This window comes from Haemaphysalis longicornis, unplaced genomic scaffold (assembly GCF_048455015.1).
Source record: "Haemaphysalis longicornis isolate Haplotype H1 unplaced genomic scaffold, Haemaphysalis longicornis Haplotype H1 scaffold_1, whole genome shotgun sequence".
In the NCBI taxonomy this organism is placed as follows: Eukaryota; Metazoa; Arthropoda; class Arachnida; order Ixodida; family Ixodidae; genus Haemaphysalis; species Haemaphysalis longicornis.
The window spans coordinates 196,356,191-196,499,970 of record NW_027526203.1 but is presented as its reverse complement, the minus strand read 5'-3'; the positions used below and the strand labels follow the sequence as shown (position 1 = coordinate 196,499,970).

The following is a 143,780-nucleotide window of genomic DNA, read 5'->3' as shown; positions in this document are numbered from 1 at the left end:
TTTAAATAATACGCAAAATTAGCAACGCAGTAACGACTCTCCAAACATGGTATTTTTTTTCGAAAAAGTACGTCTCCGGTAATGTATGGGTGATAGCGCGCGGGTCTTGTGAAGTGCAAGAGTTTTCGTTTCTTTCTTCTTTGTATGAGGACACAGCGCAATTTTACAAGGGTGTGGCTAATGCACGGGTATGCACAGGTCTTGTCGCTTCTTACCCGTTTCGTGTACTAAACCTTTATCCTTGCACTCATCTGCACTCATCAATAAGAAAAGCGCGATGTGTCGAAGCAATGTTTATAACACGTTTCACGCTCAAGCGGTGATGTTTCGTGGAATTAAACCAGCACATTAACCCGCAACGGCCGTTGATTATTGCGTTTCTAGAGGAAATGCGCAAGCAGAGGTAACTATTTCATTGCTTATTGCTAAACAAGTACACATATTGGTTGTTTTATCGTGTGCAGCACGCGTCTTGCGCCGCGCGCAACGTGAAGGAGCAGACGACGCGAGAGCGCCATCCCTAGGAGCGGTTTGTCCCGCCGCCGCCAGGGGCCTACTGTGTTCGATCTCAGGGCGATATTTCTCGTTAGTGAGAAACTCTATGGCAAATAGATCAAACTACAGTGAACTAGGATACTTGGTATTCTAGTTTACTGTATATCAAACCATCCATGGATCAAACTCATTCTGCTTTCGCGCCATTGCGTGGGAATCCTCTCAGATTTTATAGTGCGCTCGATGGCTGTATACAAGTGCGCCTTGCCCGCTGTTCCCAAAAATCTCTATTGGGATTCCATCCGGTCCTGTCGCCGTATTTTTTGGGTGTTCTGCCTTTTTCCAATCCAAAAATTCGATGTTAAATTTTTCATCTGTCGCCATGGTCCATGTCTGTCGCACTTCTATTGGCCACCTGTGTCCGGTTAGCTCGCGTGTTTGGCCAAAAGTATTTGCAATGACTCCATGTAGGTATTTTAATGCGCGGTCCCCCAGGAGAACGATACCGTCCCCGTCCTGTATCTGGCACCTCTTCGTTCCCAGAAGCGTGAGAAGCGCGGCCAGCGCCAGCCGGTGGAAGTAGCCGCAAGCCGCAACAGTGCGAGCGCGGCGAGTGCAATTTGCGATGGCTGTTCTGTGGTGTCGTCTAGCCGTCTCGCCAATGCAGTCCTCCCTGTTCTGTGATGCAGTCGGCCGTGGCCAGTTAGGGCCGTAGTGTATATTGTTAGTATGAAAATATATGGTTGATAAAAAAAAAATGGCCCTCGGTGTACTTAGCTGAAGGCTGTCAGGTACAAGGCATCCCGCTGTCCGTGGATTCCGCGTAGAAATACTCCCCAAATACTCATTCCACATGACAGCCTTTCCACTGCAGTTTTCCGCCAGAACAGTTTTGTCCTCGGCCGCCCTCCGCCACCTCTTCTCCACCCTCCAGAGCTCCATACGGACCGTCTCTCGCCAGCCCCCATACGAGGCCTCGGTAAGGCGCTCTGGGGTCACGTCGTAGCGCTCGGACCGTCGTCCCGTCAGCGCAGTCCATGCAGGCGTGGTATTAAAGCCCCGCGATGTTAGCCCCGTGTCTCAAATGCCCCGCGAACAATAATCCCGCGCCATAATCCCCGCGTGCCAAAGGGCCCGCCGCCAGTTTGACCCGATTCATTTTCCCGTGGCGGTACGAGCAAATGTCATGTTTTGGTGCATGTATGCTTTAGAAATAGATTATGTTCCGACGACCATCTCAAGAAATAGGTAGAGCGGGTTTTTGTTCCTCACATTTCCTTGCTTTTAGGAGGAACACGGAATAAATAAATACAGGGAGTAAACCGAGCTTACAAGGGAAGAGGAAGGAAGGGAGCTGGCTTCCAAGTCGCCTTAATCGCGTGGTTATCAAAACGTCACGTCTCAACTCCCTTTACCCTCATGGACTAGCACCACCATAGCATGTCTTCCACCCTTAATAGTGCTAAAGTAGGACAGACTTGCAGCCCACTGCTGTGGAAGTGATAACCACGTAGTGAACTTCGTTATGCCTGCGTCCATGGCGAAGGCCAGTGACACTGCGGGGCCTCAGGGGGTGCCACCTCTGCTGGGCCACAGCCTCGTTGAGTGAGCACCAGGTATTCACTTTCAGCACCAAATGAACTACGTTGCCATGTAGGTTATTCAGACCCAAAAAGGGCAGGATGTGCTCTTTGTACATGGCTGCAAGTATGTCATGCCATCATGTGTGACCAGGATCTCAGACTCGTCCTTATTACTGCTTGGTGCATCCCGGCGGGCACTGCATGCCTGCTTGTGGGTTGCTGGCGCAACAGCCTCCTTGTCCCACCATGCCTTTGGTTTGCTCGTACCAGTTCCCCTCTTAGCATTACTCCTTTTGTCCACTGCTTGCAGTGTCAGCTGGAGTGAGTCCCCCGAGGTCTTGTGTGCCTGCAGAGACGTTCATTTCACTTCTTTCTCTAGCAAGACTGCTACCCTGTCAATGGCCCAATCTGGCAGTGCATGGGACCCTTCTGCGGGTAGACTGGGCTGTGGTGATGGGCAATGGCTATGCGGGATGCTATTGTGGCCATTACCCACACTACAGCCCCACAGTGTCAGTTGTCATCTCAGTGAGCCAAAGGAGGAGTGCTGGTGTGATAAAATGCTAGTTGATGCATGATGCTTTTTCCCGTACTGCCCGTGTAGTTTGCCTGTGCTCTTCTCTGTACCGTGTACCTTCATCAGTTCCATCCTTTCAGTGTAGTCCAAGAGAACTCGCCCCATTTTGTCAGTATTCCTGTCAAACTTATCCGTGCGTGCCTTGAAATTTTCAGTCCTCTCCAACTCCACCACACTAGTCTGCACTATTTTAGTTCTCAGTAATTACAGCAGGGGGTATTGCAGTGTGCATCTACCCGTAAGTGATAAGCAGGGCACCTGCACCTGAAGTCCCTTCATTGATTTTTCTATAGAGGGACTTGATTCACACTTAGGGGGCAGTAGTCACTGCAAACAGTGGGATTGAGAGGTGTGGTAGCAAACTAGGGCTTCACGCGACAGACAAAAACAACAATGGGGAGCATTGGGAATGGGCAATCTTTTCAACAGGATGGGATTCACTTCAGCTGTAAGAGGAAGCATAATTTGAGCATTGAACAGGGAAAAGCCATTGATTGCTGATAGGGTTACTGAATTAAGGAAGTAATAATTTAAGGACGACATAATGTATCAGAAAAAAATTGGAGTCACAGTGAAATGGTTAACTCTATAAAGCATACAGAATAGACCAACCATTGAAACCAGCAGAAAGGAAAGAGATGACCTGGAAGATGGGGCATAAAAAGATGTTATTGAACCATGGAAAAGAAGGCAGTTAAGCAAGAAAACCAGGAATAGCACAAGATGGGACAGCTGGCAGTGGTGCTTACAGCATTTCATTCCAGGGGGCAAGGAAAATAGGGGAACATGACGAGAGAAAAACTTCTGGATGCACTGGGCGTGTTCAAGGCAACCTTTTTTTTTTTTTTTCACTTTTGTTTTTCTTCAGGGGCATTGCAAAATGGCTGATTATTCTGGTGAGGGCAGATACCAGAAGCCAGGTTATTGCCTGTCTTGTTTCGCGTCCCAGTACAGTGTGCACAAAACAGGAGGCAGGTGCAGCTGATATCTCAGCCCTGTTTACACTGCTCGTACGTTTATGTGCCACAGCTTGCACTCCCAGCAAAGCGCAGCTGGCGAAGTGGGGGATTACATTTGTCTCCACCTGACAAATTGTGCCTTCCCTGCCTGCATGTTCTTGGTGCTGCGAGTGCCTGTAGGCAGCTGCTGTTTGAGCAACACGCCTAATGTAAGGACTGTCATGGGTGGTGGCACTTGTCTTTGCTAAAACGTAACCACAGAACGCTATGTGTTGGGCTCAAGGGTTTTTTTTTTATTTGGTTTCAATTTTCGCTGACAATCCTACTACAATTTCTCTCATGGGGGCTGGTTGTAAAAAAAATGGTGAAATTCCAGCTGCTCGTCCACCCAGAGGCACTTGGTGCTTGTGATTAGGGTGAAGGTGTCGACACTGAAGTGATATTCCAAGCGATAGTTTCACCGTCCGATGTGAAGATGAACCCCGTCATTGCACTGTTAGGCAGCTTGGCAACGCACTCTGCTATGTCCTGCTTGGTTTTATCAGTAATAGCTCTCTTTGTGTGGTTCCTGTTGGAATGTGTCTTTTGGCATGGACTCAGCGAACTGACTGTCTGCTTTTGGCTTCTCCCCTTTTGCGTTGCTAATTGTGGTAACAAAAACCGATCATTTGAATCTTCTTCTTTAGTCACAAATTACTCTGCCATCACAGCATCCTTTAGTCTTCCAGCAACAGCAATGTAGTGAGGTATGAAAGGTCCAGTACTTTGAATTTGCGCAAGGTTGTGTGTTGTCTACATGGCCTCTTTTGTTTTGAGCAGCGGGAAATGGCTGCTTTTTTGACCTTGGTATTTACCTGAGAAGTTTATGCTGTTTGAAAGGGCAACCAGAGCATCTGTATTGGCATTAAAAGTTAATTGTCTTCCCAAAAACATTGAATTAGATTTTTATTGCTGAGCCCAAGTCAACACCCCCCCCCCTGCCCTGGCAGCTGTCTTTCTGATGGGTGAAAAAAAAATCCATGTGTACATAGAAGGGAAAAGGTTTGGGTGTATTGGTTCATAGCCACAGAGAAAACAAGCGCAGTATTAAGCAGAGGTAATAAATAAACGCCTCGTCCTCTGTTTATTACTGCACTTGTTTTCTGTGTGGCCATGCGTAAAAAATGTTGGCGCATGGTGCGGAATGCCTGTGGGCTGAAATAATGTGCAGCCCTCTAGTGCAGTGTGCCTGATAGCACAAATAGGGCTTGGGCGTTGAGATCTTGAAATTACCTTTTCAATGCTGAATGTCAACATGCCACTTCCAAAGCAAAATAAACAAGTAAATACACCACCATGTCAATGCCCTTTGGGCCTTTAAGGGTGCAGTAATAAATGGTGATAATGTTGTCTGAATGTTGTCCTGTCGGCCTCGTAAATGGGGAGAAAAAGTATCTATCTGCCTGCAAGAAATTTCACGGGGCTTGCTGCATTAAATAACTTGTAAGGCAGTTGTTTACCAGGTACGCTTGGGATGAAACTAGTCCAGCACAGCTTGGAGGTGGGCTGGTTGGTGTTTGAACATTTCGAAAGGGTATCGGAGCGCTGGGAAAAACATGCTGCCAAAGACGACGGGGACCATGGCAGTCCTCGTCTTTTTTGGCAGTACGTGCTTGTGTTTCCCAGTGCTCCTTGCATCTGTGCTTGTCTTGTTCCCACTATTCTTGTCCCTGCTGTCAGTTTGCTTCCTGTCGGCTTGTTTCTAATTTATTTGTTAAACTTTCCTGTTTCTGCATTAGTGGATGTGCAGCACTTCACACAAGTGAATACCGGAAACACTTATTTTCAGGCAAAAATGTCAGAGCTACAAGTGGCAAAGCGCCTGGAAAAGGTGACAAAAAATATTTGGTGAGTCATTTAAGCTGCAGTATTCCTGTCTCTTCTTGTCTGGGGTATAGAATGTACCAAGGCTTCATTTTCAGGTTTTCGAATTCTTGTAAATTCGGAGATGAAAAGGTTGGGTGGTCTTTTCAGTGTGGAAAGCCAGGAACATATTGGAAATTTTTATAAATTGTCTTCCAGAAATCTGAATTTTGATTTAATAAACATATTTATAAGCTTTATCTTTCCAAATGTAAAAATTTTGATGGAGGCAATGTTTGCTTAAATAATTGGTACTAGCAGCATGAAAATGAGGCTGTCAAGCATGCACAATGTCTGCCTTTAGATGGATCATTTTCTTCATGTCGTGACTGAGAGCCACTTCAGTTTGTAATTGTAAATTGAGTCAGTGTGGCAAATGCTGCAAGCTAGCACGAGGGCATACTAGTAATTTTCTTTCAATGTCTTGAGTTATGGTTTGGCAATTATCTTCAGGAATGTGGAGTTTTCTGTAGCCATCACTGGAAACAGAAGTTTATATGTGCAGCATATCTTGGGCAAACTTGGCAAGGTATGCTTGGCATTGAAAGTAGTGTCTGGAGCAGCCAACCAAGGGGTGGGATGGGGGGGGGGGTTCCAAGAAAGTTCTTGTTAAAAATAAAAAAAACTGCCAACTGGCCCCATTCACACCCATTAGTGCATATCCATGTATGACATCATTATGCTGTCAGAACTTGGACTTTGTGTAGGATTTCCTGAACTGCTGAAGAAAACTGCGAGGAAAATTACTAGCTGCAGCAGCTTGGGTCCCACAGATTTCAGTGCCTGTTCAGGAGTTATAGCACAGAATGTGAACTATGCCTGGCTGCAGCGAAAATCGGTCTGAAGGGCAACACACCGGGTTTTCTCGTATCGTACCTTCAAAGCAAGGGACGTAGCACATGACATAGCTATGTGCTCGCACCGATGGTTTCCTTAGTGGCACACCTCGTGAGGCTGTAGTTTAATTTCACAGCTGTAGTTATGTTGGAACAGGGTCTACAGCTCATCTGTCCCTAGATGTAAAGCATTGTAAAAAAAAAAAAATTTTGTTGGGAGCATGTTTAAGTAGGGAGTTCCCTCTGTTTTGTCTTTTTTCTTGCTTCATTTCCGCTGACCCCTCTTCTCCCCCCTCCCAGGGACCGCCTCATCGAGCTGGCGGGGGACCTTCAGCCCGTCAACCTGTGCCAGGGCTTCCCCACCACTGAGCCACCGAGCTTCCTCCTGGAGGCACTGAGTAAGGCCGCCCTGGACCGTTCTCTCCACCAGTACACGTACGTTTACGTGAGTAGGGGTCTGGCTCACGTGGTGTGCACCCTGTGTGCCGGGTGTAGGGCTCAAAGCGGATCACTTCACAAGCTGAAGTAAACGAATCATTCACTATATACAGTAATCCCTCGTTATAACGAAGTCAGTGGGACGGCAAACAATTTTGTTATAAGCGGCATTTTGATGTAAGCGACAACTCGAGAAAAGCTAAAGTAAAACTTTATTTGCGCCAAAACTACGAGGAATGAAAGCACAAAGTGGAGAAGAACTTTATTCAGGTGCATAAAAGGCGGTGAGCTTTGGCTGGTTCATGTTCTTGCAGGGCGCGAGCAATGCCTTCTCCATTTGAACAAACAGTGACTGGCGTCTGAACACCTCTCAGACGGCAGAGCGAATGAGGAGGAGAAGGCAGTGGCCACTTTTATAGAAGTGGGGGGGGGTGGGGGATGGAGCTTGGTGCGGGCATCATGGAAAGCTACGAGAGTTTCGCGCTGGAAAGCGTCGCAAATTTGGTGGTTCGAGTCCAAGGTTGTTTTTGTTGAGCTCAAAAAACAATGATTGACCGCTCATTGTGGGTACAAAGCGCAATCATGAAAACTGACTGGTTTTGCACTAGGGTTTTGCATGATCAATGGGCAATTTTTTTTTCACGAAGTGTGCAGCCGTGAAGTTTGCAAAACAACAGTTTTTCGGCGCCCGCTGTCAACAGCACTGCTTATTCTACACTTCGAGTGTCAGTGTTCATGCACCATCACATCCACGCTATTGACCAATGTCTAGGAACAAAATTCAGTGACCCTACCTTGCATTTGGACCGTTTGTACAAAGTCGGATGGCGCGAATTAAGCGTGACAGGCTCAAGAAAATCGCAGGGGAAACGCCAGCTTGTTAACCCGCCATTTGACCGCCTGACTCGCCGCTGTATCGCCACCGCTGGACGATGCCTCCGCTCGCCACTTCGCTCTAAGCGGGCCCAGCTCTTTGTGCGCTTCGATTAATGCGGCCTAAAATGCATACATTTGGGTTGGAACCAGAAGAAATTTCGAATAAAGTGATATTTCGAGTAAAGCAAGTTCGTTATAACGAGGAATTACTTTACGTAGTACAGCTGCATGGTAGCTGAGACTAGCCTTGGTGGTCTCTGTTTTGAACTAATTAAGATGGTGACATTTTGCTAGTATGTTCCTCGTTGGTAACGTTTTCCAGCTGCATGACAAAGTCTCAGTCTTGCTGTGGTGTCCACTGGTCAACATGTGCTCAAATAATTTGTTTTTTCTTCTTGTAACTATGCCGCTGCTGGCGTTGCCTCAAAGCGCGCGGATATCGCGGGCCACCTGTAAAGCGGACGGTGCCTGGGAAGCCACTTATCTGTGTTTGCCATCACTCTTTATGCATCTGCGTTGCTTTATTATGCCGTCTTTGTTGGGCGGTCACGGTTGCTCCCTCGGCCTGTTATCGGCAGTACATACGTGTGCTAGGGCCACATTCTTCAACACCTCGGGACCGCAGCTTTCAGGAAATAAAGAAAGAGAGAAGCAGAGGGAAAAGAAAGTTGGGCACCGCACTGTGACAGAATGGCAATCCTCGCACCGTCAGAAAGCAGGCAGTCTGCATGGTACTTCTTAACGGCTGTACTTCTACACTGGGAACAGTCTTATGACCGGGGCAGAGATCACACATACACAGTATACAGGGTGTCCCAGCTATCATGCACCAAGATTTAAAAAAAAGAGCAATGGTGTTACTCGAAGAAAATTTAGTGCACAATGTTTGCAGTACTGTGGAGAAGCGGTCAGTATTTTTTTTGTTAATTAGATTTAACTAATTAATTGTAATTAATTACTTAACTAGATAATTACTGTCCTAATCACTGAAGTGTCAATGAGGAACTTGTAGGTACCCACGAGGGGCATCTAACTGCGGTATTTTCGGTGACGAACTAATTGCGTACTCATTTATTCTGACTGATAAAGAAAACCAGCGAAATATGAAAAAATACCACGTGACGGCGCTTCCATGCGCATTGTAAAGCAGCGTCCCCAAATAAGCTGATTGAAAGCAACTGCTTCCCCTATCACCCGCCCGAAGAGACAGCGCATCACCTTGATAATGGCATGCATGGAAGGAGCAGCAACAACAAGATTCGCGGGACGCGTGTGCATATAAAGCACAAACTCTGTCGCGATTTCTTCTTTCTTTCTTTCGTTTATTTCATTCTGGCTAACTCAGAGGCAGCCTGTTTGAGGGCGTTGCTTTACGATGCACGCGGAGGCACCGTCACGAGGTATCTTTCATATTTCGCGGGTTTTCTTTATCAGTCAGAATAAATGAGTACGCATTTAGTTCGTCGCTGAAAATACCGCATTTAGATGCCCCTCGTGGGTACCTACAAGTGCCTCATTGACACTTTAGTGATTAGAACAGTACTTCTCGAGTTAGATAATTGAGTACAATTAATTAGTTAAGTCTCATTAACGAAAAAAATGCTGCCCGCTTCTCCACAGTACTGCAAACAATATGCATTAGGTTTTCTTCGAGTTACGCTATTACTCCTTTTTTAAATCTTGGTGCATCATAGCTGGGACACCCTGTATAATGCCGGCTAGCCACTTTTGCACCCACTACCGTATTTTCATGATTCTACCACTTTTTTTTGTGCTAAAAGTAGCCTTCCAATGAGTGTGCGCATTACAATCTGAATTCTGCTTCAAAGCTGCCAGCAGCACTGCCACGGGCACAAGCTCCTCCCGTGTCCAACTACATTCAATCCAAAACAATCTGTCAAGATCACGAGAGTAAATTTGGTGCACACATTCCTCAGTGGGTGTACCTGAGCCATCTGTTGCACATATTTCTGCTGCTGCAATTAGCACCTCGTTTCAGTTGTTATGGCACCGAAGAGGTGCTATCATGAACCGAGCAGCATAATGGAGACGTGTGCGTGATTGGCATAAACAAAGCAGAGCCACATTTTCATAAAAGTTCACCAGCCCTGGGCAACGAATGTTTTCGAGAACTTGAAGACTTCAAGGTGGAATTAAGGAATTAGCAGCAAATTAACTGCCCGTCACGCCTAAAATTTTGAATGTCAAGGCACTTGAAATTGCATATGCTTTTAATGTTCCACCTCCAGTTTTAATACCAGCAGGAGCTGGATAAGTAAGTTTGTGGTGTGGTGTCATGTGGTGTTATGTCTTTTACATCTGCAAGGTATAATCGGCGCCAAATTATTTTGTCAAATTTTCCTACATAAACTTGTCTGTGTGTTAGAATTGTGCAAATACCGTAGGTCTTGCAGATAACTAGCAGACAACAAGGAGTAATCGGAGTTAGTGCTGGCACAAAAAATGACTGTAATGCATGCATTTTTTTTTTCTTTTCCTGCCCTCAAGCGAGACATTTGAGCAATCTTTGAAAGGTGCAAGCAAAAGCAATGCGGGCCGCAGGGTGTGCTTTAGCTCGCACAGTAAGTGTTTGTCCGTACTACATGTGTGACAGTAGGTGAGTGCGACAAGCATCAAAATGGGACGCAATCTCCGTTACCACGAATGCAGAGCATGAGCCTGACTTCAATTGTGAATTATACCGCCCAAAAGGCTGTTCTGAACGATTACTCACAACTGGCTTGTAAACTGGTAGTGTTCACCATTCCGGTTAGTGGTTGTGAATTTTCTGTTTAGTGAAATTTTAATGCAGCAAAGTAAATGGCCAATTTTAATGATTTCGTTATATGGAAGCGTAATTGTATCAAGGTGCTCTCATGATTAGTAAAAATTTATTGAGTGAATCTTTATTTTCTGGCTTCAGGCCAAATGTTTAATTAGGATGTATTAGAGCCAGGGGGTAAAGGAGGCCAGCCCACTTCATCTACCTCGTGTTTTGAAGCATGTCTTTCCAATATGCTCACTCAAATACATCAACATTGTGTACTTGGTTCCTAAGGGTGCGTTATGAGTGAGAGTGCAGCTACAACGGAATTCAGCAATTTTTGATTGCACGGGGTAAAATCATTTGTTGCTTATAGCATCCAGTGGCAGATCCAGGGAAAGGGGTGATTGTCTCCCCCGTCGTCCCCAACCACCTCCTCCACTCGCTGAGGGTGCAGTGTGCATGCGAACAGCCACTGCCGACCATGCCCCCAGTTACTCCTCCTCTTGTAGTCGCTCTGGGCCTGCCCCTGCAATTGCATCTGCTTGGTTTTGAGTTAGTTACTCAAGGTTGTCATCTGTGTGGTCGACACTTGCAAGAGAATGCGATAAGTAGCACCAAACACACTCCCTTCAGCCACAGCTAATGTTTCTGCTTGCTGGTTATGAAGGCTGAGGGACTTCGAGAAGGCAGACTTGACAAAAAGTAAAAGTTTGGTGCAGGTATTGCATCAGCTGTTGGTCAGTCTGCACCATATAAAAGATTCGCAGACATACTATATATGTAGACAAGATTGAGAAATTTATCCACTGTTCTTCACACTCTATGGACAGGTGGATTTCGCATGAACCTAGAAAGAAAAATGCATGCCCAGAGCTACGTGGCATACATTGTAGCCTTTGTGGGCTCGCCTTGAGCAGTCCTGGAAAAGATACTGCAGTGCCATCACCAGTGGTCTGTGGGGTTCAACAAATACCTTTCAGTCACCTTACTGGATTGTATTCACTGTGGCAACACTCATTTGAAGCACCAACTGAAAAAAAAAAAAAAAGGGCCACAAAGAGCAGAAGATTAGAAAATTATCTTTAGTTGAAAAGTAGTTCCCACTTTTAAGTGCTGCTTGTATCTCTTTTCAGGATGCAGAATGAACGGGGCCCTGTTGTTTGCTTTTTTTTTTTTTTCTGGTGAAACCTTTTGTTTTCTTCTTTAGAAAAGGCTCGTTACCTCGCTTGAGGGCTCAGTGGCTGAGGCATTGTGCCACTGAGCATGGAAACGCGCGTTAATTACTGATAGAGGTGAAAAGCAAGTGCCTGTGTGGTGTTTGCGCCTTTTGTGCACGTTAAAAATCTCCACGGGTTCTAAATTCATCCACCTCATTACGCCGCAGCATGGCTCACAGCGGGCACGTAAAACTACAGTTTCAACTTTCTCGATACTGTTGCGATCTGTTGTGGCCAGTAAACATGACTGCGAGTACAGTAATACACGATTTCATCCTCCACACTTGTGGGAGCTGTTGTGAGCTTGTACTGGCATTTAGAAATGGAGATCTCGAAGAGTCAATAATCGTGTAGGTGGAACACTCATAAAATTTTGCTTCTTGAATGTTACTGCCATCAATTGGCATCCCAGAGTAAGTGGAGCCTAGCTGAAAGCACATTTCTGTGTCCACTCTTTGTCATTTGTGAAATGTGTGGCAGCCTGCAGGTTAATTTATAGTGTACGTACACCTTGGGGAGGCAGCAGGCAAAAAAAGGGGGTGGGGAAGGAATGTATAAATAAAGTGCAAAACTTATTTGCCACTAATTCAGTTGTATGGAAGGAATAGCATAAATACAGTGTGGGAATTGTGGCTGCCCGCGATCCCGACTCCGTACGCGGCAGCGCTCAGAGGCCCGCGCGGCGTGCGCGGGATTGCGCAACAACACGGCAAGAATAGAGGGGTTCGTTTGCGCGTCGCGAGATGGCGCCACCGGCGCGCTTCGTAGCGTGGGAGCGGGGATACGGCGTCGCGGGGGTCGCTTCGGCGGGAGGCGGCTGTGGAGAGCGAGGACTTGGACTGCGGCGCGCGGCGGCGGCGAGCGGCCGCTCCGGGCGAGACGACGAGACGGCGGCGGCGGAGCGACCTGGCGCCTTCCCGTTCGAGCCTGGACCGACCATCGTCCACCGGTAGCGGGGGAGTCGAACGACTCCGGCCGCTCGAGCAACGCGGGATCCGAGAAGACGGAGCCAGCTAAGGGAGGTTTTGGGAATAAACCCCCCTTGGAGGTTGGCGTCGGTTGCCTTTGTCTCTTGCCTGCCTCTCACGCCGGCGCCGTCTACACGGCAGCCGCGTGCGGAGGATCGTCGGAGTATGACCCACACCACAACAGGCACAAAGTACATAGTACACAAAGTACAGAGTAAATGCAATAAATATAATAAATAGCCGTAATTTCTTCACTACAAAATCCAGTTGTACAGTAGCATTGCTTGTCATCCCCTGATAATTGTCGCTGTTGCACTGTGTGGTTTGGAATGCTTCAATGCAAGTTATCTATGCCAGCCGCTAGCTTAATTGCACCCGTAATTTTTCAGGGCCATCCACGTCTTGTGCAAGCATTGAGTAGGCTGTACTCTGGCCTTATAGGGAGAGGCTTGGACCCTGGGAAGGAGCTGCTTATCACTGTTGGAGCACAGGAGGCGCTTTACTGCTCCTTTCAGGCTTTCGTCAACCCTGGAGATGAGGTATTCTTTTCTTTTTCACAGCTAACGCAAGTTTTGTTTTTTGTGCAAGCACTACCTTTTGCGAGCATTTGGCAGACTCAAAGGGCCAGGCTACACGGCATTCACTAAGCAGTGGGCCGGAAACCCATGCAGCATGTTGCCTATGCACATCATCATTCGTGCGCATCATTCGCGGATTCATTAGTACTATTTTGGCCCCCTGTGTAAATTCTAAAGCTACAGTTGACATGCCACTCCCCAAACATGTCTTAACAGCTGGGAAGGTCAGACGGGGACAGCATGTTCATAGTACATGCCTGATTCATTATTGATATCTTTGTGATGTTCAAAGTGGTGCCTACATGGAAAGTTACCTCTCTTCTTTTTTTTGGTATGTGTCGATGCGGAAGGGGGCTACATTCACTTTACATGTTTTTTTACACTACCATGCTCCACCCAGAGGTGTGTTGTGATTTATGTTGCTTTTGCCTGAAATTAACATTTAGGAGGTTTCTGAGGGAAAAAAAAAAAAAAAAAAAACCACTGCATTGTGAAATCGGAGTAGTAGGATCGTGCTTGCATTAACACTTCACGGCATAATTTCGCTGATGACCTGGTAGAACCTGGTTTTGTTATTTCCAGCGTAATATCCACCTTCATTAATGATGGGCATGGAAAGCTGCTATGCACAGTTCAGAGTGAAATATACAATTTTAAAAACGAAGTGACTTTGTCGCATTTGTTCACTTGACCATACCACGTAATCTTTTCAGAATGTTGCACCTCACCGCTTCTTGTCATAGTGGAATCAGAGTAACCTTTTTCCCCTTTCTTTATTAGGTGATTCTCATAGAACCCTTCTTTTCGTGCTACAAACCAATGGTTCAGGTTGCGGAAGGGGTGCCCGTGTACGTTCCCCTTCGCCCGGTAAGACTTTGCCTTTGTTGCATTGTCGGCTCAGCGATGCAATCTTTTGCTCGCACCTTTTGCAGCTTTGTTAGGGGATGGGTGTATGTACAGTGTATAAGCAGAACAAAAGGTAAGTCAAGATAAATCCTTAATTTTTTTTAGAATTAGTCTGGTAAGTTTGCAGCGAAGACAGGCAGTGCAGTCTGGCTTGTGCGGCAATGTCATTCGAAGCTGAACCATAAAACAAAAACATCTTGACCTGCTCAACAATGTGCTGGTATTTAAACTCGCCCATACATTTCCAGCCATTGCATTGCCAACCAGCATGCCGTGATTGCAGTAGTTGGCACGGCGGCCACGAGCTGCGCATTATTTTTTTTTTTCTGTTCTGCCACCCATTACAGATCTTCTTCACTTCTGGTGAATAGTCGAATAATGAAATACGTCGAACAAACTGCACAATGCAGCCGCAAATAAAACTCCGACAAATTCACTTCAGTGTCCCTTTAAGCCAAGTTTTGCATGTACGAGCAAGCTACCCTTCATGTATAATTGCTTGGGATTGGGTGAGTTGGTTCATATTAACTTGAAATTTCAGCTTGAATGAAAAAACACAGGGTGTGAGAAGAAAACACGGACACAATGCTGGTCTGTTGTGTCCGTGTTTTGTGTCCAGCATTGTGTCTGTGTCTTCTGCTAATACCATTTGTGGTATGAGCAAGGCATTAGTTACATGGGGCTCCAAAAGCTGACTGTCTTCAAAATTTATATCAAGAGCAGGGAACAGTGCCCGCGGATGGCAGTAACGATGTGACGTGCATTTAGGACGCTGGTTATCAATGGTGGTTGCCATATCGCTGGTCATCCATCACCTGAAAACCTGGAAGGGATTAAAGAGTTGTAATTCTAGGCCTGGTTGGAACAACACGGTAGTATTTTTCTAGTTGGCTTTGCCGCAAAGCATAAGCCTTCTTGCGCAACATGATTGTTAGGTTGGCTTTCCCGTAGAACATTGAAGTTGTGCGTGAAAGCCAACCGTGAAATAAAAGTAATGACGACCTTCAGGAGCATGAGGACAAAATTATTTTGACAAAATATCGTGTGTCAATACTCTCTCCATTCTCAGCCCCCTTCCACAGGGTCCCCCATCACTTTTGCAACTTCAGAAGTGGTTCTCGCACATCTTTGACCGAGAACCACTTATTCTCTGGGCAGTTGGGGACGGAATTCTGAGTTGAGCCCATTTCAAACGCATCTGCTTCAAGCGGGTCCTGATTGGCTGAAGGTGCACAACATAGACTGGACGCAAAACAAGCAAGGTGGAGTGTTGGCTTCTCCGCTTATCTTAATCAAATTCCCTGCAGCCAGAATTTCGTCACGACTTGAAACGGGTGCTAAATAAAGGCCCTTGAAAGGGACACAACTCTGAATTCTATCCCTGAAGTTTTATAATAAAGTGTACCAACATCTTGGGTATGTGGGCATTTTTGTATTTAGCATCTGCTGCAACTATTGCTCCTGTAACTATGAGTGACGTTGTGTAGATACAGAATACTGAGTTCACTGCAGCAGGGCATCAGCTTATAAGAAAGAAAAAAAGTTTTAAACCTGTGCTTGCAAATTTGGGTAGCTATGGTTTATTTAAATGGTTCACCTTTTTGAATGCTTTACTTATTTGTTGTGGGCATTGTGTGCATTTGTTTACCCGTGCCATTGTAGGTTCACAAAACTGTGGACTGACACTGTTACCCTAGCTCAACAGGATGGGTGCAGTTTTGTGCCTAAATAATGATGTTGGTCTCCCCCCTCTTTGCACAGACCAAGAAAGGCCCACTTTCAAGTGCAGACTGGCAGTTTGACAGGCAGGAGTTGGCGTCAAAGTTTACCGCCAAGACAAAGATGATCATTGTCAACAATCCTAACAACCCACTCGGGAAGGTACTTGTCATGTTCATTGCCGATTTCAGTGGCACAGTCGGTTCATTGTTTTGTGTGAATTGTTTTAAGTGCGAATGCACTTTATAAGCGACCCCAAACCACCCACCGCCGGCGGCGGCAGCGTCCGCAGTGCTCCTCTATATTTAAAAAAGAAACAGCATCCGGCGCCAGGTTTCGATCCGAGGACTTTGCGGCCGCAGCGCGACGCTCTACCGACCAAGCCACGGACGCGACGGTGATATCAGTGTTAGTGACGCGCCTTATATCTTTAACGCATTCAAACTACGTCGTCAGCGGCGTGCGTTGGCGACTCAGCGGCGTTATAGCGGCTTGATAACTGCGTGGTGTACACGTGATACTACAAACCCGATGGAAGAGATGGAAGAGAAGGCGGCGAGGCGGTGGGCTGCGGGGGCCGAGCGCAAGCGTCGCAAGCGGGCCGACAACCGTGCATTCGCACTTTCACATTCTCCCCCCACGGGGAAATGCGGGGGAATTTTTTTTATTGCACTATGAGTCTACAAATGCTTTAAGATTTAGATTAATGAATTAGAGCTTTATTTGATTTATGCATTGAATCCCCAGCATTGAATTGTGACATTTCAGTGAACAGAATCATCCTTCCTGATATGTTCAGTGCGGTTGGTGAGGGGTTGCAAACTGAACATACTGCAGCACCTCCCGTGGTAGTGTGAACTTCCCGCCAGGTACATAGGGGTGTACCTTCCCGTTTGTCCGTTAGGCGGTGCTCGAAAGCAAGGAAGAGGACGAGGAGTGCGCGCCGAACGAAGGGAAAGAGGAAGAAGACCGTGGAACGGTTGAGGCTAGCCAGAGCTCGTTTCTTGTGGGCACAAGTTCGCCTTGTCTAATAAACCCAGTTTGCCTTTTTTTTATTGTAACCATCGTTACAATACGAAACATGATTTGAACACTGAAGTGATGACAACTTCAGATCTGGAGGAAAATGTGTGCTCCTTCAATGATACAATTGTTGTTGGGAAAACTGAGCATTCTCCTGTTTGATCATCGCGTTTTTGCAATGTAGTCCCTTCTTGAAGATGGGGAGAGTGCTTCCTGAATGGTCCTGACTCCATAAAAGGGGGCAGTATAGACAATGAATCTTTTTAAGCAGGCGGGTATTTGCATATGCTGTTTGCATAGGCCCTGGGTAAACCTTTTGTGATAACCCACCTCTTTTTTTTTTTTTTAGAAGGTCGATTGATTGACTGTGGGGTTTAACGCGCCGACGCAACGCAGGCGATGAGGCGCGCCGTAGTGGAGGGCTCCGGATTAATTTTGACTACCTGGGGATCTTTATGGTGCGCCGAAATCTCGTACACACGGGCGTTTTTGCTTTTCGCCTCCATCAGAAAAGCGCCCGCCGCGGCCGGGATTTTTTTTTTTTTTTTTTTTAGAAGGGTATTGGTGTTTCTGCTTCATAGCGCATGCTTTCCTAACCTTAAAGAAATTGGCTAGGACTTGTCAAGTAATCCGCATCTCATCGCTTTGGCAGGGTGCGGCTCAGTTTCTACGAGTACAGCATTGAGATGGCTGAGGAGAGAGGCGGTGCGACACTCTTAGCCAGTGCGCTAACCAAATTCGTAGGCCAAAGGACAGTGCTTGCTAAGCGATTGGGGTGGTAAGTGGTGGACTGGAACAAAAAAGGCTGGATGGTGGAAAAATAGACAGTTCACGCTGTCGCTACGTGGGCTTGTTTGTGCCATTGCTGGTCCACCTTGCCTGCACGATGCACTGCTGTTGAAGCGAAATTCAATTTGGTACTGCCCATCATGTCAGTAATTTTTTGGTAAGTACAGATACGGCACGCAAACCAGTGCATGGTACAGGTGCCCCTGTTCCGAATGATGAAAGGATGTGGAACACATGAATGTCAGGCGCTTAACCCTTTCTGCCCAGAATTACATGGAAGCAGCTTTAATACATGCTTTCATACATGTTGTGACTGGTTCGTCTCTATAAAGAAGCTAGCTTTCAGACCGTGCAGTGTGAAAGGACACACTTTCTCTATCGAGTTAATGATGATATGTCTTTGAAAAACTTTTATAAGCACTCTGTCAAATAGGTACAAAAGAAATGTGTGACTCGGGGGGGGGGGGAATCTTGTTCTGGTATTTTGTAGCTTTAGGTGTTCAGTTACAGAAAAGCTGGAATTCGCAATGCCCGAATCTGACATGTGACTCTCAATTAAATTGCCAATAATGGTTCCAGTTATCATGGCCAACTGTCATGGCTTTTGAACGTACCGTTTCAGTGCTGCACTGAACGAAAGGCTTGGCAAAAGCTCCTGTAAAATTCATCTTCTGAACAAGATTTTTTTTTATGTTACCATAAGGAATTTAAAAGCGTGTATAAATGTTGTTTGTGTGTCAGTAATCTACATTCTATGTGTTATTTGCACCAGCTGAAACACGCTACCTCAAAACCCACTATGTATTATGTGTTCATGTGTAGTCTCGGTCAGGGCCATGGGTATGAACAGAAGAAATGAAGGGTTAGTGAGAGCAGGACTTTTTTGTTTTTGGTGAGTCATTGTCTGTACTATTACAAAAGAAATGTTTTGCTGGAAGTTGCACAGGAGGAGACCAGTTTGCTTGTCCCTTCCAGGTCTACTCTCGAGATGAGCTGGAGTTCATTGCTGGGCTATGTAAAAAACACAATGTTATCTGTGTTTCTGATGAAGTCTATGAATGGCTTGTCTTACCAGAAGCGGAGCATGTTAGAATAAGTAAGTCTTTGTAAGGGTGCACGCTAACTGGGTGGACCTGAGCTAGTCGATACACTTACTGTATGTAAAGTAACCTCTTGAGTGCCTACCTACCTAACTTAAACCTGCGCAAAATAAGATGGCTATACCTATTTCTTAAAATATTTTATAATCCTATGTTAAGCAGTTGATTCAGCTAATTTCTCCCCAAGGTATCATCTTGCTGAGGTCATGCTCATAAAGATTCCTATGAGTCACATGTTCATACTGCTGTTCTTTCATTCCACAAACATCACGTGACTGGAATGGCCGCTTTGCAGCAACTGCAGCTATTTTAGAGATTAGTGCTTTTCAATGTGATCTATTCTCATTAATGAAAATCACTACCTGTAGCTGTGTATATTATAAGGAACTTCTACCTGTGTTTTTGACTGGCCTGTTCTATAGAGGCTTTGGCGGCTTTCCCTTGTATTTTACTGACATGTGTAAAGACTTTGTCGACTGTGGGGGTTTTTTTGCTATTTGTCCTTGGCCAATTTTTCCGTTTTGTTATGACAGCTTGATTTGCATGTTCCTAATACTATTGTAAGTTCAAAAATTTAAAACCTACTCCCCTCTGTAATGCTTTGACCCTGAGGGTACCTTTATATAAAAACAAACTTGAGCCAAGGACATGTGAAAGGAAGACAGTACAGACTACCACCCTAGTGGAAATCTTTCAGCTGGTTTTAACTGGGATCAACTGGTACAGTAAATTTTTATTTCGCCTTCGTATCTAGGCAGAAATGACTGGTAAAACATGAATAAAATAGATAAAATCATCAAATTGTGGGCCTAAGTACAGCACTGTAAGCCTCCTGCACATCCAACGCCTAGAGCTGAGATTTCTACCCACAAATGTTGGTACAAACGACACCAGCAGCATCTAAGGTGTAATTGCTCATTCTTTGTGTCCCGTCTTTTTTTTATACTATGGCAGCATGGATCCAAAAGATATTTTCACCGCCTCTGATAAAGCTAGAAGCTGAAGGAGTCAACGTGAGGTGTTATGAAATAAAAAAACCTTTATGCCTTCAGATGGACTTCCTGGCATGTGGGAAAGGACCATCACGATTGGGAGTGCCGGCAAAGCGTTCAGTGTTACAGGATGGCGGGTGAGTTAGTAGAAAGCTATTGCAGAAATAAACGAAGTGCATTGATGAATGCCACTGGACTGAGTTACCGAGGAAAAAAAAAATGTGGTCAAAGTAAACACGCCTGTGCCTGTGTACATCGTTTTTTCCCGTGTTGCGTCAGTTCAGATCACAAAAACGTAAGGGCGAGCTGTGGTCTTCTTTGGAACAATCAACACACAACTGATGAGCAAACAGGGTTGTCTTTTTCTGCGTATGTACCCCACAGATAGTTGTGGATATTGGGAGAAAGGTAAGAGTGCGCTTGTTAAGAATATTGATATGGCGCTCTCTAAAAGGTTGCAACAGCACATGGTATTTTCTAAATTGCTAACATTTGAGGCCACTGCAGCCTTTTAGAAATAATAATAAAAAAGCAAGTGCACATGTCCCCTGCATAAGTATTCATGTGCTTTGTTTTTACGGTGGCTCTTTGTGCTGTAGCACTGCTCGACATTACTGACACATTACCAGCTTCGGCGTGGCCTGGGACACAAGCAGTGGTCATTCTTCTAAACATGTCCATTGTAAGGGAGTGTAGCAAAGCCCCCCTCTTTCACGTGGCAGGTGGGGTGGGCATATGGCCCGGAGCACCTGATTCGGGGCCTCAAGATGATCCACCACGATTGCACCTTTTCGAACAACACTGTTATTCAGGTACGTAAGACTTCCTCCACGAACAGTTCTGGTAGAACGAGCAGTAGTGCCTGTAGAATGTTTCGGAACAGGTGCGTGCATGTGGGTGTGTGGTGAATCAAAAAGGAAGGTAGCAAATGGGAGGGGAAAGGGCAAAGGAAAAAAAACATGGATTGTGCCAGGGCACAACAGCCCCTAAGCATCCTTGTTCCCTTGCATGCATGTACTATTTGTGTCGATCACTCGATCGTTGACACAAATATTTGTGTCAGTGGTTGAAGGACCCCAAGTGGCTTGGATTAATCCGTATCACTTCACTGTGACATGCTTCACAACCCAGGTGTAGCCTTGGCATGGGAGGAGGAGGAATAAGCATTTATTAAACTGTGTGGGTTCCGTTGTGGGAGGCCTCCTTAGTCCAGGAAGCCTTGGTCCTTGGCTGCCCAGCAGACCCTGTCCACCAGTCGTTGCTGGTCTTGAGGGCGTGAGCATGTCAGCTGGTCCTCCCACTGCTCCAGGGTTGGGTTTGGTAACGGGGCTAATGATGGTAATTGTCGGCACTCCCAGACCATATGGTAGAGAGTGTTGGGTGTGGGGCAGTGTCGACAAGTCAATGTGTATGTTGTTGGGTAGATGGCTTGGAGTAGTGTTTCGTGGGGGTAAGTGTTAGTTTGCAGCTGTCTGAGGGTAATGGCGCCCTCTCTGGTCATCTTGGGGTGTGGTGGGGGGTAAATGCAGCACTGCAGTCGGTAATGGGTGAGGACATCCATGTATCTTCTTGGAATGTCATCACTGAGGTCATCGATTGCCAACAAGGGAAAGGGCCGGAAGGTATGCTCGCGGGCAGCGGCGTGGGCCACTTCATTCCCCTCGAGGGATGCATGGCCTGGGGTCCAGACTAGGTGGAGTTCAAGGGGGAAAGGGGGGGGGGAGAGAGAGAGAGAGAGAGAGAGAGAGAGAGAGAGAGAGAGAGAGAGAGAGAGAGAGAGAGAGAGAGAGAGAGAGAGAGAGAGAGAGAGAGAGAGAGAGAGAGAGAGAGAGAGAGAGAGAGAGAGAGAGAGAGGGAGGAGGGGGGGGGTGCTTTGGGGAGTGTTCAGGATGCAAATGGCTTGACCAGAAACATGACCTAGTTGGTAAATGCGACAGGTGGTTTTGGAGTCAGATGACAGTGAGGTAGTCTGGGCCCGTGGTGGCAGCGAGGGCAATGGCGATTTCCTCTGCAGACTCTGTGTCCAGGATTAGGATTGTGGCCGACGCGAGTTCTGTGCCATGGTTGTTGACAACGCTGATGGCATGCGCAGACTTTCGAGGGTACCGGGCGGCATCTGTGTAGCGGATCGCTGGTTTGTTGTCTCCGTAGGATCTTCTGAGGGTGATGACCCTGGCTGTTCTTCGGTATGCATTGAATACGGGATGCATATATCTGGGGATGGGAGCAATGGTGATAAGTTGGTGTAGAGCCAGGGGGATGCACTGTTTACTATATGAGGTCTCCTGTGCATCGTATCCAAGGCGACGTAGCGTATGACGACCTGTTTTGGTGAGTTTGAGTCTTTCGAGTTGGCTGGTTTTGTGAGCTTCAGTGAGTTTCTCCCAGGTGTTGTGCAGACCAAGGTTCATTAGCTTGTCGGTAGAAGTTGTCGGAGGTAGACCAAGTGCAAGCTTGTAGGCCTTCCGGATAAGGATGTTCAGTTTGTCGCGCTCGCTATTCTTGAGACTGAGGTATGGAGTTCCGTAAGTAATCCTACTGATGATTAGGGCTTGGTTCAAGTGTATAGTGTCGTGCTCTTTGAGACCATGGCGCCTGTTGCTTCACGGCGAATGAGATGGGTGACTTGAAGTACTGTTCTTGAACTTTTTGGATCGTTGCAAGGCCTGCTCCGTCTCTCTGTAAGGTTAAGCCGAGAATCCGTAGGGTATTAACCAGGGGTATGGGGTTACCATAGCTTGTGAGTTCAAGCTCGGGTATGGGGGCGGGTGGGCGACCTCTGCTGCGTTTCTTGAGCAGTAAAAGTTCCGATTTGTCAGGGGCAAAAAAAATAAGGAGCTTTTTTTTCTAACTAGTTATAGAATGGACTCGGGCAGCTCAGGACAGAGGCGGGTGGAGGTCAGTGGGAGAGGCCTTCGTTCTGCAGTGGACCTAAATAGGCTGTTGGTGATGAGTTATAGTCTCACCAGGCATTCTTGTGCCGAAGTTTTACGCATCATCTAAAAACAATTGCTGCATGGTGGTGGGGTGCACTGATGAAATCCTCTTGGGAATGAAGTGTACCAATTTGTTGTCCCACTTTACACCTGAAAATTATCGTTCTTAAAATGTACGCATTGAGCTTCTTGTAAGTGCTACAAACGTGTGCCATATGGGTGGGCTCCGGAAGTTTTAGTAAAAAAAAACCTGTACACGGAACACAGTTGGAAGTCTTTCCATTTACGTTTTTTGGAAATAAAGGCAGCTGCAACTTAATGTGAGCAGGTGAACGTCTGGAAAATTCTGATGCCCTTTTCATAGCCTTGTGAAAACCACAGCTTAGGAGGGCTTTTTTTATGCTTTGTAGTTGTGTATGCTTGACAGTATTTTTTTTTTTGTGGCAACTGGACGCAATACTAGCTGAATGCGTGGATGTAGCTTTAATTAGTGCTTGAGGTATACAAATGCAGATAGTGGACCTCTTTGTTAGTGACAAAATGAAGCTTTCCTTAGTTTTTAGATAACTGCTTTATTTGTAGATATTACGTAGCCAGAATAAACAAAAATTGATTTGCCAGGTGGCAGGTTTGCGTTTTTTTAATCAGGGCATTGCAGGGCACGAAATTGCATGATTACAGTGGAACCGCATTAATTTGAACTCTCGTAACTGAAATGAACATTTTAGAGATTGATATTGCCAAGGGCTTACAATGAAGTGGTATTGCTGGAAGTTGTGTGGACGTTTTCCTGAAAAAAGTGGTTATGTAGGAGTAGTTGTTTATTGGCCTTGCACGCCAACCGGAGGTTGGGATGACTTCGCGACCTTCCCAGTATGGGACTTCTTGTTGCCAAAGTAAAATGAGGGCAGAGTAAAGTTCAGAGTAATGCAAAAGTATTTATGTACACTTATTTGCATTTGTACATGGTAGTCAATAAGGGGTAAAAAAGCATTGTGCGCTGCACCATCGGAAAAGCCGATGGTGCAGCGCACCATACCGTAGCACAGAACACTGGGCCAGACTATTTCATGTTGCTTTGACCCCTCGGGGTCCAGCCTGCATGCATCGAACATCCAATCACAACACTTAAGTGCGTAACATGATTGGCTACAACTCATCAACTAGCTCCCCCTAGGTGACAAGCAAACACAAAAATACACAAATACTCAAATATCCTCCTACTCGCAGGGAAAGATATTTCACCTACACCCTGGCATCTCTCAGAATCCTGTCGTCGCCTCCGTGACCGCCTCTGCTTCAGTGCATTCTCAAAAAAATAAAAACCATGCCCTGACTTCCAAAATGGGTTGCCTCGTTCAGCCGACACAGCTAGTGCGATCATGACAGGAAAGACAACGGAGTTACAAGAGTGAATGTTCTAAACGAGCGCCGGCGCGAACCGGCACCATGCACACTCCTTCCCCTGTTCCCGTGCACTGCGAGAAATTCAGGTAGGGCAGGTGGCTGCTTTGGCGAACTTCCATCGGGATTCCACGTAGCTCCATTGATTCCTCACAGTAGGTATTTGCCTACTGCCAAGGCAAAATAATAGGTATTTGCCTACACTACTGCCAAGATCTGTACATTGCATTTGTGATGAAGACTACTAACGCAGAGTTTGCACGTGAGGTTGACTTGCTTCGTCAGGAGGTGGAAGAAATGAAAAAGAGCCTTAGTATGTTTAACGAAATTTGTGAAGCCATGAAACCTGAACAGACGCGTCTAACCTCGGAAAACAAAGCACTGAAAAAAGAAAATGAGAAACTATCGAAAAGACTTGGCGAGACTGAGCAATACTCACGTGTCAATAACATTGAGATAAAAGGAGTCCCGTGTACCGAAAATGAGGACTGCACTGCAATCTTGCAAGCAATCGGTGACAAAATCGGGTGCTCTGTCACGAGTGCTGACATCGATATTGTTCACCGCGTACCGGCTAAGGAAGGGAAAAATATGATTGTTCGGTTATGCTCTCGTGCTAAGCAGGCAGACTTCGTGGCCAAAGCTCGAAAAGCCCGCTTGACGACAACTGCACTCGGCTTTCCTCAGACGGAAGAAAAGAACGTTTTTGTCAACGAGCACCTCACGCCCGAGAACAAGCGTTTATTCGCTCAGGCGCTCGATCGGAAAAAGGAACACGAATGGAAATTCCTCTGGACCTCAAACTGCCGTATCAAGGCAAGAAAGGACGAGGACAGCCGAGTGCATGTCATCACCAGCGTCCACGACCTGAGCGTCATTCACTGAACCGAGTGCTCTTGCAGCTCTGCGATCCGATGATAAATGGCCTGTTACTGCCCCGGTGAGCTTAAATCCCTGCTTAACGAAACCCGAGCAACTCATAAGTCGTTCATTCACTTTAATGCCCGCAGTCTGTCAAAACATTTCGACGACATAATCGACTTCTTTACAACTGTAGATCATTGTTTCTCTGTCATGTGTTTTTCAGAAACATGGCTAATTCCCACCGATGCAAATTTATATGGTATTCCCTGTTATAATTCTGAAATTAGCTTCCGCGAAAACAGTCGCTATAGTGGCTCTGCAATATTCATCCTTGATAAATACTCATACATTTGCCGCCAAGACATTTCGTTCCATTGCGCTAACGTCGAGTCTGTGTGGTTAGAATTCGATCAATCTTTTCTGGAAACAAATAACCAAAGTACAATAGTCCGCACAATATATAGATCACCATCGTCCAACTACAGCGATTTCTGCTTACAACTTCAACAGATTTTAGACAAGCTAACCAGTGAAAACAAAAACATTTTGCTATTTGGTGATTTCAATATTGATACTACCACCGATCCAACTAGCTCTGGTTGTTCTAGCTATGTAAACTGCTACACAGGTTATGGTCTTGAGTCACTTATAACGGTACCCACAAGATTTTCGCTAACCGGCTCACAAACGATAATAGACCACGTACTGTCTAATTTAACATCCGAATATTCTGCAGGTGTTGTTAGTATTTCAATAACTGATCATTATCCTACGTTTCTACTTTCGAAGTCGATCAGATCAGAGCAGACGCACAAGCAGATTAAGCCTTCTTTCGATAACGGGAAGTGTATAGAGGCTATTGCGCACACTGAATGGCAACCCGTTCTTTCCGAGTTAGACCCAATCATTGCCTTTGAAAAGTTCACTTCTCTAATACAAAGTTCGTTGAAAGTTGCAACTTCTACCACTCATACCACGCGCTGGTACTCTGCACCAAGAAATCCATGGATAACCCGGGCCCTTTTGCGTAGTATCAATAAAAGACACAACCTACATAAGAAATTAAAGCGTCAACCCTTCAACCTAACCCTAAGGACACGTTTCACTAATTATTCTAGCATGCTTAACAAGCTCTTAAAAGAGGCGAAGAAGGCTTATTTCGAAAAGGAAATCCTAAAATGTCAAGGCGATACTAGGAAAACTTGGGAACTAATCAAAACGTTTCTTAATCAGCCTACATTACAGCACTCTGTATCAAAAATTACTACACAGGCCGGTACGCTGACTGACTCAACTGACATCGCCAATGAATTTAATCGATCTTTTATTGGTACTGACGTGAAGTCCTCATCAACCTCTGGTACAGCATATACGGGCCCCTCTTCACTTGTACACTCGTTTTACCTTTTCCCGACTGACACGCAGGAAGTTATCACTACTATTTTAAACCTAAAAACGACGGGGCCTGGACTAGATGGAATACATCCCTTAAAAATGAAGCTTGTAGCCCATTATATTGCACCCGCTTTATCCCACATAATAAACGGTTTATTTAAATTTGGCACATTTCCAGAGGCCCTGAAGCTCGGTAGGGTAACTCCAGTCTTCAAAAAAGGAAATCCTGAAACAGTCTCGAACTATCGTCCAATTTGTGTACTGCCGTTTTTTAGCAAGATAATCGAAAAATTAATTGTAACTCGGTTGTTAAGGTATCTCAATAAATTTAACATTCTAACACCGCATCAGTATGGCTTCCGCCCAGGATATTCCACTGAGCTAGCTTTAATATCTCTTACCGACAATATAAAACGCCGAATTGATGCAGGTGACAATGTTGGAGCAGTTTTCATTGATTTCACAAAAGCGTTCGATGGTGACACGGGACCTAGCGCTCGTCCCGTGTCACCGCCTTTTTCTTGTGTCCTCGTTTTTTATTGCGCTTTTTTACCATGTCGAAGTCCCATCACCAACTAGCCCAAATTTCTGCCCTGAATAGTCATAATAAACTTTGCCAGAAACTTGAACAGATTGGAATCCGTGGTCCCGCCTTATCATTACTGCGCAGCTACTTAACTAACCGATCTCAAGTCGTCAAAATTAATGATTCTCTTTCACAACCACTCAGTATTAATAAAAGTGTCCCTCAGAGTTCTATTCTGGGCCCAATATTATTTTTAATATATATAAACGACCTGCCAGAATGTCTACGTTTTAGTAATTGCTTGCTATATGCTGACGATACAACCATCTATGCTTACAATAAATCGGCAAACGTAATAGTTGATCAATTAAATTATGATCTAAGCAACCTATCCCACTGGTGCGCAGAAAACAAACTTTGCATAAATCCTACAAAGACCCATTTTGTAATCTTTCACTCGCAGCTGCGCACAATTGAACTAACATCGCCGTTACGGTTACAAAACCATGTCATTCATCCCTCATCAGATGTGATGTTCCTAGGCTTGCTGCTGGACCAACACCTAAAATTCAATCTGCACACTAAACTGCTATCTAAAAAAATCGGATTTGGGCTAAGGGTACTTGTCAAATCACGTCACTATTTTCCGCGTTACATTATGATTTCTCTTTATCACGCTTTCATTCATAGCCATTTGCAATACTGCGTGTCTACATGGGGTAACACATACGCCACTCATCTTGCGCATGTGCAACATTTACAAACCCAAGCGTTGCGGCTCATTACGTTTAGTTCTTTCATGGCTCACGCGAAACCGATATTTCACAGCTTAAATATTTTGCCTGTGATAAATATTTTCCAGCAAAAGGTAACCACAGTGATTTACCGTGCTCGTGCCCAGGAAATATTTATTGACAGCCTAACAGCCACTGCTCTGCTTAATTACAATAAGACGCGGTTTTCCGAAAATAACAATGTTTTACTACCCAAAGCCAAAACAAACTATGGTCAATTTACGGCTTACTTCATGGGCATTTCAATATGGAACCGCCTCCCTAACCATATAAAATCCTCTCGCACGTCAACACAGTTTAGTAGAAGGGTGAAGCAATATTTCGTTACACTCTTATTACAGACGGATGGATAACTTCACAGGATTCCCCAAATATCATGTTTTCTAAGTTTCTGAGTGATTCGTCATTGCTTCCTTATGCTTGTTTGTACGCAGTTTTTTTGCCTCAGCTTTGAGTTGACAGTTAACTTTTCAATTATGCTCTCGGTATGCTGATGACTGTATTGTTCAAAACTTCATGACATATATTATTCTTGTACAATGTCCAAACTAATTTGTCTATGAAGTGTTTTTTCGTACTAATCAGGTTACTTTATTCAGCAATGTATAATTGTCGCTGGTTTCAAATGTAACAATGTTTGATATCTTTTCATGGGAGGTCCCCCAGACAGTTCTTTGGAACTTCGGGACCTCCTCCTGTATTGCGTTTGCGTTTGAACATTAAACCAATAAACCATAAAATAAGTGCATCGAAAGGTGCAAACTTCAGCTTAGTAAGCCTTACTAAGTAGGCATATTCACTTCCTCACATAGCAGGTTTTGTTTCTGTTTCAACCTTGGTCAGACACTTTGCCTTGTTGGATAAATATAGTCCCTAGGTTTATGAGGGTGGCCACGAGTACAGCCATCTGTTCTTACCACCAGTGTGCATATATGCGCAACAAGCAGTGGAAAAAATTGGTTATTATTAGCTGAAGCAGAAAGGCAATGATTCTAGCGGTCAGCTTAATACTGTTTATGCCTTCTACACCTTCTCCTAGGTGGCAGCATCTCGTGGCTTGATTGGAGCATTGGCGATTCTTGGTCCTCTCTGTTTGTGATGTGCTGTTTTACGTTGCAGAAAAATGAAAGGGAAATTGTAGACAGACACTCCAGCTTTAATTATTTATTTCTTAACTAACAAGTGCAATTTGTCATCGAATAATGGTTGAAAGAATGACAAAAGCTGCAATCTTTCAGTGAAGCTTTGAAGGAGCGAGAAAAAAAAGCAACAGATCAGTGCAGTGCATGGCGGTTCAGTGCATGGCAGTGCATGGCAGCTATCTATACCGAGTAGGTTGATGCTATTGGTACCTTATGCGGGGCAGTGAATCCTCTCTGTCCTCACCTGCTCATGTTCCTCCACTGTTTTCCCGCTCGTAGGAGGCGCTGTCGATTGGCCTAGAGGAGCAAATCGAGAAGCTGGACCAACCCAATGGCTATTGGAACAGCCTGCGCAACGTGATCCAGGAGAAGCGAGATTACATTTGCACGGCCCTGGAGTCTGCAGGTTTGAACCCCACCATACCCCAGGGGGCTTACTTTGTTGTTGCTGACGGCTCCAGTTTAGGTGAGAACGCCTCCTGTTTGAAAAGGCCCTTTATCTTTCGTTGGCTCTTCTACCTTCTGTCAGTGGGTTTTCTCTAGCTTGTAGCTTGTGTACCTTGTTCCTTCACCATCTCGCACCTCCCATGTTTCCTTGTGCACTTCAGACGGGATAAGGTTTGGGCTATTGCTTCATAGTCACACAGAAAACATGGCACAGTAACAACAGAGGACGGGACAAGTGCTAACTTTCAACAAATGGTTTATTGCAGGACCAGCGCATCAAAACACATCTGGTCTTGCAATAAACCATTTGTTGAACATTAGCACTTGCCCCCTGCTCTGTTGTTACTGTGCTATGTTTTGTGTTCCTTGTGCAGCCCATTGACGTAAGCACCTCTTGAGGCTACCACTGTGTGCCAGCATCACTTGGCTTCACACCTCAGAGTACTACATACACCTGTGACTAGTGATGGCTGTTTTAGTTCTAAGCTTTCTACTGAGCACGAGGTTGTGAATTGGATTTAGAGCTGAGGCAGCAGCTTTTCTGGTGCAGGCAAAAAAAAAAAAAAAAACAAGAAAAAAACACCCATCTGTAGAGATTCCACAGGGGTGATCCAGCTGTGCCATTTGCGCCATTTTGCTACAATTGTACTCTCCTGCACCCTGCTGCGCCCAGTGGTGTTTTACTTGCGCCAAATGCTCCGAACCGCTTGAACCCGGTCTTTCGGCCGAGAGTTGTCCCCTCAAACCAGCTGAACCGAGAGACGATCATTCTGCCGCTAACCAGCACGATGGTTCCTAGGTTGGCAACTTGGAGGAAGCGGTGCGCTCGATTATTCGGTTGCCCCAGCCGAGCTCCACTCATGGTGCAGCCACAGTGCAGCAATAGTGCAGCCACGGTGCCGCTTCGGAGCAGAGATATATATAGTGATTCGGCAAGTCGGCATGCATACACTCCGGTGGCGTGGACCGCAACGGAGGGGTTTCCCGCACTGCTGCAAACAAGCATAATGGCATTACTTCATGTGTGTCGCTTGTAGAAAACTAGCGATTGACGTTCGGCCACTCGTGACAAGATGCACAAACGAGAGTATTCTTTTCTGCGCTCGCGGCGAATCGTTTTATTACTGTGCGGCCTTATATTTAGGGCTACTGCAGTGGAGTAGCGCTAGCCAAAACTGCATCAGCGTAAGTTTAAACAACTTGCCGTTTGGGATTTTCGCAGCAGGTTTCTCTCTCTCTCTCTCTCTCTCTCTGTCTGTCTTTTTTTTTTTTTTTTTTTTTTTTTTTTCCATTTCGCGTGACGGTATTGAAAATAAAGCCCCTTCATATTGCTCTTATCCACCGCCTGGGTGGCCGGAAATGTGGTGCTGATGTCGGCAATGAAAAGCGGCTCGGGTGGAATTTGGAAGAAAAGGGGATCTCATGCCGTGCGTTGCTGAAAAGGGCTGAAAACATTATTTCATCAGGGCAGGCTTTATTAGCAGAAGGCAACTCTGCCTTTAGCCACACCGTCTCCGAGCTGAATGAACTTAATAAGAAGGCAAGCAAGAAGCAGTAGTATGGTGTGATGTGTGTGAAGTGCAATATTTTCTGTCTAAATATTGTCGAGCCGGACCCTTCGAGCTGGATGAACTGAACGAAACGGCAACTAAGAAGCAACAAATCAGTGCAATATGTTTGAGATAGTGAAATATTTTTATTGTAAATAAAATGGGCACCCTTTTGGTATCAGTAAGTTTTTGTAATGATTGCTTGGTGTTTTTTTTTAAGTTAAAGAAACGCTTGTCATCTGCTTCACTTGCAGCGGTGTCTAAAGGCTGTGGGGGCACACATTTTTGGTGCTTTAGTTACCAGCTTCAGAGTCTACAACTGTGGGGAAGTAATTAGCGTTGCCTGAATGATTGCCAGCCTTCTTTATCTCCAGATAAATGGAGCTGCAACATAAGTTTTGTGCTGCTCCCAAGCTGCTCCAAAATCAAGCTCTGATACAATAGTGCTCCAAAATAACATTTTTTCAACTCCAAAAATTGCTCCAATAGTTCGAATGGCTGGATCACCCCTGGATTCCAGCACACGTTTAAAATTCCGAAGTGGCAATCCGTGGCTTCTACTACATTGCACCTTAACCCTTTAGCCACCAACCCAGAGCTGTACTCGTCACACGAGTTTGTACCAATATTGTGAACGACGAGTCACACTCGTCCGGCTCGATTTTTTGCTCCTTCCGCTGCCAAAGACGTATCACGGTTGTCAATTGCTTCACTTGCAATTTCCAACCCTAGATGGCGGCAGTTACTTACGAAAAACCGCATTTCGTGCCTTTCGCACATGTTTTTTTATAAGCCTGGCAACAGCCATTTCATAATGGCGCTTCGCAAGAAGGATGGTGGTGGCGGCGGCGCTCCAAGAAAAAGAGGTGCTTCTTGGAGCAGTACAGAAAGCAGCGTTAGTGATGACATGGAATTTGTGTCCGACAGCGACTCGGACGTTGACTTTACCCTGGATATTGCTTCAGATGACGACGAGAGTGGACATTGGCACGGCATGCATAGCATCCACTGAGGGAAAACCGTCCTCAACAGCAGTTTTTTCTTTTTTAATTTCTGTGCTAATACTAAACAGAAATCAATGATGTAATATATTTTCAGAATCAGAATTCCGTGGAAGAAATTATGACTACTTAAGTTAAAGTGGTGGTTAAAGGAGCCATGAAGACAAAACACACGTTTGGTTCATTCAAAAGACGGCCTCGTTAGAATAATACTGACACCAGTTTTAACGTCAACTTCGCTCAAATAAGCTATATAATTAGGAAAAAAGGGAATGGCCATGCGACCCACTCGCTCATTTCTTGCAATGAAACCTATGATGTCATACCAGCCTGCTCTGCGATTGGCGGAGGCCGGCAAAAGCAAACACAAATTAGGCTGAGCTTATAAGCTTGCAGAACGAGCTATTTGCACTTAAATTTAGGGCACATTCTTTTTAAAGCAATAACAATGGTGGGACAAACAATGGAAGTTACGAAAGCACATGTAAACATAGAAGTACTGATGTGTACTGCTGTTGGTACTGCGCACACTATGCTTGGTTTAGATGCACAGCGGGGCTTTGGGGTTGTCTCAGGTGACGCTGGCCGATTGATACAAGTGACGGTGTCTTTTGGGACCATAATTGTTGAGCGAGCGCCATGTTTCGCGAAACGATTATTTTCTCCATAAACAAAAACAAGCCAGGTTTAAATACAGTCACAAACAAACCAAAGGCACAAAACGGCTTACCGCGGGTGGTGGTGCCATCTAGGTTCAGTAATGTAAAGAAACGTGCGCAGTAGGGTACCTCGATTCCAGCGCCGCCGTACAGTGTGGAGACACCCTTAGAATGGTCCCGTGCCGCCGCAAATGGGTCAACGTGCTCAACGCGTTGTTCTTTTCGTTTCCCATGAGACCCAGCAACGCGAAACAGATAAGATGATTCAAACTTCGCCAGTAAACCACGCTGCGGTGATAATTTTAGCGCGGTTTTGATACAATGACTTGCTTCGGCGGCGAGCGAGTGACCCAAAATGGCGGTGCCAGCATATATGTCTCCACCCTCTACGGCGGACGCGTGAATCAAGGCACCCTAGGCTGCAGAGCGGTCGGTTCCTGTGATGTCATTGCAGACCACGAAAACACACGATTTAGCAGGAAAATAAAAATTTTAACTTGCATTGATTAATTTCTCAGTGAATAAAGCATCGTTTATATCCAGACAAGCGCTGGGGGCACTATAAAACACGAAATCTTTTGAATAAAACAGGCTTGTATTTTTTCTTCGTGGCTCCTTTAAAGAGTTAAAGTCCATATGTAGCTTTGCCACGCAAAACCCAAATTAGAATTTTTTATGTGAATTTCGAATACTACCTCCAAGTTTGTCCAGATGCAACTCAATCCGAGTTCTTCACTGGCTTACTTTTGTTTCTTGTTTGCCTTCCGTCTGTGCTGCTTTCTTTTCTGGGTGACTGTTTCTTTTTGGGGCGAGGGGGAAGGAGGGGGTGGCAGGTTACTTTGTGCTTTGGTGTTAGCCGTGGTGGAGCGGCAGCTGCATCACACACGGTAGGGTGAAAGAGTTGTTTCAGAAAGGAAAAGGAGAGGTGGGGAAGATGAGCACCTCATTTGCTTAATGTGCTCCAAGCCAATAGAAGTGAACAGGGGCAGATCCAGGATTTTTCTGAGAGGGGGGTCAGCTCCTATCAGTGATGATGATGATGATGAGCAGGAGGAGGAGGAGGAGCCTTATTTATTCACTGAAGTTTCGGGGATGCAAAAACACAAGAAATACAACAAGTCATCAATTCACCTTTTTTTGCAACCTGAGTGGTCATCTTCATGGAGGTTAAAATTCAAAAATTAAGGGAGGGGTCAGGACATCCGGACCCCCCCTCTGGATCCGCCAATGGAAGTGAACTGTAAGTAATAGTTGCAAGAAATGTAACCATGGTTTCATGATGCCAAACGAGACACAGAGACAAATGATGGGAGGAAGTACTAGTAGTCAAAGCAGCTATTGAAACAACTTGGGAAGAACAAATATTGATTGATTGATTCTTGGGGTTTAACGCGCCAACACAACGCAGGCGATGAGGCACGCCATAGTGGAGGGCTCCGGATTAATTTTGACCACCTGGGGATCGTTAATGTGCGCCGAAATCTCGTACACACGGCCGTTTTTGCTTTTCGCCTCCATCAGAAAAGCGGCTGCCGTGGTCGGAAATCGAACCCGCGACCTCGTGCTCAGCAGCGCAACGCCCTAGTCACTGAGCCACCGCGGCGGGTGGAAGAACAAATATGAAGTTACATTTCTTTGCTTGTGCACTGATTATGATTTCAGTGGGTAAGTCGCTTGTTGGCATTCCTCATTGTATTTCAAACATTTCAATGTTACAGCGGATGTGTGTATCTGATCCCCACAACTAGACATTTACTCATTATGGGGAAACACTGCGTGCTTCCATTGTGCAGTCAGTATAAAAAGTAAGTGGAGTGCATGATCATCAACAAAACTACAGTGGCAATCCTCTACTTCCCGAGGAATTTAAATTGGGTGAAAATCCACAAAATGATGCAGCAGTTGGCTTTGATGGATTATACTGGGCGTAATTTATGTTTTGCCGACTGTACGTGGATAGGTGTTGTACTATGCCAGCGGTTCTCAACCATGAGTGTATCGGGGACCCTTTCCGGGCTTGCAAAAGTGATGGGGGACCCACGATGGACCATGTTGACCCATGTCATAATTTCCATGAATTTGCACTTGCATCTGTAGTCTCCAGCGTACTTATCAATGGCCGCCTTTTGTGTCTGACGTTTATGCTGATGAGCGTCATTTTGCCAAACAATTTGCTTTTGCCGCTAATAGTCACTCAAACACATACAAGCGGCCTTTTGTATGTCTGGCTTTTCCGCAGAGCTGGCGTGTCGTCCAAAAAGCCAACATTAAACCATGGGCGACGCTACACTAGCTACACCAAAAATTAAACGTCATGTTGCAAAGCCATATTTTTGCATTTCCAACAAGGTCTAGCAAAAAGGAAAAATAAAGGGGGGGGGGGGGGGGGTTAAAAAGTTTCAGGGAGGGTTTCACATACCACTGAAATGGGGGTCTGCAGACCCCCATTTGACAACCACTGTACTATGCGATAATGCTGTAAAATTGTGTTTCTTTTTTTTTTTTCTTTCTCCCTTCCAGCTGACGTGCTGCAATGCGGAGGTGGCAGCAGTCTTGAGTCAGGAACTTTTGCAGAATGGCTTCTTAAAGAAAAGGTTGGTCTTTTTGTTGTTGTTGTTGTCGTTGTTGTCGTCGTCATCAACATTATCAGCATTATTATTGCTGTTGTTGCAGCTGTTCATAAAATAACAATCGCACATTTTCATTCACCTAAAAAAAAACTAAAAAAAAGCTGCAAAACAAGGTCATAGGATTTCTTTCTGTCTCATTTACAGGCATATTCATTTTGGTGGTACTTCTGGTAGGCCATTCTTCATGTGCACTGTGTTGTACATTCTAAAAATTTGCCCCACATGTGACTGCCGCCTAATCTGAGTGCAAGAGCAGGAATTGGTTATCAAGAGTAAGTGTACTGCAGAATACGGCTATTTAAACTCATCTAATTCACACTGGTAATAGGGTTCAATCATAGGCATCTGCAATTAAAATCATCCTTATAACTCGAACTCTATCATTCTATAATGGAATTTTGGTCCCCATAGGGTCCTAGTAAAAAGAGTGTACGTACTTTGCTTGCATAGAGGAACTTTGATTGCCAGGCTACCAGGCTTTACACAGAGCAAAATTTCGCAGACATCTTCTCTTGTTGGTGCCTACATGGCCGAGCAGGTGTTTGCTCATGGCACTTGCTCTGTGCCACTGATTTGTGGTAGGCAGACACACGTCATCGCCTACACTGCAGAGATAGCATTGACTCATTGTGTTTGCCTTATGCCATTGATGCAAGGCAACGGAAACATAGCTCAGCTCCGACATAAAAAGGCACCTACATGGCAGAGTTTGCTTGCTGATGGCGTTTGCCTTGTGTCACTGGGGCATAGAAAGTGGAAACAGCTCAGCTCTGACATTAAAGGGAAGCGCAAGTTGTGTCTCGGCTTATGCATGTGCATATATGCCTAGCTCTGGCTTGTATTTTGCGTTTTTTTGTGGTGGGCGATGTAATAGTTCACAGCTAGTAACACCTGCTGCTGGCTCTGTTCATTTATGGTCACAAGTTGCAGCTCTTTAGAATTACATTAATAACAGCCTTTTTTTCTGTTACTTTGCATTTTGCCGTTTTTGTTTGAGTAATTTTCAGTTTTGCACATTCCCCCCTTTTCTTTCTTTGTGTGTGTGTGTATGTGCGTGTGTGTGTACGTGAGAGTGAGTGAGAAAGAGAGAGAGACTCACTTTTGTATGCCCCTTTTTTTGCTTTGTTTTTATATTCCTGCAGAATCTCCTAGGGGTCCCGCTGAATGCATTCTATGGCTCCAACCCGGAACCCAGCTCTGCGCTGAAAGTCAGGTTCTGTTTTATTAAGGTGCGTGGTCATCATAAAGTTTCTGCCTGTGAACACAACTCAAGATTTGGTGAATATATATCGCTGTCTTTTGGGCCACCAGCTAAGGGCAGTCTCACTGTGCATTGGAAAAACAGGCATTTGAAATGTGCACAAGCCTGGTCAAAGAATAGCAACAGTACTTTTTCGTGAGCCTTTCCTGGTGCATGGGGGAAGACTTCCACATTAACAGTGCAAAGGACGTGGCACCTATTTGAATGACTTAGCTGTTCAAGTGCCGTAGGCAGTTGCGAATTAGGTCCTTCACTGGCGCTCTTCAATTTACAGTCTCGGACTCACCGCGGACTCCCCGAGAAGCAGTCCGGCATTCGATTTTCCCATGTATCGCTGTGGCTTCGCGGGAATCCTCGGACTACCCGTGGACTATCCGCGGTGTGTCCGAGACTGTAAATTGAAGAGCCCCACTCTGCTATGGTATGAACCAAAACATTTTTGTCATAATAATGTTCTCCATGTACAACACAAAAGTACATACAGCTTGTCCCAGGAGTGTATGTTGTGTGCAAATGAATTCATTTCCTTAAATTTGGGTTGAAACATGATTACGCTTTTGTCTTTTTTTTTTAACAGGTTCCTTTAGCACTTAGTGGCCCCACACGTATCCTCCTCTATGTAGAAGTGGGTTTGTGTTCAATCTCCATCAGAATGTGCAGCCACCACAATTTGAATTTCCCCACTGTAAGAGCGAGCTCTGTAACAAGGTGCCTAGCTTGTGTATTGTTATTACCATGGTGCATAACACTGATTACTGTTCAGGAAGCGGGCATTTCACTTGTATGTGCGACATTTTGGGGCATAGTCCCAAAGGCTCTAAATTAATAATTACCCTTCCCCTGCATTTTCAAATTTTTAATGAACTTTCTAAGGTTGATATAGATATCTGGTTTTCACTCGAGTGAGCTAGATCACTTCAGTGCCCGATTCACGTGCGGCTTAGAATTTTAAAGGGACACTGAAGTGAGCCGTGACACTGAAGTTAGCCCAATTACTGCGGCAAAATGAAGTATAGAATGGGTAGGTCACGTTTGAAATTTTCTCAGATGGCTTTAACATGAGAAAAGCGCATTTAAAATTGCTTACCCCCTCGCAGCATCCTCCCTGCACTTTTTCCAATGTTGGCTGTGACAACACACTCGCAAGTCTGCATGGCTGAAACAAGTGGATCGCTTGTGTGTTTGACTTGTACAACCTGTGCGTGAACAAACAACAGCTAGGTATTTATTATGAAATGGGCGAAAACAACATGTGTGTGATGGCAGTTGGTATGGGTGCTTTCTCTTTTGCTGCGCAAAGTACAGTTTCATGAACTTTCATGTCAGCTCTAGGAAAAAGAACTCGGCAAATGGGGCAATGCAAGGCATGCTAAATTAGCCTTATTTGTAAACCCTCTCATGCCCTCATGGCATGGTGGTATATCATTCCCGCTTTGCACTAGCTCGCTGGTCCCTTTCCCTGTATTAACAATGCATAAATGTTACTTTGAAAACACACTTTGTAAATATGGGTTCTTGATTGATTGATTGATTGTAGGGTTTAACGCGCCGACGCAACGCAGGCGATGAGGCGCGCCGTAGTGGAGGGCTCCGGATTAATTTTGACCACCTGGGGATCTTTAACGTGCGCCGAAATCTCGTACACACGGGCGTTTTTGCTTTTCGCCTCCATCAGAAAAGCGGCCGCCGCGGCCGGGAATCGAACGCGCGACCTCGTGCTCAGCAGCACAACGCCTTAGCCACTGTGCCACCGCGGCGGGTGTAAATATGGGTTCTGTGAAGGGCACCTCACGCCCAACATAAGCCTATAGAAAGAGTTGAGACCAGAACTGAGGCAAGTGCCTGACGATAAAGGTGGAGGTGTGTAGCTTCGCCAGTGCACAGGGTCAATGCCTCTTTATTGAGAAAGCTCTATCGTGGTTTCTAGGAGTGCGAAGCTGGACAAGATTACCGTTTTTTAAATGGCCTATAGTATAGAAAAGCAAAGGAACATTGCAGGGAAAAAAGATAAACTTTGTGCATCATTTTATTAGAAAACGAGACAATATCAGCAGGCAGCTGAGCTTCCTTATCTTGAGAGTGTTGACTGAGCAGCTTGAGGGCAAGACAATGTTATCAGGACACTTTGTCAGCATGGGAAAAGAGAAGCGGGATGGCGGAACTGGCCCAATGCTAATGCGATAAAGGAGGCTCCCCCAGCGCACCGTCCGCTTACCGTGCAGCCGCACGTCACCAGTGTACTGCGGGAAAGTATGTCGCCGTTAGTATAGAAAGCCAGTGCATTTTCGTGGCGGTAGATCAAGAGTGCCCAAAGTGCAATCCATGGGACGCCGAAGTAGTTCTGATACGTTAAAAAGAATATATTTTGCATGCTTACTATTTGCTGACCATCTCTTGTTTCCAACAGGGCATAATTTCACGTATACGAGTTTATTGAAAGTGCCCATTTGCCCTTTTGAACTTTGAAATACATACTTTGAAAATATTTGAAATTTCTTAATAGTGCTGTTTGAATCAAAACCAAATTGGATATCGAGTTATTCACTTCGATATTCGAAAGTTTCGAATATTCGCACACCTCTAGTTACTATAATAGCATTGTCTTAAAGAAGTATTATTGCAGCACTCTCCTCTGGTGCTATGCTCCCACACAGCACAGTTCGAGTAATCCCCTGCTGCAAGCATTTTGTTAATGTGATCAGTATTAACGGAGTAATCGCGTATCGAAAACAGCACTTGTTTCTTTTCTTCTCTTTCATATCATTTGTGCATGACATCGAAATTAAGGTGCACTGACTAGGGATGACGAATGGACTTATCATGCACGTCTTCCTACACTTGCCGGCTTGCGTCTTCGCTTCACAGGTGTTTTCACTAAAGCTGTTCAGGACGGGGACGCTATCTGTTGTGTTTGCAACCAAGTTCTAAAATTACCGAGGCTGGCACTCGCGAGTCACGGCCTTGAATGCAAGCAGTTTCAGAGGAACTTCTAAACGTAAACTGAAATCAACGTGTGCTATGCTGAGCACTTCAGTTGAACGTTGGGGGTCCTGTGCTTTGCTCCAGGGCTGCCTGAAATGGCATGGCTGTAGCAGTCAGTACATCCATCAGTGGTGCCATGGCTTCCAGTTTCTTAAGCGTGTTGCAGACATGCAGAGTAAAAATGAAAGCAACGGCCAGTTGCCAACAATCTGTGTTTATGGGAGTCTGGTTGCGCAATTCAGAGTTGTGCTCATGGGTCAGCGCAGTAACGAAGTGGAAGGAAGTCGATTGCATTTAAGGTTTCGGTATACAGGTTGCTAGATAAGGTGTTTGGATGCACACGATTGCGACTTGCAAACAAGCTGCTGACCACAGCGGCCTACTCGGTTCCTTTCCACTTTGTGTATGCATGGTCTTGCAACAGTATGTATGATACGGTACACTTAAACAAGAAAGATAAACATAGATGACACCATTTCTGCATGAGTGGGCTGGGGGCAATACTAATTAGTAATTAACAAAAGGGGTTGGAATCGCCACATAACATACTATGCAAGAACATTGCTTGCAGGTTACTGGAAGCTTGAAGGGATCTCTGCTTTGGTGAGAATTCAAAAGAGGTGCAGGAAAGAGATGACAAGCTTCGCATTGTAGTTGTGAGCTTTCTACTGTTTGTAAAAAATCAATATTCTGGTCAGATGACTGTGAGCCTGCAACCTCATGATTGCACAAGATTATTCACCATGCTCACGTTTTTCAGGACAAGTTTAGTCACACTGCATTTCTGTGATATTTAAGCGCAGCATGCACTGCAGTCAACAGCAGCCAACAGCAGCAGTCAACAGCAGTCGGCAACAGCGCATAGCTGCTGCGTCTCGGGAGGTGATCGCGTCATTAGTGAATTCACGACGGTGTGCGCTATACTCTGGCATTCTCTCGTAGTGCGTTGCCACCGGGCAGCATGTCTCGTGCCACTTTGGCATACTGACCTCCCCCTCACACTTTCGCCATACTTTCATCCTCCACTTTGCTGCTCGCTCTATCTTCAGTGGCCTCTTCATTCTCTGTTATCTTGTAATGCATCTCCATTGGTGAGGATGTCTCGCGCCGCCTCGGCATACCGCCCTTCCCCTCACACTTTTGTCACAGTTTCCTCCTCTGCTTTCCTGCTCGCAAATCTTGTCTATCTTCAGTGTCCTCTTCGTTTGCTCGGTTACAGTGAGGCCGACGCTGAGAGACGGTGCAAAACTGCAGGAGCAGGCGCTTAAGTGCTGCACACTAACAAGAACAGAAGTTATGACTCTTGAAATCTGCTCAAGCATGCCTCAAGTGACCAGTGGAAATCAGTGAACTTACTTTGAGAAAAGGGTGGCTATTCTAGCCAGGCAAAAGTGACATCGCAGCCGTCCAAGAAAGTGGGTTGAGTTGCCCGGCTGACCGGCCGCTCAGGTGGAAGTGTGCTCAATCTTAGCTCATGTGGGAGCTAAGATTGAGCCGGCTGGAGTGTCACTTCTGCTTGTGCAGTGTCATCTCCTACGGAGCTATTTTAAAGCTTATAATTGGTTGACTAGGCATTTCATCACCTACCAGTCATGCACCTTTTGCCTTAGTGGTAACTGTATGTTCAGAATAAATTTGGCCAAGGTGAAATTTCACTCCAGTTGGCCTTCAAAATGAAAAAAAAAAAACAAAAAAAAAAACATGTTTCATGATAGCATCATTACCACAATCTCGCAGCATGATCACATGTTTAGCACCATCAACATAGCTGCACTGCTCAGTTTAGATAATCATGTGTTATTTTTTAGATTAATAAGCTTATAATCCCTCGTTTCATGTAGGTTTGCACCCAAAAAAAAAATTAATGTGCAACATGCAAAGTACGTGCTATTGACCGCACTTGCTGTGTTGCTTCATCACATATCAGCTATGAAATAAAATCCTCAACCAAATAAGCATTCTGTAATTCTCCTAGCATCAGTAGTTGACATTTTCCAAAGACAGGTGAAAATATTTTTGTGAACTGAGGAACTTCCTCCAACATTCCGTTTGAAGTTTCAAGTAGTACTACAGTAAAGCCCGCTTATATCGAACAGCGCGAGGATTGTAAAATAGTTCGATATAGCAAAAATTCGATATAGAAAGTGAAGCAAAAAAAAAACTTATACAGTGTGTTGCGACGGTAATTGGAACACTTTAAGAATTTTTCCTGAGCGAACCGCCGCTCTGTTCGCGCTCAAACTTCACACGAAGGTCGCATTCTGTGGTCTATTTTGTTTGACACTGGGAACAACGACGGTACTTACCTGTTTATCCTGAAAAAAAATTAAAAAAATTTTCGCCTATGGGAAAATGGCGGCTTTGGACGTGGTTTGGACGTGAGAGCCCGAAAACCGGGTTTTCTGATCGTCTGTTAGCTCATTTCTAGGTGCATTTTCTGATCGTCTGCTGCACCATTTGGCTGCGTACGTGAATCCCAAACATGCGTTTCACTCTGCAGGTGGTTCCGTCGTTCCACCATCAACTTGCGCTGGCTCGCACGTCCAAATCAGCCGCCATTTTCCCATAGGCGAAAATCATTTTTATTTATTTTCAGAATACACAGGTAAGTACCATCGTTGCTCCCGGCATCAAACAAAATAGACCACACATTGCGACCTTCATGGCAAGTTTGAGCGCGAACAGAGCGGTGGTTCGCTCAGGAAAAATTTTTAAAGTATTCCAATTATCGTCGCAACACCCTGTATGAGAGAAATCTTGCCGACGGAGTCACGAGCTAACGCTGAGCTCTTACCACGCTGCAGTTCACTATTGATACGACACTTTCTCAGAAAGAAAACAATAATTTATTGGGGCGGAAGAACTGCGTGAGTGTAGCCTGCTTCTTTGAGCGCAACGCGTTGCTGGTGACTGCTTGCTCCACGGTATCTAAACAGTCGACACGCACAAGACCGCTGCCCTCAATGGCACTGCAGTATCGCCGTAGCAGGGCCACGACAGCGACGGCTTCGCTCGTGCTCGGAAGCGGTACGGAGTCCTCGGCGTCGTCGACAGAGCGGAGACGAACATGGATACAAGCGAATAACGGCGAACCCAGCGAACCGAGCAAGTGCGCGCAGCGAGTGGCGCGGACTTGACGTTCGGTGACACCGCAGCCCGCAGCGCCTAATGTGGCCTTTCGGCTCCAACAGCATGAATGTGTGGAGCTGGTCCACTCTGCCACGGCCGGTTTGGACGCGCCCGAGCTCGCGCGGGAGTCGCAAGCGACACCCGCACCACCGCTGCGCGCTTATGTATGGCGGGAAAGTCTGCCGTATGCCTAAGGAGAGTTAAAAATCTCGCGCGGGAGAGTTCGATATATCCATTGTAAGCAAAATCGCGTTCGATATAAAAAGTTTTAAATACACGTAATTTTTACCAGAATTATACAAGGGTTCGATATAGGCAATAATTCGATATATCTGTGTTTGATATAAGCGGGCTCTACTGTATTCTGCAAAACTTTAGTGGGCACTATTGTTTTGTGCATATATATTGACTTTTTGCAGTTTTTCAGCCTTTTCTGTGTATGACTGGCCTCTTTTTTTTTTTTTTTTTTTAATCTATGCAGGAAGACTCTACCCTTCAGAAAGCCGCGAAAATCCTGGCTGGAATGTAAAAAGCAGTGCCTTGTCACGCAGAAGACAGCAAGACAAAGGGATGTGCACATGAGGCACGAGCACCGGCTTCACAGTATCCAGCTATTCTATAGTATGCAAGTATCTCCAGCTTAGATAGGCAGCTTGTACTATAGATACCGAAATATAAATAGTTTATTTTGCACAAGCCTCACTGTGTTTTCGTTTTAATTTGTGGCTTAGTTGTTGTGTATATACGTATCCTTTAAGATCCCAGTGCCCTTGCATTTCCTGTGCAATGAGGGCTGTATTTTTGTTTGTAAGTACATTCATATTGTCATGTAGCCAAGGATGACGCAGGGTGCTTGAAGTAATAAAGTTTATTGGAGCCAACTTGTGCTCCGCTTAGTAGTCAACCGAGTGACATGCACAAACAATCTTCGGTGAATTGAATGCCACAGCATTTGTTGTACACGCATTTATCTGTCTCATTTATCTTCACTTGCATTTATTGTACTCGCATTTATCTGTCTCATTTATCTTCACTTGCATTTATTGTACTCGCATTTATCTGTTTTGCGCTTGTTACTGAAAACATTGATTTAGATCGATAAGATTTTCAATTAAATTAGAGCAGTCTAGGATAGTGACCGCAAAGCAACACCTTTTCCCTGTCAAGACACGATTGCCGGTGCGGTGTACAAAAGAGGAAGGAAATGTGCTCTTCGCCTGAAACATGAGGTAAGATAGCTGGGTGTGACCAGGCTCTGGTAACAAAACATGAGTAACGAATTGCAGGTAAGGTTTGTGGCAATATTTTGAATGTAATCAGTTTGTGAAATACCCATCTTCAAAGCACAGCTGTGTCTTATGACATTTGGGATGAGCATTAAGGGGGCAGACTGGTCTTAGAGCTATTTTTTTATTTACCAACCAATTTTAATGAAACTGCACTGCATTATAGAGTTTTTTGTGCTGATTTCAAATCTGCCATTAAATCTTTAAGTTGATTATATTTTGAGGTAATTAATGATTAATTGCCATTATTTTGGGTCACAGTTACAAAATAACCACTCCATACAGAATGGCAATTACCACGTGGCTAGGCAGACAAATGACTAAAGAATACAACATAGGAAGTACTTTTTTGATTCAGCTATTTTTGGTCATTTTACAACACAGGGAACTTCGCTTCTCCCGTGCTCTGCCAGAAATCGCTCGCAGGTGGTGCCAATTGAACACAATAATAATTTTCCAAAGCCTCCATTTCAAAAATCTGTTTCCAACATTGTATTCTCCACACATTTTGGTATCAGAAGCAAAAGGAATTAAAGTTGTACCTACTCTGGGTGCCAAGATATCTGAGGATGAAATGCTAGCTTTGCATTGCAAGAAAAGTGCCGTTTCACCATCGAATTCTGCACTTACTGAGCTGTAGAGTGCACTTTAAAATGCTATTATAATATAATAACAACAAAATATGGTGCCTTTTGATGAGGAAATTTACAGACTGATAGAAAAATGGCCGTGGAGGCCAAAAATGACATTTTTGAGAAAACACTTTTTTTGACCGTTTTTCGGCACCAAAGACCCAACTGCCCCCTTAATTCAAACCACACCGAAACAAGGCCAGAGGAGCTGCAACCTGCCCTCAGAGCAAGGGCGTGTTACCCACCAGATAGTACCAGCAATGACAGTGGTGGAACTGCTGCACCGATTGTGCCAAACTGCACCAAGACAGAAATGCTGCTACATGGTGTGCCAAATGGCCCCCTTTTGGAAAAAACTGTGTCAGAGTTGATCTAGAATTGCTCTTGGCAAAACCAAGGAAAAAAGAATGCTTAACCTTTTCTCAACTTGCAGATTTAAAAAAAAAGTCATACTACTTAAAGGGGCCATGATGACGAAATAAAAGTTCGTGTTATTTGAAAGATTTGGTGTTTTATAGACGCTTGTCCGGCAGAAAACTATGCTTTACTCACTGAGAAATTGAACATTTCAAGCCAAACTTAGTTCTGCTAAATCGTGTGTTTCGTGATGTCAGCAAGGGCGTGTTCAGGGAAGGTACCTGAAACCAAAGTTAGTATGTAGGCTAAGGCTGCTGTGAATGGTGAAAGGTGTCGTTTGTTGTCTTTTGTTTACCGTTTACTTTGTGGTGCCGCAATAAGGCCCAGAGACCGCTGTCCGCTCTTGCTCTGTTTTTAACTGGATTTGTACATGGCTTACTTTTGTTACAGTTGATAGTAATCGTTCTTGGAAGATTGGGTATGCACGAAAAAGAGGGTTGTGCAAGTGGCGATGTCACTTATGCCAGTTGGCCAGTGTCAGACAGGCCCAGCACGCCCAACGGCTGTGCAGCTTTGGCCGGTATAGTGCGTGCCATACGCACTGGTGCTTCTATGTTTACGTGTTCGTTCGTAACTTCAAGTATTTACCCCGCCATTCTTACTGCTATAAGAAGCATGTGCACTTAATTTAAGTGCACATAGCTCGTTCTATAAGCTTGTAATCCCTGTTTAATTTGCATTAGATTTTGTCAGCCTCAGCCAGTCGCGGAGACCTGCCCATAATACGTTATAAGTTCAGTGCGGAAAAGTAGCTAGGGTGTCACATGCCTGTTCTCTGTTTTCCTATTTTATTGAAGTTTGTGTTAAAAGTGGTGTTCAGTGTTATTCTAACAAGTCAATCTTTCGAATGAACCAAACTTGCATTTTGTCTTCATGGCCCCCTTTAAAAAATGTGAATTTGTTGTTGCAATATTTGATATGCACAGCCCCGGCCTGCTGCCAAGTTTAGGTTTTTCCAACTTGTCCTTGCAAAGCTTATCACCATGCTCTATTCATGGCATGGGCTTTTATATGGTGTACCTTTCAGATCATATCGCTATAGTGGGCAAGCAGAGTGATGCAGAACTTTCATTTGATGTTGGAGTTTTTTTACGTTTCGCCGTGTCAACTTTGTGGCTCAGGTGAGAGATTTTGCAGTCTCGGTTAAAAAGGCACGGCCCTATGCTAGAGGGATGTGTCAGGTTCCATATTCTACCTGAAACAGAGACCGCCGTCAAGATGAAATTGTCAACACGGGTGGCCAAAGAATGCATACACAGCGTTGAAGCACATAAATCACGTGCCAAAGCATGTCATGCGGTTCAGCCTTTAGCCTGTATAAAATCTTGGTAGCATGAATAGTTTGGATTAGCCATGGCATTGTGAGTGTTGTTTTGCATTAGCGCTCACCAATGCACTCACCATTGCATGGTTTATTGAAAGGAGGTAGACTACCCAAAGAAAATATTTGGGGATTTGCGCCTGTCACTCAACATCCTTGTCTGCATGTACTAATGTTAAATGAGGTACAAACCATGTATCCTGGCATGGGGTGTGCAGTGAACACCCCATAGTATTTGCTAGTAACCTCCTTGGATTGGGTCAGTGATGTTTTCACCTCTGAGTGGCATATATTAACATCTGCTCCAAGGACTGCCATAGCTGCTCTAAACTAGCATTCTTCCTGCTCTGAGACCTGTTCCAAAATGTCAGATGCCACTCCCATCACTCCGAATTGGCTCAAAAAAAGAATTCCCTATGTCAGTGCAATGATAATGTGTCAAAATGATCAGCCCACAAGGCGATGCAGTTGCCAACGCAGCTGCTATTCTCAAAGGATTAAAAAGGTTTGAGTAGATTGCAAAGGGTGGAACAACAGCTGTTGCCATGCTTGAATTGCTACTACAAGTTGGTGTAATTGCGTGTAGATTTTTTTAACTGGAACTCTGTCATGACATATTACATCACCGCCAACAGAGTCCTTCAGTGCTTTTGAAGGGCTCTACCACCGGTGAGAAATAGTTTGTAGCGTCCCGTCAGATGCTTCCAGCCATGGCATCTAGTTTTTGACAATCTTGCATGTGGTGTGGTGTTTTGTCTCCGGTATGCTTCCTTCCACATGGCACAAATTAATCTTTGTGCTGTTGTAATCAGCTAAAAGGGGCAATTTTTATTAGAACAGTGGATTCCCAACTTCTGTCACTGATTGTTTCAGCTTTGTATTTTTGTCATTTAAACACCCGTAACGCTTATGAATTTAAAGACACAACCATTTTTAATTTCTTTGAGGAGGAACAAAAAATTGTGGGGAAGAAAAATAGAGGGTTATTCTATGAAGGGAACGTGTGCTGCACTTGAGCGATTTTAACAGCAGAGCTGTGTGAGCTTTTAGTTCCGCTGTGGAGTGTTACCAGGAAACTCGGCACAGCCGAGTGCACGTGAGCGTGCCTCTCACGAGGAGCGCCCAGCATCATCCAAGCTTGTGCGTGGGCTCGCAAAAAACAAAAAACGAGCTCATGTGAGCGTGCACCTTGTGAGGATCGAGTGCCTGGCGTCAGCCAGCTCGACCTTCGGGAACACTCTGCCGAGCGCTTGTGGCGTGATTTCTTGCGTGCTCTTCTATCCGCCAGTCCACGTGCGTTTGAGCCTGAAGTGGAGAGCACAGACGCCGAGTTCGCGAAGCCGGTTGACGCGAGTTCTAGCGCGTGCTAATGCGGTCCACTTTTGGCGAGATGTGAAAGCCTGCTGGCAAAATGACCCCGGCCTGCCAGTCATGGAGAATTTTCAGCAGCAGGTGCGGAAGTGCAACAGCCGGGTCTCTGACGAAGGGAGAGGGGCCGCCAGCTCTGCTGTTTCTCCAGCCTGGCACCACTAGTGCACGCTGTGCCCTTTTTTTTTCTTTTTTCATTTCTACCATTATTGTTTGTCTGATATAAACACTCTACTTTCTGTGACAGCTTTGCAAAAGCTATGCCGCTGGGCTCACGGCAAGGCTGTGGAAGAGAAATATCGCGCTCTATGCAGCCTGCAGGCAGTATAAAACATTCCAGGCATGGGTCTTACTTGAACTAATCCAGGAGCAAGCAGGCCACAAATTTGCTGAACTGCGCATTGATGAGGGCGCACAGCCACAAAGTGCCTGCTTTCTGCATTTCGTAATTCGTTTCTAAGAGGTCACGCACCTGGAAAGAGGACATGCTGGAGAAGCATGTTTTGTGCAGTAAAAAAGAAAGAAAAGGCTGTGTGCAAGGTTTGATACCCGTGGTGGCTGATCATGAATGATTTGTGCTCTTCTCTGCTGGTTTCAGCCATTGAATAAGCACAAAACCAATATTTTGATTTGGCTCTAGACATTTGTTCCTTTGTCGCACCTTTCGCATAACCACACGTCTCACCACTGCTATGGTAGCATGCATTGGGGTGCCTAGCGTAAATGTCAGTTTTTCAGGACACATACAAGTGAAAAAATTTGTGTTTGTTAATAAACCCAAGTGATAATAATAGGTATGCACAAAAACTGCTACCACAGGGTGCGCAATTTTTCTCCTTTTGAAGGAATCTGAAGACCTTCCCCGTCACCTGGCAGGCAATATGTATTTCGTTTTTAATAAAGCGCTAAGTAAACAAAATGTAAGTGAGGCTGATGGGACGGGCACTGCCTCATTTGTCCTGTGCTTGTCCCGTTTGCTGCTCCCTTCGCTTTAGCGCCACTTTGTTTTTGGAGAAGCCACTTCACCGTCTTGCCCAACTGTTGTTCTGGATGGAGTGTGATGCTGCTCACAAAGTCACTGCCCCCTTCAAGAAAGACCCGTGTCTCCTGCTTCTAGCACTAATTTACCCCTGTCAGTTGTTGGTAAATGCATATCTTTCATTGGATTCTGTTTTATAGTGAAAAATGCGATGGCAGGTACCGGGTAGACATATTCACACACACCCGCTGATTAGCATTGGCTATCTCAAAATATGCTTCGGGGATCAGAGCCTTAATGCAGTGGCTGAGGGATAAAACAAAGCTTATTTTTAACAAAATATCAGCTTACAAAATACTGGCCTGGTGACAGCGAACAAGTTATCCTCAAGAGGACTGTGATTTGGGCGAGTTGGTGAATGTTCATGATTGACAATCCAGCGCGCGAAAACACGGCACAAAAAAGAACGAGAGTTAGACAGGACAGCGCTGTGTGGGATTGGGCGCTGCTTGGGGTGGCTACCACCCCAAGCACAGTAAAAAATTACATTGACATAAATACCCCAGAAAGTAGAGGGGAAAAATAGCCCCGCTGGTAGCTAGCGTAGTGGTTATCGCACCAGACCGGTATTCTGGAGGTCGTGGGTTCGGATCCCACCCGGCGGGCATTTTTTCTCTACTTTCTTTCTTTCTTTCCAAATTCTTAATCTGTTTCAATTATCTACCACATCCTCCCCTTTGTTTCCGAGGTTTTCTTGACTGCCAACCCTTATTTCTGTCTTCTGTCTTATTTCAACGAGCCCCTCATTTCCTATTCTGATATATATATATATATATATATATATATATATATATATATATATATATATATATATATATATATATATATATATATATATATATATATATATATATATATATATATATATATATATATATATATATATATATATATATATATATATATATATATATAAAGGACCATATACATATTTAAAAAAAGGACAAGTTTCGCACATAGTGAGCACAACTACGTAAGCTGACTTAATTCTAGAAAAAGTTGACTGGGGCAGCAACTGAGCTGACCAGTAAGGATGCGAAAAGAGAAGCAGGAGTGGAATTCTGAGTTAGAAACGGCCACATGGAAATGGACATAAAATGGACAAAGGTCGGATGAGTTCCTTCCTGGGAGGGTTGAGTTGGTCCAATGCCAAGGAGATAAACACCTCTTGCTCTAGCCGCACGTCACCGGTGTATTGCGGAAAAGCCTGTCACTGTAAACGTAGGAAGCCGGTGCAGGTTTGCGGTGGTCGAATGCCGGAACAGTACATGTGGTGCCCAAGTTGTATAAACTCTCTGCAAAGAATACATTTTGCATGTACTTTTGAGCGAGGCATTTTCTGCAAAGAATACATTTTGCATGTACTTTTGAGCGAGGCATTTTCGGATTCAAAAATAGCATGCATAATTTTATATATCGAGGTTCATAAACAACTAGCTGTTTCGTTGTGTTTTCACGTTTTAAATACTTCGGAAAACGTCCAAAGCTATGAGTAGCATTCGATTGGAAGCCGAACCGAACATCGCGTTGTTGGCTTCGATATTCATAATTTAATGTTTGCACACAGCTAGAAAAACGTCATCACGAGAATGCTAGAGTGCTAGCTTGGGCTTCTGCTGGGAGAATTGATTCATTAATTAAATTTAAATACGGAAAATCGAAAATTCTATCCAGTGAAAGTGAGTTTCAGTGGGGTACATATGCGAACGCCAGTAGCTGTAGTCGGCTATGCTTCAAAATTCCCGCCACGGCGTGATGACAATCTTTTCTTGTTTGTTCTTCGTAATGTTGATCACTTCCTAAACGTAAGTATTCTCTGCTGCTCTTAATTTGAAAAAAAGAAGTGTTTTTACTCGCCAACGGACACTGAATTTACTAGTGTTGGGTAGTCCGCTGGCCGGGCAGTCCGAGGACTGCCTTCACACCAGAGATCACGTCCCGGGCAGCGCGCAGGCTGTCCGAGAGGGATAACAGAGGAGGCCCACTTGTCCACGACCGTGCACTTGTCTTCCTGTCTTGTCTTCCCATGCTCCATATCCGTGAGCAGTCCGTGAGATGACCTACCGACGATAGATAGGTGGCAGTAGCGGCAGTAGCGAAGGGAACTCTTGCCTTGCCTTGCACGCGGATTGTTCAGACAGCTGTGCCGTACTCATCAGGTGCACCCACAACCGGCTTCTTCTGGGTGACTGCATATCGCACTGTTATAGTACTTTGTAAGTGTCGTCGACAGGCAATTCACGCCATGCATGTTTATTGCTGCGGGGAAGGGCTGTCGACCGGCTGCTATGATGTGCTTCCGCGATTCTGGGTGTTCGTGAGTGCATGTGGCTTATCGTGTTTGCGGTTATCTTTCGCTTTCCTCTTTGAACACTCAGTGGGGATATGGAAAAACATGGGGTGCTCTTCCGGCTGCCGCTGGGTTACAGGTTGTCGTGGCCTGTTTCGTTCGAGGTCACTAACCCGGCGCGTGTTAACTCATGCAACCTTGATACCTGCCGGGTTCAAATTCAGATTCAGCCGGTGAAGCTGGGAGAAAATCGCGGTGATGTCTGTACTGGTGTGTTGTTTCATTTTTTCCCTCTTTCCTTTTGTTGGCCTCTTTCCCTTTTTTTTCTGTAGCCGGGACGTCGTGTTCGCCTAGCAAGCTCAGATGCTTAAAACTATCAAGTGTCTTGTCCCAACATCCTCGAGCAGATACGCTCCCCTACTGGGGAACAAAACGCGGTTGATAAAACCCGCGTCGTCTGCCTTCTGTTCAGTCACCCAGGTACGGCTTGAGTTTTTGATCCGTGCACGCTTTTCTGAGTTGTAGAAGTGGTCGTACTGCGCCTGTTTCTCTTTCCTAATGCGCTGACTGAGAAATAACGTCCTCATGCAGGCAACAACTTTTGCCTAGCAAAATCTGTACATTACCGGAAAAAGATGTAAAACATGCCCATTGGCAACAAACAGTTCAAGGAGAAAAAATGTGCATTAGTTTTCATCAATGAGGTTATTGCTTGATATTGATCGGATAGTAATACCGACACGAGAAAATGTGTGGAAAGAGGACGAACACAAGTGACCAAGTTAGCAAAAGTATGGTGAAAAATAATGGACAAAAAAAGTTGCTGTGCTAAGCTGGGTAATAAACACCATTGCGTGAAGCTGCAATATTCTGTGTTGTATGAATTGATTTTTACCCACTAAAACTAGCTGTTTCTTTTATTTTGAGTACAAGTTTTGCTCTGCATAGTCAGAATGTACATACAAGATTCCCTGAGTTGCTGAAATTAAAAATTGATGCTGTACTTGCAGTTAGATTTACGTTCATTTATCGTAGGCAACACTAACACAAAGAGTTCATGTAACGTGTGAAGCAAGCAGCTGAGGTTCCCTGCACAGTCTCTCGACCATCTCTATACAGATTGTATTGTAGGACTGGGTTAATGACACTAGAAAATGTTTGAATACAAATCTGCAAGCGCAAATGATAGTGTATGTGTGGCATCTTGGGTGAAAGGAATAAACCAGGAGCGGTATTCTCGAGTTTTGTCCCTTTTGCGTCCATTTCAAAAGTGTCCCTTTTGGCGAGCCCTGATTGGCTAAAAGCAAACAACCGGAAGTGACGTAACGCAAGCGCGGCAAACCTACTGCCAACCTTCCTCCATGCTGCCAACGTCCACTTCTTAACCGGAAGTACGTCACGATGAAAGGGACGCAAAAGGGACTTTTTCCAAAGGGACAGTTACGAGAATACCGCCCCAGATGCAAGTGTTGAGTTCCAAGTCTCGTTCAACATCACTAGTCTAGATATATCTGGTTGCTCACAGTTAGAATAGGAATGCTTAGCCTTGCAGGGAAGCTACTAATGCCTGCATAACCCTTTTCAATAAATTATGGCTGCAGGAGAGTTTTGTGAAGGTATTAGACGCACTTTGTGGCTCGCTGTTCTTTAGGCAAAACTCACAGCTGTTCTTCTTTAGCTTTGGTGTGCTACTGGCAGCTCACCTTGTGTCGTGCCATAAGAAGCATTTAGAGGATGACAGCATGTGCAAAGCCATCCAAATGTCCTGTGAGCGACGTAATGGAGGCTGTCAAATGGCATAATGGGTTTTGTGAGAGTGAAGGCTGCTGGCACGAATTGCAGAATTACTTCTATTGCCTTTGCCAGACAGTTCATCAGGCAGCATGTGATGAAGCAATAGGGGAACTCTACTGAATGTAGAGGACGGCTGAGAAGCCAAAGATATTTATCTCAAGGCAGTATATCAGCATTCTAACTTTCCACATTGTGCTTCTGGAAAAGTATAGAGGGCATTTACATCTTTTTTGCACTTATCGTGGTTTCACTGGAAATGGTTAAGGCCATCAAAAAATAAAAGAAAGAATGTCACATTGGATCAGTACTTATTTTTATTTTCCGAAGGGGTAGCCTTGCAATTGGAGTGTACATTACGTATATGTTGCCATTGGATATAAAGAGTCTTGCAACATCCTCTTTCTTTTACTTGCCAATTTTTGTGCTTACTTTGCCTTGTCCTTGTCTGCATGGCCTTGCGGCTGCTGCCTATCTCAAGCCATTGCTTTGGTTACCACCGCTTGCACGCAGTCATGGGCATGTTACCATTAAAAAGTAACAGTGTTACAGTTACCAAAGCCAAAAAAAGTAACTCTGTTACAGTTACGGAATTTTTAAAAAATAACTTGTTACAGTTACTGCGAAAGAGTAACGTCGTTACTTTTCCATTGAAGTAATGGATCACAAACCAAATGGTAGAGTTAATTTAGTCTAAACGTATGAAGGTGTGCGGGTAGTCAAAATTGCACGTGGTAGAACCCTAGACGAAGGGAACCTAGAAGGGTTTGGACTCGAGCCCAACACCAATAATCGCCTTATTTTGTTGCATCAACTTTTTTGTTGATGCACCATTGGTGTCGGGGAATTTATTTGCAGAACTTTGATAACTCGGGAGGAGTCATTTCCCAAAGTTGTAAAATAGCTTCCCTCTTTTTGGAAGTTTGATTTCCAGTTTCTTTTTTTCTTTTTTCTTTTTTCGTTTCTGCTTGCTCAAGGTGAAAGAATAGTTTTAGACATCATGACCATCCTCCGACCTCGCTCTTCTGTAGGAAAGATAAGCCATCCTATTAGTGACCTTTTCTCCTAAAATGCGAGGGCAGCCGTGTTGTGGAAATGTAAAAGGTGGAGAGAGAAAAGTTCAAAAAAGTAGAAAACTCAAACTTTACACCGGCCTTTAACGAGTGTTGCTATTGGATAGCTTTCTATAAAAAGCGAAGTAACTGTAACGGTATTTCCTGTTACAGTTACTGTGTAAAAAAGTAACAGTGTTACAGTTACAAGTTCCTCTAACTTAAAAGTAGCTAGCTACTGGTAACGCGTTACTAGTAACTAGTTACTGTCCAAGACTGCGTGCGCAACAGTTGGCTTCCCTCACCAGTGCGTCCACTTACTTGGAAAGAGGAGCGGGGGGGGGGGGGGGGGGGGCGGCATGCAAACGATGGCTGTGCACGTAGAATCTTTCACTATGCCATGCTGGTTTTATTGCTTCTGCTGCTCGCACTTGCTGGTGGTGTACGCTGGGCTAAGTTTGCTTGAGTGTGGCCAGGAGAAGGGGGAGGAGATGCAACATCGTCTGCCTTTTTGTCCCTCCCAGTTATTTATTTTATTATTTGTGATAACTTCCAGGCCCAGGGCATTATACAGAGGGTAGTTATATTACTTTTGAAAGTATTAGCTTTGTCGAATAGTATCATCTTATGATGAAGTTTGTGATTAAGCGTGCAGTGTCATACATTTTTTTGTGTGGGCATATGTGTAGAAGGGTATACTTTTTACACAGCCTGCGAGTTCATCTCTTTACAACTAACACAGGCTTGTTGCTTGTTGAAGAGTAAATTCTACTTTCGACATTTGAACAAAAACTTGTGGTGGTGCAGTTAGATAGTTGCCAGCAACTGCTGTATCCTGTTTGGAATGGGTTTCGCTTGTTCGAAAAAGTTGACGGAGGCTTTGGTGCATCATGCAGAGCTTGAATTTCGAGCTGTGGACTTTTTTTTTTTTTCTTCAAAACTTGTTGATTGCTCACAGCCAGCACATGTGCACTAAGCGCACGAGGCAGGAGCAGCCTCATGTTGTTCGCTACAGTGTGCTGTTGTGCCACTCAGCTTGTCGGAGCAGGAAAATCTCGTGCCCAAGGGCTGGAAAAACAAACAAAAAAACGGTTTCTGTTCTCCCTGAAAATAAGGAAACTTTCTTGCAGCCTTCTTTAATTCTAATATATTATACTCAACAATTCTGCCTTTTTTTTTGGTCCCCAACCAGGGAGGAATTGCATTGTATGCCCGGCCCCTTTAATCTCACTAGCCTGCGCTCAGGCACGATGTGGACACCTGCTTGAAATTGCTGTTGGGAATAGCGCTAAAATTCCTTGGCCACACGCCCTGTATATGATCTTCCTACCATCGGCCCAGGCTATAATGCAGCCGGTCAACAAGTTAACACGGTGAGCTTGTTTAAGCTCATAGAGTGTAACAACTAATGTGACTTTCCAGTAAGCTGGAGGTGAAAGTATTTGGACCAAGAGGGTCAAGGAGATAATTTTTATTGCATATGTTTTAGCCTTGTCACTTGGTGAAAACAATGCATAACCTCGGCTTAGGAACCTCTAACGTCGTGCTTTTAACGTCGTGCTTTTAACGTCAAGCTTTTGATGGCGGGCTTTTGACGGTGGGCTTACGTCATGCCTGAGCCGAAGCTGGCGTGAGGAAAAGGGCAAGGCACAAAATACAGTTCTCTCACTGGCTGTTGTACAAAAAAAAAGGGGTGGGGGGGGTGGGGGGTCAAATGTAGTGTAGTGATGAGTGCTTATTTGTTGGAGAGAACAAAAGCTATGTTTTTTCTTTTAATTCATCCTTTGAGTGAGGGAGTTCTCCGCTCTCATGAGCCGAGCAACAGAGCAGCGCACTGTAGCAGACGATATGCAGCTGCTACTGCCTCGTGCGTTCAGCGCGCATGTGCCAGCTGCCTCAGACTCTCACTGCCTCTCATCATTTGGGCTTCGTGAAGTACCGCAGCTACGTGCTGGCTTGCTACCTTTAACAGTGGACCCCTCTGTACGTTGGCAGCTGAGCCATCTTGTTCGTATTCATCATTATTCTAGAATATGGCAACATGCTACAACAGCATCGCATGTCAACTTTTTAATGTTTTCTTTTTGGCACAAATACTCTGCAAGTACCATTATCATTGTTTTCAGCATTCTCTTTGCTAAAAGGATAGGAAGTTGGGAAATTTGTAAAAGTGGTTTTCATTTCTAGATCAAGTCAGTAGAACTTGCTCTATAACTTGTGTTGTGTAACACAGCACTAAAGGGGCTCTGAGCAATGTTTATTGGCGGTATGTCTATTTAGTTCAATGCGAAAGTAGTTGAAAAAAAAAAGATTATTGTTAGTGCGGTGAAAGAAAAGCTACTGGGTTGTGCAAAGTGTGGGGTTGCATCACCTAGCCTCTTTCTTGTGGCATATTCTAATGCCAAAGTGAATGTGTCAAGCTTTTATTTACGGCTACATCAGGTAGTTCTGTAGGCATCACACTGCTCTAGCAATGTTATGCGTCTACATGCGGTAGCTATGCGATAGCTTGCTTTCAGTGCTCGGAAAAAGCAAACACAACATGGTCAATTTGCGGTTGCCTCATCGTGAACTACCACTGTGATAGTATCACACAGGTTTTTAACGTGGTTGGATGCCTTTCAGTTTTCTTAGTTTTCCTGTTAGCCCATTTCATGGTTATTTCCTCACTTCACTTTTTTGCTTGAGCACAAGTGCACGCACTTGCAGCCCGTTAAATGCCACCTAGAGAACTTGAAAGTATGTCGTGGCCGCTGACATCATCAAATCATGTGGGAAGGATAGTGAAATGGAAAGGGGCACTTTAGAGTGCATTACTTCTTTTTTTTTTCTGGGTGAAAAAATGCTGATTTATTGATTGATTGATTGTAGGTTTTAATGCGCCGACGCAGCGCAGGCGATGAGGCGTGCCGTAGTAGAGGGCTCCGGATTAATTTTGACCGCCTGGGGATCTTTAACGTGCGTCGAAATCTCGCACACACAGGCGTTTTTGCTTTTTGCCTCCATCAGAAAAGCGGCCGCCGCGGCCGGGAATTGAACCCGCGACCTCGTGCTCAGCAGCACAATGCCATAGCCACTGAGCCACCGCGGTGGGTGGGTGAAGAATGCGTGTCGATTGAAAAGGATAGACCGGTTTTTGCATACTGTGGACTTCTACCCGGTAAAAGGATTATAGTTCAGCGCTTTATCTGGTGTCCCTTGAATCACACAGCTGGGAACTTTTGTGCTGCTTAGGCTGCAGGGTTGCCTACCCCCATGTTATAATTGAGGGATTTGTATTCAAATATTGTGACTCATTTTAAAGCCTAGGTAGCAGAAAGAGAACTTAGCATGGTTGATATATTTCACCACATCTGGAAGTAGCAGCACTATACTCGGTTACAACTTAAGAACGGCACCGAAGTTGCTGCTGTGCCTCATCACCGCAGCCGGATGTCACTCCGCGCAGCACAAGTAGCGCGTTACTGGGAATATTTTGAACATGGCACGAGCCGTTTTTGTATCTTGTTGGACCTAATATGCTTACAAACTACTGCAGCGACGGCAAACAAACTACGTGAGAAAAGGCAGACGATATCACGCATTCGTGGCAGTCTCCTTTCAAAACGCGCGCGCCCGTTGACATCCGGGTCCGTCGCTTAGGCGGAGTGATACCGTACATGAGCTGGTGCCGTTCTTAACTTGTTCCCGAGTATAGAAGTGCATATATGCTGTTGCTGTGCCAGATTTTTGTATGGTAGGTTAGAAAAATGTAGTAGCCAAGCATACATGGCTGTGTGGCGTCCTACTTTCGGACTAGCTTTTTTTTCTCTTTCCAATGGAAAGGATACTGCTGCTTTTATGAAGAAAGCAGCATTATACAAGAAAGCATTGCTAGTGAAACCTTCCAGAAAAAAAAAAAAAGGCATTTCATATATCTCGAGTTGTTGACCATACCAGATAGAGTGGAAAAATGATAGAAGAACAGGGAAAGTTTATTATTTCCACAGCAAGTTCTTTACAAGCAGCTGTTGGACTTTATGGCTGAGACTGGTCTATACGGCATTCTGTAGTGCGTGAAGCCACTTGCATCCTGTCACTTTCCTTTTTTTTTTTATCTTTCCATTCCTTTGATGCCCTGTGGCAAAATAGCGCAATAAAAAAAAAGTTAACAGATCACCTTAAAATCAGCAACTTTTAAGTAAGTGCAATTGTCACAAAGGATGCGCCATTTCCCGCAGAGTCGTGCCAAAACGGGAGGGGGGGAGGCGGATGTCACCTTGTCAGGATTTTTTTTTCCTGTAGCCTTTTTGACCGTCCCCCTCGACAACTGTATAAATTGGTAAAGGAAATGCTGCCTCCCCCCTTTTTTTTTTCGCAGAAAAAGAAAAACTTTGCTTCAATATGAGGACGGAACACAACTACAAAATACACGTAAAGCTCGCACAGTTTAACTTGGCTGAAAATATTTCACTCTACACACCTACAAATGTTTTATGATTCCCCTTGCCAGTTACGGGCTTAGTTTTACAATTCATGTTTTTTCACGTCAAGCAATAATTGTTTGCGTTGTGCTGCAACTTGTTGGCTTGTGTCACCGAAAGACAGGCCTTACCTAGCAAAGCTTTTTCCAAGAGATTGTTGCGTTTACTAGAAGAAAGTTATGGAAATGAATTGTTTGCACGTTCAGTCACTATACTTGTATGTTTGTACTGGGCTCGGAGGAATATGGATGAATACTTGCTATTGCATTTGAAAAGTTTCCTAGCAATCGCCAATTAAACAGCTTGCAGCTGGTGTGAAGTACAGAATAGGCAAATTAGCTGTTTAGGTTTTTTTTTGTGTGTGTGTGTATATCATATGCCTTGTAAAAGATGGTTTAAAGAAAAGTTCCCATTTCTTCTTGTTTGTTTCTGCCATTGCCAACTGGCAGCATTTGTGCCAAAGTCCGTATTATAATTCGAGGCACCAAAGCTGTATTTTCTTTTTGGTGGGGCTAGTTGGTAGGTTGGGTCCAGAGTAAATTTGTTGGGAAGTGAGGTGAAATACTTGCTAAAGATACAGAGATGGGGGGGAAGAATTCGGAAAGCCATTGGAAGCTTCCAATAGTTTTTTAGAAGACTTCATTTCTCACATTTAGTGTCTTCAAAGAAGGAAAACAGGAAGTTAGCAACCGGGCAAAAAATATGTGGTAGCATGGGTCAGCGTGCTGTACTTTCGCTCGTATAACCTGCATTAAGAATTGACTAAGTTTAAGAGTAAAGTTGGGGTGCAGGTAACCCGTGAATTTAGTTCTCACCACAATGCGAGCGATGGTGTGATTCATGCGTCGTCACAGCCATCCTTGCAATCTCTGTCCGTCTCTATTTAGGTCAGGTTATGGTAAGAAGCAAAAAGAAAGCAGTTTTACACACTGTGCTATCCTATCTTATCACGAGCGTGCTTCCTGTTTTGAGGTCAGATACCGCGGTGCGGAAGGGAGTGTTGAATAACTGGCACAACCAAGAAGGGAGCCGCTTACAGCCTAGCAGCCATCTCTGAGTAATCACCTTGACAGATGTGTCTTGCTGTATGGCAGTATGGTTTCAGGCACCGTTTTTTTCCCCTTCTGGTTGGAAATGAAAAAATGATGGCACTCCTTGTGTGCAAGCAAAAAAGGAAAAAAAAAATAAAGAAGCCTAATGATTACTGGTACGTTTGTTATCTGAGGAAGTGTGATGGAATTTCGCAGCACTCCTTTTTGTGTGAGGATCCATTGTGGGGGGAATATGCAGGGATTTTGGTTTTCCTATTTGGGCGCAACATGTTGGTGCGGTTTATATGCAGAAGTGGGTCATTTGCAAAAATAATGTATGGGTGCACTCGGTTTGCTTGGGACCTATTCACCAACATCAGTAAAACCATGTATGCAAGAACTCACTTAAGCTGTAGCTTGGTGTTAAAGAAAAAGTTTCCTCCAATTCTAAGCTTTGCTTGTGGACACTGCAGCTCTATCTCCATTAGTACCACATTGTGCGGGCTTTTATCCTTTTCCTCCAGGCACACTTAACAAACTTCCACTGCAGTTGTGTGCATCAATTTTAATCGCACCTTCACTTAGGTGCATCGTTTTGCAATAACTTTTGAAGAGGGTCATGTATACCACTAACAGTGGTGGTTTGTCTCCTGGAAGGCTGTCAACCAGAATATAAGTGCCTGGATTCATTTTGTAAACATTTAAAATTAATCTAGACGTTAGATACTTTCAGCCTCTTGTCGTGCAGACAAGCATGCAGAGCTCATTTCCGCAATTGAGTTGCCCATGTGCCTGTGTCTACCTGCATTCCCAGCATGGCTTGTCTTTTGACTCCTGTGCTCTCTTTCTGGTAGAATTGCTAGCTCTTTGCTCCGGCAGCCATTCTTGTTTTGCAGCAAACTTGCTTGCTTATTAACTGTGAAAAACTGTGCTGGAGCGTGGCATTAAGTAGTTTGCTACTTTGTTTCCTGAAACGTAGACTAAAATGGGCAAGATGGAATTGGCGAAGCGGGTCCAGGGGATGCAAGACAGTGTCTGGTGAGTAACAGTGACACGTATTTTTTTTTAACTTTCTTTTTCTTGTTTCACGAGAAGGAGACAAAATATAAATGAACAGTGAGAAGGTGTGGGCTTCATTACAGCAGTCATCCAGGGGGTTTGCAGTGCTTCCTCTCATGGGCCTGTCAAGGAAAGTGTGTGGGCACAATAAGATATACCTGTCCACCAAAATAGGACCGAATTAAACAAAAGTCTGGATTGTTCTGGCCCAGTTAGGGCGCTTTATTTCAAATAATTACATTCTAAAGCTTTAGCAGGTCCCTGAACTGAACAGACGGACAACCTATTGGCCTGTTGAATTCATGAAGCTTGCGAGCTGCCCAAAGTTGTAGAGCCCATCGGTCTCCTTACATTGGAATGCATTTCTAATGGCATTGCAATGTGAAATCCTTGTTTTGTGTGTGGTACTTTGCAGGAACGTACTTGCAGCGCTCGGCACAGTGAAGCATGGATAACTGAGAGTCTCCGATAGTCCCGGGAAAATTTATGGTTCCCACAATTCATGACCTGTATAACTATGCTTGAGCAATTAACAAAAAACAAAATCTCTATGTGGATTACTTTTATGGTGATACAGACTTCGAATTGATGAGCTTATACTGTATTTAGCTTTTGTTTGTAGAAAATTTGGCAGTTTTTTTTTTTTTTTTCGGTCACATACGGCCTTCAAGTTCAGGGCTTTGCTTGTTTGAAATAATACTAAACAGGGCTGAGTATTCCATTTGCATTGCGAGGTGTATCTAACGTGGTCATGGGCAACATTGAGTGTGGTATTTTTTGGATCTGATAGATTACACCGAAGGCCCTTGAAAGATGCCGAATGGTAACCACTTGGATTAAAGTAAATGGCTGCGGAGGAAGGTGTTTTTGTTCTTTTTAATCTTTTTAACCTTATTACTGTAACATTTCATAATCTGTTGTACACTGTTTAAGTGCAGTGTTTTTGCTCATGTTGTATTTCATGCTGGCAGTGCAAGATAGTTTGCCAGAATAATGTCTGCACAGCCTTCCGTGCAATTGCGCGTCTTGTGCTTGCTAGAAGTAAGATCAGGGCAGGGGCATAGAGTGACACCCAAAGAGTGTGCTTTGCTGCTTTCCGTCCTCCCCATACGTGCACCAGGGTGGAGTTCATACAGCTTGCTCAGGAAACCAAGCCTGTCAACCTGGGCCAGGGGTTTCCTGACTTTCCTCCACCAGAATTTGTTGTCAAGGCGCTCCAGGAGGCTGCCTCGGGCAATGCTCTTCACCAGTACACGCGGGGATACGTGAGTCGGCTGGCTGCTTGCTACTCCTTTTCTTCTTAACTGCACACCACTGTTTTTTTGTTGTTTTTTTCCCCGAGCTGTGGACCAGATACTCACTGCTGAATTGCGTGTTCAGTGTGCCCTTTTTCACCTCTTGCTATTGTTAACCACAACCTGCTCCTATTTGTGCATTGACCTTAAATAAAACCTATACTTCAGAGAGATTGGGCTGTTTGATCTTCAAATGTGCATGAAATGCAGTATACTTTGTATAAAAGAAAGTGTGCGTGGCTGCATTTACCTGTAGTTTTTCTCTTCTTTCTCCAAGTTACAATTTGTCCTTCAGAGGAGTGGTGTTTTTTTTTTCAAGTGAAATGACGGGAAAAAATTTGAATGCGTGGACTGATTGCCGCATTTATTTGCATAATGCACCCACTCCAGCTTTGGTCGCTGAAATGGTGCGGCTTTTGAACCCTCCACGTTGCAATTTGTATCTAGAAATGCAGACAAAGGCAGGTTTACGGAGCACCTGCTGCAGTGGTTTCCAGCTTACCCGCAGACAGCTGCGGCTTGCCAGGTCGTTGAAAGCTGCCCCGTTGTTTATGCCGCAGAGATTGCTGTTGCGTTCATGGCACTTCCCACTTCGTGCGCAGCTGTGTCTCATCTTCAATCAGGGTGAAAGTTCATGAAAGATGGCTCCTATTTTAGATGAATAAAAAAAGGCTATCCTTACACTGGCTGCTGAAGCCAGAGGGCAGAAAAAGACCTCTGGCAGTAACCGTGATACTTTCTTTTTTTTTTATTTAGTGTTAGGACAAGCTTAATAGAATTGTGAACAAAAATGGCTGTTTTGTCGTGTTGATTGTATATATTACTGCAATTAACCATTTTTGATGTGAATAATTGCAGTAAAAAAGCAGCTGGGGTTTATCATTTTGCACAGAACAAAGACACCAAGTTGCGTGCACGCACGCTGACACGAGGAAAAGGTGTGCCCAGGAAGCAGTTATGTTCTTCCGGTGGGTGGTGGATGTGGCCGTGTTATCTGCAGCAAGGCATAAAGGCCGCTTGCAGCCGGTGTGAGGGGCTCCACGGGGCCTTGCAGCTGCTCCTTTTGCCGATAACAATTACAAAGAAACTCTTGCAGTCAGCTAGCGCTTCCGCTTGACCCAAGCTTTTTCACAGTATGCCCCAACCAAGGGGAAAGAGCAGCTCACATAGTACCATGCAGTGTGCCTTTTCTACAGGTAACAGGATTGCCACTCTGTGACACCCGCTCTCTGAGAATTTTTTTATTTTTACAGAGTTTTCGTGACTTGAGTTTGCAAAGGAGGTTCCTTTGTGGCTCCCCATACAGCGTGTTGCGACTCAAAAGCCGTCCTAGCTTGATAGTAAATGAAGTTCTTATGATGACAAACAGCCTGCGCTGTGAAAAAAACTTCTGTGCTTTTTATTTTTTCCGGTCACGAAAATTGGGTGCATTAGATCCTAGTAAATACACTACAGCAGACATGCACTTCACAAGTCAAGGTAATGAAGCAATAATGTCAGAAGCTTAGGCTTGAGCTAATTGGTTTCTACTAAATACAAACAACACAGTTTTCAATGAGCAAAAGAGTGTAGAATAACACACGACATGGACTTGTGTCATCCTCATCGTACGTGCTTTTACTTTTAGTTCTATACAGGCGAGCAGGTTCTCGTTTCAAGGGAATTTGAAAGTACTGTATTCACCAAGTTCTGCCTGTTAATGTACGCTGGGCTTTCTCTCGTGCTTCAAAGCACTGTGGTTACGTCTTTTTTGTTTGTGTTGTTTCAACGTCTCATTTCACGGCTGAAAATTCAGTCTTTGTGCAGCCAATGAGCCAAGCACAGCAACCACTCTGTGGACGTTCCCTGGGATGTGTGTTGCCTAGCATTGTGCAGTGGACGGTGGGTGTGCGCAGGCTGAGCTTCTGCTCCCTGCAGGGCCACTTGCGGCTGGTGAATGCGCTGGCCAAGATGTACTCGCGCCTCACGGGTCGCCAGATCGACCCCCTGAAGGAGGTGCTGGTGACGGTGGGGGCCTACGAGGCGCTCTACAGCACCATGCTGGGCCTGGTGAACCCCGGGGAGGAGGTGGGTGCACACCGTGCTTCTTTTGTCTCCTGATGGAACTCGCTCAAGATTGGGGACACTGCTCTTAAAACAGCTCCTTTTAATTTTGAAGTAAATTCTGTGAAACCTGCCGGTCTTGCTGCTTTTCGACCACTGATTACAAATATGCCATTATTTTTTCATTTGGTTAATTAGTTCCCAAGATAATTAGAGATAATTAGCCATTTTTTGAGGAACAATTGATAGACAAAACAGTGTTAGCCATGAAACTGCAACCTTTGTATTTTCCAATACTGTGAACCCTGGTGAGTGCAACAAGAGAAGCGGTTTTTTTAAGTACTGCTTGGAAGTAACTTTACAGCTCAGACTTTGGTGGCACCTGTGGCAAGGAGCCATTTTGAATGCCCATTTCAAGCGCCGCAGTGCTTGAAATGGTCACAAAGTAAGTGGGGGGGGGGGGTGGGTAAATCTGATGATTGCTGATTCACCAGTAGTGCCTTGATAACAAGAAACCAAGCGCTGAATAATTACGAGTGGTGCACCTATTTCCTTTTTTTTTTTTTTAAGCACTGGCGCACGATAGCCACATCCACTTTTTGCACCAGGGAAATGCAGATTCGCGTCAGAAATCCCATTTCTATCACTTAAATGGAAACACAACTGTTTCCAAAAAGGCATTTCCCGAGCTAACCACCTTGTCTTGGGAGTGCCTCGAACTCAATGGAAATGGGCATTTAAGTTATCAGCCGAGTTCATTAAGTTTGAATAGGGGCAGTATTGAAATGGTTAATCGTCGACACTGCCAGCTGTTGTAACCGCCACTTTTCACCACATATGCTGCTTTTGTGTGGCCTGGTACATTTGTCCAATCTGTTATTATTAACTATCGCCTACCACAAAAGAGCAGTGGCTTTAATGTGTTCTGTTTATACCAGCATTGTGGGAACGATGGCATTGCCCTCGTTTTGGGAGAATAGAATGCAAATATTCTGTCTACATTTCAGACACTGCTAATTTCAGTAGTGCAGAGAAACTCTGTGCCCAGTATCTTTTCCTTGGTTGCCCTGTGGGTGTGTGTGTGGGACGCTCCTAATAGTGTTCTCCTTGCAGGTGATCATCATTGAGCCCTTCTTTGATTGCTATGAGCCCATGACCCTGATGGCGGGAGGAGTCCCAGTCTTCATCCCCCTCCGGCCTGTAAGAGACCAAACACGGCCAGTCTCCGCATGCTGTAGCGCCAGAACTTTGCTTAGACACCTCCAGTTGAGGACTGATAGCTCAGTGGGTGGGGGCAGTCTGCAAGGTGTAGTTGCTTAAACATTGATTGCCACATCTCTGTTAATGAGCATTTAAGATTTTGGGTTTGTTCACTGGTGAGTGTTTTGGGGGAGGCAACAAGGCCTGGGGGAAAAGCAACAACAGTGCATCAAAAGTAGGGTGACTGTGGTGTCTAAGTGACTTTTTTGACTTTCTTCCAAAGCCACAATACAAGTTTTCACACTGCAACTTGGACACCATTACTACCGTGTTTTGCTCTAACACTCCTTGTATGTGTTCATCTGCTCATGCAGGTGTTCCTGTATAGTAAGAGGTTATAATAATGAACTCGAAGTGCAAACTGAAATTGTTCAGTTGCAACCATTGTCCACATCCAGTGAAAGTATCACAGAGGAGAATTACAATTACTTCCTGATGTTCATTGGTTAGTTACAGCCCACTTAACTGTAGTACATGCTCATAGGGCATGCTTTTAGGTGCCCTCATGCTTGACATGTCAGTTTATGCCAGCTGAGTAAATTGTAAGTAGCCATTGGCCATACCATGCTGAATACGCCGGTTCTCATCCGATCATCGAAGCTAAGCAGCATTGGGCTCGGTCAGTACTTGGGAGGGAGACCACCTGGGAACACCGAGTGCCGATGGCATCCTTTTTCCCCGCACGGGGCACCTTGAGTAATCTTGGTGACGGTGTAGGCAACACCACGTACCCCGAGCCCCCATACTCACGCTGTAACCGACCGTGGCAATGAGCTTTAAGGCGAAGGGTATAAACCTCAAACGGTGGCCGTCGGAGTCGTGGTCAAGCTCCGGCGGATGGGCTCCCTGTCTGTTTACCAGGCAGGGAGCTCTGGGACCTCTTTGACCATCAGGGTAAAGTCAAAGAAGAAAGTACCCCCATCCCCTGCTTTATACTATGGCGCATGGTATTATCTAAACCCTTTCTTCCAAATGATCGTCCCCGAAAAGGGCCCGCACCGAAGCAATCTTTAAACCCCTACCCAACCTCGTTTTCAACAACCCTGACCCCAATAACTTCGAAATCTGTGTTCCTGATCGCCGAGTTCATTGAAGGTATAGTTGGAAAGAACTATGACGCAAAGAAACTTGCATCTGGTGACATGCTTATTGAGGTCAGAACTAAGGAACACTCTGCTAACCTTCTAAAACAGACAAGCATAGGTGACTTACAGATCACTGTAACATCTCACCGAACCCTCAACAGCTGCCAAGGTGTGCTTTCGGAAACTGAACTCATAAATGAAACTGAGGCAGATATTCTTGAGGGCTTGTGTGAGTGAGCAAGGAGTGACTCATGTTAGACGTATCACAATGAGGTGCGACGGAAATGAGATCAAAACCAAACATATCATCTTGACTTTTGATTGTAGTACGCTGCCCGAATCTGTCAAAGCCGGGTTTCTCCACTGTCAGATAAGGGCGTACATCCCAAACCTGCGACGTTGCTACAAATGTCAAAGGTACGGGCACAGTATCAACAACTGTCGAGGGCAAAACACGTGCAAAATGCTCGAAGCACGACCACCAGACAGATGAGTATAATGCAACACAATTTCACTGTGTTAACTGTGAAGGACCCCACGCCGCGTACTCCCGTTCTTGCAAAAAATTCAAAAATGAGAAAGAAATCGTAAACCTCAAAGTGACCCACAACCTGTCTTGCCCAGAAGCTCGAAAAAGACATTCGATGCTTCCCTCAGGAAGTTGCGCTGACGCTGCTCACCGGGGGGTGGGGCGGCGTCAGGTTTCGGTGGCGACCCAGTGCATCAACGCTGACCTGGTCCCACCTGGGCTGGCTTCTGCTGCCCAAAATGTTGTACCACAGCCTGTGGATTCCACTGCGGCTGAGGTGGCAATGAACACCGTAGGTGGAGACGGCTTGCTTTCCGCTCCTGCTGCACTGTCGCTCTTGGGCACAGTGGGCAGCGAGGTGGGGAGCCTTGCATCCACATCTACGCGCACAACACCACTGCAGCCGCCATTGGCCCGCGCGGCAAACACGAGTGGCGCTCCTTGAGGTCCACGGCAAAAGGAGGGAGATCCTGCATTTACTCCTTTGCCGTCGGATGAAGAGATGGATGTAACACCCACGCCAACTCGGTCAGCTGTTCAGCCAAACGAGCAGCGTGGCAACATCGGCCGCGGGAAAAAACCAGCTCCGCGCATAACTGGCCCTAATGCAGGCTCAGTAACATAGATAACACCACCCGTCTGCAACACACAGATACACACTGCATTCTCTTTAACTCTTTCGCTACCGCGCCTATCAAAGTCGATCAATTTGGTCGATACTTTTGGGAGCGCGTTTTCATAGCGTTCCAGGCGTTGCTCGAACAAGTAAAGCTGTTTGGAGTTAGATCAGAAAATGGCCTTTCAAAATCAGTTTTGTTTTCATTTTTGCAACGAAAACGTGATTTTTGACACGCGTTTGAATTACCCGAGTGTGGAAAAGGGACGTGGTCATCGCGCATCACTGCTACCAGCGAAGAATGCGTGCCACTCGTAATTACTCTGCACCAGCGTTTGTTTTTTGCTATCAGGGCGTGAATGGTGAACCAGCAAACGATTTTCAATCGTCAGGTTTGCACTCTGACAGTAATAATCCCAGAAATCGGCTGAAAATGTCAAGCAGTGCCTGGTTGCTAAGCTACTTTATGATTTTAGGCAGTATTATTGCCTTTGCGCACGTTGTTCTAAGTTATGTGGTAGTTCTACTTAACCCAGGACCATTCGCGAACAGTTTACAACAGTTTCGGTTTCGTTTCTGCATCGCGAAATTCATATTTAGCGCTACTACGCAGTTACCCAACTTCAAGGCTACCTACCATGGCGCCTGGAGCGTCCGCGACTGATCCTCGAACCAAAGCACGCCGCTCCTGATTTCCCCCCCGCCCTAACCCGATTTCTGCGATAAGAACTTCAGATGCAAGTCAAAAGATCACACCCAGTCGTCAGATATCTGTTCCGCCGAGGACAGCGCTTCAAACCGGCCTTACACTGCCAGCTGCTTGCCTTCCAGTTTCGTTTCCATGCGAGGGTATATCCGGGTGTCTAATGTTGCTGCTTAGTTGAACTGTCTATTCGGATTGTCTCCGATAAGTTTTTGTACTGTTTCATTTGAAAACTGTTAGGTGGCGCTGCAATAGAGAAGGCTCGTTGTGCTGATCTTTTTCATCGCGCAACTGCTACTCGGCCAAAGATCGCAGGGCACGATTCTAGCGCATTGTACCTCATTTCTGCGAGCAAGGCTACAATTGCGAGTAAGAAGATGATAATAAAGCTCAGCTTTATGTTTTGAGAGATAACTGACCGTGAACGACAACAAGCATCAGCCACGGCGTTCCGTTTCCAACTTCATGCATGTTTTTTTCCGCATCGCGTGCTTGTCCCAAATATTGTGCTCGCTGTAAATGCAAAGTCAGCCAGTGACAAGATGTTTTTACGTTATGTGGGGGCAAATTGGTGCCTCTGATAATGTCAAACCGCCAGATTTATTCCAGGAAACCTCCCGAAATTGCACATTTTGAATTGGAGGTTGGGCTTCACCGCATGACACGAGCACCGTGCATGCTAACATTTTTTTTTTATATCTGAAAAACTGTTCTGCGCAAGTCGACATTTTTTCTAGGGCGTGTTTTTGAAATGTTTTCCTACAAAATGTATATTCTAATTTTTTTCTACTGCCGGTGGTTTGATATACACAACTCCTTTTTTATCATTTTTTTCGACAACTTGACAGAAATTTTGATTTTGATATTTTTTTACAACTATGATAATAAAAACCTTTAAAAAACTGGTGTTATTGGAAAGGCCGTTAAAGAATCTGCATTTTGTGTTCCTGCAATTAGTGCCTAACCAATTTTTTAGCAGAAAAAAAAAATGTTTTCTTGGACCCCTAAAATTCGTCAATTTTCCGGCGGTAGCGAAAGAGTTAAACACTTATGGTAGTACAATGCATTACACAATGGAACTGCAGGGGCTTTATGAAAAACCTGGATGACATATACGAAATTCTTCATAAAAACCAATCAACCATCTTATGTCTTGAGGAAACACACTCACAATCAAAACAAACAAACTTTCTGAAGCGCTATTCTGTGTTTAGGAAAGATAGGGACGACTGTTGTCACTCCTCCGGTGGTGTAGCTATAGTATGTACAACAGTCTATTCCCTGTCAATTTGTTCCTTTGACCACAACCCTCGAAGTGGTTGCTGTATGTGTAATAGTCGCCGACAGGTTAATAACGATAGCTTCAATATGTATTCTTCCTGACTTTCGCCTTTGTAGTCCAGAATTTGAATCCCTAATTAACCAGCTACCGGACCCATTCCTACTGGTGGGCGACTTTAACCCTTTGAGGGTTTTTGCCGTACGTGTACTGTGGCGGTTTTTCGTCCTGAAAAGTCTTTGCCGTACGGGTACGATTTCGAGCATCCGTTTGAAATTTCACGCCATATTAATGATGCATGCTCCCTGGGAGGTGCTGCCACCTCCTGAGACTTACAAGAAGTGTTTGAAATTTGATTGTGCTACCTTCTTGCGGTGAAAAACAGAACTCTCTGGCTTCGGCGCGTTACGGCGTCTGTACGTGTCAACGCGTTTCGTGGTTTCAGTTTCGCCACGTGATCGCATCGGAGGCGCGCGAAACTTGATCGGCGCTCGCTATCAGGGGCGGCGGAAGTTGATTTCGATCTATGTTGGCGCTGCTCTTGTTTATTACCCACGCTCACTAGGTATTCTTGCCCTCCTTGCTTGGAACTGAAGTAACCCAATCGGAGACTCCATTGATGGGGGCGGCGGAAGTTGATTTCTATCTATATTGGCGCTGCTATTAGCTTGTTTATCACCGGCGCGCATGAGTTATTCTCGCTCTCCTCGTTTACTGGGTTTCCTTCGAGTTCTTCAGATGCACGGCAAAGCGGCGATATGGCCGAACGAACTGCCCGCTCTGATGACACCGACCGCGATGACTCTTCTGACTCTGAGTTTGCTCCTTTCACCGAGTCTGAATCGGAAGACAGTCTTTCTTCAGAAGAAGACAGTCTTTCTTTGGAAGAAGACAGCTCATTTTCGGACATGCGCTTTATGCGTGCAGACTGCGATAAGGCACTGTGCGTAGACCCATGTTTCAAGGAATACCACACTCTGAAATACTATTGAACATTTTTCAGTTCTAAGTGATGCTGACCCCAAAATACTGTTCCTGGTAATATTTTACTATTTAATCCTGACTTTAGACATTTTGTACATTTCAAATCCGCAATAAACTAATTTGACCACCAGGGAAAGTTTTTTTTCAAAAAAATTCGACCCTCAAAGGGTTAATGCCCACAGTAAACTGTGGGGATCTGAACGCGAAGATGGCCGGGGCCGTTTAATTGAAAGATTCTTACTGTCATCTGGTGCCTGTATATTTAATAAAAAGAAACCAACATACTACAGCACAACCCATAACACCTACTCACACATCGATTTAGCAATAGGTTCATCCATTCTCTTTCCTTTGTTCGAGTGGACTGTGGACTCCAACACTTATGGAAGTGACCTCTTCCCTGTCACTCTTAAGTGTCTAGATACACTCTGTGACAGTTCCATTTACCATAAAAGGTTTAAAGAAACCCGTGCAGACTGGGTGGCTTTTAAGCAAAGGTCACATCTCTCCTACACATTCATAAGACACTTACAGATCGATGAAGCTTGCAGGATTGTTACCGCCCACATTATAGAGGCTGCCAAGAGTTCAATCCCTCAAACCTCTGGTACTCCTCAAAATCCCAGAAGGCCCTGGTGGAATGAGGAGTGTCGAAACGCACGCAAAGCACAGAACAAGGCCTGGGGTAACCTCTGAAGGTACCCAACGGCACAGAATCTTATTGCGTTCAAGCATGCCAAGGCAGTTGGAAGGTGTATTTGCTGAGAAGCCAAAGCCAACAGCTGGAGAGCTTTTGTGGGTTCTATTAACTCTTACACTGACACAAGCAAGGTGTGGAACTGAATAAGAAAGTTCAAAGGGCATAAAACAACCTTACCCCTTGTTAGCACCACAGGTAACACATTAGAAGACCAGGCAAACACACTAGCTAAGCAGTTTGAACTTATATCAAGCTCTTCACATTACACAGACAGATTTATGAGGTACAAAACATCTGCTGAGCGCAAATCCATTAGGGACATCAAGAAATCGTCACAAGACTCTTACAACTGTCCATTTTCTATCCACGAGCTTAAAGTTGCCTTGGCGACTTGTAAGACATCAGCACCAGGTGCAGACCAAATCACATACACAATGATTCGACACCTTCACGCAGACACCCTCGAAACACTCCTTTATTTGTTTAACAAGATATGGAGCACAGGACATCTTCCACGGGCTTGGAAAGAGGCGATTGTGGTGCCACTGTTTAAACAAGGGAAAGATGCCTCTTCTCCTTCCAGCTATCGGCCAATAGCACTTAGGTAAACTGTTCGAGAAGATGGTCAATAGAAGGCTCATGTACTTTTTAGAATACCACGGTATTCTAGATATCTGCCAGGCAGGTTTCCGTTCAGGAAGATCTACAACCGACCAGCTTGTGGCATTGGAATCGTACGTTAAAGATGCTTTTGTTCACAGGCCACAGGCAGCACTGTATGTCTATTTTCTTCGACTTGGAGAAGGCGTACGATACTGCATGGCGCTATGGCATCCTGTGTGACCTCAAAGCTTACGGTGTATCTGGAAATATCTGGCGCAGCAGCACTCCGCTGTGAAATCGATGTCCCTCAGCTGTCCTATCTTGACATAAAACCACTCATTCGTAAGGCACTACGAAAACGCTGGCAGCAACACTGGGACACACAGATAGAAAACAAACTCCACACTATAAAACCTCGAATTGGCAGCTACTACACAGAAAAACGTCACAGAAAAACAGAAGTGTACATGTGCAGACTACGTATAGGTCATACATATGCAACTCATTCCCATCGTTTAAATGGAGCCCCACCGCCACGATACAACAGTTGTGGACATCGTCTGTCAGTAATGCATGCTCTCGTTGAATGTCCGCACTTTCGCAGTGCGGGAAAGAAGCATTTCCGGGAGCTGTACACTCATATGATTCCACTTCATCCATCATTGTTTTTAGGCGATAAACCCATCATTCCTAGTAAACGCCTCTTTGCTTACCTTGGAGACATTGGATTTTTAAAAGGCATCTCATACCACATATGATAACAAAGCCCCTCAGTGGGTTAGCTTTGATTGAACATTCAGTCTTTACTCTAATGTCATAATCATCTGGCTCACTCCAGAGTTTGTTTTTAAATAAGGGGCTCTATACACCCCGCAGTAACCTATCACATTTCTATTTTACCTAAAATTTTATACCAGAAACGACACAACCATTGTGTTGGCGCTCTTTGGCCTTCGTTGCCCTTGCGCCAGAAAACAAACAAATATCATCATCAAATTGTAAGTAAACTTTTGGCAAGTAACCAATTGGTGGTGTAGCTTGCACTTGCAAAGTAGTGCTAGTGTTTAGTTCAAGTCTGATTTTTTGGGCTTAAGTTATGACCTGTAAAAAAAAAAAAACAGGCTACATTTAGTTTTGAAGCCTTTGTGGTGCTGGTTTCTCTGTTTTGGTGTGTGGCACCCCCAGCAAAGAATATTGGTTACACCATCATGTCACACGTCCCGTTGTCACAGGTTAAAATTTTGGCTGAATTTTTATTGTTGCACAAAGCAAAAGTGCTGATACGCCGGGTGTCCATTGATAACCACTGTGGTCTTATACACGGCTACTGTGGTACTTTTCGAAGCTAGAATGCTAGAATGTATGGAAACCATGGCATGTGTGTGTGATACCCCCCCCCCCCCCCTTTTTTTTTTGAAAGCTTTGTTGTAAACTGTATTGTGTGCATACGGTGTTTTCAAAACCCATTGTTCATTACGAACGATTTTTTTTACACATTTTTTTTCCCTTTCAGAGAAAGCAGGGGCAAATTTCCAGTGCTGACTGGGTGCTCGACCCTGAGGAGCTGGCTTCCAAGTTCACATCCAAAACAAAATTGATCATTGTCAACACTCCTCACAACCCACTTGGGAAGGTCAGTCAGTGTCCATGTTAGCTCTTTCCATACCGTGGGAAAACAAGCCCTTTATTGAAGGTTCAGTAAATTTTTTTTATGCAAAAACTGTTAGGCTCAAAAATATACAGGGTGATCAAAATTAAGTCGACAGGTTTTTTTAAGATTAGGCGCTTAGATTTACGTGAAGGCCACCTTCACAGTGAGGTTATGCGGCCAGGGGGACACACATTGAGGTGGTAACTATTGATGTCGGTGGCTTAGTTAACTAAAATTGAATAATTAACTTTTTAGTGGCTTCAGTAAGCAGGCATGTTTGTATTGAAAAGTTTGACTCAGTCGTGTTTCTAAGCAGTTTCAATTGGCAGAATTCTTCTAGCGCATCCGTACTCTGAGATATTGAACTGCGAAGTTTAATTGCCCTTCGCATGATTACGCATGCTAGACAGCGAAGGCCGGCGCAAAGCTCCTCCCTTTTGTTCTGTGCTTCGATAGCGGTTCCGAGTACTGCAGATTGCGATAACTCCAGCCAAGACTGGGAGGGTGCCGGTTATCACTTTTGCCTGTACCTCCACCCCGTTGTCAAACTAAACACCGTACACCGCAGGCACGTCACAAAAGGGAGGAGCTTTGCTCCGGTCTTCGCTGTTTAGAATGCGTTATCATGCGAACGGCAATTAAACTTCGCAGTTCAATATCTCGGAGTACGGATGCGGTAGAAGAATTCTGCCAATTGAAACTGCTTAGAAGCACGATTGAGTGTAACTTTTCAATACAAACATGCCCGATTACTGCAGCCACTAAAATGTTAATTATTCAATTTTAGTTAACTAAGCCACTGACATCAATAACTACCACCGAATTCTGTGTCCCCCTGGCCGCATAACCTCAATGTGAAGGTGGCTTTCACATAAATCTAAGCGCCTAATTTTCAAAAAACCTGTTGACTTAATTTCGATCACCCTGTATAGGGCACATGAAAAGGGAGCGTAACAGATGTTCTTCTTAATGATATAGTTTTAGAGAAGAAGGAAAAAGCCAAAATGAGCAATTACATTTGTCAAAGACAAATTTAATTACTCATTTTGACTCCTTTGAATTTGTAAAAATTTTTTACGCGTATTAAAGAAATTATGAGTAAAGTTCAAAAGTGTTAGTTTGAGTGGTTTTCTAGCTACAAAAAATGGCCTCCAGTCCTTCAGTTGCGCATGCATTTGGGCAAAGCAGCCTACACCCAGGTCTCTCCTCGGGCGAAGCGCCAATCTTTCTTGACAAGAAGGCAGTAAGTCCTGTCCAGGTGACGCTTAAACCATATAGATAAGATATATAGCATTCGTGACATCCGTGAGGCACTTGAACTGGCTGCAGAGAACGCTGAACAAACTTGATGAAAGTGAAATCGACGGATCACCGGCTGCTGATGTTCAAGTTCTGTACCTTTGATCACACCACTCCGAACACAATTCTGATAATGCCAAATTGTCCGCAGACTCACTTCTACTGATAAGATCGTAAAAGTCCACCGAAGATGCAGTAGAATCATGTGATTTGCGACGTTTAGTAGTACGCGCGTCGTACTCGGTGCATGTGGCCTTCTTGATCTGCAGCTACTGCACAGTTGAGCTTTTTATGGCAGAATTAAAAATTGCTGATTAATGGCGAAAATACAAACTAGTATATGCATGTGTCAACATGGCTGCTGCTTGCTTCCACTGCTGCATGCCATGTAAATCAAACAACTCTTTATTCTTTGTAAGACCCCATTTTTTCAGTGTAGTTGTGCTCATTAATTTATGAGTTCATATAAACCATTGCACGCCTATGTGTATGTTTTGTGTGCAAACCAGACATTGGGCAATTTGGCAAAATTTTACTTGCAAAGGTTTGAATCAGTGTAAACAGGATCCATCTTATAGGAGCCCTCTTGCACTGGTAATTGAATGCTTCTGGGATGAAGTGGTTATGACATCTGGGCTGATAAGCGGGGCTCAGGGATGTGCTAAGGTTTCGGGCCACCACTGTCTTGCTGAAATTAAAGGAGACATGAAGAGAAAACACAAGTTTGGTTCATTCAAAAGATTGTCTCGTTAGAATCATACTGACACCACTTTTAACGTAAACTTCGCTCAAATAAGCTACATAATTAGGAAAAACGGGAATGGTCATGCGACCCACCAGCTCATTTCCCGCAACAGAACCTATGATGTCACATGAGCTAAGCTCTGTGATTGGCGGAGGCTGGCAGAAGCAGACGCAAATTAGGTAGAGCTTACAAACTAGACGAACGAGCGATTTGCGCTTAAATTTAGGGCACATTCTTTACAAAGCAATAAGAATGATGGAACAAACAGTGGAAGTTACGAAAGCACATGTAAACATAGAAGTACTGATGCGTTCAGCTGTTCGTACTGCGCACAGCATGCTTGGTTTAGCTGCACAGCACTACGGGGCTTGGGGTTGTCTCAGACGACACTGGCCGATTGACGCAAGCAACGGTGTCTTACGTGACCCCATTTGTCGAGCGAGCACTGTTTCAGGGAACGAATATTTTCTCCCAGAACAAAAACAAGCCAGGTTTAAATGCGGGCAAAAACAAACCAAACGCTTGCCACGGTATGGTGGCGCCATCTAGGTTACAGAATGTAAAGAAACGCGGGAACAAACCAACACCGCTGTACAGGGTGGAGACAACCTTTGAACGGTCCCGTGCCGCCGCAATTGGGCCAACGGGCTCAACGCGTTATTCTTTTCGTTTCCCACGAGACCTAGCAACGCGAAACAGACAATATGATTCAAACTTCTTCAGTAAACCGCGTTGCGGCGATAATTTTAGCGCGGTTTTGACACATTGACTTGCTTCGGCGGCGAGCGAGCAACCGAAAATGGCGGCGCCAGCGTATACGTGTCTCTACCCTGTACGGCGGATGCGTGAATGAAGGTACTCTAGGCTGCAGAGCGGTCGGTTCCTGTGATGTCATTTGGGACCACTAAAACACACGATTGAGCGGGAAAATCAAAATTTTAACCTAAATTGTTTAATTTCTCAGTGAATAAAGCACCGTTTGTATCCGGACAAGCGCTGGGGGCACTATAAAACACGAAATCTTTCGAATAAAACCAACTTGCATTTTCTCTTCATGGCTCCTTTAATACTGAAAGCTTCCTGGACTACGCTAGGAATTCTGGCTTACTGGCTTGCTGGCTGTCTCAGTTGAAAGGGTCATTTACGCATTTCGTGCACTTGATTGCTGTCTCAGAAAAGAATTAACTATCTTTTTTTTTTTTTTTTTTTCCCAGTGTGAGCAGTGTAGTTAGTATGATTGCTTTCTTTATATAGCTTGCCTTGTAAGATTCTATCGAGTTGAGCATCTCTTAGCTTTTTGTGCAGCTTTGATGTCAGATGTCAGGGGGGGGGGGGGTGGAATCCAACTCAAAGGTGTGGGATGTGTGAGTAAGCCAGGAGGCCATGTATGTATTGCAACAAAGCCAAGTTTTTATGCAGCTATGGGTCTCACAGAATAAAACAGAAGAATGGCAGGAAGGGGGATTCACTGAAGAATAAGGGCTTTGCATACTACAGCAATGCCTTTGTAGACCACAAAAAGTCTTTGAACCTTAGTTGATTGATTTGATTGATTGTAGGGTTTAACGCGCCGACGCAACGAAGGCGATGAGGCGCGCCGTAGTGGAGGGCTCCGGATTAATTTTGACCACCTGGGGATCTTTAACGTGCGCCGAAATCTCGTACACACGGGTGTTTTTGCTTTTCGCCTCCATCAGAAAAGCGGCCGCCGCGGCCGGGAATCGAACCCGCGACCTCGTGCTCAGCAGCGCAACGCCTTAGCCACTGAGCCACCGCGGCGGGTGAACCTTAGTTGAGGAATGCTGGCTTGGACCTTCGAGTCTTCATTCATGTAGCTGAGTTATTCATGGGGCCAACAGCTGTCCAAAACTAGTCTGTGTGTTAAATGTTACCACACTAGCAACTGGTGATCTTGTTGCATTGTTTTGATGGCTGTATTTTGCTTTTGGAACTGAATGGGAAGAAACAGTGGGATTACTGCGGGGTTGATATACTTTTACTGGTGGTGATAAGTAGGAAAGGGTTCCTCTACTGCTGCTTCTGTTGTGCCATTAATAACTGGGACTTGTGCGATCGATTGCACTATTACCCCCTGAGCATCGGGCCTCCAGTGGTAAATTTCCGTGGATGGGGCCAACCTGTTCTTGTTAACATCCGCCTCTTGTACGAAAAAAAAAAAAAAAGGGAAAGCTGTGTGGCAAGCCTGAACGCTCTGGTGTTTTCTGCTGCTGGCCAGGTTTTCTCCCGACAAGAACTGGAAATGATAGCAGAGCTTTGCAAGAAGCACGATGTGATCTGTATCATGGATGAGGTTTATGAGTGGATCATTTATGAGGGTTCCAAGCACATCCGAATGAGTAAGTGCATGCATGTTTCTAATTTTGTGTTGTCATTTAGCGCATAATTCTGCATGCACCCATAACAATAGAGCAAGGAAACCTACATACCTAGCTACTGCAGGTCAGGAGGTGCAGGTCATGCTTTTAGGGAATACGGTATAGAGATGCTTAGTGCATGCTGAAATTTGTATGCATCCCTTGTTGTGACTAATTAAAAAGTTGTACAGCATCAGCTGTGGGCCATTAGGTCATAACTTGGGGCTGTTCTGCTCGGCACACAGAAAACCAGGTGACGATCCTCTCTGGCACTGTAAAAAAACATCTCTACTTGCCAGCCAATTGCCTGTAATCTATCCACAGACGTCTGCTTTCTGAGGCAAGTGTGCACCTCACTTGCTACAGCAGTAAGATTGAATTTAAAATTGAATTTAAAAATTTAAAATTTTGAACAAGCCTGTTTAAATGTGAAAACTCGTTAGTGTTGAAGCTCACAAGCAGGAGACTTTTATAACTCACACCCTACCACGGTGTTTGCGGACAAAATTTTAACTACCGTATGTACTCGCGTAATGAACCCTCCCCTCACTTTTCTTTTTGAGAATTTACTTTTTTGTCACATTGAATAAAAAATGCAGCGGGAATATGTTTTTATCTCAGCGTGGTTGCTGATGCCGCAGACGATGGCAGTAACTTGATATCACGCTACAGTTCGCGCAGAAATGCTAAAAACGCATTCCAACAAAAATAAATCTCAACAGTAGCCGGAGATGTGAGTGCGAATGCCGTGGCTCACAATTTAAAAATTGCGCGCGTGTGGAGCGCCACCTGCTGAACGCAAAACAAACCCTCTTGCGCCATAAAAATGTTCGGCATGCAAACAAAGCACAAAACATACTCCACACTCTTTCCCAGCTCTTTGCTGTTCCGGCTGGTTTTGGCGGCGTGCAAACAAAACACTAAACGCACTCCGCAGTCCTCTGCTCTAGCTGTTCCGCAACGTCGCCATTACGCTCCGTCGTTTTGTTGTTGAGCCGTGTTGCGACCTTTTTTGTGCTCCTGGTGCGCTCCGTACGATTGGCCAGTACATGAGCTACACAGCCGGTTTTAAACTGAAGGTGGTGCAGCATGCTTTTATGCAGATGGAAACCGTGTGGCTGGGCCTGTGTTGACCCAGTGTGTGTACACTACGGGTGAAAACAAGAGGTTTTTGGGTGGTGAACAAGAATCGCCGTGTGTTTCGTGTGCCCAAAGAGGGGAAGTTTCCCGGTGTCGGAAAAGATATTGTGGAGTGCCTTGATGGCACGGAAGACTGTGCGCTGTGGGCCGACAACATATGTGAAGCTGCAAGCGACTTCAGTGGGGAGGACAGCTCCATATGACTAGCATGTTGGGAATAAAAAAGAAATTTGATTACATAATTACCTTCGTGTTTTTACGAAAATCATAAGGCTCTAACAGCGTTTCTCTTGGCAACTTTATTGTATGAAATTTCAACTTTTAAAAATCTCTTGCAATTTTTCCTGCATAATGAACCCTCCCCCAAATTCATGCCGAATTTTCTTGAAAAAAAGTGGGTTCATTATGCGAGTAAATACGGTAATTGAAAACTGCCAATGGATTTTGGCTGGCCATGTCATGCAGAGTAAGATTGCGGGCAATACTTTGTGGGCACTCTCATTAGAAAAATGAGTTTTTAGTGGAGTGTTCACGCATATATTGACTCTTTTCACATGTATGAAACTTTGTTTGCATGAAGAGTGCCACTCCGGCGAGTGGAGACAAACAGTACTACGGGGAGAACAGGTGTTAGGGGCTGGTAGTATCATAAAACCTATGTTGCAGAGTTGCAAAGCTTGTGTGAAGATGTAGCAGTGCAGTCATTTGCGGTTATTGCTAATAACCTAAACTGAGACCATCATCCAACGAAGAAAAGCTCTTTGAGGTCTGTATACATGCTGAAAATGAATGCAGAAATGTTGATGCATCCAATGTGTCTTTTTTTTGCATCCAAAACTGTCCTGTCCTACTTTAATTTGCTGCTGGAGCTGCCAGGGTTGCTTTGTGGGACTACTACATGTATTTTGTTCTTGGCTTGCATGGTCCAGAGAGGTGCGCACAGCAGCAACTATGCATTGTCTACCTGAGGATGTCATCAAGTTGAAAAATAACTGCACAAACATTGGGGGTCTCCGTACTAACAGAGCTGACTACCTGTCTTATCAGCGGCGGTATTACAAAGGGTGTTGCCACCTTAAAAAAGTAGAGTGGTTGAGTGTGGAGACATCCTGTAAACCATGCGATTGCTCTCTCCCTAGTGGGACAGCAAGCGCGCCTGCTACACAGGCTGATGCTGTTCCTTCAGTGCGGCTTGCTAGCTCGATGAGCACCTGTTCTCCCCGTGCCATCAGACATTGCTTACTGGAAAATTCCTTGACTTCCCTTTATGCCACCGTTCCCTCAATAAAAGACACGCAACAAAAATTGTCACCAAGAATATTGACACACAAAACTGCAACCATCCTTTCCCTTCCCCTCAAGACCATTTTCGCTGTCGTTGAATAGTAGTAGTTCTCAATTGCGTCGCAGGGTGTGTTTTTTCATTGTTTTATCGAAAACATCGGAGCTGTCACTCGTGTTACTCTAAAAGTAGGTAAATGTTTCAAATTTTATGCTTTTTTTTTTGCATTGTATAGTATGTACTGCGGATGGTCTGTTTTTATTGCCTAAATGGTAAACTTGGCACTTGGACATTTAGGTTCTTTTAAATTTCTTTGCAGACACTTTGCCTGGTATGTGGGAAAGAACCATAACCATTGGAAGTGCCGGAAAGACCTTCAGCATAACCGGCTGGAAGGTCAGCACCACATCTTGTTTTCTCATAGCCTTGTTCACTGCTCATTTAAAACTCACTAACCCCTATTTTTGGGGAGCCTATTTACACCAAGTGCTAGTTAAGCCATATGCCTGAATTGATCCAGAAAGTGCAGTATGCGAGAATAGCCTGTTATGGCAACCAAAATAATAGTACAGCCCTTGTCAAAAGCTTTGAACGTTTTCAAGGCCTTGAAAGTCCTGGAATTTTTGAGTGGTCCTTGAAAACCCTTTATTTTTACGGGGATAATCAGTGACTCTGTCTTTTCACAAGAATTTCAAATGTTTATCATGGATTTTAAGTTTTAAGTAAGGTAAAAAAGATTGTAAGAACCAAGTTTTAGTGTATTGCACAAAATTAGAACGGATTTTCGTTAAGCACCGGGCAGCTTTGGGAGCAGGAAGTTTTCAATCCAATTTATGTCATGATACATTCCAATGGAATCCGCCTTCTGTTTGCCAGTCGTAGCCTATGGACGCTCGCTCGTTGCTTGTTTGCAGCGCCTCGTGTGCTCCTTTTTCATTTGCTTTTACACGTCAAAGGTGGACGTGCACATATAGTTGAAGTTTGTCATGCCTTGGAAGTGCATGTTTCAGCAGTCGTGGCTGAGCAGCGACCTGCACAAAGACAGGGTTTCACTAGACCCAACTAGCGCGAATCGTGTGAAATGCAAACCACGTGGAAAAATGACATTTTGTCAATGGGAGAGTCTATGCTAAAAAGCCATGGCAACTTGAAGACAGTAGGTAGTAGATGCTTAAAGAGTACCTGGTGCTGTGGATGAGTGCCTGACCCATCCATGCGGCCCCAGCACAGTGATCGTGTGCAAGGTGCATAAGTTGGCGACAGGTGCAGCGATTTTGCAGACTTTAAAGGTGGTAACATCTCGCTCCTCTTATAGTTCGCCAGTGCACACAAATTACCGCTTTAATAAAATGTTCCGAGATAGCAAAGTTGCAAGGGCCTTCTGTTGTGGAGAGTGTAGCGGCAAGCCACAGTGTCAGCGGCAGCAGCGTGACGCGGGCCAACGAGCGCGCTCACCCGCCGGAGGGCTCGCGCGCCCCTGGCATCAGTGGATAGAGACGACCAGACCACGTAGCAAGGCCGGTTTATTCTGAGCACCGTGGGGTCTCTATCCACTGATGCCAGGGGCACGTGAGCCCTCCGGCGGGTGAGCACGCTCGTTGGCCCGCGTCGCGCTGCTGCCGCTGACACTGTGGCTTGCCGCTACAGGGCTCCCCCCCAAGAGAAACAGTGTTCTTACGGGACATGTACTGGCCTTGGGCCATTTTATCTTTCATTCAGACAGCAGGAGATAGAGATAGGTGACTATAACGTTGTCCTCTTTGATGGGTCTACTGCTGATTACATATATCGAAGCAAATAGAAATTCCTAAATCTGAAATCTCGGATACAAGCACCTTGCGGGAGCAAGGCAGCAGAAAATACGCATTGTTGAGGAGGAGATTGACAACATGAGAAAAACAAAGGCAACGCTTGCAGCAACAGCTGGTGATTTTATATATTCAGCTGATACCTTTGCTGACAAAGCAGAAAATGTAGGCGACATAACCTACGTCTTTAAAGGAGCCATGAAGAGAAAATGCAAGTTGGTTTTATTCGAAAGATTTCGTGTTTTATAGTGCCCCCAGCGCTTGTCCGGATACAAACGGTGCTTTATTCACTGAGAAATTAAACAATTCAGGTTAAAATTTTGATTTTCCCGCTCAATCGTGCGTTTTCGTGGTCCCAAGTGACATCACGGGAACCGACCGCTCTGCAGCCTAGAGTACCTTCATTCACGCATCCGCCGTACAGGGTAGAGACACGTAACGCTGGGGCCGCCATGTTCGGTTGCTCGCTCGCCTCCGGAGCAAGTCATTGTGTCAAAACCGCGCTAAAATTATCGCCGCAACGCGGTTTACTGGAGAAGTTTGAATCATATTGTCTGTTTCGCGTTGCTAGGTCTCGTGGGAAACGAAAAGAATAACGCGTTGAGCCCGTTGGCCCAATTGCGGCGGCACGGGACCGTTCAAAGGTTGTCTCCACCCTGTAGCGGTGTTGGTTTGTTCCCGCGTTTCTTTACGTTCCGTAACCTAGATGGCGCCACCATACCGTGGCAAGCGTTTGGTTTGTTTTTGCCCGCATTTAAACCTGGCTTGTTTTTGTTCTGGGAGAAAATATTCGTTCCCTGAAACAGTGCTCGCTCGACAAATGGGGTCACGTAAGACACCGTTGCTTGCGTCAATCGGCCAGTGTCGTCTGAGACAACCCCAAGCCCCGTAGTACTGTGCAGCTAAACCAAAGCATGCTGTGCGCAGTACGAACAGCAGAACGCATCAGTACTCCTATGTTTACATGTGCTTTCGTAACTTCCACTGCTTGTCCCATCATTCCTATCGCTTTGTAAAGAATGTGCCCTAAATTTAAGCGCAAATCGCTCGTTCGTCTAGTTTGTAAGCTCTACCTAATTTGCGTCTGCTTCTGCCAGCCTCCGCCAATCGCAGAGCTTAGCCCATGTGACATCACAGGTTCTGTTGCGGGAAATGAGCTGGTGGGTCGCATGACCATTCCCGTTTTTCCTAATTATGTAGCTTATTTGAGCGAAGTTTACGTTAAAAGTGGTGTCAGTATGATTCTAACGAGACAATCTTTTGAATGAACCAAACTTGTGTTTTCTCTTCATGGCTCCTTTAAATCAAACAGCCTGATAAAAGCCGCAAGAACTAAGACAAAAGAACTTTTAAACACCAGCCAAGAAATAAGAAATGAAGCTGGGGGAGCTTTCATGGACTTGTTAGCACCTATTTGAGTATTGTGCACTAAACAACTCAGTTATTGTATTCTCAGAGTAACTCAGAGCTTTGTATTGCTCTGAAAAGGGTATAAATAATCTTAGATAAAACATTAGATGGTCCTTGAAAATTTATTTTCTGGTCCTTCAAAAGTCCTTGATAACCCTGTGAATTTTGGCCTTTGAAACCTGTACGAACCCTGTGTTATGCACGTCATGGCCAAGAGTGCAGGATGCCTTAACTTGGCTGTTCAATCTCAAATCTTACCCCTGTAAGAAGGGTAACTGTGTGCAAGGTAATGTGCGTTTGCTACCGACATCCTAGCCCATCGTTGCAAAAGGTTATAAAAAAAATGTTTTGTGGTTGCAATGCTGTCACCTCTTGCATTGGAAGCCAGGTGCTTTGGGATTGCAAATAGGTGCAGTGCCCAGTGTATTGCATTGCTCTTTTGGGTGAGCTTCTGTGAATACATTAGCCGGTGTTTAGGTAACTCTAGTGGCAAGACTGAGCCGAATCATTTTTCTCTTTTTAATTCATCAAATTGAAAACCTGGTGGTCGTACTTCAAAACCAGAACCTTGTCGCTAAATTCAGCCCACTAACGTTTAGGTTGTTCTGGCAAGCAAGCTTGTCGGCCAAACTGACGTGAGGGCAGTGTCAAACTGTCATTGTTATGTGTAACCACTTTAAGATGCAAAGCCTTACACATTTGCATTGTTGTAGGCAAGACATTGATGAAAATGATGCATGCACAATGTAGCTGGCAGCATCTGAACTTTGTCTAGTGGCAATTTCTTTCTTTTGCAAAAAGCAGAGACTGCAAAATGAAAATTCAGAGACAAATCAGTGCACTTTGCTTTGAGCTGCGTCACTAACCGACATCACACAAATCATCCGTTTGACAGTTTTCAATCACAACTTTTTATTAGTTTGTCTTTTTTTTGGGGGGGGGGGAATTTCTGGCACAGAGAAATTTTTAGTCTTGAAATTGTGTGAAGAACCTGCAAGGAGTTTCTTTGTACCCTGCTTTGACATAGAAGAAAGGGAAATTTTCTTTTTCTAGATTTACACCTTGTTTAGATTTACATTTTCACCACATTATTACATTTACATTTTCTCTATAAAATCATGTGTGTTTTGGTATTGCATAGCTCGTCATGCTTGCTCATTTGGCCGGACCAGAGTGCAAGGCATTGTGTGTACATTTGCAGGTTGGTTGGGCGTACGGTCCATCACACCTGTTGAAAGGGCTGCAGATGATTCACCAGAACTGTGTCTACACCCTCGGCACCCTCCTGCAGGTAAACTGCAAGCTTCCCCTCTGACGAACCTGGACAGTTGTGCAGCTAGTAAGGGGGAACACTGGTGACCGTGGACACTGGTGACCGTTGACACTTTCGTGACCGTGGAAAATCTGTTGTTTTTGGGTAGTCCAAGAAATACTTTTTTCCTGCCACAGAAAATGACTGATGCTAAAGTGTAAGGTATGAAATGATAGATGAAGGATAGGGCTTTTCAAGAGTGTTAATTTCAAACAACAATTTTTTTATGAATATTATCAAGAATTATGAAAGCAAAAAGTAAAAAAAGAAAAGAAAAAAACATCAAAACATCAATGCTACTTTGCACTGGGTAAACAAAAAAAATTTGAAATATGCACTTTGAATACAAGGCCCTTATAGAATAATACTGCAAGTATGAGCTCTGTAAGTGCAAAAGTTATTTACTTAAATTCAAAAGTATAAGTGCTAGTGCTTATCATGCCGCCGCGCAAAGCAGTTTCTCGACGTGGTGAAACAAAGGTTGGCTCCACTGTGAAGCCGGCGCCAAGTTGTCCCGCCTGAACGAGGTCGACACCCTGCAGATAAGAGCTGTGACCTTTAGAACAGGCCGGATATGTTTACATCAATGCGCTGCAGTGATAGAACGACCCGAAGAGAAAGCTAAACCTATGGGCGGATAACTGCTGACGTTACGGGGCGGTTTGATGCACTTTTGCCGTCTGTACTGAAGCCTGACCAATCGAAGTTGTCTGTCGTGTCTGTGCTGCTACCATCATTCAGAGGTTACAGCTCAGATTCTTCGGAATCCATCAAAATTCGCTGTTCCCATGGAGCATCGGCAAGCGGCATCGATGCCGCAACCGAAACCCACATGCTCCCGACAGCAAAGGACCTTAAAAAATCTCACCCCCCGCGGCGAAGAAAAGAAACTTGAAGGCGAAACTGATGAAATACTTCCTCTTTTACCCTTTGGATGGCGGTAGCTTGTCCAGAAGCGCTCAGAGAGTGCCAAAATTTGAATTTGTATTCATTGATAACATACTATTGATGGGAATAGGCGCGGTCACGAAAGTGTTCAACACTTTTTAACCCCTTAAGGGCTTATGACGACCGAAGCTCATCTTTTGCAAGGTTCCAAGACACTTTTGATGAGCCAAGCTCGTCAGATGGTGCCTTTATATTTAAAACATAGGTGGCAGCACAGGTTCCATCACTTGAGCTTTTATTCAATGAGAGTTTGCGCACTAAATGGCAGAACGCGTGCCTTGTGTTTCTAACGCATTATAAACAAATGTGGCCCCATCCGTGCGGCGTGTCGCGGATAGCGACGCAAGAAGGGAGCCTGACGGTCGGTTGCCCGTTCGCTGCGTTAATCAGGGCCCAACTGCCATGAGCGCGAGGCGCGAGCTAGGCCCATGCCCCAATGTCCGTGGGAGCCACTTCTTTATTATAATCATCAACACACACTCCTCTGCCGCCACGGTGTGCAGGCCCAGTACTGTAAATACAAATGGGAAGCCACGGGGGAACAGAAATGCACCTCATGTGCGTTGATCGAAATAGGTAGTTAGAGAGGCGGCACTGCGTATACAAATTCAAGTGGAACATGGCGACGGAAGTGTAGCAGCCAAATCAAAAAGAAAGAGTTTGTGTGGAGTTGGCACCAGCACGACTACATCATCGCACACCCCTCGGTCCACTAACAGAGTGATGAAAAGAAAGAGTAACCCGCCGCGGTGGCTCAGTGGCTAAGGCGTTGCGCTGCTGAGCACGAGGTCGCAGGTTCGATTCCCGGCTGCGGCGGCCACTTTTCTGATGAAGGCGAAAAGCAAAAACCCCCGTGTGCACGAGACTTGGTGCACGTTAAAGATCCTCAGGTGGTCAAAATTAATCCGGAGCCCTCCACTACGGCGCGCCTCATCGCCTGTGTTGCGTCGGCACGTTTAACTCAACAATCAATCAAAAGAAAGAGTATGCGTGGAGTTGACACCAGCGCGAGTACATTGTCACACACCCCTCAGTCACTAACAGATTGATGATGCCCAGGTGAAGGAAGCAGGTATAGTGTTCTTAATTCCATGAAAATGTTCCACTGAGACCATGAATAAAGACAGTTGCTTCGGCCTGTTCATCAAGGTTTCACGCGCCCTGATTCGAGAGTGCATATGAAATGCTCTGATCCCACACTTCCCCGGGCGCTTGTAGCAGACTTCGTTTGCTTGGAGTACCCGGTTCTTGATCTCGAAGATGAGGACCATGCAGTCACATCAGTCACAACCCAAGGTAGTCCCGCCAGCGTAATCTTGCACACTTGATCTAGCTTGCTCCTGCAAGCTTCCTTTACGGCTGCGGGCTACTCTTCGCCATACTCATTGAACATCTTGGCGTTGCCGATGGCGAGGTTGCGCTGGCGAGCAAGCAGGTACTCCTGGTCATGGCTGGATGGAAGGGGATACCTGGTGCCTCGGTCGCCGTCCTGGTCGCCTCCCAATCCACCGTAGCCGCCAGGATCGTAGGGGAACTTGCCCTTCTCATGCTGTCACCCCAGACTGACGAGCTCAACCTTGTGCCCGTGGCAGGCACGCGCATAGCCAGTGCTGGGTGGCATGGCTGGTAGCTGCTCACAGGTGACCACTCGTCGTGTGCACGCATCGTGATTGTGAACTGCACCCCCGTGCCTCAGGAACGATGATCGTGGCAGCGGGTGGTGTGACTTCCAGGTGCTTCCCAGGGTGCTTCCCGCTCGCGCCACCCAGCAACCACGTGCTCTGTCAGCAAGGAACCCCCACGAGCGGCAACGATGTCCGAAGCGTTGGAGAACATCCCGCTGGACAGGTCCGGGTCGGCCACTTCACCATACATCGTGGTCAGGGGGTCCTTGGGGAGGCCAGTTCCATGACCGCCCTGGATGACGACGCAGTCACCGCTAGGCGGGCTGCTGGGTGCACCCAGTCGCGCTCTCCGCTGGTCTCTCTGGGGGGTCTGACTCGTTGGCAGCTGTGAGGACAATCGGTCGGTCTGAAACGCACGGCTCACACGCCACGGGAACGTTCGCCACTTTGTCAGCCTCCGCAGTTATCCTGCTGTCACCGGAGGGCGCCGTGGTCTTGCCGTGCCAGATGATGGCGGAGTAATGGCTGGGCTCTCCGGTATTCCGACAAGCAAACAGCGAAGGAACCGCGGAGGGTCTGGCGAAGTACACCTGCGTGCACATCTCGACGATCTTTTCGTCGTACTCGTAGCTCGAACAAATCGGCTTCCAGCTTGTTTACATCGATTATCTCATGGATGCGCGTATTGAAGCACTTCAATTCCTCGTACCTGCTGTTTAGGGCGCGCAGGTGCGATCGGATCTGGCCGGTCGACGTGAGTGGATCCTGCAGCAGTGATTGAATAGCCGCTACGCCCCTTGTGACGGCTTGTCTCACAATGTCACGGTGGCGGCTTAACTCCTCCATAGCAGTCAGCGCTAAGGCAGGCAACCGGGTGGCCTCCGCACGAGCACAAGCGGTGGACAGCGTTCAATGACGAGGCTCGCAGAATTGGGTAGCTTCCAGGGGACCCCAGGCCTAGCGACCTCGAAGGCTGCGCTGCATCAGGCCAGGTCTGCTTGTGGGTTGTCTCCCGGGTTTCAAGGCACCAGAATGTCACGGATAGCGACGCAAGAGAGGAGCCCGACAGCCAATCGCCCGTTCGCTGCATTGATCAGGGCACAACTGCCATGAGCGCGAGGTGCGAGCTAGGCCCGTGCCCCAATGCCCATGGTAGTTGCTTCTTTATTATAATCATCAACACGGTGTTCTAAATCTTTCTCCCTCAGATGATGAGAGCATAAATGATGAGGATGTCAGTGTTGTGTTTGATTGTTCATGTGAAGGAGATAACGATGGCATTTTTAATGATGCACACTTCTGGGGCTATGGCCCCATCATTTTATCATCAGAATCTGACGCTGCGGAACCCACTTTTTCCTCAGATGAGAAGCTCTCAGAATCCGAGTCCGAGCTAGACTTGTATTCCGAATCGGAATAGCTATCGCTTAAGGGGGGACACTGGTCTTAAAACAACTTCTTTTAATTTTCAAGTAAACTTTGTGAAACTTGTCAGTCTTGCTGCTTTTCTCCCACTGATTTCAGATATGCCATTATTTTCTAAGTTGGTCAATTAGTTTCCAAGATAATTAGCGACAATAGGTGACCGGTAAAAAGCGCAAAGGCTCATGGGTACATTGTTTTCTCCCGCAGAGGGCCGCCACTTCCGGTTCGGGAGCTCTCCTAGCCTCCCATATGCCGTCGGCTTTCACGCGCGTGTATGCTTGTTGTTTATCGGTTTTTACCTGGGAAAAAAACGCTCATGCATCTGGAATTCCATAACTAATAACGATTGACCCTACTAGGGGTTTATCTGACAGGTAAGTGCCCTGTGACAAATAAACAACACGCGCGCGCGCCTGAAAGCCGCCGGCGTACGGGAGGGCAGCAGAAATCTCAAACCGGAAGTTGCAGGAGCAGACGACGTACCCGTGAGCCTTCGCGCTTTTTACCGATCACCTATGAGCCATTTTTAGTTGGACAATAGGCAAGACAGTGTTGGTCCCAAAACTGTAATCTTTATATTTTCCAATACTATGAACCCTGGTGAGTGCAATAATCGAAGCAGTTTTTTGATGCATCGTTTGGAACTAATTTTACAGCTCATTAAACACTGGTAACACCAGTGGCAAGGAGCCATTTTGAGTGCCCATTTCAAACACCGAAGTTTAATGGGCTGTAAAATTGGTTCCAAGTGATGCATCGGAAAACTGCTTCTATTAATGCACTCACCAGGGTTCATCGTATTGGAAAATATAAAGATTACAGTTTTGTGACCAACACTGTCTTGCCCAGGGTTGCCAGATCCCCGAAGAAAAAAGGAGCCAGAAAATTGACCAAAGTAGCCACAAAAGGAGCCAACTGGCCGCGGTCGATTTATTTCGGAGCCAGAAAAGTAGCCAAGTAGCTTGTTTGCGCATCGCCACAGAAAAAAAAAAAACAATCGAACACATCAGCTTGACTTTCGTCACATCACAAAAACACTAAAAAACATAATCTGCACTTTTGTCACATCACATTAGACTAGAGAGTCGACTAGACCAGAAAACTCAGGTGTACATACTCAAGTTGACTTTCTCCGGCATTTCCCGCGGCACCGAAAATGTAGAGCTTGTGACTCCTTTTAGCTGCAGTCTAAACTTGATTCTGAGGATCGCGAGGAGTAGGTCGTGGGACATTCTATTCCGCAAGTCACTTTTTGCGAGATCGACGGCTGAAAATACCCTTTCTGCTTCTGCGTTCGATATAGGTAGAACAAGGAGCTTCATTGCGCTGTCTGCAATGTCTGCTGCCGAAACATCCTCCGTGCAGTGGCATTCTTGCCCATGGCGAAGCCGTGTATGCTGTGTATTTCCCTCTTATGCACGGCGCAACCGGCAAGGCAAAACGAGGCCAGAAAGAAACTGCACAAGCTGTGTTACAATGTGGCCGAACCTTGCTGTCGTGCCGCCCATGTTGTGTTTCCGGTGCAGGCAAATGCTTTCGGAATAAAGAGAGCACAGTCATCAGTACTTCGATGAAGCCGTTGCTTGCAGAATAAATAGACGCCACTAATTTTGTGAATGTTTTCACGTATTTTAGCGTATACGGTAGCTGTTGACACTAGCGCCAGAACAATAGCCAAAAACTAGCCAAGTAGACAGCACTTTTTTTTTCGTCGCTGAGGCCTGCTAAAACTAGCCAGTTTTGCGTAAAGTAGCCACATCTGGCAACCCTGGTCTTGCCTATTGTTTGACTAAAAATGGCTAATTATCGCTAATTATCTTGGGAACTAATTGACCAACATAGAAAATAATGGCATATCTGAAATCAGTGGGAAAAAAGCAGCAAGGCTGACAAGTTTCACAAAGTTTACTTGAAAATTAAAAGAAGTTGTTTTAAGACCAGTGTCCCCCCTTAACTCCGCAGTCGAAGGCGTCAAAGGGCCCACGCAGTCGGCCATCCGAAAGTAACCACGCGCACTGAGGGAGCACTTTCAGCAGCCTGCAAAACGCATAGAAATGGCGCTTTGTGAAATCAAGAAGGCAGACAGAGATGGAAAATGGATACAACATGGATACAACCTCATTTGCTGCTGACAGCAGCAAGCAAGTATGCGGCAAGCGGGTGAAAGCCTCGATCGCCGTAGCAGATGCATGAACAGAACAAAGAAAACATACAAATCTGTGGTAGTAGTCAGAACAACCGTTGCACCCGTAATCGCATGGGCATAGCATGTTCACTCAGCCTGAGAGAGTAGAGTGATCGAAGCGACCACGCCTCCCCCCCCCCCCCCTCCCCCCCCTCCCTCCGCAACGAAGGGTGGGCACGGTCGCTCTGTACTCTTCCATATATGTCAACGTAAAGCGAGGCGGAAATATGAGCTTTTAGAAGGATTCGATAGTTGGCGCGAACAGTCCAGGCACGCTTCGGCGCGAATTTTTGTACGCCCAATGGAGAACATAATGGTATGTCAGTGACACTCCGGGGGCGAAACATGAAAATGTGCTGGTATGTCAATGACAGCGAAAGGGTTAACCCTTTGCGGTCCATTGTCGGGCCCCGCCCGACAACACAACACGGCCGCACCGGTCCGCTGTCGGGCACTTCCCGACACGCTTTCTCCTTGTTGAATTGCGCGCGCATTTTTTTTACTGTGCATGTGGCGCCACCTCTTATAAAAGGCAAGAACTGCCTTGATTTCAGCTTTGTTTTTTTTCACCAGATGGCGCAGCTTACGCGGTTGAACTCTTCGATTGTTCGAGGGGCGCGCAGCTCAGATTCGGCGCCGCTTGCAGCGAAATGGCCGCCTTCTCACCGAGTGCCTTCTACGGCGGTAATTCTGAAGCTTTTAGCGAAAGCGAAGACGATTTTAGTGACGAAGACAACTATGTGGCTCCATCGGATACCGAAGAAAGTGATTCTACAGAAGCCAGCGAGGAAGAAGACGAGGACGGTAGAGACGGTGGCAACAACCAGAACAACACAGGACCACGTGCAACCGACTGGACAGCCTACTTGGATAATTTACCAGATTTTGACCCTCTTCCCTTCACTGTGACGAACCCGGGATCTCAAGTAAGCTCTTCCAATGTAAAGTGCGAGTTGGACTACTTTCAGTTGTTCTTCACCGACCAGCTGATTGAGCAAATAGTGCGCGAAACAAACCGCTACGCCCGTGATAAAATCTCGAGTGCCGGTGTTCTTCCGCAGTACTCGATTTGGAAGGACTGGGAAGATGTGCGCGTGGAAGAATTCAAAGCCTTCCTAGGGGTTATAGTAAACATGGCCTTGAACCCCAAACCGGAGCTGAAGGAATACTTTAGCAACGACCTCCTCAAGAAGATGCCTTTTTTCCCACACGTTTTTCAACGAAAAAGATTTCTTCAAATATTTTGGATGCTGCACATTGCACCAAGCCCACATACCTCTTCAGGTCCACCAACTCGTGGAAGCAAGATCAGGGATGTTGTGACCTACATAGATGCTAAATGCAGAGAGCATTTCAACGCCGGCCCCAAAATTTGCGTAGATGAAAGTACTGTCGGCTTCAAAGGCCGAGTCTCATTCAAGTGCTACAATCCCCAGAAGCCAACAAAATGGGGCATGCGCGTTTATGCACTGGCTGACTGCCAAACAGGCTACATTTCGGCCTTTGAACCATACTACGGCAGCACAACAACTGATAGCCTCTGCCGTCCCGAGCTTCCCTTCACATGCAGGATTGTGCTCCACCTGCTGGAGAAAGTGGAGCAAGCTACACCGGGCAGTGGCTATCATCTGTATACGGATAGATTTTATACGTCCCCAATGCTTGCGGAAGAGTTACTTTCGCACAGTATTTTGCTAACTGGGACTGTGATGACAAATCGAAAACAAATGCCGCAGCAGCTCAAAAAAAAGATGAAAAAAGGTGAAGTGACGGCTTATCGCAGAGGCAACTCGTACATGGCACTTGCCTGGCGGGATAAGCGTCAAGTGACAATGCTAAGCTCAGCCCACAATGCGTCTACGAAAGAAGTGACAAGGAAGATTGCTGGAGGAAAAACACTGACACTGAAGAGGCCTGTGGTGATATGCGACTACACTGAAAACATGGGTGCAGTGGACAGGGCCGATCATTACTGTGCAAGTTATGCATTTTCCCGGAAGTCAATGAAATGGTGGAGGAAGCTTTTTTTTTGGCTTCTGGAAGTTTCGATAGTGAACAGCTTCATTTTGATGAGACTGCAGCTCCTGAAGCAGGGAGAGAAAGAGCAGCGACACCTCCAGTACCGGAGGAACCTGATAGAGCAGCTGATTGGTGACGTAAGGGCTCGCGCTGGGAAGCGGGGCCCATCTGCAAGATTGGATTGCGAACAAAGGCTGGATGGAAAGCCCCATTTCATCTACAAGATCCCTGGCCGAAGCAGCAAGGACTGCGCTGTTTGCAGTGACCGGAAAACAAAAGGGGGCAGGAGGGAAACAGTGTTCTTCTGCAAAACCTGCAGAAATAATCCCGGACTGCACCCAGGAGAGTGCTTTGAACGCTTCCACACACTGCCCAAGTATCGCTAAATAACTTGGGGACAAAGAGGAACTGACGAAATAAACAACCGCCAAGTTAATTTCCCACAGTTGTCGTTTTCTTTCGTGGTGCCTCAAACTAGTGAAATAGTTTCGGACCGGAACGACCGGAAAGTGGGTAAAAGTTTTTGGACCGCAAAGGGTTAAAGGATTCGTGCAGTGCTATTCTTTCAGGTAATTTTTGGGCACTATGTCTGTGCGTTCTGTCTTGGAGAGATAGATGCAGAAGTAATGATCAAGATGAGTGCAGAATTAAAGTTTAGTTTTTCCTTCTAAAAATACAAGCAAATGTGGTGCTGGCTAAGTCACATGCTAAGCCTCCGGATATGGCAACACAGAACGGCATCCCATGATTGGTTGAGCCCACAATATTTCGTATATGACATTGCATTGACCAAACACGCCTAAATAATGCTGTATTTCTTTTTTTGTGCAGGTCAGCATAACAGCTTAACTATAGACAAAAAAAAAACTAAATGAACACTGTAGACCGCTTGTAATGTATGTCGCAGGAGCTGTGAAAATCCGCACTATAAGCAGTACTGCACTACAGTAAAAGCTCGCAAATTCGAACTCGGTTAATTCGAACTTACAGGTAAGTAGAACTGATGCCCTGGTCCCGACACAGCCCTGTATATTTCGATGGGGGAAAACTCCCGATAATTCGAACGCCGCAGTATCCAGAACAGTTAATTCAAACTGGGATCCCCTGGTTTCTATCACTCCTCACAGGCGAAGCTGGCCCAGAGTGATGAGTGACCCAGAAATCCAAACCAAACCAAATTTACTAGAGATGCAAAAAAACAAAACAGAAAAACAACGGCGTAGCGCGCATGCTACGCTGCTGTGACAGCTTATTTCGATTCCGCAGTGGGCACCGCACCGCTGACGCCAGTGCTCCGGCGCATGCCGTCGCAGGTTTTCTTTGTGCCGCAGTCACTGGTCTGGGCCTGCGATCACGTGACGTGCGCAACAAGCTCAGCTGTAGCCTGTGCGGTGTGCATTGGTCATCATAGTCCTGCTTTTGTTTGCACCGTGGCAAGTAGCCAGTTTCTTGTGTCACCTCTTTCGTTGCCGTGGTGCTTTGTCAGCGACGCCTCATCAACTGTGCCAGTCATGGCGAGTCGGGGAAAATACTCGGCGAAGGACTTAAAAATGAAGATGAAGATTTTGGAAGAAGTGGAGTATGGTCTTGTACCCAAGACTGAAATTGCAAAGAAATACATCATCAAGATGAGCATGCTGTCAACCCACCTCAAGAGCAAAAAATCAATCGTTGAAGTGTTTCATAAGTAGACCCCCTCGCGTAAAAGGCTACAAACATCGGGCCATCCCGAGTTGAAAAATGCCGTTGTAATGTGGATTAGGGAAGTTCGAAGCCATAACATTCCGTTAAGTGGGCCCTTAACTGCTGCAAAAGCAGCAGCCTTTGCCAGCCAGATGGGCATCAGCGACTTCAGTGTGTCGGTACTGTTGGGTACTATTGCCCCAGTACTATTGTAGGTACTATTCAGTACTATTGTAGTGGGTACTATTGCCCCACTTTGAGCACTTGCATGTGGTACAGTTGAAACTCAGCTTTGCGAAACCCGATTTTACGAATTTCCTGAGTTAACGAACAAAATCTGATTCCCCCCGCAGTTGCCCATAGGCCAGTGCTTTTAGTATTACGCACTCAAAATAATGAAGCAAACTTTGCCGCCCAATTTGATTTAACGAAGCATTCCGAGAAAAAAGATGCATAGAAAAAGAGTTTTTTTCCAAATTTATGGCGTCTAGAATGTTTGGCAGTGTGCTGCCAGCGCAGTGCAAGCACACGAGCTGGCAGTGTGCTGTTAGCTCGTGTTGCGGGCTCCACAAGCCCACAACACGAGCAGGAAGAGGCATCGCCCAGTTGTTGGGCAGATCTTCATCGCCGTGTCGAGGTGGCCGCAGATCAGAACTTTGGCGACTTCGTGAACGCCGACGCAGACGCGCACACTGACACAACAGAAGTTCTCGATGAGGAGGAGATAGTGTAGCTTGTTTCCGGTGCACAAGAGGAGTCTGAAGATGTGAACGATCCGGATACTGTCGAAGCTCCCGTGCCTGCATTAAGCCAGGTGATGGACGCCATCGACCTTCTGAGACGGAAGTGTGGAAGGGGGTCATCGGGGGCTTAGAACTTCCAAACATCATTTTTCGCTATTCTCACTGGTCCTCCCGTATAACGTCATTGAAGCGAGTAAGAAAGTGAGCAGCAGCTACTCGACCTTTGAGAGGGGAGAAGTGCTCGATTTGCTTGTAACCCGCCGCGGTGGCTCAGTGGCTAAGGAATTGCGCTGCTGAGCCCAAGGACGTGGGTTTGACTCCCGGCCGTGGCAGCCGCTTCTCTGATGGAGGCGAAAAGTGTAAACGCCCGTATGTTTGAGATTTGAGAAAGATGCCCAGGTGGTCGAAATTTATCTGGAGCCCTCCACTACGGCGTGCCTCATCGCCTGTGCAGTGTCGGCGCATTAAACCTCATAATCAATCAATCAATCAATTTTCTTGCATTCTGAAATTTAAAAATTCAATAGCGTTTTTATTTCCGCATTGATCTTGTTCATTCTTTCTGGATCTATCTCTGCATGACATGAAAAACAGGTGGAGTGCTCGAAAAGTACCCGAAAGAAAAAAAAGTTGCATGGGTCCTTTAACTCTTTCGTTACCGCGGGAAAAGTGACCAATTTTTAGGGGTCCAAGAAAACTTTTTTTTTCTGCTAAAAAAATTGGTTAGGCACTAATTACAGGAACACAAAATGCAGAATATTTAACGGCCTTTCTAATAACACCATTTTTAAAAATGTTTTCATATATCATAGTTGCGAAAGAAAATATCAAAATCAAAATTTTTGTCAAAATGTCGAAAAAAATGATAAAGAAAAAGTTGTGTATAAAAAAAATTAGAAGGTACATTTTGTAGGGAAACATTTAAAAAACCCGCCCTAGAAAAAATGCCGACGTGCGCGGAACAGTTTTTCAGATATAAAAAAAAAAAAAATGTTAGCCCGCGCGATGCTCGTGTCATGCGGTGAAGCACAACCTCCAATTCAAAATGTGCAATTTTGGTTGGTTCCATGGAAGAAATCTGGTGGTTTCACAAATCAGAGGCACCAATTTGCCCCCAAAAAACGTAAAAGCATCTTGTCAATGACTGACTTTGCATTTACAGCCAGCACAATAATTGGGACAAGCACATGATGCTGAAAAACATTCATGAAGTTGAAAACAGAACTCCGTGGTTGATGCTTGTTGACGTTCACAGTCAGTTATCTCTCAAAACATAAAGCTGAGCTTTATTATCATCTTACTCGCAATTGTAGCCTTGCTTGCAGGAATAAGGTGCGATGCACTAGAATCGTGCCCTGCAAACTTTGGCCGACTAGCTGTTGCGCGATAAAAAAGATCAGCACAATGAGCCTCTTCCATTGCAGCGCCACCTAACGTTTTTGAAATGAAACAGAACAAAAACTTATCGGAGACTCCGTCCGAATAGACAGTTTAACTAAGCAGCAACACTAGACCCCCGGAGATACCCTCGTATGGAAACGAAACTGGAAGGCGAACAGCTGGCAGTGTGTAAGGCCGGTTAGAAGCGCTGTCCCCGTCGGAACAGATATCTGGTGACTGGGTGTGATCTTTTGACTTGCATCTGAAGTTCTTATCGCAGAAATCGGGTTAGGGTTGGGTGAAATAAGGAGTGGCATGCTTTGTTCGAGGATAAGTCGCGGACGCTCAAGGTGCCATTGCAGGTAGCCCTGAAGTTGGGTAACTGCGTAGTAGCGCTAAATATGAATTTCGCGATGCAGAAACGGAACCGAAACTGTTGTAAACTGTTCACGAATGCTCCTGGGGTAAGTGGAACTACCACACAACTTAGCAAAATGTGCACAAAGGCAATAAAACTGCTTAAAAATCATAAAGAAGCTTTGCAAACAGGCACTGCTTGACATTTTCAGCCGATGTCTGGGATTATTACTGTCAGAGTGCAAACCTGATGGTTGAAAATTGTTTGCTGGTTCATCATTGATGCCCTGATAACAAAAAACAAATGCTGATGCAGAATAATTACGAGTGGCACACATTCTTTGTTGGTAGCAGTGACGCGCGATGACTACGCCCCTTTTCCACACCCAGGTGATTCAAGCGCGTCAAAAATCACGTTTTTGTTGCAACAATCAAAAGAAAACTGATTTTCAAAGACCGTTATCTGATCTAATTCCAAACAGCTTTACTTGTTCGAGCAACGGCTGGAACGCTATGAAAAGTCGCTCCCAAATTATCGTTCAAATTGGACGATTTTGAATGGGCGCGATAACGAAAGAGTTAAGTGTGGTCATGAAAACGTGCATAAAAACAGCGCCGTACAGGGGCCCACACACGAAATGTGTGGATCATTTCAGCTGAAGGGCTTTGTGCCTCCAGCCTTGCTGGAGACGATCAGTTTTGCGTCTCTGGGGCTTAGGCCACCTACTTTACCACAAGAGTCATTAATGGAATCGATTTTCTGGCTGCATAGTTGCGGGTGTGCAGAAACACAACAGCGATACGGTTGTATTGACTCGGACAGTGTGGCTCATGCTGCACCGTCAGTTGCACTGTTGCCACTGCCAGGAGTGCTTGCACACAACTGTACCACTATCACCAGGACCTCGGAGCAGTGATAATGCTTGTAGATAGCATCCAAACAACTGCTTAAACAACACCACATTTCCAATAAACGTTTCTTCTCTTTTTCGTGTTTTTTTTTTCTTCTTCTTAATCTTTTTTTCCCCCCTTTTTTGGGGGGGAAGGGGGTGGGGTAAAGTATTGTCCATACCATACATGCCGACCCTGTGCCCCACACCGACCGAAATTCCTTTTCTTTGTCAACGCGTCACGCACCCTTTTGAATTCCGGGAACTTGCACCGTGCATGCATAACAAAAGAACTATGTCACATACCTCAGCCTTCGAGGCAACAGCTCCAGACACATGATGAATCGTAACGCCACTGCAAAACTTCAGCAACATAAGCTCCATAGAACCAATATCGCCGTCTCCCCATTAGTACGATCAGGTGTGCTTTCTCGGGTGACGATCCTTCCACCCTTGTGCATCTTTAAAGCTCTCCTGACTACCTATCCCTGTCAAGGGGCTCTCGGGCAGTGCGTCGAGTAGGCAAAGCGCTAGTTGGTTAAAGCCACGTGGTGCGAGCTTGCCCGATGGCGCTGTCGCTGTGACAATCCCCTCTCCTTCAATACACCCACACAAATTACTGCCATCTCTCCATCAAAAGACAAAAAAGGTGCTGGCTCGGGTCATGAATATCTCCATTGGCTACCCACTCTTCTCTGCCTGTTGCATTCATAGTACGTGGCATCCCGGCCTTCCAGGAAGAACGATGAAAACTCAAAAGTGCTCCCACGGGCACTCTCCGCACCCCTCTTACACACGCCAGCCCAGCCGGCATAGAAGCAAAGAAACACAAGAAAAAGCAAACACGCTGAACACCAATAAATGAGCTGCCAGCGGGTTTCATTAATTAAAGGGACCCTGCAACACTTTTGATAAACGCTTTCACTCTTTCCTTCACATCTTGAAGCACTGCGAAAGCTACAGTTATCACCAGCACGGAGCGGCACTGCGTGATTTGCTCGTCGCACCAGATATGCCTTCCGTTTCTGCTTTGTTTTTGTGGCTTTATTTTTAAAGTTGCTGTCGAAAAGCGTTCATTGCTGCAACTGAAGGAAAACTGGCCAAGAGCCGCTACATGGCCTCAGTGACGTAATTTGGGCCGTTGAAGAACGTCAAGACTGGGAAAAAGAGAAAAATCTTTTGAGCGAGTTTCCAAGTTATCTGATGGGCATAGAGCAGTAATTTTTGGCTGAGATACTCTGCGACCCCTAATCTAGGTACTGAGTGTGTTGGGTGACTTCGTTCTGCACGCATTTAAGTAAACTAGGCTGAAAGGCAAATAAAAAAATGGCCGCGTATCTGCTCCTTTCCTTGCAAATGTCGACGAAAGACGATAGGTGACTGGCGCCCCTGCCTAGTAAACGCCTCCCTTCTCTTTCCCACTCACCTCTCATGCTGTTCTTCTCCCGTCTCGTTCCTCCCAAGATAACACACTAGAGGTTTGCTGAAGTAAATTTAAATTTACCGTGTTCTACTGCTCCAAGTCGGGTGCCTCAATGCCAGCACTGCCGTACGGCAGAGACACGCGTGAATGGAGGCACCCTACTACAACGTTTGTAGAGCCACGTTGCCCTACTCCACGAGTGTTCCAAGTGGAACGTGGAACATATTTAGTGGAGCCTTTCGTTGCTGTCGCCGATTGATTTCTTAAATGCCGCCAGGAGCTATAGAAGCGTGGGTAACCGCAGGCGACCGTTTTGTGCAGTTGATGTAGTATTTCATTTGCCATCGCAAAAACCAAGCATCCATAAATTTTTTAATAAAGGAACACTGCAAATATCACTCATGTATTGATTTTCTGCCTTATATTTGCGTAATGTCTTGTTCCTGTTCAACAATGTTGACAAGTATGAACACTGACACCAGATGTAAACGTTTAGATCTGGCTGCGGGTATATAAGGCTATTGCGCAGCTTCTGTTTCACTTTGATCGGGTGGCTGAATCAAGTCGCAGACGGACTGACAGACAGACATACAGACCAAAATTTCTGCGTTTAAGATTTTAAAAAAATTGGAAAAAGTGCTGCAGGGTCCCTTTAAGTGAGCTGCACAGACTTAACAGACAGTTCGCCTCAGTGATGGATATTGTGGTCCAGTCTTACTTCACATCAGTTTGGTAAGCTTAAATTAAACCTAGGGGATCACCAATCTACTTCTGCTGCAGTCTATGGGGAAGTTTTGCTTCTGGTCATTATTAACCCGCTCAATTGGAACTGAAGTGGTGGGTGGGACAGCCCAGCGATTACTGCAGTTCTGTGGGGGAGTAGGTGCTGGTGGGAAAATTCTTGCTCTCACTGCATGAGGGGAAAGGAAACGCACTGGACCCCCAATCGTTTGAAGAGTTACACATAGAGCAATCTGCCTTAAAGCACCAAAATATTGCCGCTGTGCACATGACGTAGTATTTACCCGATGTTTCTCTTTCTCTGTGACGGTGCGTGTGTGGCAGGAAGCGATTGCGGTGGGCCTGGAAAAAGAAATGGACCGGACTGGTGACCCCACGGGCTACTGGAACGACCTGTCGAGCTCCCTGCAGAAGAAGCGCGACACGATCTGCGGCTTCCTCAACTCTGTCGGCATGACGCCCACTGTGCCTGAGGGGGGCTACTTCCTCATCTGCGACTTTTCCAAGCTTGGTGAGAGAGACTTTGTCTGAACGGTCCTGCTTGGCAGGGGGGCTGGCAGCCAAGTTTGCCTGCTTACCCACCGTAGCTGTGTGGGGACCAAGATGGTGTGTCGCTATAGGTGGGTGTGCAGTTCATCCTTGGCCGTAGTGGCGTTATTGTGATGCCCAAGTTAACAGTCCGAGCAGACATTGAAGGGCCCAGTGGCTTGCAGTGGCTTGCTAGGACAGTGGCTTGCCTCGTAGGCTAGGTGTTCTTATTATTATTATTATTTTTATCATTTTTTGTCATCCGAAATTAAAAAGATGAGGCTGTTCTGTGGCCTATTTCTATCATTGCATACTGGAATCGTCATTAAGGGTGCAGGAGAAGTTACGGGTAAGAGGGAAGGGAGGGGGCTTGCATAGGGGCGCCGTCGGCGGCATTTCTGACAGCTGACTTTTGTGGCATTAAGTAAACGTATCACCCTATCAATCTTTGACCTTCATTGGAACTTGCGATTTCATGAACTCTTCATGAGGTGTTCCACGGGATAACTGAGCCATGCTGGTGAACCATGCTTTGCTACTTGTGAATGGCTACCCAAAGTGCAGGAGAAAAATTTTGAGTTAGGAAGAAAGATTGGGTACAGATGAACTGTTTAGTGTCAGCTGCGGTTTATTTGGTCCTGCATGGAGACTACCGCAAAATTCCGACCGAATTTTTACTTTCTTCCCTTCGGTAGTGTGGGGTAAAGGTAAAGGTGCATGAATATCAGGCTTGGGACTGTGAATCGAAATGTGGTAGTAAAAACTAATCTAATCAGACATCTAAAATAAGGCTGAACTCTAATATAAAGTTTTCAGTTATGAATATCATTGCTTTAATTTGTGTAGAGTTTCTAAAGCAGAGCTTAAAAAAAAAAAAGCTCGCGGCAGTCAGGACTTGAAGGGACACTAGAGGGTGGAAACAAGCTGGCCTGTATCGATAGATTACGATGCCGAGAACCTAAATACACCATTCTCGCAACTAGAAGTTGTTTAGTAAAGGAGAAAATGCCAGAAACATGGAAGCGGAACGACGTTCCGTGCGCTTTTGGGTACCACGGTTTGTGACGTCACAAAATTGGCGAACGGCGAGAGTTCATTGGAAAAGCATCTGTAGATATTTTCCTGAGATTAGCAGTTCTTATGGGGTTGAGCACGTGAAATAGATGTAAATCAAAGCTTTCCGTGAGCTCATTGTATCTAAAAAACAGTCTACACAGCTTTTGTACACTGCAAGGCAGGCTGCTTCCTTCACTATTCCATCAGCTGTCATGCTTTCCGTTTCGTTTTGGAAAAGGATTGGTGTGCAACTAGTGAAGTCAATAGCCTATGACGGTGAGCGCCCGTGCTTCTGCAAGCAGTATACCCGACAGGAAGCAGCTAAAGCCCCTTGATTAGAATTGGCAAAAGGAACAAAATGCACTGCAGGTGGCTAAGCGAGCCGCTCGAGCTTCCATTCTCCCGTTCCCCGTGTGCGGTGGAGGAGGAGGAGGAGGAGGAGGAGGAGGAGGAGGACTTTATTAAAAATTTGCTATCAATAAAGTGCGCCCAGTTCGATCATAATCGTCAATGAAATGAACTTGCTGCGAGTGATTAGCTGACCGATCCGTCCGTTCACCTCGAGCCGCCGTTGATAATCCATAAAGCGTGCGCTTCTCTGCGCGGGAAACGATGACTACTGGACACGGCTGCCATGAAGAGGGTTTAATTCACACTAGGTTCGCTCTGTCCGAGAGAAGATAATATGAGATAACTGTGAAGAGGTGATGTAAAGGTGCCAGCCTGAGTGGCACCAGCCGGGAGCCCAAGACACCGTGCTTGATATTCGAAACGGCGCTTGTTGCTTCAAAAGCGGCTTCGCCACAGCCCTCCATGCTCGCAGCCGTCTGAATGGAGTCTGGGGCGCCGGTGTATGTGGGCACACCTGCCTCTTGAGCATCTAAACACGTTTCTCATTCTGTCGGTGAAAAATCAGAAGCCCAAGCCAGCCTCCTTGGCCAGTTTAGTAGACCTGTGCGGTGCTGTGCTGCCACGCCGCCGCCACAAGCTGTTTTGCTCACGCCACTCTGCGTCACCGCCAAAGTCCCAGAGTGAGCACGCCGCAAGTGATTGACGCAATGGCTACATCACGAAAAAATGAAAGGGAAGCGGGTAAGAGAAATGCGAGCTTTGTTTGCTTATTTCTCACCAAATAACGCATCGGTGCTCATCAAACACAAAAGCCGAGAGAGCTACAAAACGTATGACCTTTCAGTTAAAACAAAATTTCATTCAGCCTTTAGTGTCCCTTTAACACATCAGAGTGTTCATGTACTAGTGCTAAGTAAGAAAATGGTACAGAAAATTAAAGGTTTAAGCAAGGTAGCAAAGGAGTGTAATAAAAATTTGGCATACACTGCCATGAATAAATGCGGGTTCCTCCTCATGTTGTGAATACAGGAAGTGTATCCTCCAGTGATGAAGAGAGGCTAGGCATGCTAGTGGCTGGTAAAACCAATACCTTACTGCTTAGCATTGCCAACAAGTAATAACACTCGATTTTTTTCACTCGTGCCACTATATTGACAGATCTCTTTTTTCTAGGGGTGTGCGAATATTCGAAACTTCGAATATTCGATTCGAATTTTTTGGTATTCGATTCGATTCGAACGACACTTCTATTGTTCGAAATATTCGAACCACCCAAAACTAAAAAAAAAAAAAAAAAAAATTCAGAGCGTGTCTTCTGTATCGGTGTTTATTTACAGTGGACTCTCGATGATACGATTCTGGGGGTGCGAATTACGGGATGATAGGAATTTCCGAAAAGTCCCGGTGAAATTGCATTGTTTGCAATGGGAAAAATTTCGGCTGTTACGAACGGACCTGCGCGGCCCGGCGGAAGATACGAACGAGCAAGTGACGGCTCTCGCTCCCCTGTTTGTCACTCTTTCTCCAGAAACGGCCGGGCTGTTGTTTTCTGCTCGCGAAAACGCTCTGCGTACGCCCAACGCGCTGACACCGCCGCGAAACCACGCCCACGCTGCGCGCGGCGCGGCCGGCGGCGTCAACATGGCGTCGGCTCCAGCCGCGAAGTGGCGCGGGGGCTCGAGCGACCGCTTCTAACCGCTCTTTAAAATGCGGCTCAAGGGAGACACGAAGTTGCTTGTGCGGTAAAGGAGCTGATAATGTATGCGAAAACGGTACTATAAAACATCATCCGCGCCGCTAGTGAATGCGCCCATAAAATATTTGCCGGGGTGCTAAGCCTAACCATCTCCGGCGAAGCCAAGCCGGCTGTCTCGATCTCATCGCAAGTAGTCAGGCTCCTCCATCCTGCCGCGCGCGTCGTGCGTCATTTTCTGACCGAGGTAGGCGCTACCGCGGGAGCGAAATCGTCGATGTGGGCGTGAAAATACAGCGCTCGCAGAGCCGAGGCGAGCGAATCGCGTGCAAAAACGCACCATGCGGTTCACGCTTGGCTGTTTCGGCGTGTAGCGAGCTTGGGCACAGCGAGTGAGGAGACGAGCGCGAAGCTTTACGTGCTCCAGAAAGGACTGCTTTGCGACACGGGGGTTAAAAAAAGCTGAAAAAATCACGAATTTCTTCACGCGAAAGTAGGAAAAGAAATAAACGAAAACTTTTTTCAGCGCTAAATTTTTTGGTCTGTGTTGGTTCATACGAATTTCGGATGATACGAATATTTTTCGCAGTCCCGCGAGTATAGTATCATCAAGATTTTACTGTATCAGCGCGCGGCAATGTGCACGGGCTCGGGCATGCCAGCTACTAGTTTCTCAAGTGAGCGGCTGTTTTCGGTATCTGGTAAAGTGGTGATGAGCAGGAGGTTGTCACTGCTCCCCGAGCATGTCGAGCAGTTAACCTTTCTCCATGTTAACATTTAAGTGAGTGCAGACCTTAACCTGTTGAGTGCAATGTAATTCCTAATTTTACTTTGTGTGATTTGTTGTGCAATAAAGTTGCAGTTTTTGTGTCTCTAGATGGTGAAAACATTAATTTTACAAAAAACAATAAGTATTCGTATTCGAAAAATATTCGATTCGATTCGAACTTTGTTTTTATTATTCGAATTCGCTTCGAAATTCAAAAATTGATATTCGCACACCCCTACTTTTTTCTGCTTGTAAATTCTACACAACTGGCATTCCACTTCAGCTGACATACACCAGCATACTCTTCTTCCTCGCAAGGCTTACATGTGTCAGGCTTTTCGTCGCAGCTTTGGTGTCATGAAAAAGCCAACCCAAAGGGGCATGCAGTAGGGGGAAGCTTGCAAGTTTGCGTGTCTTGCGGCAGAGCCAACTTTTATTGCTCTTCAAGAGGGGATACTGGTACACACCAAATGTATTTTGACATCCTGAGCACAAATACTTACCGTATTTTCGCGCTTATAACCCGCACCAAAAATGCGAAAATTTCAGTGGCGAAGTAGGGGTGCATATAATACACAGGATTTTTCTCTTAGTGCCGCTTCACGGCAATGCTCGCTGTGCCGTGAAGCTCCTCTGCAGTAACACTGACTAAGCCTTCCATGGCAGCGATTGCGGGAAAACATACAAGAACAAGGAAAAAAAATACACTCTAACAACTGAATTTTATTAGTTCGACGAAAGGCCTAATAACCCACGAATCTGTGCAACATCACCACAAAAAATTCTCTACAGTGCACGCAGCACACACGTGTTGTGCTGCCATTCCGTTTCGGGCAATTTTTTTATCTACCTATGAAATGCTCAAATGCTTTTTATCCATTTGTACTCTAGAAGGACCAGGGAGTGCAACAATACCACAGCAGTAATTTTGCATTATTTCTGCAATTGGCGTAATCTTATTCAGGTCATCAATTACCAATGTTTTCGTGAAATGAACTGCATAAAACATAATGCTAGCAAAAAGAAATTCTATATTTTTGTGGTTTGATTGCACTGTTCAGTTCATAAGCTTTTGAGTGCAGCAAAAATGATGCAAATCTGACCAGTACATCCCAAGGTATTGTACCGAAAGTTGACCTCATTGGAAAGACATTGGTCCTGAGAAAACAAAACTCAAAGTTTAGAAACATAGGTGAAAATGGTCATTTAGGCAACTCCAAAGGGCGACAGAGATGTAAATACTTAGGGTACAGCTATAATATTTTGCAGGTGTGGTAAAAGCTCGTTAATTTGAACTGCAAGGAGGGGTCGTCTCTGTTCAAATTAATGAAAGTTTGAAATAGCGAAAGTGCAGAGTAACAACAATCCACTGCGATTGGGAAGCGTTGGGGCATCAATTTGATGCTTGAAGACATCTGTGATTGCAGCTTGAAGACGACTGCCAGCGCTGTTCGGTCTAACGAGCGAATGTAGCGGAACGCCTCCTCGCCTTCTTCAAAATTCAAGAAGAGATGGGTGGCATTCCAGCCGCCCTTCATTTGTGTCCTTCCCTTCTCGTCCCTGGCAGCGACAGGTTCTGCGCAGCATCCTGAGAAATGATTTCCTTATCTCTCAGCGCACCTCGCACCACTGCACTTGTGTCCATACTGACGTAATCCGCAAAGAGTACGTCTTTCAATACGCGCGCCAGTGGATTCCAGGTGGTTTTAAACCCTATTTTACCTTCTTTCTCCGTTTAGGAGTTGCCGAAGCCTCGTGTGTAGGCAGCAGGTGCATTTCTCTGGCTGTTCATCAGGGGCCAACCGGCGACGCGGTGGCATTGAATTATCTGTAGCGGAATCTACTCGTGTTCGAACTAACGGGCTGTTGTATACATAGACTTCTACAAAGACTTGGCTGCATCAAACTGTAGAGTTCGAATTATTCATAAATTTGAATGATTGAAATTTGAATTAACGAGCTTTCACTGTACATTCTTCGGGACCTGTACACTGCAAATAAAATTAATACAAAAAATTGATTTTCTGGCAAATTTTCGGCCCTCACGACCAGTGACCCCTTTTAATTAAGTGTTAGCGAGAAACCTCCCTTGATTACATCAGTTATTCTGGTACTATATTCGGTAGCAGTTAAAAATGGCAGAGCTCATGTAGTGCATCACTCTACGGATGTCCATCAGCGGCATCATCTGATTTTTATCATGTAGTTTGTGAATGGGCAGTAGTTTATGAGCAGATAAGTGCAAAAAAATCATAGGAATGACTCGTGTTAAGTCCAAAATACTTGCAGCAATGAACTCTCTGCGCCGTGTGGAGGAACTAATGGCTGCGGTGGTGAGGTGCAGGGGCAGCGTATTCCCAAACCATATCCCGTAGGGGCCCAGGCCGACCACACCATCCCAAGCAGCGACGCAGCACCGTGACATCACTTCCTCTATGTGCGCGACTTCATGCGACGTGGATTTTTTCTTTTTCCCCCTCCTCGTTTCAGCTGCTTTGCGGGCGGCCGATGGTTTCGCTCCGTGCGTGGGGCTGGCCTGCGGTGCTGGGGAAGCTGATGCACATGTGGTAGAAGTTAACCTTTTGTACCTGAGCCCCTGAGTTCTCCACGCTCTTCTTGCGCGCCTGCAAGTTGACGCTGACCTCCCCTCGTGTTCCTAGATAAGCCCTCAGCTCGGTGCTCTAAGTGCGCGTGCTCAGATGGACGCTTTCACGTACATGTGGCTACTATGTACGTTCAGGAAAGCAAACACCCTCATTGAAAGCTCATTCTACAGCACACAGAAGGGTATACAATTGAGTTGGGTGCTCTTTCACTATATACACACCTCAAAACACGATTCGCTGCTGCAGGTAAGGATTACAAGAAAGGCAGCCAATTACCCATGACTACATTTACAAACTGTCCTACTCTTGCGAAATATTACAGCTGCATGAGCTGCTACATTTTGGCACTTTCATAAGCACTATTACATTGAATTTCGTTAACATTAACTTCATTGCATTATTCTTTATCAGGAACAGTGCCACTAAGCAAAACATTGACATTTTGTTAACAACAATGGAAGATGTGAATCCTTCATGCAAGGGTGATACGCTGATAAGAAAGACACTAGCTCAAACGTACACGTTTTACACTCGGTCATGAATGCTGCATAATTTGCACTGCTGGTTATAACAATTTAGGGAAACAATATCGAAAATTTAGACAAACCAAGGGCTAAGTAATAGTTGGATTGTACAGCTTCTGAAGTACCCGAGGAATTTGATATATGTCTTCTGTACAGGGCTATTGACCACAGTCTCTGCACTGAAGCCATCAGGGCGGAGTTTGATATCAGTATTCATTTGTGCTACCACTCGCACTGTTGGCGTGTCGATTAGTTATTTTTAACAATTTGTGCATCATGCACACACAGATTTTGCTGCATAAGATACGTATATTCTTTTCGATGAGACTAATGAGTAGCTGCGTGTGAGCTTGGGGTCACGGTAGTCGCAGCAGAGATAAAACTAAGTAAAAAAAAACGGTTATCTCCTGGGTGCACTATTTTTGGGATAGTGATCTGGGAGTCCAAATAGCGGCAAAAAATGTCACTTTTCGAGGTCCACTTATGAGGATAGATGAGCAGTTTGTGTCTGTTTCCTGCGACGCATTTTTTAGCTACCACATATAGATTTCTGTGGTGTCTGGCCTTTTAATGCGCGCGCATTGCATCACAGTTCACGCCTCAACTGTAAGCGACACACACGCAAAAAAGTATACAAATGTATAAACAAGAAATAGCAAGAACAAGAAAAGCGCGGAGAGCTCAGGGGCTCAGGTACAAAAGGTTAACTTCTACCACATGTGCGTCAGCTTTGCAGCTGAAACAAGGGAAGGGGGGGGGGGGGGAATTCACGTCGCATGAAGTTACACACATAGAGGAAGTGACGTCACGGTGCTGCGTCGCTGCTTGGGGGGGTGTGGTCGGCCTGGGCCCCTATGGGATATGGTTTGGGAATACGTGCAGGGGCAGCTACAGTTGTCGTTCTTAAGTTGTACCTGAGCTTTTTTTCTGTCCCAGAGACCTACTCCAAAATGTGAAATGGCATCACTGAAAATGCAATAATGGGGGTATATTTTTAAATTATCATTTCTTTTCTCTGGAAGGTTCATTGAAAAAAAAAAAAAAAAAATCAACTTACTTTTTTGTATGATTCGGAAGTGTTCGATTTGAAGTTGATTCGAGCTGAATATTACTGTCCTCGCACCTGTACTGCTAAGCATTTCCTATGCCATGATGCCTTGAGCAAGTCTTTTCTTGGATGAAAATGTTTAATCATTAGTGTCTGTTTTCCACAGTGTATACATGCTGTTGAGGGGTGTTAACTTGTGTCTTTCCAGCTTCAAAGATAAAGCTGGAAGGCAATGAGCCCAAGGATTACCTGTTTGCGAAGTGGTTGTCTAGGACCAAGGTGAGTACGTCTGTCTGTCTTTTCCCACAAACAGGAACCCATGAGTTATGAAAGCTGCAGCAGCAATTGTAACCAAGCAGATAACCAAAATTGCACGTTTCAAAGGATTGCTAGTATCCTTGGGGTGTACTTGCACATACCTATATACTATATACAGTGATGCTGCCCTAACTTTTAACGTATCCTTGGGGTGTACTTGCACATACCTATATACTGTATACAGTGACGGTGCTTTGTGCCAGACCCATTGTGCAGCTTGAGCTGCGACAACATGTTTCTGCTAAACTGTTGAACCCCTTTATAAGAGACACATACCGGGGAGAACTTTGTCTCTTATAAGCAGGGTACCACGTTTTCACTTACTGACCAACCCCTAGTTCAATGTAGGCACCGTACAACTAAAATAAGCTCAAGGGAAGGCTACAGCATGTTGCAGACAGCCTGTTATAATTCATGTTTTGCGACCACAATTTATGAAGTGGTTCTGCATCTTTGCTTCATGGCTGTATATACAATGTTTTCTACAACAGCTTCCACAAGCTCTCTTCTTTTACTGTTTGTGGAAGATGAATCATAGATGTTGAGTTCATAAGCCTGATGAATAGCCAGAGCACACAACTTCTTCCTCTGTTTGCTCTGGCTATTCATGATGCTTGCAGGGCTCAACATCTGTGATGCTTCTCGATTGGGAGCTACACGATTGGGAGAGCCCACTGCGCACTCCCAGTATTCTTGGCTTACGCAGAAGCCCGCATGCGCGGTCGCGCTTGTATGCAAGGCGGTAGGCTTCAACCACTTCCGTACATTGCATTTCCATTGGCAGGGCTTCTCGTCATCGTTTCATAGCTGACTGAACCGCTTTGTGTTTGCTGAGTTATAATAAATGGAGACTGTGGGCATCTGTCGTCCTCTTTGATTCTACAATGGATGCAACTGCAGTTGGTGACTGGTGGCACCACATCTAAATTTAAAATACAAAATTCAAGGATAACTTGTTCTTTAACCAACTGTCTTCTACATCCGATGTCTTTTATAAAATAGGTCAATTTAATGGGGAAGGTAGGGCGGCCATCCATGTGGGTGAATAGTGTCTCTTATACCCGATTGTCTCTTACATCCATGCCTCTTATAACGAGGTTCAACTGTAGTGGCTTCTATCTAGAGCTGTGCCACTGATGCATGCAGCTTGCATTTTCAAGCAGAGGGGGCCAAGCCCAGCAAAGTTTGCGCAAATTTTCAGCTCTTTCATATTTGCTGCAGCTATCTACGATGAAATTTTGTTTTTGCATGGTTAGGTGTGGGAACAAAACTAGTGTTTGCCATCACTATTAAGAAAATGGGTTGAGGCTTGACCACTGCCATTTAACATCTGCTGTCTGCACTTGCGGTGGTATGCCATCATTTTCTTGATTGAGTGGCCTGCACGTACACACTTTTCATCCACATAGTAAATTGTCCTGGGACGCAACAACAAAAAACGCTACCGTATTATTGTGCGAATAACCTGCAGCCCCATGTTGCCATGTTGCATCTACAGAGGAAGAAGTAATATCCCTGCATATTTCCTACACAATTGCTGTGTTTACTCAGCCAATGATTGTACTAGTGATTAGACTTAATTTTTTTTTGCCCATACACAAGGATTGCATCTTACCCCCTCCTTCTCAGCCAAAAAAAAAATTCAGCTAAAGAAAAAAAAACATAGGGCTGTAAGGCAAGGCACCTCTGCTGAGCTGATTACTTGTAGGTAGCTGCTGGGTTCTAAGAAGGTCTCCTCTCACTTTTCTCAGGTGCGATGCTTGTTATCTGATCCTCTTTGATGCTGTCACTTTCTGCAGGGCAGCATCTGACCTTGGAGCAGCAAGCGTGCTCACTATAACGATAGCTTTCTCCAAGACTGATCAGCAAAAGTTAGCTTCCTTTTTGTTTTGGCTACGGGCTGGCTAGAATAAAGCAGGCTGTTGTGACACATGCATCATGGTGCTGGCGCACATTTTGCTGAAGCTGAACTTGAAGCAAAATTATCATTTACCTGCTCCCTTTTACTTTATTATTGAGATTTGTAAATTATTGGTGTGGGTTGCGTGCACGAAAATATGGCAATTACTCCATACAGTACACCTACTGGACATAATTACAAAAGCAAGAGATCTTAAAGGGACCCTGCAACACTTACCATCAACTACTCGGAATGTATTTTGGGGTGAAGTCCATTGTCCCAGCAATCTCCTCCCGCAAGAACTGTGAAAATCTGTTCACTATCACCGAAACTACGCGTGATGAAAAATCGCGCATAAATGTTCCCTCTCAACTCAACCGCGGACAACGCGACGAAAGCTGCGCGCTCTCTCTCGGAGAGGGGGGCGGCACGCGGCGTTCTGTTCGGCGGCCTTCGATATGTCACAGGCCGGGGAGTTTTGTCCTTCTCCCCGCAACATGGACGGGTCTATTTCCGGTCTGGTGCCACAAAAAAGCAGGCATGGTGGCCTGCTTGCAAGCAAGCGCTCAGGCTGGTAGGACGTTTTTGAAGCAATAAACGTTTGTTGTCGAGTGGGCTCGTTGAAAGTGGAATATTTAGTTCGTCACTCAAACTCCGCGCGCACTAAAAACAAAAGAAACACTAAAAGCATGCGGACAGGTTCAGACATAGAAGAGGTTGATACACAGCGCCGACGACGGCGGATTGTCATAGGAAATGCCAGAATTTAGCCGCGAAGTTGACCAGCGACAGCCATTAGGACAGCCAGGACAGCCATGGCCCGATTGACGTCGCAGAGGCCATGCCAGGGGTGCATAATGAGGAGAATTTAAGAGAGCGCGGTTGGTTTTTCCGCGTCTTTCACAGCGATTTGCGCGCTTACCGCTTCACGTGCACGTGTAATATTTGGCTCGGGTGTTCCTGGCAGTGTAATCTAAACCTCACACAGGTTTACTTGCACTGCAAGAAGAGTGTTGCAGGGTCCCTTTAAGCTTGAATTCAATACCACTGTGTAGCAAGAGCAAGGTGCGGGGGTAAAAAAAACGCAACATGATTCACTACAGCATTCAGATGAGCATTCATCAGCAATCTATGCCCTGGATCCATTGTTTCGAGGTTGCTGTGCATGCATGTGAGCTGTGTGGGAGTAGAGGAAGCGTGCAGCAAATTTAGCCGGCACATTGATGAAGGAGGCCTATTATTACGCACAATAAAACGTCCATCAGCAATCCATGGCCACCCAAAGCCGAAATGAGTTGCCACCCGTAGCCAGGTGTGCTCCACTTGGAAAGTATTCTTTCTTGCGCTTACGTTGTGGCGCTATCTCAAGTAAATTTTTCTGTTCCACCTATGCTACAGAATTTTTGCTTCTGTTTTCCAGCGTAAATTTTTGGCTTATCCATATCTTCTGCAATATGGCTTATATATATATTCTTTAGAAGAAATGCTAACAGCACCTATTGTACCTGCTTCTGCGTCTGTCCAAAGGACATTCGAGTCGACTTACAATCGTGTAAATACGGTACTGATGCACCTTCCACTGTAAATCTCCAAGAGTGACTGCGTCATACTGCTGCAACCTGATATTGCTAGTCTTTGAAGTGTAGAAAGGTGACATCGTAAGTAATCGCACACCCAATGCATTGATGTGAGTAACTAGTGTTGTGCTCAAACATTTGTTGAACACTGAGTGGGGGTGGAATCAACTTTTTTCAGAAGCTGCAGGGCATCCCCCCTAGTGCCTTCTATGGTGCAGAGCACAAGCCTCTTGCGCAGGATTTGATACGGTTCTGTTTTATTAAGGTAAGTGTGTACAAAATGTTTCAAAATCCCTTGTGGGAAAAAAAGGTGGTGGGGAGGGCCCAGCCAGAAGAGAATCTAGCTGACTACCGTGCGCACAAGTGGCGCCCAGTGTTGTCCAGGCTAGAACATGCAATTACATGCTTTTGGACACTGTGTGTACCGTGAAAACAAATAGGGGCACTACCAAATGGAGGTTACCTGCGCGTTTTCAGTTGTGATTACACAAGTTTAAAAAAAGTGGCATCCTAGCTGACGAAACCGCAGTAACCTAATAGCTATTGCAGTTTATGATTGCCAACATTAAGCCAGCACAACAGATTCTTGAAACTCTTAGATTTTTTTACATTTAGAAAAGTTTGGTGCCTGTAAGTTCTGTTTTGATCATTTACTAGATTTTGACTTTGTATTAAATAATATTAGCGCCATTAAAACCTAATTGTGGTTAGAACTGTTGTTTGGTGTGGCTTTCAAACCATGGGAAACTGCTAAAGCTTCCTCTTAGGTGCTATTAAAAGTTATTCAACATGCTTTTGTAGGGATTGAATGCCTGTTCAAGTGTTTTCCCATTCATGTCAGATTGGAGTATTTAAAGGAGTACTGACACGAAATTTTTGTGTTACGTTTTTTTTTTTTCCCCCGCTGCTATAGGTGCCTACGAGCCCGCTAATCGTAGAATGGCACGTTCGATTGTCGAACGCAGCATAAATAATTACAGCTCCATTCATTTGTCATTTTCGGTTTCGGGGAAGTGTACACCGAGGCAGCCGCCATGACAGGAAGGCGCATTTGACATCACTGTTATCGTCACACCACAGCTGATGCCGGTCTGGGCACGCGCGTGTGTGCCAGACCGGCCCGATCGGCCGCAATCACACGTGGCGTCAGTCCCAAAAACTGTGATGTGGTGCTCAAGGCGGAAAAGCGCGCGCCAACAGCACAGTGGTTGCCTCGATACGTCACGGGAGCCCTGGCGTCGCCAGTATGGGTCAAAGCGCAGGTGATGTCATGAGCTTGCTAGATGGCATGGATGAGCTTTCTCGTGTGTGCAAGGATTAAAATTGATTTTAAATGTTCTACTGAACGGTTGCGGGTTTAACTTCCGAAGGGTATCTCCATATAGAGAGGAAGCTTTTTACATAGTTATCTGAGCTTTGAAATTTCGTGTCAGTACTCCTTTAAAACATATTTAATCAGTTCCATTTGAAATACCATTTGGATGCATCCCATCAATTTTAATAGGTGGCATAATGTTATACTTGCAAATTTAATTCTGGGATATTGGTTAATTAATGAAATAAATTATTAATGCTTTATGGTGGATACTGACATCTTTTTGCTCAGTGCAAATGTGTTCACATAACCTTTTTTTAAATATGGCACAGCTAGAAAATAAATTTACCCTTTATATTGTTAATAGAGCATTTATATGCAGTAGTGCAGTTTAAGTGGAGCGGAAAAACTTATTTCACCGTGCATATGTTTGGCCTCTTTCTTTTCTAGGATGACGCAACTCTTAAAAAGGCTGCAGACATTCTGGCTGAACTAAAGAACATGTCCTAAGTTGTGGGGTACTTGGAAAATGCCTCAACTGAAACAGCTTGCCCAATTGTTATCACTGTTTGGTACTACAGGGGAATAAACGGTTGACAACCAATCCAGTCTTTCCACTCCTTCAATCACATGAAGGACATGCATTGCTATAGGGGTCTTACAGATGAGCAACATTCCAGTCTGCACGTTTGTGATTGCATGCGAGCAAAGGGTTTGTACGGGCAGTGTGATGGGTGAGTGGCATTCAGGTTTTTTCACTCGTCTGATGAAGCGCTGCTGGTGCCAGTGGTCATGCAGCCTTCAATGATGTGATCGTGTCATTTCATATGGGCAATGTGATCGAGTTCATCTGGGAGGCAATGGTGACACTTGTGATGGCTCACATTTAGGATTTTGGCCAACCTTCCGTGTCAATGAAGACTACAGCAGTGATGATTGCTTCATGCAAACAACCACACAGTATGAGGGCAGAGGTTGTGGCTGTAACTGCCAGTGCTGGAAAACCAATGGCTGAGTTCACAAAGCTTCTTGGTTGCATCTTCAGAAACGTTACCATAGTTGGCTCTGTACCCAAGGTGCATAAAAAGCTTTGTGGATCAATGTGTGGAACACCTTTTGCTGGCTGTACAGTCATAGACAAATGAAACTCTAACATAAAAATGTAAACCAGAACACGCAAATAGCGCGATTTCTTTCCATGCAAGTCAAAACGACGTGTGGCTCAAAAAAACAAAAGGTTCAACGTGGCCTTCCAAATATGCCAATAGCATGCCATTATTGGACCTCCACGAGCAGTATTTTTCAATTTTGCATGACCTGGTTCATGTTTTCGTGTCCGCATTTCATTTGTCCATGACTATACATGCATAATGGGATAGGATTGAAGCTCCAAGGGTTCAGAACAGTGTTTAGTGCATACTAGGTGTGCTAACACTGGTCGCCCATTCTTGTAGTGGCATAGGCTTCGTGCTCTTCGGCTCTAGTACAGTGGACTTCAGTTCTTGGGGCATTGCTGGTTTATCAGAGACTGTTTATGTGCTGATAGTGATAAGCTGCCTTATTTCTGATGTGAGTTCAGGAGAAATGGGTATTTCAGTGGCACATTTCCTAAAAAAAAAATGAAAATGCACAGGAACTAGTGTAGTGGGTGTTGATCGGGTGTGTCGTTTCGATAATTGCACTAGGAAAAATATACCCGGGGCTAAACAGAAAGCAAAAGTACCACGTATTAAATCTACTGAAGCACCAACAAAACGCCAGAATCAAGTTGGGCAGAAAAATATCGTTTCTCATGCATTTAATGCCGTTTGCCCACGTTGAACAAGCCTGAAATGTAACTGCGTGGCCACGCACACTTAGCATTGCGCATGTCAACCCACTCAAGGCAATGCACCAGAAAGACCATCGCCGTCCTCCTCACCTCCTGAATCACTTCCTTGAAGAACTGGCTGGGCACAGACCTCAAGATGACATAAGAACTCCAAGCGACCCATTACCTTGGGTCCATGACATTTTGGAAAGCGGCAGTCCCAAAAAGAGGCTGTATCATGATGGCCCAGCTAGGGCTGTTTTCTTTCATTACAGATAGGAAAAAGCCTGTGTCAACTCCTTGGCTTCTTGAAATGATCTTGCAGGTATTGCATTACTGTGGCGACATTTTTCTTCTAAATCTCTGTGATTAACAGGGAGCCTAGAAGACCGGCTTTAGTGCTGAGACTTTCTTTTTTTATTTAGAAGGTGTTGGAAAGATGCAGCCACTGCCCCTCTTGCCTCCTGGGCCAGGTAGCAGCAGGAGATAAAAGGGCCGAGTCGCAAGTTCTCGTCTTTTACGGCTAGCGTTGCGCGTAGAAGGCAGCAGTCAACTTTTTCTGACTGGAAAGACAGACGCGATGCAGATGGTGAGCATGCAGTAGTACGACGTTTCTGTTTAAAAATGTGCACATAATGAGCCCCGTCATCTCTATGCATCTTTCACATGTGCTTCAAAATACTGGACCAAGTTGGCTGATAGTGTCAGGCTCAGGTGTTGTAACCAATAATCAGGAAAACAAGCACTGTAATTAGCAGTTTACTTTACCATGTAACACAAGGTGAGTTGATGGCATCATGACTGCTTATCGTATCCAATAAATGTTGTAACCGGTATTGTTGCAAGTGTGTTGTAATGTATCAGGCACCCGCCGCGGTGGCTCAGTGGCTAAGGCGTCGCGCTGCAGAGCACGAGGTCGTGGGTTCGGTTCCTGGCCGCGGCACCCGCTTTTCTGATGAAGGCGAAAAGCAAAAATGCCCTTGTGTACGAAATTTCGGTGCACGTAAAACATCCCCAGGTGGTCAAAATTAATCCAGAGCCCTCCACTACGGCGCGCCTCATCGCCTGCGTTGAGTCGGCGCGTTAAACCCTACAGTCAATCAATCGAATGTATCAGGCTGACTGCCATCTCAATCAGTGCACACCAAGCATGGTTCTTTTTCATGTATGCACCAAATGTTACGTAAGCACTAACCCCCTCACCTAAAATTTTAGCAATAAAATGACAAAGATAAGCTAACATAGTGGCAAGGAAAATTGTCACCAGGAGATGCTTAACTTAAGTGTGCGCTCCAGTCTGCACACTTACTTTTTGGTTGCTATTGAACCTGTAAAGAGTTTCCGTCATCCCTAAAGAGAATTGGGGGGGGGGGGGGGGTCCATTGTGTTACACAACAAAATATTCGCACCACTGCATCTAAACAGTTGGGAACAGCCAAGCAAAAAGAACTGGCAGCATCATTAAGTGCCGAAAAGCGATGGTGTTCATTGGAAAAGCAGATGAAAGGAAGGGGTGCATTCCTCTTCAAATGCCTACTAGGAATGTGTGCACATGGTGCGAAACGTTGCTGCCTCGTTAATCCGGCACTTGCCCACCAACCTCTGCATAGGCATTGGTGGCATGTAGCGCATGATGCCCTGTGAGTGACTTTGCCATCACTGTAATGCCACCACATTGCAAGCCAAAGGAGACAAACAGGCAGTCAATACCGTAGCTTTGCATAATGGGCAAGTGCACTCCACATAAGGACGACAGCTATCTTTGTCAGTACCTATTCCCCAGCCTCTGGTGGAGACTTGTTGACAGGTGGTCGCTAGTGCAACCTGGGCACAGTTCCTGTAATGCGCATTCCTTTTCCCCACCCCACATCGCTCCTTATTCCCTGAATGCACAGTTTGTGTGACAGAGGGTGCTGCATAGATAAGTGCACGTGTGCTTATTTGATTTCTGGTGTGGCACAAATCATGTCAACATGCAGCGGAGCAAGCGTGCAAATTGACACGCACTATTACGCATCTAACTAAATTTCTTGGTCAAAGTTTTTCACGAAAAGCTTGCTTGTCATTGCTTGCTTCATTGTGAACTACATCCAGCAGCAAAGTTTTGCATACCCACAGAATAGCAGCACATATCCGCGGTGGGGTAATGGACACTTTATAAGCAGCAATGTAGACTGACTTTCACATGATTTGTATGGTTGGCCCAGCCAAACCGTCTTTTAAAGGAAATAGTGTGCCTCTGATGCTGTAGTGCTGTCTGTATTTGCCGAATGTTTTACGCAGCACTGTGACAGCTATGACCATGACTCAGAGAAAAGCAGTGTAATATCCTTTCGCCTTAAATTTTTTCAGGCGAAAGAAATTACAGCAAAAATTCATTGTTTTTACACTTGTCTCGCAGACCATCGAGTGAGTGAGCGAGCGAGTACGATGTTTGCTGGAGCTTTGAGCCCGTGAGATCAAATGTTCGTGATCTTAGGGCTGTGAGCTGGTCAGTTTGCACTCCGGGCATGGGGAAGGAAAGGAGAAAAATCTTCCTCCATGGTACAGGCACTGGCAGTCGTATTGGATCAATCTCACTTCCTTCCTTTTAGTTTCTTACCAGCTAACCAGTGGCATACACAGAATTTAATGATTTCATAAAGCTGGTGACAACAGTTGGTCAGAGAAAAAAAAAAAAAAAGGAGGGAGGAGAGAGAACAACACAAGAGAAAAGGTAAAGGCAGACCAAAACATTGAAAGTAAAGAACACAGGAGGAAAACTAAAAATGAAATGCCAAAATATTAAGTTAAAAAAATCATATACATTGGGTTACCATTGGTTCACTCTAATCTTTTTCTTCATTTTTGTTCTACACAAGCATTGCCCAAATGGCAGGCACCTGATCAACACAGCGGGAGCACGCAATGGAGCTGCGCAAGTTTGGTGCATCGTTTGCGACAAAAAAATAATCGGTAGTCTTAATTTGACGGTAGGCCCAACCAGTGGCCTCGCACTCCCTCCCCGGAATGCAAAAATCTTGACAGGAAAGCCCTCATCCCCACGCCTTGCGTATGCCAGTACGCCTCAACCCCTGCTACCTACACAAGTCCAAGCATTTTGATTGCATCCACCACTTCAGGCCTAGCCAGCAGAGCAGCTGACCGCCATCCATAAGACCAATGTTCTGCTCCCGCACTACTCACTCTATTTCATGGTTTATACTCTCTGCCTTCCTGCAAGCACAACATTTGGTAGGCACCACTGACTGGTTTGCTTTTGTTTATTATTTTTTACAGCAAAGCTGTTAGCCTCTAGTTGGTCACAAAATTTTGTGTCGTAAACAGTTCTAGCCTAAGACGCCGAGCACATGCGTCAGGCTAATCAGGCATACAGCATAGAGCTCAGTATTTGCTTAAAAAAAAAAAAAAGCAAAACAAGCATTGAAACTGCATTATGCATGATAAGGCGCCTGTGAACAATGCCCCCCACCGTGTCTTCCTTGTAAAGAATGTAGGTTACGTTTGAGACTAGGTAGGACTAGTGTCGCTAAATAGAGCAATCCTTACCCGAGACGCCGAGCGCATGCGCCAGGCTAGGCAGGACCCAGCATTTGCTGCCAGAGAAACCGAGCGCAAGCAACAAGCCTGCCGAGACGACGAGAAACATTTCATACCCTCCCCCATCAGCATTTGTAGTGGTTTACAACAGCTCCACTGGACATCCACTTTTGCAGGGCGGGATGGCGACCATTTTTTACTTTGAACAGCTGCACAGCCATCCATCCAGCAACAAAAGAATGCTGCTGAAAAAATGCTTTGCATTTTGGAACATTACAGAAGGCAGTTCAGTTGTTCGGGTATTTGAATATATTTTTACTACTGTCTGTTCCTTTGGCTGTTCGGTTTTGATCACACCTAGAGCAACCGTTTCGGTTCAGTCAATGGCACACTGACAAATACATTCACAGATACCTGTTTTGTTGTCAGTGCGTAAACTGCATTGTTTTAATATCTGCAAAATACATTCAGTCCTTTAAATGGGCATGGCAATTGCAGATCGCTGTTCAACTGCAAGTATAGGTACACACAGTGTGCGAGTGTTCACTGTTTGAGTCTTGTAATGCCAAACACTCGCTTCAGCAGATCAACAAGCTGAGCAGCTTTAAGAAAAGGCACTTTTAATTAGATATGTATATAGCCTACCTACACATATACACAGGGTATTCAAAGCTTAAAATTATCGTACATCACCACTTCACGCTGAATGTTCTTGTGGCCGAGTATGTTTCTTCTTTTATAAACTTCTTGTTAACACAGACAAAATTGTTCCCTGTTGTTCTGTTGTTCACAAAACATGTTTAGTTTACAAAAACCACTCCACATTTCACTACATTCTGTTTTGAACAGTGACAGATTAGATGCAGATGTCATTTTCACACTGCTACAGGGGAAGATGTCTTCTTTAAAAGGAGGCATTTCCAACAGAATGAAACAGAGCACTGGTCCATGTTGGTTGGTCAGTTTCCTCAACTATATGACAGACACCCTCACGGGGAGCAGTCCAAGACACTAGAAATTAAACTGTAAGCAATAAGTGATCTACATTTTGTTGATGAGAAAAAAACAGGGTCACAAGGAAGTCAGGAAGAAAAAAGGTGCTAATGTGCACCACATCACACTAGCAGGTAGACCTGCCAGCTGCCGCCATGTAAAAGTGGACAGCAGATGACACCCCATTATCCTGTGGTGAAACCCCAAAACTGTCGCTCCAAAGGATGGTACAACAGTGGTTGAAAGTGGAAGACGAGGCCGACGAATGGTGGATCCTAGGCAAGGGCATAGCAGTGAGGAGAACTTGCGGCAGAGTCAAAGAATGTGATAAACTATTTCTGGTTCCTTAAGGAGGCACATTGACAGGGGAAACCACAGTGGAACTAAAGCCACGGGAAATAAAAATCTATAGACAGCACGGACACCATCACCTACTTAATGCCTCCAGTCCTACAGTTCTGATCATCAAATGGCAGCTTTACTTCTTTACAACAGAGTGGGCTGTCCATCACGTCAAATGAACTCCTGGCCACCAAGGCAATTACAACGAGACAACTCGTCCTCACAACTGAGTCCATAAAGCTTTCCCAGTCTTCGCCAGTCAATACTACTTTGTCCAGAATAGAGACAAAATTACACCAAACAATGTCGCGCAAGGAAAACTCAAACCACTATCACAAAGCGTCGTGGCCATTCTTAACTTTAAAGGGTGCAAGCTGTTTTGTTCAGTGCTGGCATGCGATTGCGTGGTTCCAGGTAGACCTAACACACTGCAGTTCCTCAGTCTGTCCACTGCCAGGCTAAAAGCACAAAGATGCCCCATTGCATAGCAAGTAGCACAGTGCACAGCAGAACTATGGTGGCTGTAGGGCGGAAGTGTGACAGACCGCGTACAGTAAAACCTCGTTACAAGAGACACTCAAGGGAACCAAAAAAACGTGTCTCTTGTAACCAAGGTCTCTTGTATGCAATGTTGCTAGCATGGCGAACATAGGAAAACCAACCAAACCACTTTCATTCAAATGTCTCTTATAACCAAGTGTCTCTTGTAACGAGGTTTTACTGTATATGCGACCTGTTCTGGGCCTGCATGTGTAGTTGCTGTTTTGCCTCATAAAATATTATGTTCCCATGCGGCTTAAAACCCATGTGTGAAGTAATTGGTGGGCAGCAGAGCTTCATGACGTCCACCCAAGTCGCGGTGCTTGGTTTGCCAGTGCTAGATCACAGCCGCACCATTGGCATGTGTAGAATCATTGAGGTCATGCTAGAGGTTGGCAATGTTGATGGTGCTGGTTCTTCAATCAAGTCATGTCTAATAAGTGGTCGCAGCAGCTATGTGGTCAAAGTGAGTGATGGCCGCCTAGTATTTTACATGGCCGGTTACATACTTGGAAAGTTTAAAAGTGAATCTGCCTGCGACAAATATGCTCCAGCACTGACTGTCGGCAAAGAAGTGGCCAAGCACGACATTAACAGCAACTTCACTTAGCACTTCAACAAAGGATGCCTACAGATGGTATTCACTGAAAAGTTTAGCTGTCAATTTGGCAACACTGGAAACGGCCACGGACATGGCCGAAGCGCCACGGACTATTGTGGCTTGTGCCACTGCGCCCACACGCCGCAGAAAAAAAAAAAAAAAAAAAAAAAAACACCACCGGCGTGCGTCGTCTGCTCCATTTCGACCCAATTCTCAACAGTGGTGTCAACGGATAGGTTATTAATGGCACTCACATTGGAGTCGAGGCATCACTTTGCGTTCGGTGGGGCAGAGTTTGGAACGTCCAACACAAATCTTGTGCTTAACACGGACAAGTACCGCCATCCCGCGGAGCCCAACGTAACCAGTAACTCACATGGTTGCCTGCATGCGTGCCTTGCCAGTGAATACAACCTATAGTACCCTCGCAATGGGCTGGCCAAATTTGTTTCAGTGCTGGAGGATGCATTCATGTTGTTTTTCTCTACTCAACAGCTTTGTGCTTACAACATTCACAATTTTATGCCATTTCTGACCGGTGTACAGATTGAGCAAGTTGAACTTTAGTAAGCCACATCATTGGGCAAGTTCGTAAATACTTGCTATAAAAAACTAGAGTGCGATAAACATGACACAGAAGCACAACAGGACAGCCCCCGGGAAGTAGGGGAAGCAAGTGACGGGCAGCACTTGTCTCTCCATGCTTGTTTCATATCGTGTTTATCGCATAATTCTTTAAAAGACATTGAGCAAGTTAGTTGCATTTTAGTTACACACTGTTTAGTTAGTTACACTGTAAAAACTTGACAACCAAAAATTATTCCGTTATTTGTACTGGGGTGGAGGCATTTTTTTTTTACAGTCGCTGAATAAGGACAAACAAGGAGTGCCAGCCACAGCTGAAGCTCAGGAGAGTGGAATAGATGTAGAGTATCAAGCTTTTTTGCCCTCATCTGCATGTGACCACCTGTGGTGTCAAAATAAAGTTTTATTAAATTGTTCTGCTGTACATTTCTCACTCAATTTAAAAACAGTCGTTCACAGGCTTAGCTGGAACATCAGATTCAATTTTTTAGCATCAAATAACTCAAAAATTTTGCTGAAAAACTTTTCAAACAACTGTGGAGGACATAAGCGCCCCCTTAAACTTTACCTTACACCAAAGCAGGGTAGGCAATAAGTGGGTGAAGCCTGGCTCCAGTCAAGACGATGGACGACTGTACCATGAAAACGCAGTGCTGCTGTCGTCATTGTGGGGCTAAGGTGACAGAGGCTATTGATAATGGAGAGTCTGCTACTTCCCATACGGAGCACCCAAACTTTGCAACTCTCGACAGAAAACTTGTGGTATAAAGTAAATAAGAATATATAAACCAGAATGTATAAACTACCATTATCTTGCAAAAAGGAATGTCAGGGTTAAAAGTACCTGACAAAAACGCAGCGATGCAGTGTGCCCCATGCGCCCACTTCAACACGAACAGTGCCACTGCCTTGTGGTGCTATCTACTGCCTACATTGCTGTTCTGTGCAGGCCTTCACTCCCACTCACACTTCCTCCCTACAGCCACCATGATGGAACCGCTCACAGTACAGGAGCGGATATAATGCATGTTTTTGTGACCACCAGTTTGCCCCCCATAGAACTCAATGCATAAGTATACCGCTTAAAACGCTGTTGCCCGAAGCACAATACCGGTTATATTGTGGTTTTACGGCGGGCCCACTGATCAACTGGAGCAGCTGGGGCATTGTTTCAGGGTTGCAAGAAAAACAGAAGAAATTAGGCATACGATGCAGTGCACGTTCCTCTCATTCCTCTAACTTGGCCACAGAAAAGGAAAAATGGCAAAAACCATGTAGTAGTGTCTCATGTTAGAAAAAAGACAGACTGCCTGTGTTTTGTGGCATTCATGTGAGCGATGGTAAACAAGAAATGTTTAAAAGGTAGGTTGCAGTGTGGCTACCAATCCACACTACCACTTGCAGCATTGATTTTCGTGACATAGTTTGTCAGTGGTCTATATTTTTCCTCTGTCAAAGGATATCACATTACTTTAAAGGCCCACAAATAACCAGCAATCAATGCAACATTTGGTGTGTGTTCAACAGTCCCAGGTTTTTTGGGTGCATCTTTTCCCTTTAAGTGTAAACATGTTCCACCTGCCTGGGCCACATTTTTAGTGGGCCAAGTGGCCTAAGGCACTAATAATGATTTTTTTTTTTTACAAAATAGCATATTAGGTTAGTTTAGAACTTCTGAATGCATTAGTGAAAGTAATCGCCACTAGAAAATGTATAAAGAATACATACATATGGTTTAACAACATGACGGAGGCACAAAAATACAACCCACCTTTACTGTGGCCAAGGCTGAACACCCACATTCGCAGTTTATACAGCACAAATTTTAAAAAACTGAAGCATACGCCTACATTGCATTTACAAGCATACTGTAAACAGCTAGCATAAACATGCACACCACTGAATTTTTAGGAGCGCTGGTTCTCACATAATTTCAGTGCCTACTGCTTGTATGAGTATTCATAATATGTATGTAAATCTTTACTTCAGGATCCACTATACCAACACTCCACTTTGTACGGCACTCCTATAGGGACTGTATCGGTGACAAGTTCAAAATAACTAAAGAGCTCATGCCAAAGAAAGAGAGCCAGAGAGCTGATTGCCCATTCGCTGCGCTAATCTGGGCCCAGCTGCCACGAACACGAGGAGCGAGCTATGCCCATGCCCCTGCCTATGCGAACCAGTTCTTTTACTACCACCATCCTAAAAAAAAAAAAAAAAACTGCTGAAGATGATATTGAATGCAGGTGATGATGATGACAGCGAATGGGCGACCGACTCTGTGGCTCCCTTTCTACGTAGCTTCCGCCACAGTACACGGTCTTTGCGGTAACAGATAAAAGTGCTGAGCTTCACTTGTGACATCAGACAGTGTACTTGTCTTGTAGACTCTAACTACTCGTGGTTAAACAGGCACAGGGTACAGAACATATGGTTGCGATCATTCCAGGCCACTGAATTGCCACTGCCTACTTAACATTGAGCATCTGAAAACAGAATCACTAGAAAATGCAGACTTTCTGAATGGCCTGCAGAAACTTTGAGGGCACAAAAATTGCATTGTTGCACTTCATGTCTACAATCACAGCCTACACTGGCCCACCCTGGCTACCCCAAACGAAGTGCAGCTGCAGCGCACAAGTGGCAAAGTAAGGAAGCGGACAAGTGCTTCAGAAGTTCCTGCCTGAAGCCTCAATGCTCATTATAAATCCACACATTCAGCTGAGATGATTACGAAAGTGTATTTTATTACCCGTACTCATTTCGCTACAATCTGTGGGAATCGGACCTCCGTTCCATCTTCCACATCATGCATTTGTTTCCACGCATTTGGTTCGGACAAAGGCATTAAACTGCGTACCTACTTTTGGGGATTTTTTTCGGGTACACCTGCTAAAGAGCAGTCCAGCTACCATCCATGACCCTTCTGCAACCTCCTGGTCTTAGCAGATCGTACATGGTTCTGGTCTATCGCTGCATGGCCCGAGCTCTTGTGAGCTGGAAGTAAATATATCATGGAATGCTCTTTGAGAGGTAGCAGCAAGGCAGAACAGTTACAGTGGCACCCAATCTCACGGCGCATGCGCAGCATATGCCAGGAAGCCAAAAAGCCACTTCCGTGAGCCATTGAGGTTCGAAGTCCATTGGCGCTGTTTGCGATGACGGCCACATCAGCTTTGTATCAGGGGTCTGACCGGTGGATTTGCTGTTAAAGTTTTATGAAAGGGTCTATGCAACATAACTGCCTGTTGCCAATGGACATACCAGTCGAAGGCATCAAGGGAATGCAGTTTTGCATCACTCTGTGGAACAACTACTCCGAGAGAGCCCTGGAGGCCCCAGACTGGACTCGGTGCTTCACACTTGGCGAATGCGTCCTCAATGGCCACAACTGCGGCCCAGTGAAATTCTGAATGCGTGCCTTCACTACTCTAACCCACTTAAGTTCAAAATTCTCCTGGCCAGTGCGCAAACAACGGCGTTCACTTGTCACAGACGACCGTCTGAATTTTTAAGCATGCCCTGTGGCATGCTTACAACCCAAGTACATATCAAACAATGATGATTGGTTGATTGTAGGATTTAACGCGCCGCAGGCAATGAGGCGCACCAGTGTGGAGGGCTCCGGATTAATTTTGATCACCTGGGGATCTTTAACGTGCGCCAAAATCTCGTACACACGGGCGTTTTTGCTTTTTGCCTCCATCAGAAAAGCGGCCGCCGCGGCCGGGAATCGAACCCACATCCTCGTGCTCAGCAGCACGATGCCTTAGTCACTGAGCTACCACAGCGGGTCAAAACAATGATGAAGATAGTTTTAGGTGATGCAAAGCACAAATTTGTCCCCTGTTACTCGGATGGGATTGCATGCTTGTTTGAAGATCACAGTGAGCATTTGCGGATTGCACTAGAGCACATGCACGCTGCCGGCTCTTGGTTCACCCTGGAAAAATTCATTTAGCTACCGATAAGATTCACTTCCTGGGCTTTGTAACTGACCAGGGCACTCTTCAGGCAACCTTGGACAAGCTGCAGGCCCATCACCTTGTGACACGAAAAGTTGGCAGCCCTTTCTTGGAATGCTTGCATTTTATCGGCAGTTTATACTGCAGCATGAAAACATTTCCCAGCCTTTGTACAGCCGACTCTTGGTAACGTAATATGGAATTTTCAGTGAATTGGAAGTGATGTTCTGGTCCCAGCAATTTTACATGCAATTCAATGGAAGAAACTGCTCGATAATTTGAAGCTAAAACCCACTATATCGGTTAACAGGAAGTTATTTCGAATAAAAAGCATCGAGGTGACCATAATTTCCCAACAAAATTCAAAATTTTGAGTGACATGACACCGCTGTGCTCTGCACTATGTCGGCGCCATCGCAACTGAGCCAGCAGACGGTCGATAAAGCAGCAGTTCAGTTGAGACTCCACCAGCGTACGCAACCCCTCTCTTTTCAGGTCCTCAACCTTCCTTGTTGTGCACACCGCCGTGTGAGCAGTTTGCGGGTGGACGCTTCAGGCTTCAATTTTAGCAATAAGTCAACTATCAGGGCAATCCATGTCGAATGCTTGAATTGGTGTCGACAGTCGAGATTCTGAGCAAAATCAAGAAGGGAGACGTGTTGCGAAATAACAATGCTTTTCTTTTGCTTTTTGTTTAATTGGAAGTTTTTTGCAGACCCCGTGGACTTCGTATTAATGGGAGTCGACTGTACCAACCATTGCGTAGACGCACAAAATGGTTCTGGGGAACAGAACGGCAGAGCACAGACAACAGGGCAGAATGATGGCGGAGAACGCATCTTTGCAACCGCTGGACCTTCACAAGCCTCTCGGTTGACACTTTCGAATGCACTGATTTTGGAATGACACCTCTTGAGCATAAACACATTGAACAGGAATGGTTTGTGTGGTTGAGGAAGCCCAGCTGCTCCTCCGATTGGGTGCCTTATTTCCTCGACACTACGCTTTGGCTCTCGCAACCAAGATGGTTCCTGAATGAGTGTGCTCACAAAACCAGCCCAGCGCACACGTGAACACATAAAATGGGTGGCACCAGCACTGAAGTGGCCCCAGTACAGAAAAATTGCAACCTAAAAATTGTAAAGAGTGTGTGTGTGAGCAAACCTTCTATATCACCTCCCCTCTCGCCTGGCCCAACAAGAGCTACGACCTAGAGGACGAATGGGATGAGCGCCTTCCTGCTCCTGGGGTAGGTGGGGAAGTTCTCCAGGTACCAGTTGTGGCTGAGGAAGGAGACGGCCACCTGGTTGGTGAAGTTCCAGGACATCATGAGCCACCAGGTGGTGTTGGGCGCACCCAGGACAACAGTGAGGGCGCAGTAGAGCGCAATCTCGGCCATGTAGTGCGGGCAGGACACGTATTCAAACATACCACCACGGGGGATCTTGTGCTTCAGGGTGACCACGTTTCCTGCAATGGGATAGGCAGTGAGGGACCGTCAGTAACTGTAACCCAACAAACATACACACACATTATGTGTTCTAGCTGACTGCCCTGCCCATTTTGAGTACAGACACCACAAACAACTAGTGTCAATAACATAGACTTGTTGTTGAAAATTTTTGCAAAAAAGGTTTCATTTTCATTTATTTGCCCCTTAAAGGCCCGAGGTCATTTCACAAATAGGGGGGAGGGGGGGCTTGCGCCAAGGGATAAGAATACATACAGTGAGACTCCTTTTGGACAGTGAGATTCCTCTGCGGTATGGAAAGGGTTAAATTTAGGTAATCTGTGATGCTGTAAGGCAATCATGTTTTAGAATTTGTGATGGTTTTATAAAGAAAACGACTGCGGTGTGGTAATCCCAGCACACACTACACTGATCATCTGAAAGCTGGCTTTCAGATCATTCAGAGCAAGACACAGCACTTTTGTGTCTCGCTTTCCCTCCCGTCCTTGGGTCTTTTTTTTTTTTTTTTTTTGGCACTGCAAATTCAAGAAGTCTAACTGGCCCACAGTTTTGTTGGCAGCCGCCAGTTTTGTGGCCACTCCTTTCCTGTACCCATGCATAAGAGAAAATAAAGTTGATTTGATATGATTTGATTCGATAAAAGCCAGCTAGCAGAACGAAAACCGATAAAGCTCCCCCTCTCACCAACTCTTTCGTGTGAATGGCTAGCTAAAACAAGGAAAAAAACATCTTGAAAAGAAGAAAGCATTGCTGCACAATGGGCTGACATTGTCTGTCTAAACTGCCAAAATTAGACCAAAAGTAGAAGCGCTTGGTCAGTCCACTCCTGACTGAAATTCGCTGAATTTTGCCCGCACTGGTAGAGCCAGTGCTCGTGTCTGTGCACGTGTCTGTAGCTCAGATGAAAAAAGGCAGCTCCTGCGTTGCCTTCTCGGCACCACGCTTCTACGCACGGCAAATGCTTTAATGTGTGAATGCACGTGTAACGAACAAGTAGTAAGAAGGGGAAAGAGGGTGCATTGTTAAATGCAAGCACGTGAGCATTGAGGGGTAAAAAAAAGACCCTAATGCTGGCCTGGCTTCCAATTTCGAAAAGCCAGACATCTAAATTAGCTGTGCACGTTATCACAAGGTAGGTTCCGCACATATCAAGTTCAGGTTCACCCGGGTAAGGACTCAGTTTTTTTCACTCACTGTCACCTTGCCTGTTATCAGTGGAAGGGCACAGCGTTCTGAAATTGCACAGACGACTAATCACACTTGCGGAGCCCATCAACACATCTCCCAGATGTGAATTCTGTTATACGGTATTGTTCATGGCAAGGCTGCAAACATGAAAATATAAGCTTGAGAAAAAGTTCTGAAAACATATATTTTCAGAGACAGAAAAAAAAAAATGCTATTACAGCAAACGCTTGTTAATTTGATGCTCATGAATTCCCTGCATCACATTAACAAGCAGAGGCATACATCAGTCTATGGTATGCAACGCTCGTTATACCAGGCACATAATGGTTAATTCAACAAACATAGTGCTGACTTGATGACGGGCTATGACAATGAAACATGCCAAAGACTGTGCCTGCACAAAGTCTGCACCTGGGCTGTGAGGCATGCTGCAGCGAAGGGCTACAGATTAATTTTGACCGCCTTAAGATCTTTAATGTGTGCCACAATCTCAATGCTCAGGCACTTTCGTGGTACGCCTCCCTCAGAAAAACAACCACCAGGATCGAATCCACATCCTCGTATTTAGCGGCGCAACACCTTCGCCACTGACCCACCCTGGCAGGTCCTTGAAGGGACCCCGAAAAGCTTTGTGAAGGTGGCAATCAAATGCATTCAGGTGGTAGAATACATAAGGGGGATTTTTGAGCCAAGTGTGAGCCCCATACGTTGTACGGATAATTTGTAAACAATTTTTGAAGATCGCCTTTCTCAGCCGATGAGCGCGCCGCCGCAGCGAGCCGACCGCGGCTGACGCAACGCCGACCGCGGCTGACACAACGGCGATCGCGGCTGACGCAACGGCGAGGCGCCCCCCTGATTCGGCTGATCCTCGGTCGCCGGCAACGTCACTGCCATTGGCTTCCGGTTGCTCTTCCTCCTTCCTGCGCGATCCCGAGGCAAAGGCGGGTCTGCAGCAATTGACGCGTGTCTAGGCGCCGGAATGTAGCTAGTGGAGAACGGAAGTTGAGCGTAGCGATGTCACATGGCTATTCCCAGTGTTTCCAGCTGCTTTGAAAGAAGCAGAGAGGGAGGAGGAATCGATCGGCAAGGGGGGAGAGGTTAATTGCTTCTGGCACAGCTAATACTGAATGTAGATCAATAATTCCAATGGCATTGGATCGCTATATTGGTAGTACGCGACAATAAAGGCATTTTGTAACTTTTACAAAAGGCTTTTCTGGGTCCCTTTAAAGTTTTCAGAGTTAAGTTTGTCTGCTCCCGACAATGAGTCTGCCGTTGAGCACTCAGCAGAAATAACAAAAATCTACTAGGTGCCAAGATTATGCAAAGAAGGCAGATGTCTTAATGCATACTTTCTAAGGGAAGGTATGCTTTTAGAGCTTGTTTAATGTCTATTTTTCGCTAATTTGACAATCATACAATTTGGCCTTTTTTTTTTTTTCCATCCCTCTAGATTTGTACTAAAAAGCTCTTACTATAGGGAAATAATTTTGTAAGTAAAATAGGTCTGTAGTGAGTGAACATAGCTTCAATTTCCTCCACACCCAAAAATGAAACCAGGTGCTTTATTGAGGCAAAATACCGGATGCTTTGAATAAGTTTTATGACGGGTCTGCCTCAGCCAGAACAGGATGGATGGCCACACAAAGTAGAAGAGTGATATCAGCTGATGTGCCCCTTTTATCGATTTCGCCTGCTTCACCCATCACAGACAACGATTTGAAATCAAATATTTCAATTCAGGGAGTGTTCTCTGTAACTCAGAACACTCGAGGTGTAATAGTATTTATATTTTCAGACTTTTGTTCTGAAAACAAAGATTTATGGTTACTACAGAAGGTTGATTTACTAGCAAGGTATGGTTACTACAGTAAGGCCCTGTATCTAAAGACTCAATATTTCATATCCAACAATGTGTTTAATAAATGAGCACTTTTAAAGGAGCCATGAAGAGAAAATGCAAGTTGGTTTTATTCGAAAGATTTCGTGTTTTATAGTGCCCCCAGCGCTTGTCCGGATACAAACGGTGCTTTATTCACTGAGAAATTAAACAATTTAGGTTAAAATTTTGATTTTCCCGCTCAATCGTGCGTTTTCGTGGTCCCAAGTGACATCACGGGAACCGACCACTCTGCAGCCTAGAGTACCTTCATTCACGCATCCGCCGTACAGGGTAGAGACACGTAACGCTGGCGCCGCCATGTTCGGTTGCTCGCTCGCCGCCGAAGCAAGTCATTGTGTCAAAACCGCGCTAAAATTATCGCCGCAACGCGGTTTACTGAAGAAGTTTGAATCATATTGTCTGTTTCGCGTTGCTAGGTCTCGTGGGAAACGAAAAGAATAACGCGTTGAGCCCGTTGGCCCAATTGCGGCGGCACGGGACCGTTCAAAGGTTGTCTCCACCCTATACCGGTGTTGGTTTGTTCCCGCGTTTCTTTACGTTCCGTAACCTAGATGGCGCCACCATACCGTGGCAAGCGTTTGGTTTGTTTTTGCCCGCATTTAAACCTGGCTTGTTTTTGTTCTGGGAGAAAATATTTGTTCCCTGAAACAGTGCTCGCTCGACAAATGGGGTCACGTAAGACATCGTTGCTTGCGTCAATCGGCCAGTGTCGTCTGAGACAACCCCAAGCCCCATAGTGCTGTGCAGCTAAACCAAAGCATGCTGTGCGCAGTACGAACAGCAGAACGCATCAGTACTTCTATGTTTACATGTGCTTTCGTAACTTCCACTGTTTGTCCCATCATTCCTATTGCTTTGTAAAGAATGTGCCCTAAATTTAAGCGCAAATCGCTCGTTCGTCTAGTTTGTAAGCTCTACCTAATTTGCGTCTGCTTCTGCCAGCCTCCGCCAATCGCAGAGCTTAGCCCATGTGACATCACAGGTTCTGTTGCGGGAAATGAGCTGGTGGGTCGCATGACCATTCCCGTTTTTCCTAATTATGTAGCTTATTTGAGCGAAGTTTACGTTAAAAGTGGTGTCAGTATGATTCTAACGAGACAATCTTTTGAATGAACCAAACTTGTGTTTTCTCTTCATGGCTCCTTTAATGCTTTCAAAACCTTTTTGTGGAATATTTCCATTTGTGGTGCAATATTTAGGTAGGTTAAATAATGAAGCAAGTATTAATTCATTTTTCAACGTTTTAACTTCTTGAGTCAAGAGTTACTAGGTACTAACTGCTCATTTTTACACACCCATACACTGAGTCAAAAGATTAAAAATGATGCTACTCTGACAGCCTTACCTGCAGAGTTCTTCCTCAGGGAAGCCATACGGAGGTGTGAATCAAACTGCACATAGAAAGCCCAAAGAAAGATGGCTGAGCCAACGATGTGGTGTCCCGAGATGTCTGCCATGGAAAACCTTGGCATGCTGTAATCTGTGAAAAGGAAACAACAAAACGCAAACTTTGAAGGCCTGCCATTCACTTTTACAGCATGTTTTGTGAGTGTGTATATGTATGAGGGTGTCATTTTCATTCTCTCATGTCAAGCATTGCTGTCAAACTGGCCTTTGGTTTGCTGTATGTATCAAGTGAATAAATTCCACCCAAGGCACCCAACTGCTAAGGTGTTGCAGCACCATCCACTAATCTTGCTGGTCATGCTAGTGGTTAATTAACAGCAGGCTGCACTATGTGTATCAAAGGCCATGCGGCCGCGTGTCTTTAACAGTTTTGACCTCTGTATGCTTACCGTGGCTGAAACATCTGAACACGGCTAGTTTAACAGCTTATGTGGGGCCTCAACCAACCCTTACCCGAGATCATGGGTGCATTGGCCAGAATGGTGAGCTGGACGCCGAGGTAGAAGAAGAAGCCCATGAGGTAGTGCCAGATGTGCATGCGTGCATCGGAGTAGACAGACACAAACATGCACTCGTAGCAGCGCCGGTACACCTGGCATGTCTCCAGCAGTTGCACCAGAAGGACACTGGTCGCCGACGCTGCGGGACATTGAGACACGAACAGAACACGCACCAGGCTTTATCACTTGCACACGCTCAAAACTTGTTTATCGGGGTTCTTGGCAATACATTGCACTATATTGAAGAGAACAGGTAGCAGTGGCCAGAATGCAGCTTCCTCATGACCATGCAATCAATAAAAACATCCCTGCCCTGATCGCGAGGCCGGTGTCATTACACGGCAGTGTTACAACCTTTCATGCAGCCTACGGCTCACCTGCAATGGTCCGTTGCGGCACAAAGAAGTTCACTGCCTGTGTCACCAAGGCTGGGGGTGGCAATCCAAGGACATACAGTCGCACCACACACACGGAACACACGGTGAACACGACCACTCCAAGCTGGTAGAAATGACTGAACCACCTGTGTCGGCAGCAAGAACAAATAACACAGAAGACCGCTAGAATGCATGCAATATAGAAACCAACTGATTACAAGTGCCTGTTCATTACTGCGATAGAAACATGGCACACAAAAAATGGCCATACTGGTAGGAGACGGACCTCCCAGATTTGGTAAGTAACGAGCTAAACAGTGGGACCTACTCAATTCAAACCACCTTCATTTGAATTGTTGGCATATTCTGACTGGTGCACCTACTTCACAGCGACATTCATGTTCAAAATGAATGCACACAGTTGAACTTGCATATACTAAAACCAAAAGGGCCAGGAAAGCACATCTAATTTGATTTGCAAAATGCATAATTTACAGGAAAACAAAAGTCCAGGGTGACATTCTGGCTGTTCAATATAAGAAATATTTATTCCTTCACAGTATCCCAAAGGCCTCTGAGAAGGGGTATTACATAGGCATCATAATGTACAAGCAGTTTATCGAGTGCTGTTCATTCAAGCCAGCTTATCAATGTTTCATCGCAACCATTTTATCAAAAGTGCTTTAGTAAGGCTTTTTGTTCAATGAAATCAATAGCAGTTCATTTCTTTTTTAATTCCCTTTAGGCATTTTATGTTCTACAATGAGTAACATTTCATCATCACCACCACCATCACCGCCTACCTATGACCTCCAACCGCTCCTATCCTGCGCTGCCCGAGTCCATTCTTTGCCCCCAAGATTTCATCCCTCCAGTGAGTTAATATGTCAACACTGGCAGAACGCACTGTCTGTATAGCATTCTTCAGAGTGGCAGAGGTAGCCTACTATTCATTATTTGAGAATGCGTGCCAAAATCACACCACTCCATACCAATTCCACACTGGATTTCTTTCTTGTGGTTGGAATTAGTCGTGATAACCTGCTCAAGGTAGTTATATTTGTCCACTTATTCTTGCGTACATTTCATTACCCAGGGTGAACAAGGTGCTTCCTACATGTCTCTATAGCATTACTTTCGATTTATTCATATTTATCTTTAACCCTCTGAGAGCAGGTCCTGAAGCATTTTTTTTCTGGTGTTCTGAAGACTCATTGGGCAAGACTATGTCGTCCACAAACCTCACGTGGCTCAAGTATTTCCCGTTTATTTGTAATCCTGCCTTCTCCCAGACATGCTTCCTAAACGCCCCTTCCAGACACGCTGTGAATAATTTTAATGAGATGTACCTCCCTATCTTACTACCTTTCTGATCAGGTCGAGAACTTTTCGTTTTTCTTGTAGAAGATTATTCCGCTCATGCATTCCTCGTATATGTCCTCTGAGAGTGTTATGAAAGGCTCCTCTATTTCCTGGATTTTAATCGCTTCCAGTACTTGTGGTGGTGTCTACAGTATCAAATGTATTTTCATAATCTATTAATCCCATGTAAACGGGGGGGGGGGGTTCAGTGTCAGAGAACACCCCCCGAAATTTTATGAGTGGCGCATCCCCTCACCCTCCTTTCGGGCTCTTTTTTTTTTCTTCCCATGCTTTTTACACACTTCATCTATAAATTTAAATGTAAAAAATGACAATAAAATAAGAAAACAAAAATAAGATACATGTTGCTTGGGAACAGGCTATCTTTAAATTTTTTTTACCGACAGGGTATAATACTCCCAAAAAAATATTTACGCCACCGTGTAAAGGGGTTTATTATACTCGACATATTTTTCTATTACTTAATTGACGACATGAATGTGACCAATTACTGAATAGCTTGTCCTAAATCCAGCCTCTCTCGCACGTCACAAATCTCAGCTGTTGCTTATGCAGGCCAATGAGTCTGTAATCCTTAAGCTCTCTGACATTGCCTCTTGTTAATCAGAATCATTATGAAACTTTTCTAGGCTAGGAACACAATGAAAATCGTGCGACATTCTGAAAATAGTTTTGCAAGCTTCTCTATACAATGTCACCTTCCTTCTTAAGGTGATCCACAATTATTCCACTGTCTCGTGGAGCTTTTCAACCTTTTTTTTTTAGTTGCTACCAGGGGACTTGCGAACCAAGTTGGTATTATCAATACTACCAGCCTAACGCTATTAGATTATAGCTTAGTATAGAGCTGTTACACCACTCTTATCTCATCAATGTTCTGCGTACACCTGCCTCTGAGTGCATATATTCTAGCTTTGCCAATAGCTATAGCTAGCCTCTGAGTCTCTTTTAAGCTTCCTCCCTTTTTACTGTTTCTTCAATTCTGCTATGTTGCAGGTATGTCACTAACGTTGCCCCTGTTAATCACTTTCTACAGCTCCACCAATTGAATTTGGTCCACCACTTTTGACACATTTAGGTTTCTTTTTTTGTGAGACAATTTATCAGTTTCTTTTTTTTTTTTTTCGCAGTTCTTTTCCTCTCACAGTGACTGCTGACGTTAGGTTGTCGTTCAGTATGTCCATGCAATCTTAATTCTCTCTGGTTTGTGTTCAGAGAATTTTGCTACTCTATTAAAAGGAATCTCCTTGCCCTATCTTTTTTTTTTTACATTTTTTTCCCAACACAACTACTGCTCATTAAGTTGACACCTCTGTCTCTAAATACGCAAGGCTTGATGTCAAGTAAAAAAACACACTGTTGGCCGAGTTGGTGCACACTTGTCCTAAAAAATAGGAGCGCAATAAACATGACAGAAGCACGGTAGGACAAGCGCTTGTCCCATCGGGACTGCATTTAACTGCCCTGAAAACAGCATTTCCTGATCTCAATAAAACAAAAGTAAAGTGCCACCTTAGCTTGCCATCCACGGTTAAGGACGTCTCAATGGGTGAACTATGCGTAATTGAGAGAAAGAAAGCGATAAAACCACAAATTCCTCGGCGTCCAACGTTTCGCCGGCACTGTAGAAACAGCGCCTTGCGGATTAGTATGTAATATGATGCTGAATTTGCAAAATATTCTCTTTGGGCGCTGCGAATACGCACGTAAACGAGCGGCAGCTTTTCAGCTCTTTCATAGTTCGGGTTGCAAGACAGAACGATCGAAACAGACATGCGCGGCGTGGGTTAACTTTTTCCCAGCTATGTTTTGCTGCAAAGCATACCTTTTCGGAATGGAAATGTCTTTGAGACGCCTTGCTTTCTTGTTCGTCTCGGCCACTTTTCCGTACAGCATAGCCGCTGTCAGCAGCTCGGGAGCGGCGTCTTTTTTGGCGAAGTGAAAGTAGCTGGCGAACACAATCGCCACCGAAACAAAGGCCCAGAAAACATCGAGCAGATTGAAGGCGCCCATAATCGTGGCCAGCATTCTTCTTCGGTGCTGAAAGAGTGCCCACGACACACCGGCGGAGGCCGCATGCAGCGCGTGCTTCTGTCACGAAACACAGGATGCGGGAGGTTTGACCGGCTCCTTCCTCGCTCGGCGTTCTCTTTCCCTCCAGGAAGTGCAGGGGACAGTGAGCGGAGGCCAAACAACGTCACCGCGGCCACGGCGATCATCACCGCATTAAGCAGCCGGTCTCGTCTCTCTCGGCTACACTCGGAGCGCCCGGAGGGCACACCCACAGAACAGGGAGGATTTTAGAGAAGCAAAGGTCTAGCTTTGCCTGTAGTGCCAGAAAAAGCGTAGTGGCGGCGTCGTGAACTACCCAGTACGCCCGCTTGATGGCGCTGTAAACACGGCTTTGTAAACATGGCGGATGCTTTTTGCACAGGCTGCTTGAGCTCCTTAATAACATGGCTGCCCTCGCACGGCGGCCGCCGGCTCGCTGCTCCACGGCCGGACTCGACTCTCATCCTCCCGCGCGCGAAAGGGGCGTCGAGTCCGGCCGTGGCTGCTCCTGCTGGCTCCTGGCTGGCACGCTGGTCGCGTGTTTACTTGCGCCGCGCTAGTGAAGTGATGTTACGCCAGGTGACCAGATGGCCTCGACTGGCACAGACCACAGTGAGCAGCAAGTGAGAACAAATCGTTTATTGACATCCGCAAGTTTACAGAGGCCAGGACATCATTTCATTTCGATCGCTGCAATTGTACGTCGCTTTCGTGACAACATTTTTTTTTTTGCCATAACAACTCGTTCACTTGCGCTAAGATTTCGAACGAAGGGCACAAATGAAGTATTGACGGCGACAACGGTTTCCTTTGCACCGTCTTTCTAGCGGAGTGCATAACACTCACCTTCTGTTGGAAGAATCGAATATTCTGGCCTCGACAGCTGCCTTCCGATGCGGAATTTCCCACATTTGTCATTCCACAAGCACTCAATTCCCGTGTTTTGCCAGTCCTCTCAACAACTGATGGACGCAAAAGCACATAACAGCAATAACAGTCACGAAACCGGTGCTCCGCGCACATTGAAACGGTCGGCCGTTGCAACGGTTTCAATTTGAATTGGCGGCTTTGTGGTTGCGAATTCAGAAACGAGGTGGTGCACCAGTCGGCTGTTCGTAAAAAGTTGCGTACATTTTTGCTCAACGGATGTTTGATGCGGAACTTGTTAATAGTATTTTTAAATAACACATTGTAAGCGAACTGTGTGGGCTCTTTGAGTCACGGAATGAATGTTTTGTATTCTATACCAAAAGTAACATTTTGCCTGCGCCGTCTGGTGGGCTTGATGGTCGAAAACAGCGCTTTAGGTTGGTCAATCGGGGCGTCGATTTTTACGCCGCCTATTCGCCCCGAGCGCGAACAGAGTCGGCCCCTGGCGGCGGCGGGACGAACCGCTCCTAGTGTGGATGGCGCTCTCGCGTCGTCTGCTTTTTCACGTTGCGTGCGGCGCAAGACGCGTGCTGCACACGACAAAACAACCAATATGTGTGCTCGTTTGGCAGTAAGCAATGACATAGTTACCTCTGCTTGCGCATTTCCTCTAGAAACGCAATAATCAGCGGCCGTTGAGGGCTAATGCGCTGGTTTAATTCCACGAAACATCTTCGCCGTGGTCACCGCTTGAGTGTGAACATTGCTTCCACACATTGCACTTTTCCTATTGTTGAGTGCAGTCGTCTGCCGTTTCGGGAACGTCGAAGGGTGCTTTTTGAAGGTGGCGTAGCGATTATTTAAAGGATAAAAGTTTAGTACGCGAAACGGGTAAGAAGCGGCAAGACCTGTGCATACGCGTGCAAATTCCACACCCTTGTGAAACTGCGCTGTGTCCTTATAGAAAGAAGAAACCAACAAAAACATTTACACTGCACACGACCCCTGAGCTATCGCCCATACATTACCGGACACGTATTTTACACCAGCAAGGGCCTGTGTGATCGTGTCCTTCCCGTATATTTCTAAAATAAATACCATTTTCGGCCAGTCGTTGTTTATACTGAGGAGGAGGAATAAACATGTATTCAACTGTATCGAGTTGCTAATTTTACGTATTATTTAAAATACGTTTCTATGGATGCGCAAGAGTATTTAGGGGGGATTTTTCGGTAAAATTAAGCAGTTGTGAGTTTGCGTCTGTCATGTGGCATTTCGTGTGTCATTTTCATATATATCATTTTCAAATCTGACATGAATCACTTTGTCCAGAAACGTGTCTACTCAGCATAACCAAATGCCTAATATGGTCACGTCTTAACCTCTTAAGGTGGACCTAAGTTTAAAGAAAGAGGAGAAAACGCGTAATATAATGCACGTTGTTGCCCACATGTGTGAGGGGTGTATGCCTTGACTCGCTGATTTTTTTTAAATTTTTTCCCACAATGCTTGCTTTCAATACATTTTTGAAAAAGGCGAGCCACAATTCCTGGACAATGTCGTACCAAAGGGGGGGGTTAATTAATTTTAAAAATACGTGTTAAAGTACTGATTTTTCACCGCTACAGAACACAACGCCTAGTGTAGTTTCGATTGTAAGTAATACTGATAACCACAATTGGCTTTTCGCGTTACATGCGTTCTCTTCTCTCTGCTCTTGCAACGTTGGCAAGACCCCCCCCCCCTCTTCCCGAAAAAAAAAAAAAAAGAAACGCACAGAATTTTATTTTTTAACCAATCCTCGAGAATTAAATGCCAAGACAAAGGCGATATTCAGTTTACAAATTTAGTAGTTACCGGGAACCCGTTGCGCTGATTCGCAACGAGAAATAAAAAGGAAATGTTTTACTACATCTGCAACAGCGCAACGTCATTTATTGCCATCTTTAGGGTTCGTAAGCGACCTTATACGCAAGAATGCAAACACATCTCGCTGTTGCAGGCACATGTTAGATTTTAAAAGGAACGCAAATGGTCAACAGAGCAGCCGTAACAGAAAATTTGTGCTCACTGTGAGGCCCCAGAAGCTTGGTTTGCACACTGTAAACCTGCTTGTCACTAAATTTGCTAAAACCTAGCTAAACATGAGATGTTGATTGTAATGCGTGCGTTGACAATTCAATTCGCAAGTTCACTTGCGACGAAAGCCGTAACTAAGTGATCTGAAACCGTTATTCATCAAACCTTCCTTCAGAGTTGGTAAAATTTCATTTAAAAGAGCCGTTAGAGCGGTTACATTTATATCTCTGCGCTGGTCAAAATTCAGTAATTTGATGTTGCCTTTTGAACACACAAAAAATATCGTAAGCTCTTAGAAAGAATTTCGGGGCAGTTAAGTAGTGTTACCATTTCAGGGCATCCCACAAATGCAAGAATGCGTCATGCTACCAGTGAAAGCGATTGAGATTGCCGTTGTAAACTGAATTTTAGAGATCGAGGCTTTCTGATTTGTTTCTATTTATGCTTTTATTGAAGGCTCAAAGCCATAGTCTGGAAAGATCGAGCTTGCTACGAGCCACAGCGTACAAGTTCATTGTCACAATTACGGCCATTCTGAGATTCCCGATGAGCCGTCGCTTTTTTTGGCGTAGTAATGAAAACTGACTGCCGCTTCCATGCTATACATTGAACGTTGAGGAACCGAACTACAGCATACCACTCTTGTTTGCACCTTTCGTGCGCACATACGGCGAGAAAAAAGCACGAAGCGCGCCCGCAGTGTGCATTCTTACGGGCCGCTCAGCGGAGCATCCACACTAGCAGCGCGACGGTGTCGCCACCTACATGTCGAGCTCGCGGCGAATAGGGAAGACAGGGAACGTCCAAGCTTGAGAGGCCTGGCACACCCGCTCACAGAATCAACAGAAGCTTGATACGGATTGTGTAACGGCTGCGATTACGTTCGGCTCGCTGGACGGGCGGCTGGCTTGTGCTCCGTGCCCGCGTTCTTTCAAATATGAGCTGCACGCCTGAAATGTGCGCGAAAGCAAGGAAAGGGAAAGGGTGCGCTTTTTCTAACTGTAACCACATTAACACCGAGCGAGCTAAGCCGCTACAAAAGTCAGGGATACTCTGAGCGGATACTGTGAGCAGTGCTCCGATGCAAAGCGAGCAAATGGCCCCCTGTAGACGCTGTTATTGTCGCATACGACAGCAAAAGTGCAGTGTTATAGTTTTTTTTTTTTTTCTTCATATATGCAAGCCGGGTACTCCATCTGTGCCGAACCTTGGACACAGAGAGAGAGAGAGACTATCCCAAGAACGCCTGTCATCAATCAAGAAGTGCTGATTAATTTTTTTTCTCCTGCAAACTGATAATGCTTTTCTAGCCACCCCCCCCCCCCCCCCCCCCTTGGTTGGAAAACCAGGGAGTCTGGAAAAAAAAAAAAAGTGTCGGCTGAAATCACTGGATAGGTGCAGAGAGAGGGACCAACCCACGTTACGGTGATTACCTTGTGACTAACTTTGTTCTCCACACCTCTTAGGTGAGAATGGTAGGGAAAGGTTTGGCAACTGATTTTGCCGGTAAAAAATTAAGAAAAAAAAAAAAAGAAAAGTGCTTGAATAAGAATGCACGCACATTTCTTGCGTCCTGACCCGCCGCGGTGGCTCAGTGGCTAAGGTGTTGCGCTACTGAGCGCGAGGTCGCGGGTTCGATTTCCGGCCGCGGCGGCCGCTTTTCTGATGGAGGCGAAAAGCAAAAACGTCCATGTGTACGAGATTTCGGCGCACGTTAAAAATCCCCAGGTGGTCAAAATTAATCCGGAGCCCTCCACTACGGCGCGCCTCATCGTCTGCGTTGCGTCGACGCGTAAAACCCTAAAATCAATCAATCAATCAATCAATCAATCAATCAATTATTGCGTCCTGAACTGCCTTACCGGGGGATGAATACGCCTGGTTTTCTATGCTCTCTCATTTGCATGCAATGTCATTAGCGTATGCGTGCAGCCACGTGCGTTCATGACGTGTGACACTAAGCTGTATAAAATCTTCAGGCTATCCTGGAACAACGAGCTCGTGGCTTCGGCGTGCGTCAACTTCCCTCAATGGCCCTTTGAGCACTCGAACGGCATGAATATACAGTGCGAAGCTTCCATCGCTTACGTGCCACGTGCCGCAGTCAGTCATGCGGTGACTGCTGCGCAGCCCAACCGAGCACAGGACTCCCATGGAAATCAAGTATACACCACCCAAACAACATTAAGTGCGTCCTGCTGATATTGCCTACTGGGACCCTTTTTTCATGGGTTACACACCGCACCATTTACTCGAGGATGTTTTTTTTTTTTTTCTTTTAAGGGGCGAAGCACTTCTGGGGCTCGGGCGGTCGGCGTCTCCTGTCGGTGTCTCCTGTCGTCACGATAAACCAAGTTGTCAAACGATGGTCAAAAAACAAGTGTATAATGGATAAGACCGGTTCCCAATAAACTAACTTGATTTAAACGAATTTAAAATACAGAAATATACAGGATTTAGTTGCATTAACAACAGAAATTTGTTATATTCCATCTCGAAATTGGTTTCAAACGCCAGGTTTTCTTCTGTAAAGCATACTTAGCATTTCTGCGGCGTGTGACACGAAGGCAACCTGCGGCCAGTCTGTTTCTCATTTAATTGCTTAAATCTGGTTCAACGGAAGAGACGGCGCCACCGCCTCAGCCAGCGCGCGATTGATCCTCCCACCGGCGCTCCTCCGGCGCCCATTCAGCGCGCGCCGTGGGGCAACAGAGGCAACGCCGCGCGTTGGTTCCAAAAAAGCTCTTTTCTGCGATGGACGCTTGCCCATTACAAGCGATTTTGCTGTGAGAAACACCGGCGCACACTGCATGCTTCACCCCTCCCCAGGTTTCTGGAGATAGTCCGGGATTTATTTTTTTGTTCTCGGTTATCAGCAAACTATCACTCGCAGCAGATGACAGGTGCTTCAATCAGACAAGCTTGCAATAGACAGGCGCCAGAAGTATACTTTGCTTCGTACGTGGTGCTTTAGCCTTTTAACAAATTGGCCCCTCTCACGGCCAACAAAAAGTTGGTATCTGAACGCGCGAGTTTCTGAACTTGTTTTATCGCCCATATAATTTCGTTTTGCATGAGTGATTTTGACCGCCCTATTCTCCGCTCGTTGACTGCAACCCCCTTTTGGAGTCTGTAATGTTGTGTAAATAAATAAGTAGGTAACTAAAAAAGAACCTGTTTCGTAGGAAGGCCAGCCAGCTGGTGGTAAGCGAGTGAGAAAGAAAACAGGCCGGAATTCTGTATTCATTCTTTCAGTATTCATTCATTCAGTAAAAGCCCGGCTCAGCTGTTTATCACCACATGAACCTAATGGGATATACAGTCAAACCCGAATATAACGATCCCGGATAGAGCGAATTATGCTATATATCGAACAAAAATAAATCAGTTACACAAATACCCCAAAACACATTCCTTATAACGAACTTCACATCTGATATATCGAACTCAGCGTGCCTAGAATGGCCGCCAAAATGCATGGTCTCGGAGAGGAGATTGAGATTTTGGACGGTCGCGACTTCTGAGCAAAGGCCGCGACTGAGACATTGCGCCTCGTATGGAGTGACATGACGCCCGACACTCCCGTAACTATTTCCGACGCGCGGAACTCATGACGGAATCCGCCCAGTCAGTGAGTCCGGACCAAGACGGCAGCTCGCCAACTTTCCCGATGCTGTGACGAAAGGAGTATCCTTCGAAGATTTCCTGAGTGTCGACGACGACGTTGCCGTCACTGTAAGCCGCTCGGACGTGGGCACCGTCACAGCACCGTCGTAATGCTGATAAAAAGCACCGAGGAGGCAGAGGATGTCGCGAATGAAAGCCACCCGACGCTTAATGAAGTCCGTTCGGCAGTCGATGTCCTCCGCCAATGTTTCTTCGATATTGAAGGACACGGACTCGAACTGGAGCAAACAATGTCTCGTGTAAAGAGTGCTGTGCTAGTTGACGCTGCCAATACGAAAGGGAAAACAAAAATCACCGCTTTTTTTTTTTTTTGGAAGTAGGCAGTTAAGGCGTTAAGGCGGAAAGTAAATTTATTATTATTATGTGCAATAAATCGATTGTTTTGTGTGTGGTAATGACATACTTTATTTTGTTCGTTTCTGCATGCGGGGATGGCAAGGGGATTCCCGCGTATTGCAAACTCGTAGCAATAAATTTGTTATAGGCGTGTTCGGCTATATCGAACTATTGAATATATCGAACTAATCGTGGTGCATATTGCAGTTCTCTATAACCGGGTTTGACTGTATCTAGCAACCGGCTGGCGACTGGCCGATATATTCCCAATAAAAGGCGCAATGAATGTAAAATGCAAGTTTAGATCATTAAAGACTTTTTTGTCCCAATAACAATGATACCAATTTTGCCTGAAACTTCACACGAATAATCTAGATATTAAGAACAGCAGATTAAACAGTGGAAACTCCCCAGTCTCTTCCTCGCCGGGTCCATATGACGTCGCAGGAACTTATTCGGCAGCCGCCGACAAAAGCCACTGCCAAGACCCTCGGACTCACCGCGAACTCCCCAAGGCGCAATCCAGCATTTTCTTTTCACGTATATTCCTATGGCGTGAGGTGAGGACTACACGCCGACTACCCGCGGTGAGTCCTAACACTATATCGAAGAAGTTCCGCCTCTAGTTCCGTCTGATCATATTATCTATGGGCGTCCGGAGAGGGGGGGGGGGGGGGGGGGAGGAGGGCAAGGGGGGCAACTGCTTCCCCATTCAATGAAATTTCAGA

At 45.4% G+C, this 143,780-nt stretch overlaps 3 protein-coding genes and 1 non-coding gene across 15 annotated transcripts in view; 3 read left to right on the top strand and 1 right to left on the bottom strand.

Annotated features, from left to right (window-relative positions):
- Positions 1–43,225, top strand: part of LOC144140711 (kynurenine aminotransferase-like) — a 70,020-nt gene extending 26,795 nt beyond the window's left edge. Inside the window, exons 1-15 of one of the 9 annotated variants that reach the window (XM_077672316.1) lie at positions 1,060–1,474; positions 4,301–4,360; positions 5,443–5,501; positions 6,653–6,797; positions 13,008–13,157; positions 13,977–14,063; positions 15,864–15,983; positions 18,609–18,729; positions 19,786–19,862; positions 20,448–20,537; positions 29,066–29,252; positions 34,964–35,037; positions 36,216–36,302; positions 36,609–36,755; positions 42,927–43,219. In XM_077672316.1, the coding sequence (XP_077528442.1) occupies positions 1,349–1,474; positions 4,301–4,360; positions 5,443–5,501; positions 6,653–6,797; positions 13,008–13,157; positions 13,977–14,063; positions 15,864–15,983; positions 18,609–18,729; positions 19,786–19,862; positions 20,448–20,537; positions 29,066–29,252; positions 34,964–35,037; positions 36,216–36,302; positions 36,609–36,731 (1,506 nt within the window). In that variant the 5' untranslated portion in view covers positions 1,060–1,348 and the 3' untranslated portion in view covers positions 36,732–36,755; positions 42,927–43,219. The other 8 variants (XM_077672319.1, XM_077672317.1, XM_077672322.1 and 5 more) reach the window with 8 other exon arrangements.
- Positions 43,226–50,484: 7,259 nt separating this feature from the next.
- Positions 50,485–114,021, top strand: Kyat (Kynurenine aminotransferase). Of its 3 annotated transcripts, XM_077672314.1 has the most exons (14): positions 50,485–50,724; positions 51,131–51,278; positions 60,115–60,173; positions 61,315–61,459; positions 63,407–63,556; positions 64,646–64,732; positions 72,805–72,924; positions 77,223–77,343; positions 80,103–80,179; positions 84,203–84,292; positions 100,057–100,243; positions 108,516–108,586; positions 112,281–112,367; positions 113,868–114,021. In XM_077672314.1, the coding sequence occupies exons 2-14, from the start codon at positions 51,162–51,164 to the stop codon at positions 113,925–113,927; spliced, it is 1,371 nt and encodes a 456-aa protein (XP_077528440.1). In that variant the 5' UTR covers positions 50,485–50,724; positions 51,131–51,161; the 3' UTR covers positions 113,928–114,021. The 3 variants fall into 3 exon arrangements, with proteins under 3 accessions (XP_077528440.1, XP_077528441.1, XP_077528439.1); XM_077672315.1 differs by lacking the exon at positions 51,131–51,278 and having other exon boundaries at positions 50,488–50,724; XM_077672313.1 differs by lacking the exons at positions 50,485–50,724; positions 51,131–51,278 and adding an exon at positions 55,475–55,624.
- LOC144156371 (5S ribosomal RNA) lies at positions 65,342–65,460 on the top strand. Its single transcript, XR_013319762.1, has one exon. It is a non-coding gene; the product is annotated as a 5S ribosomal RNA (ribosomal RNA).
- Positions 114,022–122,213: 8,192 nt separating the features above from the next.
- On the bottom strand, positions 122,214–136,305 carry LOC144140649 (polyprenal reductase). 2 transcript variants are annotated; one of them, XM_077672312.1, is made up of 6 exons: positions 135,854–136,305; positions 132,646–132,791; positions 132,222–132,407; positions 131,707–131,841; positions 126,961–127,266; positions 122,214–124,828 (listed from the first exon to the last, which is right to left on the bottom strand). In XM_077672312.1, exons 1-5 carry the CDS (start codon positions 136,054–136,056, stop codon positions 127,007–127,009), a joined length of 930 nt encoding a protein of 309 aa, XP_077528438.1. In that variant the 5' UTR covers positions 136,057–136,305; the 3' UTR covers positions 122,214–124,828; positions 126,961–127,006. The 2 variants fall into 2 exon arrangements, with proteins under 2 accessions (XP_077528438.1, XP_077528436.1); XM_077672310.1 differs by having other exon boundaries at positions 122,214–127,266.
- Positions 136,306–143,780: the final 7,475 nt, after the last annotated feature.

Excerpts from the sequence above, each read along its gene's own strand:
- Kyat (XM_077672313.1), top strand. The coding sequence starts at position 55,490 with ATGCAGCTGCTACTGCCTCGTGCGTTCAGCGCGCATGTGCCAGCTGCC. Across the intron at positions 60,174-61,314 it reads GGGATGCAAGACAGTGTCTG|GGTGGAGTTCATACAGCTTG; the intron begins GTGAGTAACAGT and ends TACGTGCACCAG. Across the intron at positions 100,244-108,515 it reads CTGCGACTTTTCCAAGCTTG|CTTCAAAGATAAAGCTGGAA; the intron begins GTGAGAGAGACT and ends GTGTCTTTCCAG.
- LOC144140649 (XM_077672310.1), bottom strand. The coding sequence starts at position 136,056 with ATGCTGGCCACGATTATGGGCGCCTTCAATCTGCTCGATGTTTTCTGG. Across the intron at positions 132,408-132,645 it reads GCCGCAACGGACCATTGCAG|CGTCGGCGACCAGTGTCCTT; the intron begins GTGAGCCGTAGG and ends AATGTCCCGCAG. Across the intron at positions 127,267-131,706 it reads CCTGAGGAAGAACTCTGCAG|GAAACGTGGTCACCCTGAAG; the intron begins GTAAGGCTGTCA and ends ATCCCATTGCAG.